Consider the following 144,179-nt stretch of genomic DNA (forward strand, 5'->3'; position numbering starts at 1 on the left):
CAGCGATATTTACATTAATTGCCTCGAAAGCACAACAATAAGGTGACGTTGATTATGAACTTTTAAATCATTTATGTGTAGTGGTGGGGAAAAAAATAAAAAAGGATAATTTAAATAAATAAAAAATAATACATTCAAGCGCAAACATAGCTACCGCTGGAACAAATTTTTACAAAAAGCGTAGAAAGTTGGCAGCCCTGCAAATGCTACATGAAACTGAACATAACAAATCACGAAGAATCTTGAAAAATGATTTGTCAGAGAGTTGAAATGAAAACAAAATGGCGAGTGAAAACAAGGCAGTGATATGGTTTTCCAACACAATTCTTTTTTACATGTCAGCCGTTGCGAAAAATGAATACCTTTATATTTTCGAGTATCTATATCTGAATATAACACCGAACGAAAAATGATGTTTTGAAATGCTTACATCTTTGTTGAAAACTAAACAAAGAAAAATGTATTCATGCGTGTTACGATTCTCCTCAGCTCCTCCCCATTTAATTTTTGCCACTTTTGACAGCATCGGTTCAAATCAAGGCGACACGCAATACCACGTATGATGAGCGATTGGTTGCGATTTTGATAAAGAAATTCAAAATATCAATCATTTGAGCGTAAGTAAGAGATATCAGATTTGGATTTAAAAAAAATAATAAAGTAAGACCTTGTTTATTTGTCGTAGCAAGACAATCGATATATCAGTGATAATACGTGTTCCTAAAAATGTGGTACACGCATCATCGATAACGTGATAAAGAATAAAAATTAACCATATATTAAAAGAAATTAAAATAGGCAACATTTTCCATTAATTTTATTTCAGTTTATTATTAAAGATAAATATGAGGAATATTTTCGTTGATTAGTTCATTGATAGTTTAATACATGAGGGCAGTTATGAAATACTAGTTCACTTAAGAATTCATGTAATGAGTTTAGAATAGTTGCGAACTATTTATACTATACAGGGTGTTTATAAAGTCCCGGATCCATTTTGATGTTTAATAACTCATAAAATAATAAAGATAAATTAAAATTAATAGCGTAAATGGTTAGATAGACTCAAAAAGTTTCATGACCCTTGACCCAGACGTCCCTGCGCAAGTGATTTTGACGTTGAGCGTGTCAGACAGACATTTTTAGACACTCCTAGAAGACCTGTGAGATCAGCAGCAAGAGAATTGAATATGCCAATTTCGACGGTGTACAAAGTTATTAAGAAATAATTAAGACTGCATGCATACGGAGTTCAAATTGCTCAAGGTTTGGAACCGGACAATAAGCCTAGGAGGATGGCGTTTGCAACAGATATGGTAGGAAGGATAGAAGATGCTGCTGATTTTCTGAAGCGCATAATGTTCTCCAACGAAGCATCCTTTCATGTTTCTGGCATTGTTAATCGCCATAATGTGCGCATATAGGGATCTGAAAATCCCCATGATTACCTTGAGACACAAAGGGATTCCCCAAAGGTTAATGTGTGTTGTGGACTAATGCACGACCGAGTCATTGGGCCTTTCTTTTTTACAGAAAAGACGGTCTCATCAGTCGTATACTTAGACATGTTGGAAAACTTCGTATTTCCACAACTAGATGAGCTTCAGCCACATGTCTTTTCGCAACAAGATGGTGCACCACCTCTTTGGGGTATCATCGTTCGTAGTTCTTTGAATGACCATTTTCCAGGAAGATGGATTGGGCGAGGAGGTCCAATTCCTTGGCCACCCAGATCACCTGATAGAACGCCGCTGGAATTTTTCCTTGGGGATTTATAAAGGACAATGTTTACAGGAGGATGGTGTCGAACAGTGATGACCTAAAAGTCAGAATTACAACCACAATAGCCTCTGTGGATTGCGACATGCTTGCCCCTACCTGGCGTGAAATTGACAATCGACTTGATATTCTCCCTGTGAAGAAGCGGGCACACGTGAAAGTTCATTGACAAGGGTCATGAAACTTTTTGAGTCTATCTAACCATTTATGTTATTAATTTTATGTATCTTTATTATTTTATGAGCCATTAAGCATCAAAATGGGTCCGGGTTTTCATAAACACACTCTATTATACTTTTATTTTTAAAGTAGTGCTTTCTATTTATTTGTTGGATTTAAAATTCAGTTTAAAAATTTATTTCAAAATGTTATTTGACCCTCCGCCTCAAATAAATTGATTAAACACGTATATAAGAGTATGATAATCATACGATGGAGCGTTTTAGCAATTGCAGGAAGGCCACAATCGACTAAAAGAAATATTTACTAAGAGAGATCAAAATTAGCAACTTTTTCTAGTGTATGTTTTTTAATTTACTATTGAAAGGGAGTATTATGCTTGCTTTATTTAAGTAAACAGGGCACATGGGCCGCGAAGTGGCCCCTATCCCATTCATCATTAAATTACAAACAGTAATTATAACCCTTCCATTATAATTTTTCCCAGTGGTATTAAAACTTCCATTTTAAGCAAACAAATACATTGCATTTGAAAAAACTTTAGTTGACAACCATGATAGTAACGCATATTAATATATGTGCTTCATTTTTGTAAGAATAGTGGTGATCAAAATCATTTGAAAATTAAGTTTATAAAAGAAAAAATAGTATATATTTACCACCACTTTAAATATGAAAATAAAATCTTGCGGAAAATCCGGAAGAGTTGGCAGGTATGAGTGAGGTACGAGTAATATGAGCCTTTTTGATTTAGATATGAATAATTTACACTGCTTTTCATAGTGGTAGTTACGATTAAATAACTAAATAAAATTAATAAAAGAATTGAGTTTTTTCTACTTCTTACATTTTTAGTCGCCTTTGGCATCTTTGATTTAACAACCTGGTTGTTAAAATTTTATCTCACAGCGATTGCACCGGAGATGGAAGCAAATTCGTATGGATTAATGCCTTCTCAAAAATTTCAAACTGCAATTGAAGTAACTAAGTAAATCCCTCTGCAATAATTTACAATGTATATCATGATGACAGTAACGATTGAATAATTAAATAAATTAAAAATCGAGTTTTTCGCCACTTCTTACATTTTTAGTTAACTGTGGGATCTCTGCATTTTACCGCAATTCAATTTTAAATTTACTAGCACTAGAAAAAAGTTGAAAAGATCATAAATTTATTTATCTTTTTTAGCGCATTTTAATCATTGAATGTCTTTTTTTTTTAAAGAAATTTCACAAATAAACTGTAAAATTCAAGGTTCCTATTTTTTTTTTTTATTTTTAACTTACGCTATCATCAACATTAAATACTCAATTTCAAATTTCTACTGATCATCAATGTAAATATCACAGATTAAGTTTGTATATCATGTTTTCATATCTAATCATGGATATTTTCAATTTTCTTTGCAATTCATGTAAACCTTCGATCTATTTGTACTTTCTAATCATGGCAATATTATTATGTAACCATACTGTCACATAACTCAAAATGTGTGTATACACTGTATTATTTTCATGATGGATGGGTTAGAGGCCACTGTGTGGCCTAGGCACCCAATTTATTATAAATAAAGGAAAAGGTTACTATTTTTTTTTAAATATATGTGCTATTTGCGGGACTGTTAACTTAACTGAAGCCAATGCTGAGATCTAATGGAATTTAATTATTAATAAAGTTTTTTTTGTGGTAGCAAAATTTATATTTTAATGTGCGATTCTTGCTTTCTTAAATTTCATGAGAAGTAGTTTTACAACGCTCTAATAGTATAACTAGGTACGAATAATTTAGAAATTCTTATATAAGAACAATTTATACTAAATACGTCATATTTAAAAGCCGTCGGCCTTAAAAAAAATGCAGCCAAATTCTACCGAAATTAGCTATTAAGCCTAGCTGCCGTTTTTCATACTTTCTGGTAAACAATGATAAAACATTACAATAAATTTACAATTGTGAGAAGGAATCACGTAAGATTTTCAAGGAATATTACGAGGATTTTTACTCTAGGACTTTATATTCTAACTGTTTTGAATTCATTCATGAAATTATCTTTATTTTAAAAGAAAATGTCTGCACCTTTTTTTAAATGGCTTTTAAAGTTACCTAAGTAAGAGATTTTTTCTCAAAATTAGTAAAGTATACTAAAAATAAACAGAAAAATGTTTATAACTTTTCGCAAAAGTAATAAGTAATAATTAAATTTAGAAATTTATCTGTAATTGGACAATTTGGTTGTTAAAATCTCGTTTGAGCATGTGAGAAATCTAATGAAAGAAAGAGAAAAGCAAACGAAGGCTGCATTTTTCCATTCAATTAATCAATTCATTAAATTATATCAATGAATCTTCATTCGATTAAATTTTATTGAGTAAATTTATTTTACTTAAATTTATTAATTTTTTTCTTAAAATAGTAGAAACGCAGAAAGAAATTATTTTTTTAAAAAAAATTATTGTTTATAGTTTCTTGCAAAGTAAATAATAATGATTAAACTGCTACATTTAACTCTGATTGAATAATTTGGTTGTCAAAATTTTGTTTTAACAAATGTAAAATTTGAACTTACTATATTGAACACACTTACTTAAATTTTAATAACTGAATTGCACATAAGAGCTTTTACTTTCCTTTAAAATAGAAACAGAAAAAAATTAAAAAAACATTTATTATATTTGGCTTTTAACAAAGTAAATATTAATGCGGATAAATTTGATGAATTTATTTTGAAAATTTTTGAAAATTTATTGTATTTCTGATTCGATAACCTAGTTTTTAAAATCTCGTTTTAATCACCTGAAAAATCTAAAGAAAGGCAGAGCAAACGCAAGAAAGAGCACAACTGATAATTCCAATAGCATTTTAATTTATAAAATAATTTTACTTAAGTTTACAAAATGTTTCTAAAAGCATATCAAACAAAGAAAATAGTGAGAAAAATATTTTTACTGTGTTTAGTTTTTTCCTAAAAATAAAAAAATAAAGTTTCATTTATTAAATTTATTTTGAAGCGAAATTCATTATACCTGTAATTTAACAACTTACTTGCCTACATCTCGTATTAAGCATATTTGAAAAATCTAAAGAAACAGAGAGTAAACACCAATAAAAGCAACAACTGATATCATTCAATAAATTTTAATTTATAAATTAATTTCTCTTTTGTAATTTTTTTCCCGGAAAGCAACATAGCAAACACAGAAAATGATGGGGAATTTGTTTATACTTTTTTTCCGAAAAATAAATAAAGATTCACTAATTAAATTTATTTTTTAACTAAATTTGTTATATCTTTGATTTAACAACCTGGTTGTTAAAATGTTTTAAACATTTGAAAAATCTAAAGAAATAGAGAGTAAGTGCAAACAAAAGCACCATCAACGATATTATTCAATTATTAATTTTATTCGAATTTATAAAGTTCTCCAAAAAGCAGGATATTGAATATGTAAAATATTGAGAAATCGCTTTTTGCTTATAGTTTTTTTTCAGTAGTAATAAATAAATGAAGACTCATTTATTAAATTTACTTTGAAAATAAATTTGTTATATCTTTGAATTAGCAACCTGGCTGTTAAAATATCGTTTTAAACAATTGAGAAATCCAAAGAAAGAACAAAAGCAACACCATTATTATTCAATTCAATTTTTATTTATAAATTAACTTAATTTCAGTCAACAAATTTCTTAAAGCAGTGTAGCAAAATTAGAAATTTATAATTTTTTTCTCTAAATAAATAAATTATGATTCATTTATTAAGTTTATTTTCTAGCAAAATTTATTGTATCTTTGATTTAACAACCTGGTTGTTAAAATTTTATCTCACAACGATTACGCCGGCGATGGAAACAAATTTATATGGATTAATGCCTTCTCAGACATTTCAAACTGCAATTGAAGTAACTAAGGTAAAGCCCTCTGCAATAATTCTCTTTTCCAACTTCTAAGCCGGAATGGTCCTTTACATATAGTGTGAACTCCCTTCATATATCCTTGGCGCGATAACAATTGCATTTTGGTGGGCATTGTAATGCAATTCATTCAAATCTTTCACGGAATAGGAATTAATGCTTAGACTGTTTGTAAGCCGCTTCTCGCATGCATAATAAATTGCATTTTGAAGTAGATGAAAGTTGGAACCACGCAGATTTAAGGTGTGATTGGTTGGAGGAATTAATGCTTCGCTCGCTTAACAACTTTTCGGCTTCGTGTTTTGAGCTTCATCGCCTTTGCGAACAATCTCTTGAGTTTGACCATTGCATTTAAAAATATGCTCATTATGTTAAATAGAATATCCATTCATTTTTAATCATAATAATCTAAAAATATTTGACCTTGCGTTAATGGTTTTGAATTTAATGAAGTTATTACAATTAAGATATTTTAAAACAAGAAGTAATTAGAGTAAATATGCAGAATCTTATTTTTAATTAGAAAATTGATGTTTAAAATATTACCGCCAATAATTATTATGTGTATTTCTTCAATTAAGATTCAAAATAATCACGATAATTATTCGTGCTCTGAGCTCGCACATCATCTCTTGAGTTTGACCATTGCATTTAAAAATATGCACATTATGTTAAATAGAATATCCATTAATTTTTAATCATAATAATCTAAAAATATTTGACCTTGCGTTAATGGTTTTGAATTTAATGAAGTTATTACAATTAAGATATTTTAAAACAAGAAGTAATTAGAGTAAATATGCAGAATCTTACTTTATGCATCTCTTAACCCTTTTCAAGGCCGTGGTAAGTATACTTACCACCACGTTTTACCACTTTTAATTTAGGTTTCCATTTTTCAATAACTTCAGCTTTCTTGAAGTGAGTTTGAATAAAATTGGTAACCATTTGTCACTTTTAAAAAACGTATAAAAGTTATAAAATACATAATTCCTTTCGAAGTTTGTAGCATTTAAGGTATTTATTTTATAAATAAAGAAAAATAAAAATCAGTGAGTTCCTAATAGGTCATGTTAAGTATAATAGAAATAAAGGGCCCGTTAAAGGGTTAAGTTTGACCATTGCAATTAAAAATATGCACAACATGTTACATTTATTGTTCATTAGTTTTTCATTTCAAACCTAAAATAGTTGACGATGCTTATAGGGTTTTGAATTTAAGGAGGTTATTGACATTTAAATATGATATTTTGAAATAAGAAGTAATTAACTAAACGAATAAATGAGCAAATTTCTGTTTTAAAATAGAAAAATAATATTTAAAATATTATTAGAACTTACCATTAATTGAAATATCAAATTATTTAAGAACTATGCATTAATTTTATATTGAAATGAATATATTTCTTCATTTAGGATTCAGAATATTTAATAATATTATTTATGTTGCGACACCCGGAGGCTGAGCGGTAGCGCTTCGCGCTGTCGTACCACAGGTAGTTTCTGGTTTGATCCCCGGGGAGGGCAAGGTTGACTCAGCCTTTCATCCCTTCAGTGGATCGATAAATGAGTACCAAGCATGCTTGGGAACTAAACACTGGGGGTTCCGCGTTCGGCTTACCACCTGACCGGAACATCTGCTCTCACACCCTAGAGCCCAAGATTAAGAAAACTGAGATGGGCACAGTAGGCCTTGGCCCTCTACGGGCTGTCGTGCCACTGAGTTTAGTTTTTATTTATGTCGCAGCTTTCTCGTCTTTTTGAACAACATCTCTTAAGCTTGACCGTTCTAATTAAAAATATTTACAATTTGCTATATTTAATTTTCCTCTATTAGTTTTTCAGTCTAATCTAAAAATAGTTTACTTTTCTTATACGGTTTTGAATTTAATGACGATATTATTTAATTTAGATATTTTGAATTAAGAAATAATTAGCTGAAGCAATGAAGATATAGAATCTACTTTTAAATAGAGAATTAGTATTTAAAATGTTATTATGATTAATAAATAATTCTAATAATATATTATTTAATAATTACTTCGACAGTGCATTAATTCTTTATAGAAATCGACGTATTTCTTCAATAGAGATTCAGAATACTAACTAATATAATATTTTAGTAAGGGTTAGAGTTTTTAGCTTTCTAGCCTTTACGAAGGGTTTTTGGCTCTCTCTTTAGTCTTCAACTATTTTATTCCATAAAAGAAAATACTCAGCCCGCCGCATACATTATCCGTAAAAAAGATTTATAAGCCTAAATTGAGCACACAAGTATGTAAATCTAATAAACCAATAAATACATCCAGCTCTTTCATGGTGAGACAGTTAAAATGATGGCAAAATTACCGAAAATTCTGTAAGCTTTGGTGTTTAAATGTCTACCACGTTATGAAATATTCTACAAAAAGCGTAGTAGTTGTCAGGCTTGCCTCGAGGGGAGGTTTTGGAGGAGTTGTCTGAATTATCTAAACTTTTGAAAAATTTTCTTTTTTATTCCTTACCACTTGATAATGTCTTTTGAGGAAAACAAAGCAATCCTGTCAGATCCCTTATTGCGAAAATTTGTAGTGCAACTGAATCAGGTATGCCTTTCCGATGAAGGTACTATAAAGTGGTTGAAATTTAACACGTTGAGCACCGCGTCAGCCATTGGTGGCTTACACTGGACTTTCCATTTAGACCGCGTCAACCACCGGTGGCTGACAATGAAATTACATTCAGGCTGCGTCTGCCACCACTTGCTGACACTGACCTTCCACATAGGCTGCGAAAAACAGCTGGCTGACAGCGTATAACATGATATAGAACTATAAAATTTACACTCTTTTATGGAAATGCAGAAAATATATGCAAAATTTACTTAATTTTTGTGATTCTTGGTTTAATAAATTCAATTTATTAGATTTTTATCCACCACTATTTTTAAACAATTCGTAGTCTTATGTCATTCACCACTTTTGTCATATATGCAGAGATGCCAACTTGCTCCGGACAGCAAATATATTTCTTAAGGTGGTAGTTTATCAATTGTGATTCTTGGTTTAATAAATTCAATTTAGTAGATTTTTATCCACCACTATTTCTAAATAATTCGTAGGCTTATATAATTCACCACTTTATTGTACTTACGTCATGCTACGCCTTCTTAAAAGCAAGCAAAAATAGTCAAATATTTTCAAAATTTACTTTGTAGTTATTTACCGTTCTTTTAATTATTTTGGCGTGTCCGGAGCAGTTGGCATCTCTGATATATGTCATGTTAAACCTTTTTCTTTTTTTTGTCACATATATCTTGTCATGCTAAACCTTTTGAAACTCGCAAAGTCTGTCTAATATTGCAGTTTTAGTTTGTAGTTAATTACAGTTTACCTATACGGGCAAGCCATGTAAAATTAGCGCGGCGTTCAACGCGTTAATAATTAAAATTTGCTCAAACTTGGTTAATATCTTAAGAATTTTGAAAGTCTCCTCACGAATTAAAAGGTCCAAAGTGGCTTTGCATATAAGCTTTGAATTATTTATAAAGTGATAGGTGTAATAGTTTTAAATCAAATTTACAGAACTAAAAATCACTCTTTGAAACATAAGTTTTGTTACCACTAGAAGCACTTTGCTCACAAAGCGTAGCGAGTTGACATTCCTGCTAATTATTCCAACTAAATAAAATCAAAAATTAACTTTATGAAAGAAGTGGTTGATTGGTATTGGAAAACTAACTTTCCTGAAGCTGTTATTTTAAAAAACTAAAGTTATTTCAAATAGAATACTATAACTTAAAAATTTATCTATGTGCTTAACTATACTTAAAAATTTATTTTAATTTTGGGTTCATACAATTTAGTAGAATTAGCAATTTTAAACAAAATTAAATCTTTTGTATTCCACTGACACCTATGCAGTGACATCAAAAGTCAAAAACTTTATAAGTAAAGTATCTAAATATTTCGTTGACAGATTATTCTATTATTATCAATTGAAATGTATCAATATTGCATCTAAGTTTAATTTACTGCCCCAAAATGTCACTTAAGAAAAAACTATGCATATAATGAAAAACCAAAAAACTTTATGACTTTCAAAATAAATTACTGAGAAAAATGTGTGGAGTCTCATATTTTATTCGAAAAAAAGATTTACATAGAGATTTTAAATTAAAGAACCTTACTGAAACTTTGATGACACTTAAAACACAACTTTATAAAAAACCACTAAAGTGCTCAACTGTAAACTACTATAATATTTTTAAAACCGAAATGCTAATTGAAGATTCCAAAATCAAACCCCTAACACACTTTTACACAAGCGGCGATGCTATTTTATCAGATAAATTCAATTAATTAGTCTCTATTTTTAATCGTTTATTGATACGTATAATTTAAATTATAACACTTCAAGAGATTGGCGCTGCAGTCTTTTCTCTAACTGTTAATAACTCTGATTTCTTATTTTTGCAGCGATTCAGCCAATGACGTTGCAATTGTAGCAAATAGTGAAAAATTAATTTTACTTCTTTCTGTATCATGATTAGTTTACGCAAAATTACTTCACGTTGTCACAATATCAAGATAAAAAGGTAAACGTCTTGAGCAATAATATGACTATGTCTATGAGCTTAAATCAATCAGCCCTTATTGTAATTTAAATAGTATTTTAGAGTTCTCAAAGTGCAAAATGTAAAGATTTAATTAGTATTATAAAGGCTTTATGTATGTCTTGTACATTGTAATATACTCTATGCATTGAGTACCATGGTAATAGCAAAATCACAATTACGAATACGCTCTAACTACTAAATTTATAACAAAAACGAAACTACTTATATGTATAAATTGAATAAGAGCAAGATCTGAATAATAAGAAATGCATTTCCTTTCAACAAAAATAAGTACCTTGTAAACTTAGATCTTAACCGTTTATCTGTCGAACTCGTGTTTTGCAGTATAGGGTAAAGTGCATTAATTTAAAAAAAAGTGGTTGTATGTTTGCATGTAAATTAAAAACAATGTTAAGTACCATGTAAACCTATATCTTAACCATTTATCTGTCGAACTCATGTTTTGCAGTATTAAGCTTTAATTTAAAAAAGTGGTTGTTGGTTTGCATGTAAATAAAAAACAATGTTAAGTACCCTGTAAACTTAGATCTTCATCATTCATCTACCGAACTCATATTTAGCAGTATTGAGCTTTAATTAAAAAAAAGTTGTTGCAGGTTTGCACGTAAATTTACAACAAAAATATGTGCCCTGTAAACTTAGATCTTAACCATTTATCTGCACAACTAATGTTTTGCAGTATGGGGTTAAATGCTTTAATAAAAAAAGAGACTGCAGGTTTGCATATAAACTAACAGAAAATCTTCAGTCAGCTACCAATTTGCTTATAAGACATAAGGGTTGGACAAAAATATGGAAACACTTCAGAAGTCACGGTGGCTATCTTAGCCTGGGGTTATTGAGGCGCCCACTTCAATATACTTGCCAACTCTTCCGGATTTTCCCAAAGATTTTATTTTCATATTTAAAGTGGTAGCCATATTCAGGTTATTCCAAATAACTTCTTGAATTATAATGATAATTATAAATGAATTTGGCCACCACTACATATAAATAATTATAACAAATATGTAAAAGCATAATAATCTTTGCACAAGCGAATTCCTACGGGATCAAAATATAAATATATTTTCGAGTCAGATTGTTTTTCGTTTATTGTTTTACAACCACTCTGAAAATCCATTCTCAGAAAGAGTAAAAGTTGGCAGGTATGCTTCAAAATCTTCCATTTGCCAGCAAAACTTTGTTTCGGAAAATTTTACATTGCAAAATGTAAAATTTCAGGTTGATTTGACCTAATTCGAATGATCATGCTTGAAGCTCTAAGAATGATTTGTCATTTTTCTTGATCCGTTTCGGAATCTCTCAAAAATGATTTAAAATATTTTTTGATAAGTTTCAGACTACAAAACATGATAATAGAAGCGTAAATAGAGGGATCCTCTTATGGGGCTTTCTCACTGCAGCACTGAAGAGCGTTTGATTCGTTAGTTAAATTGCATTGTCCCGAAAATGAATGTGCGCAATGTATCTACGCTTCTATTTTCGTATTTTGCAATGTGGCAAACGTATTACGAAAATATATTAAATCATTTTTGAAAAATTCCGGAACGTGTAAGTTCATTTGAATTCGCTACTCGCTTACATTTTGTATTTTATTCTGTATTTTTCTTGCATTTTATTATATATTTTTTGCTTAATATATTTTGTTCCGTAGATTTTTCTTAATATGTTCTATTTTCGCTTCAATTTTTTTGGGTGCTCCTCACACTATTGTATTGATATATTTTGCTTTGGCTACATTAATACAATATTAGAAAGCACTCCTTTTGACGAATATAATCGCGTGAGCTGATGACGAGGTTATATCATTTCTTTATTTTGTTTTCAAACTTATTAATAATTTTTCAATTAAATTTTTTAAAAATATTTAATTTTAATAATTTTTTTTTCCTTTTTTATTAATCTTCATTATAATATTTTCTATGTTTTCTCCATATTTTTAACTTATTTTATAAGTTGTATATATTTGAAGCTTATACGCAGTAAATAAAACTTGTTATTTTTCTTAGTTATATATATATGTTAATGATCCTGAAAATTGTTAATGACTTATGTGATATGTTAATAAAATATGCTAATGAGCCAGAAAACTTTCTAATAATATTTTTCATATAAAACAAATATCTCCGCGGATAAAATATCTTTAACTTGTTAGAAAAAAAAAATATTTGTTCATAAAATTAATCCTTATCATCATGAATGATATTTCAATGATATGAATGATATTTCAGTAAGTTATCTCTTTCTGAAACTGAAATATAATTCATTTTAATAAATATTTGGGATATTAATTATGTCTTCATTCCAAGCAAAGAAACGTCAGGAAATAATAGATCACATGACTTGAAAGAAAAAAATCATATGTTATAGTGAAAGTAAGGCTCTTGTTTTTTTGAAGATAAAAACGTAGAAACGTGTTTTTTGAAAATGAAACGTAGTTCTTATGGAGCCTTTGCTCCCCCCCCCCCCCTATATGGATTGTGCATATTTACATTTCTTTACTTCTTTTCTAAATAAAATTAGAATAATAGAATAATAGATGATGTTAATATATATATATATATATATATATATATATATATATATATATATATATATATATATATATATATATATATATATATATATATATATATATATATATATATATATATATATATATATATATATATATATATATATATACTTGTTAAAATCGTCCTCGCAAAAAGTTTGCATGTCTGTTGCATGTACGTTATACGGGGAGACCAATTAAGAGTTAAAAACTACATAAATTTTTTTATATCAGAGTCAAAAAATAATCGAGATATTTTTTGATCCAACCACCTTTGAAAAGGTCAAAGGGTTTAGGAGGTCAAAAGATGAACTTAAATTTGAATTAAATGTAGGAGTATTGATGGAATAAAATAAGAAATAATAATACAAAAGGGAAATAAAAATATTGGGATAACGTTTTAATACCAAAAGGTACATTTGAGAGACGAACCAATTGGTTGCTGACAGTGTATAAATAATAAAATACAATTAACACTGAACACTGTACATTTATTTAAAAATTGACTTTCTTATTCAATACATTTAATTTTCAGAATTCAACAGAAGCTGGCTTAACAGTTCTTAGAGCGTATCAACGCCTGATTGTGATCATCTCCAACTGATGCATCGGAGAAGGTTGAGGATTCACATTTATGCAGAAACTTTTTTTTTGAAAGGAATAATTACAGCATTTGTAAGGAGAAAATCTGAAAAATAAAATGAAACTACATCAGATGCAGTATTTTAAATGTTTATATTGCAACTAAACTAAAGGAATTATTAATCAAAACAAATAACATCAATTGGTCGCATCAATCTATATTCCATTGCAAGTTAAGGAAAGACCATTGCTGCATATGATTTAAGTAATCATCCGTGACTGTATATAGTTCAGTTTTATTTCATAATCAAATTATAAAAAATATGCTTTTAAAACAATATAAAAGCTTTTCAAAGTTAAACACGTTAGTCATAAATTTAATTCGTGATGCCTTTTACGATATATATCATGGAATTATTAAAAAAAAAAAAAGGTTATAGTTTCGTAGTCTTATTGGAATTCTAGACGTGACGACAAATTTCGATAACAAAGAAGAAAATTCGTTCTTGAAAAGGAAACATTTATATGACGTTGAAAGAGCATTGTATTTGATTGGACCATTAAAAATAGCGCGTCTAATGCTGACATGCTCTTTACAAATCAAATGCGAGATTAGGAATTTTCACTTTTTTTTTTTGCTATAGAAGAAAATCGCAGGATAGAAACAATATTTATTATTCTTTCATCAGTTTCCTTAAATGTGAACAAAAAACGCATATTTGTTACAATTTGATATCATCTTTATTAATTCTTATTACTTGTTGATTGATTACTGTTGTTAACCGGTTAACGCCCAGTGTCATATATTTAGGACAGTTCCTTTTTTCAAAGACATTCATTGTGGTGGGAAACTTTTTTCAGGATTTTCATTTATCTGTGTGAATTAAAAGATTCACAGACACCACAATGATTTAGTTATTTCTTATTAGATCTAGAATTATAAGGAGCAAGTCTAGAATTAAATGCGAACAAAAAACGCATATTTGTTACAATTTGATATCATCTTTATTAATTCTTATTACTTGTTGATTGATTACTGTTGTTAACCGGTTAACGCCCAGTGTCATATATTTAGGACTGTTCCTTTTTTCAAAGACATTCATTGTGGTGGGAAACTTTTTTCAGGATTTTCATTTATCTGGGTGAATTAAAATATTCACAGATACCACAATGATTTAGTTATTTCTTATTAGATCTAGAATTATAAGGAGCAAGTCTAGAATTAAATGCGAACAAAAAACGCATATTTGTTACAATTTGATATCATCTTTATTAATTCTTATTACTTGTTGATTGATTACTGTTGTTAACCGGTTAACGCCCAGTGTCATATATTTAGGACTGTTCCTTTTTTCAAAGACATTCATTGTGGTGGGAAACTTTTTTCAGGATTTTCATTTATCTGGGTGAATTAAAAGATTCACAGATACCACAATGATTTAGTTATTTCTTATTAGATCTAGAATTATAAGGAGCAAGTCTAGAATTAAATGCGAACAAAAAACGCATATTTGTTACAATTTGATATCATCTTTATTAATTCTTATTACTTGTTGATTGATTACTGTTGTTAACCGGTTAACCCCCAGCGTCATATATTTAAGACAATTCATTTTTTCAAAGACATTCATTGTGGTGGGAAACTTTTTTCAGCATTTTCATTTATCTGTGTGAATTAAAAGATTCACAGATACCACAATGATTTAGTTATTTCTTATTAGATCTAGAATTATAAGGAGCAAGTCTAGAATTAATAAAAGCAACTCCATTGCCTGCTCACCTCATTGCTCAACCAAAACTGTTATAAAATTCCAGATGAATGGGATAGGGGCCGCTTCGCGGCCCAGGTGCCCAATAAAATCAGAACACTAGGACTAGAAGTCTAGAATTAAATGCGAACAAAAAACGCATATTTGTTACAATTTGATATCATCTTTATTAATTCTTATTACTTGTTGATTGATTACTGTTGTTAACCGGTTAACCCCCAGCGTCATATATTTAAGACAATTCATTTTTTCAAAGACATTCATTGTGGTGGGAAACTTTTTTCAGCATTTTCATTTATCTGTGTGAATTAAAAGATTCACAGATACCACAATGATTTAGTTACTTCTTAGATCTAGAATTCTAAGAAGCAAGTACTTTTATATCTATCATAGACTTTTTAAATGCCCTAAAAGTAGAAAAAACGATTAATTTCGATAATATATTATACCACTTTTTCCATAAAACCACTTTTTATATCATTTCAATATATTAATTCGGGACAAAACGGGTTAATAAGAAAGCAATTAAAAAGAAGACTGTGCAACAACGTTTAAAGACTTACAATGTTGAAATACTTCCGGGCTGGGAGCTTAGCATCCATTTGGCGAGCACTGAGATGCCAACAAATGGGGTTTTTTTTAACTTGCGACAGAGTATAGGTATATTTAATGTAACCACGTAAACTATGCGTTTTTTAGGTATTGTTTTCGGTGTATTTTTTGTGGCTGAGTTGAAAAAGACCAATTTCGGGATAATCAAACTGTTATCTAGTGTAGAAGTTATAATCGTTTAATGTACAATTTTGTTCTTGTACCTATTTAATTATCTGAAATTTCTATATGAATTAAATAATATTAGTTCCCTATATAGTTTTTTTCCTTTTTTTACGTTGAATCAAATGTGACTATAAAACGAATAGTTTATATGTTGAAAGCGATTTTATCTATAAAAAGTGCTACTTTTGACCTGTACAGTGAAGAAAAAACGGACTTCACTGAATAACTTTTGATCTAATGAACGGATTTTCACTTTCTAGGACTCATTATCAATGGTTCGAGTAGGTGATCTCAAATATGCTAATTAATTAGTGCAGATGATATTTTAAGTTACGAAATCAGACACAAAAACATACTTTATCTAAATGAGCATACTTTTTTTCAACAAATTCAGATTTCTGACTCCCAAAATGTAAGGGATAGCTGCAAACTGGGAAATATAGTCCCCGTAGTCTGATCAGGAGAACTATCCCATAATTTGGACTCCTTAATTTAATTTTACCTCTTGCGTAGTTTGTCATATGTCTAGATCTTTTTAAGCGAATTTATAAATTTTTGCACCACAATTATGAAAATTCATTTAGTTAAGATAATTCAACGCAAAAAATAAGTTTTAGTAAATATTTATTATTTTTTATTATTTTCTTTAATAATAGTGAATAAAATTTTGAAGTCAGGTACACAATTTTTTACATCACTTAAAGTACGTAATTTTGCGAAAAATATAACAATAATACGATAAAAATATAATAAAAATATGATAATAATAATGTAAAATTGGAGCGAAAAATCGATTGAATAATTTCTGAAAATCGAATTTTAAACATATTCTTTTAAAAAGTTGATTTCTTAGGAAATACTTTACCGATTTCGCTTAAATTTTGTACTCTACAATGTAAAATTACATACTTTAAAATAATGTTAAAAATTGTATACCCAAAAATTCAAATTTTTTTCAACTATTGTTAAATAAAATAAACAAAATAAATAAATATATACTAAAATTTATTTATTTATTTCATGGAATTATCGTTGAATAAACGAATTTTTAATTGTCTGCAAAGAATTTTCAATTCGCTTTAAAAGTTCTCGAGATAGGGAAAAATATGTTAAAAGTAAAATTAACATTAAGGAGTCCAAACTATGGATCGCTTTCCTGTCCAAACTACGGGGACCATATTTCCCAGATCGCGACTACCCCAATAGTTTGGGGGTCGAATTCGAATCCATCTGGAAAAAAAGGTATGTTAATCCAGAAAAAATATGTTTTTGTATCTGATTTTGTAACTTAAAATATTGTCTGCACTAATTAATTAGCATATTTGTGGTCGCCCTCTTGAACCATTAAGAATGAGCGCGATCATTAGATCAAAATTGTACATTCATACGCATCAAAAGTACTTTTTAATACACAAAACCTCCTCATAACTTTAAAACTATTGGTTAAATTAACTCCTGTATAGTTTTATTCGATTAAGCCCTCAAAAAATGATAATTAAGAATACCTCACTTCTTTAAATCACAATGCCAGCTTCAAAACTGTATTTTTATTTATTTATTATTATTTTTTGGTACAGAAAACCCTCATGACTTATAAACTATTAGCTGTATGGTTTATAGGGATTGGCCGTATTCAATTCAGCATGAAAATATACTTTAGGAACACAACCTCAAGTACCTAAGAGAAATTTTATTCTGTCTCTTAAAATGGTAGCGTTCAGAAGAGACTTCCGAGTCATTATTTATAAGTACGTAACAAAACTGTCGATGAATAATAATCTTGGATATTAATTTTTTAAAAAAAGACGTATTTACTGGACTAGAAATATTGAAGGCCGAAGATATTGGGGGGTTTATGTCTTGATAATTGGACCGTGAAAATTGATGTTACTAAAACGGATAGACTTTTCGCTTTCATATCTTTTTCTTTAAAGCCAATTTGATTGATGATAGATTAGATGAAAGACAAAAGTTACATTAAACAAGGTGACATGATATATATCTTCCTGGGAGGACAAAAGACTCGGATGTTGTCAGAAACTGCAGATCATGTTTAGAATCATGTTTAAGTGCCAAAAATAAACAATGGGAGAGAGGAAAAATCAAAATATTAATTACAAAATCTTCCATTTTTTTTAAGAAATCAATCAAAACTCTTATCTTATTCTATGAAATACTATGTATGTTGTCATGAAATCGAGGACATTTTTTTTTCCCACACTGACGACAGCAAGATGAAATAAACTGAGCTATAAGCTGGGAAGGAACGAGTGAGCAAAGTGTTAACCTTTTCGGGACAGGCGAGTCAAATGTATCCGTACGGAATCAGAATCAGGATGGAAAAAAATAAATTGGTTGTTTAAATTTGGTCATGGTTTCTTTTTTATAATTTGACCATCTTATTTTTGCTTTCACTTTAATTGAACATATCTAATGAATGATAATTCAAAGTGTAACTATATAATTTTTATTTTTAATTAAGTAGGGGTTTAAAGTAAATCAAACTATTATTACCTCCCCCCCCCCCAAATTAACTGCTATAGAAATATTTTGCCTACCAGTTTTTTTTTTCCAACTAGATTATCGCCACCCTGAGAATTCATGTATAACTCACCAGTCTCGAATAGGTTAAAAGCAGGACTGCCAACTTCCTACCGTTTTTGTAAAAATTTATTCCAAGTTTATGTTTTTAATGCATTTTTTATTCATGTTGAACTTATTTTCGGCACCAGTATATATTAGTGATTTAAAAGCTCAGTTGCAACGCTACCGCTTTCATGGTGATGCTTTTAAAATGTTGTTGACAAAAATACTGAAAATTCTGAGAGTTTTTTATTTTTTTATTTTCTACCACTGTATAAAATATTTTGCTGACGTAAAATAACCTCAGTGAACTGATCATGGTTAGAGTCCCCTTGCCGTCAGGCTAACCTTGGGAGGTTTTCTTGGTTTTTCTCTCTATGGAGCGCTAGTGCAGGTTAGTTCCTTCAAAAAGTCTTTAACGAAGGTAAATTTTTCCCAATGTTTGATCTAGGAATTCCTTGACTTCTGGATTGGGTTCAAAATTTCAATTCAATGGGAATATCCGGAGCTGAACATGACTAGTCATAAAACCAGTTGTTCAACGACGGTTATAAAATAGTAGAAAGAACTTGGAACCATATAAAGACAATAAGACGCATTAAAAATTTATAAAATAAATCATGAATCAATAAATAGGTGTTAAAAACTTTGGAACAATATGTAGCAAATAGCTTTAGACTACAATTTCGTTCTTACTTTACTTTGACAGACACTAATTACAAACTAAGAAATTTTATGACGTAGCCAAAACTTTTTATTATATAGTACATAAAATAATAGAAAAAAGCGCCTTATCGTCATTATCATTGTAAAGGCGTCCATCATAAACTTTATCAATTGGCCCATACCTTTTTAGTCTAATCTTTCCATATGATACATATCTCCAATGAGTCTTTCAATGGGAATATCGCCGATGGTATCCTTGAAGAACAGTTTCTCGACTGCTTGAGAACTCACAGCCCTCAGGCATGGAATCAACAGGAGAAGTCTCCCGAAACGAGTTGGCTGTCGAGGATATTTGTGACGTACATAATCTCCCAGAATGCACTGAGCCTGGTCCTGGAGCATTTCCACAGGATGCACATCACACAAGCCGACAGTTTCTAAAACAAAAAATCTCCAATCAAGAAAATTTAAAAAATTTTAGGAACATTAATTTTTAAACCATACATGGCATTTTTATTAATGTTCTACGTATTGGTTTAATGTCAACTTTTATTCTCATCAAAGAAGTTTTTTAAAGGCTGTTTTTTGAGGGCTCCGCCGTAATATGAAAGGATGCTTTTTTTGCACAGTGCATTCAATTCGGCACTATCGTGTTTTAAATCAAGTGCTTAGAAATGTAGACAAAATTAATAAAAATGCTGAAAGCTTTAGCTTTTAATTGGGTACCCCTCTATTAAACATTTTGCAAAAAAGCGAGTACTTGGCAGCACTGCAGTTGCTTCCACTTTCTAAGTCTCTTAAGAACCATATGAACTCTGCCGGGGAGACATCGAACAGTTAAAACAGTAAAAATCTATTAATGGGGATTAAAAAAAATTAGCTACTTTTCCAAGTATATCTCTTTTAGTTTAGTATTGAAAGTGATAGCAAGTAATATTATCGTTAAGTCTATCGAAAAATTCTGTTTGCAAAAAAGACACGCCCAATTATGCAAGTATACAAGAAAAAAAGGTTCCTTTATCTAAAAATAAATGGGGCAAGGCATTTATTCTTAAATGTATATTTAAGATGTACTGCTTGGTTCTGTCGGATACGTACGTTTCAAGTTTGAATATCTATGCACATGCTCTTTCACGCTATAGATACTGTATCTCTTTACGATAGTACATTGCCATTGAGTCAAAGGATAAGTACCCAACCACTTTATTTTATAAAAGATCCTTTTGCATAATTATAAAAGAAATGTACATTCGCGGACTGGACCTTAAGATATATTGAATATAACTTTCAATGAATTAAGCTAAAACCACTATTTAATCGTAGTTTAATAATTTGTAGACCAACTTGGGAATCTGGTAAAATGTGTGACTAAATTACCATAAAACAGCTATTTGTGAGCCCATTTTGATGCAATTTTGGACAATATTAAAAATGTGAAATAACATTAAAACAAAGTAAGTTAGAAAAAATAATAGTACTAGCTCAAAGGAGCACGAACAGCAAGTTTAGAATTGGGAGGTCACGGGATATGATGACGTTTCCGTTATGGATGATTCTGCAATCTTTATGGTGTGCCCTATCGTCCACTTCAAGTTAGAATGTACTATATTTTGTACTGACCACTTACCAGGTCTGAAGAGGACTATAGCCTTCAAGCAGCTGCACTCTGTTGCATCTGGAGAGAGCTGGCGAAACCTCCGCATGACCTCCTGAACGTAGTGCATGTCCACCATATGCGCAGTCTCCTCACTCTTCTGTTCCGCTGAAGCCCTGGTCAGTGCCAGAGGAGGTCTGGGCAGTGTTCCCAACAAGTCTAGAGTGACTGACCATTGGGCCATATTTAGAAGATACAGGTCCTTCCAGGACTCTTCTAAGAGAATGACCTGAAAAATGACACAAGAAGACAATGTTGAAAAGCATACAACAGAAGTCGTAGCTCTCCTGTTAAATCAAAACACTGATTTAATAAGAATTATAATTAATGAAAAAATATTATATTTTTATTAATTATAATTTTTTTTAAAGGATTGGTACATTTGTGACCATTACAAGCAATTCGATATTTCTGTATACAAGAAAGTTGAACTAAATTAAATTAGTAGCGAAAATTAGAAAATCAGAATAATAAATCTTCTTAAAATACTTCTCAAAACATGCTTTATAAAAGCTCCATGATTTTTAAGGACTGATTTTCTTACAAAGATTCTACTAAGTTATTCTTTCTTTTTCTCTTCTTCCTGTCTTTTTTTTTAAAGAAAATATGTAAGCATGATTATGTTTACAAGTGAGCTCCAAGTACAAATGCATGCCACTGGAGACTTTGGAACCATTCTTCAAAAACGAAATCCAATGGCGCACGAGTACAAGTGCATAATAGCGGCGACTTTTCGATCACTCTTCGGAAACTTAAATAAAGGACGCTCAAGTACAACTTAAGGTCCACTCTTCAAGACTTTGAGTTCATTAATGGAAAAGTGATTCCAACAATATACGAGAACAGGTGCATAGAAACAGCGACTTAGATATCACTTTACAAAAACTGAATACAACACAAATGCATAAGCAACAATTTTAAGCTTACTCTTCAAAACGGAATCCAATGACGCACGAGTGCATGATACCGGCCACTTTCAGATTACTCTTCGGAGACAGAAATCAATGACGCGCAATTAAAACTTTAAGACCACTCTTCAAAACGGAATCAAATGACACACAAGTGCAAGTGCATGATAGCGGCCACTTTCAGATTACTCTTCGGAGACAGAAATCAATGACGCGCAATTAAAACTTTAAGACCACTCTTCAAAACGGAATCAAATGACACACAAGTGCAAGTGCATGATAGCGGCCACTTTCAGATTACTCTTCGGCGACAGAAATCAATGACGCGCAATTAAAACTTTAAGACCACTCTTCAAAACGGAATCAAATGACACACAAGTGCAAGTGCATGATAGCGGCCACTTTCAGATTACTCTTCGGAGACAGAAATCAATGACGCGCAATTAAAACTTTAAGACCACTCTTCAAAACGGAATCAAATGACACACAAGTGCAAGTGCATGATAGCAGCCACTTTCAGATTACTCTTCGGCGACAGAAATCAATGACGCGCAATTAAAACTTTAAGATCACTCTTCAAAACGGAATCTAATGACACACAAGTGCAAGTGCATGAAAGCGGCGACTTTTCGATCGCTTTTCGGGAACTGAAATCAAAGACGCATAAGTACAAGTGCCTGCTAACAGCGACTTCAAGGTCACACTTCGAAACCTGAATCCTATGACGCACAAGTACATAAAAACAGCTACTTTGTACTAAATTATCAGAAACTGAATCCACTGATGCACAAGTGTATGAAGGCAGCGAGTTTAAGCTTACTCTTCAAAAACTGAATTTAATCACTTGCATGTGACTTCGGGATTACTCTTCGAAGTCTGAACCCAGGGTAACGAAGTCTGAACCCAGGGTAACGAAATCTGAAACCAGGGAACTAATACGCTTAAAATCAAATTCCAAAGAAGTAATTTGTAATTTTTATTCGTATGTTTTTTTTTTCTTTTTCTAAATCAAATGCAGATGGGGAAACATCTGTGTTAGTTACTTCGCTCGTTTTTCCTTACTGGCTGACATTTATAGATAAAAAATACGAAATAGCTTTGATATATATAAAAGAAATGCTGAAAAAAAAGCAAATTCAAACAAGGCTAAATCTAGTATGCGACATTAAAAATTGTATGATAATACTGTTAATTAATAAACGAAATTTGTTTAACAATTAGGATTTAAAAGATGGGGTCTTAACAGACAAGCAGAAATTGCCTTTTTTTTTTTTAAAGATACTTTTATGTTATAATAAGTGCCCAAATGGCAAACTTAAAACAAATGTTTTTAATTTCCAAATCGTCCCTTAACAATTGAAAAATTTTAATTAAACCTTAGTGTTTGATAATATAAATATTCGGAGAGAAAGAAAACGTTGAGCTCGCTGTCGAATGTATTTTGCATCACTTACTCGTCGAGATTGTCTAAGAAAAACATTTTGTCGCATAAATAACATAAAAAAAGGGGGGAGGGTTTTAATTTTAAAACCATCAAATATGATAGACAAAAGGCTACGCTAAAAATAAAAACACCTGCATAGGCAAATATGATTAAACAAAGTTTGCATCGTTTCGAAATCCCCCACTCAACAAACGCCGAGACGGCGAATTTAGACGCTAATCTTTCACAAATGTTGTACAATTAACTGAAAGGAGCAAACTTACACGCTGAAGGCGATGAATTTAAATTGAATTGATAGCCGAACCGTGGGAGACGATAAAAAACGTTCTAAGAAATTCTAAGAAGGATTGTAAAAGTAGCTGGAGAAAAAAATAAAAAAAGAGGTATAAAAAACACTAATCCTGACAAAACAGAGTCGGTACGGTTGCAGTGAAAATTCTTTAATCCATCGTATGTTTTTCGACACAGAAGCAAAAAGTGTTTTTTTTTTCCTTCTTTTAAATGTATCAGTGAGGGACAAGGGAATTTTTTTTTTACTTAAATTTTTTACAGCCCGGCTTTCAACATGTCGTTTTTTTTTTTCCGATTGAACAATTTCTACAAGAATTTTCGTTAGGTGTTGTAACAAAAAAAAAACTCACTTTAAGATTAGTGTTTTTTAAAGAGAGTTAATTAATTTCTTTGTAACGTTGGGTCAAAAAAAGTTACTTCCCTTTTTTTAAAAAAATTTTATTTTTCTTCCCTAGTTGTTCGAATGGAATTTAAAGAATGTTAAGTCTGGGGAAAATTTATTATTGCAAATTTAATTGATAACGATTTTAAAATATATTTAAAAGAAATTCTAAAGCCCTTTCACTGAAACTATTGCATTCTTTATAAAGGGATTCACATATACATATGGGTATGCAACGCTACTTTGTCAAAAGAATTAGTTTTATAAACATTATGTAAATAAATGAAATGGGTTTTATTCAATGTCAATACATTGTATGATTTAAAAATATAGATTTGAATCAAATTATGCCAAATTATTTTAAATTCAAATTATATTATTAAATGTAACATCCTTTTATAATTTATTTTCGTCAAAAAAAATTTTAAAATTGATTTTTTTTTCAAAAAGCATAGTAAAATATAGCATTTAAATTTTACTGAGTTTTAATCTATTTTATATATTATATTGGTTGAAGTATTAAGATATTGTATTTTAATATTCACTTACGAAGATGTCTTAAATATCGCTATATCTTTGTTTATTTTTTGAATAAACCATTTGCATACCTGCCAACTTTTACGCATTTGGCGTAAAATTTCATTTCTATATTTAAAGTGGTTGTAAAATGTATGCTTTCTCTATATTCCTTGCATTTATAAACTTAATTGAAAATCTTTTTGACCACCACTATTTTTATAAAAATGAAGCATATATATTAATATGCAATATTGCTGTAGTACTCCGCTAAATACAACTATGTTTCAGCACAGAATTGTAATTTGAATTCTATTTTACTATCACTGGGGAAAATCTTCTTAGAAAGGATTCAAAGTTGGCAGGTATGCATTTGTACTTGTACAATATTACATGCTTCCGTTTAGCAGGAATAGGAATCATGGTAGTCTAACTCAGCTATACTAAGCACAATAATATAACCGATGGAAAAAAAGAGAAAACTTTAGCTTTCAGATTTATTTAGCAAAGCATTTTTCCCCCTCTGCCAACCTGTGTAAACCTTTCGTCAATTCAGGCATTTACAAGGCAGATTTGTTGGCCACTCTTTCAGAAGCACCCTATTAGGGGAGCCAACGATGCTCCCAGTGAAAGGAGAGATAGTACGGAGAATGAAACAACATCCATGTCATGCCCGGGATTCGAACCCTGAACCTTCCTGATGCAATGCCAGCTCCCTGACCCTTACACAGTCCGATCGACCCTTTAGCAAAACAAAATCATGCAGCTTTCTCCAGCAATAATGCTTTCATTTGTTATTCAGCATATTATTGAATTTGTGAAAATAAATAAATAAGAAAAATATGGAATGTAAAAGGAATTTTGTACTAGACTTCATTTTACAGATGTATTCCGTTAAAAAAAATTTCATAACTGTCATAAGAGTTGAGGAAGCGAAACATTCACCAAGGGTTCAAAACTAGAAATGATCTTCTTAAAAATAAAATTTAAAAAAAAAAAAAAAAAAAAAAAAAAAAAACAGAATTATTTTTTTTTTTTTTAGTTGCAATTTATTTTTAAAAGAAAATTTATATCAGTATTAAAACTTGCAAACTCTGTGTAATATTTTAATTTACATATGGCAATACACAATACAATAAACGAAATTTGTGTGTCATTTGATTTAACACGTTGAATGCCATGGGGGCCACTTGTTACCGGCACTGAGTTTGTTCGTAGCACCACGGTGATCACCGGTGACCGATGAAGCCAAGATTATTAGAAACACATAATTCGAGTAAATTTTTATTTTTTTATATTAATACCCTTACTAAAATTGTTTGAAGAAATTATGCAATATAAAACACACAAAAATAGTTTTATTTATATACACAGAGGTGCCAACTTACTCCCGACAGCGAATAAATATTTTCAAGTGGTAGTTTATTAATTGTGTTTCTTGGTTTATTAAATTCAATTGAGTAGATTTTTATCCACCACTATTTCTAAACAATTCATGTGCAAAATCTGCCTAATATTTGCAAATTTAGATAGTAGTTATTTGCAGTTTGGCCAGACGGGCAAGCCATGTAAAATTAGGTGGCATTCAACGTGTTAAACATAATTTGCTCACCATTCAGGGTTGAAAGTCCATATACATTAAGACGGAAAAGAGTAAAAACTGGCAACAAATAAATTTTATTTTTAGCTTCTTTTCGGGAATATCCATTACTACGATGAACATTTAGATGAACATTACTACGATGAAAAATTAGAAAAAAATTCTGAAAACATAAATTTTTGATTACAAGCCGATTAAAAAAAAATCTTAATAGAAAACGATGCAGCTCCGCTTGGGGCATCTCAAAAATAAAAACGTTAACTCAAACAAGATGCATTAAATTTTTTGCCATATCACCTTATCATAATATATTTTTCAACAGAAGAATTATCTCATGATATTTCATAACTGTCACCTTTTTCCATTCGGAACCCATTAGCGATTCCCCTCGCCATGCGGAGAGAAGTTATTCTTTCCACCGCCAAAACATAATATATTCAGTGCTTTCGTTTCATATTCAATTACGTCTTGGCTACGGAATATTTTCCACACTTAAGGAAAATGCTTATAACAATCGTCCACTTCGTTTTAAGTAATAAAAAGAAACAACATTCCATTTGCATTTTCAAAGCGAGAAAATGGTAAAAATGTATGACTGAATGCATAAAAAATAAGCGCCAAGTACTTAACGCCAAGCACGATATTTGACTACGGGGTGAAATGGCATCGAAAGCTGATTCGTGCATTTTTAAAAATACAAAAAGCGCATGCATTTGAATGAACAAGGCTTAGCACGGCACTTCATTCATATTTTGAAAAATTAAATAACACTCTCTGATAATCAGGGCTAATATATGGATGTTAATTGCATTATTTTATATTTTTAGCATTCTAGTAGCCTTTGTTTTCTTTTATAAGGAAATTTTTTTTTTCGTAATTTTTTGGTCAGTTTTTAAAATTTTCGGTCATTTTTATAATTTCTTGGTCCTTTTTCACATTTGTTTTGGCTATTTCCTATTCTATTTATTTATATATCTTTTCCCTATTAAGTCATTTTTTGACAGTTGAAAGGATTTCGAGTGCAAAGGGTTAATCTAATATTTTGAATTAAATATTAGCCATCGGCAGTTAGAAGTAAATTGGGTTGGTTATCAAACAGTATCATGCTGACTCCGGCTAAATACGACATTCGTTCACACACGTCATCATTTAAATTACGGCTCAATACAGAGCTCGTACACACTGGTCATCATATAAATACCGGCTCAATGCAGCTCTCGTACACACTGGTCATTATGTAAACGAGAGGGTTAAGTATTTTTTCTCTATTTTACGTCAGATTTCTGTTTTAGTTTTTAATTGTCTATGAAATATTTTACAAAAAGCGTAGTAGTAGGCAGTGTACGGTTTAAGGTGTACTCACTGGGTGTTCACGTATGTGATTTTAAGTATTAATGTGGAATGTTTTATCATAAACTTCTTAAAAAAACAAAATATATTTCTTGATACATCACTTAAATTATTTCATCTATCCATTGTGAGCATTGTAGTTATGTTGTTGTCTTAAAGAAAATAATTGTTAAAAGTGAAACTGTTATCTAACTAGTTGGCAACTCTTCCGGATTTTCCCGAAGACTTCATTTTTACATTTAAAGTGGTGAAAATATTTTAGCTAAAAGGTTAAAATCTTATTTTTCTCAGCTTCTAATTTAATAAAAAAGATACAAAAATCGATTTTGTTACTAGATAAGTATACTTCGTAAAAGTAGTGCTGAACCTGAATTAATAAAAATAAATTTTATTTTCTAACTTTTTCTATCACTTTAAAAAAATTTTGAGCACGCTACGAGCCCTGCATTAGTGGGGCTGTAAACTTTCCACGTTTTGGGGTTAAAATTTCCTCTAGTGGTAACTAAGTTTATGTTTCAGTGTATTATTCTTTGTTTTTGAAATTTGTATTTAAATTATTTTCCACACCATCACGAGCAAATTTTTCGAAAGCTTTCGTAATCTAGGCAAAAAAAAACAGCATAAATTCTGATATTTTTAATCGTTTATTACTCTATGAAATATTTACCATCTAACTGGTAAAAATATATATAATTCGTAAGGTCCTATAAAAATAAATAGTGGTGTAATATTTTTCGCCTATTTTTGAATGCTACGAATTAATGTGACTACGACGCCATATTTAGAAGTTAAATAATTATATTAAGTTATAAAAACTGAGGACGCTGTTTTTTTTTAATTATAGGACATCTCAAATCAAATATTTTGTTAGTTTCAGAAGAAATCGAATATTTATTTGTTAGTTTAAAGCAAAGTAGCTACCACAATTCACTTTTTTATAGGGTGCTGCGAAAATTGGCTTGCTGAAAATCAGAACTTAATTTATAGATATGAAGTTTTGCGAATTCGATACTTTAAAGAAAATTATAGTTGAACTGTAGAAAATATCAAATAAGTTATGTACATTTAACTTCTCACGAAAACAAACTAGAAATGAAATGATTTTACCATCAGAGTTACAGCCCTCTATTCAAATAAAACATGAAATTTAAACAAAATGTAAGAATAATTAAGGATAAGTGTTATTAAGGATAAGAGTTATTAAGTCACGTGGTGTACCTTGATGGCGGTGCCTTGGCGAAATTGATATTCAAATAAGGTAGGAACAAACATAGGATTATTTTTCTACGTTTTAAAATTGATGCTGGTAGCATGAGCGTGCTATGAATTCAAAATCAAATTGTTCTAAAATTAGGAAGCCCGGAAACTAGAATGAAATGTGGGTTTAACTTTAATTACAGTAACTTGTTGTTGCCAAAGAACAAAGCGTTCCCTGGTTAATAGGGTGTTGAAATTTCTCGGTAAGTTAGGTGTCTGCTTTCGAGGCTTTATAAGAGATTTCTGCCAAGACACGCCTATTTTTGGGAGAGTTGGCGAAACTTGGAAATATTTAGGTAGTACACTATTAATTCTGAGTCTTGACTGTAGTAACTGTAATTAGAAACAACTTGCTTGAATTATTGCTTCAGAGAAGGCTTTTCAGGTTATTGTCTAAAGTCTTTTTTTATGAGCGACAAGAAAGATGCTTTAATGCTTGAATTTTAACGTCAGAAAAAAAAATTTGGGTTGCTGACAAAAATCTTTCTTATGAGCGACAAAAGATAGAGGTTCGAATGTTCAAACATTAACGTCAGAAAAGGATTTTGTGGTTTCTGACAAAAAAAAATTTTATGAGCGACAAAAAGAATGACTCTTGAATGCTTGAACATTAACGTCGGAAAAGAAATTTTGGATTACACAAAAATCATTTTTATGAGCGACACAAAGAAAGAGGCTTGAATGTTTGAATTTTAACGCCTAAAAGGGATTTTGGGGTTACTGACAAAAATCATTTTTATGAGTCAATAAATGATTTTTGTGTTGTTGAATAAAATATTTTTTATGAGTGACAAAAAGAAAGAGACTTGAATGCTTGAATCGTTACGTTAAAAAATAATTTTTGGGTTACTCGAGAAAGTTTTTTTTTATGAGTGACAAAAAGAAAATCGGTAAAATTGTTAATGTCAGAAAAAAATTTCGGTTACTATTTGAAGTCTTTTTTTTTATGAGTGCTCAAAGGAAAGAAGCATGTATGTTGAATCTTTAAGACAGAAAAAGATTTTTGGATCATTGGATAAAGTTTTTTCTTATGAGCAATGATGACCATTTGAGTAAAATTCAATGGTGCGTAAATAGTGAAACTTTATGCTCCAAAAATAACAAAGCGTTGACAATATTCATAACAATATAGAAACCAAACTATATATTGGAAATCCCAACTAACTGGTTTTTAGTGTTTAGAAAAAAGTGCTATTTTTTTGTAAAAACAAAATAAAGTATTAACAAGCAAGAGAAACTGCATATAAATTTAAACTTTAATTTACTAATTTGGTCATCTGTAGTTTAAAATTGTTGTGAACATTTACACAGTAATGAACTACTAACTTAACCCCTTGGGGACGGGTGATTCAGAAAAGCATTCGTACAAAATCAGAATCAAGTTGCAATTAAATAAAAAACGGTAACTTAAATGTAGTCGTTACTAATTTGACAGACTTACTTTGCTTTTATTTTAATTATTGTTTGTTTAATCATACATATAATCAATGTTAATTCAAAGTATAACTAAATAGTTTTATTTTTAACAAAGTAATGGTGAATTAAATAAATCAAACAATTATAACTCCGCCTACAAATAAACTGCTAAAGAAATACTTTGATTACCAGTTTTATCTTCTTACCCTGATTGATACGGTTTTTTGCTGTCACGTATTTGTGACAGTCGGCGCGAAAGGGTTAAAGTTAAAAAATTCCAGCATAGCTTAGCTTAACCAGAGATGCAAACTTATGTGCTCGTTTTGGAAGAATTTTTTCTAGTGGTGCTAAGTCTATGTTTTAATGCATCATTCTTTGTCTTATAAGTTTGAGTTAAAGTTGTTCTTCACACCACTCACAACTACTTGTAAATGATTTAAAAGTTCATCTGAATCGTCTCTTTATTCAAGCTCTGTAGTGTGACGATTCTTGACAGGGGTGAAAGCGAGACGGAAAAGAGGAAAGGCTGGTAGTAAAACCATTTCAGTTATAGTTAGTTTTGGGGAGGAGTTTACTTATTCTTTTTTTACATTTTTCAAGAATATCTACTTTATCTTTGAAAAGAAGCAGTTTTATATATATGCCAGAATTATAAAAGAAATCTTGATAGTTACAGATATTTCATTTTTTTTTCGAAAAAAATGCTGGAATGAAATGTTTTACGTACCAGGTTTTTCTCTTTTCCGTCTTGCTATATAAGGGCTTTCACCCATGGTTCTTGAAATGTTGACAAAATTATTGAGAATTCTGGAAGCTTTGCCTTTAAACTGTTTACCACTGTGTAAAATATTTCGTAAAAAGCATAATAAATTAAAGCCTTGGCGAGAGGCCTCCTATAACTGAAAGCTTCCACGCGGTTTCTTTTAGAATTTTAGATAGTCCAGTTTAGGAAAGAAGTATTCAATAGAAAATCTATGTATAAAAATTTGTTTAATTTATGAATAAGATTGGTTTGCTTTATTCACTTGTCAGCCACCACACATTCATTTCTCAAATACCTATGAAAAATTCTCTAAATTATTTGTAAAATAGAATTGGGATAAATGCACACAACTGGTTCACTTTTTAAATAGTCTGCGCAGAATACTTATAAAAAACTGTGTGGATGCTTTCTAATATAGGAGGAGATGGGTAATTACTATAATTTTCACATCTCAATGTTTAATAACCACTTTATTTAGTGGTCATTTTATGAAAAGTGTGCAAGTAGGAAAATTTGTCAAACTAACTTATAGTATTGTGTCTATCATTTTTAACTCTTAAAAGCCCCTCAAGTGCAGAGGGTAAAATTCTGCTAATATTTAAATTGTGTTGAATGTTAATAGATAAAGTATTAATTCCTTAAATTTTCTCAAATAACAAGAATGATTTTTAGTATTTTAAAAAGCAGCTAATGGCTATCAAAATATATTTTGATGTTTTTTATAAAAAAATTATTTTTTTGAAATCGTTTAATATTTTTTTTTTAAGTTCTTTTAAAATATTTATTAAAAAAAAAGGATTTCTTACCTGGTCAGTTTTTGTCAAAGTTTGAAATGTAGGCAAGCATTTGACCCATTTGATGACCATAAATAGTAGTCTAGCCGTAATCTCTTGAACAGATTCCCTATTAGAGGACAATTGTCCCCCTCCAAATCCCAAAAGTCCCCCACTACTCCTCCCACCATTTCCTCCTGACGATTCTGAAGAGGGTGGTGGAGACATCAGTTGGGGACACAGAGGATGGGGAGGCGGCGGTGGAGGGAATCCAGCGAAATGTGATGTTCTGGCAATTTGGAGAGGACCCCTCCTCCAAGGGCGCTGAGCTTCACGCTGTTCCATATCAGTTCTTGAGACTTTTCGGCGTTGAGTAGCATCTGGAGGAGCCCTGCGGAGGACGCCCCAAGGAAGGCGGCCGCAGCAGACGAGGCAGCATCCTTGGGTGGGGGCGGCGAACCGAATAACCCGGAACCGCCTCCGTCAGCCCCGGCTGCTGCAGCTGCAACAGCGGCTGCGGCCAGCGAAGAAGGCAGCTTCGACATGTCGAATGCCAGTTTGGCTGTGTAGGTCTGGTGGTGGTGGTGATGTGCCGGGGCGCTGAGTCGGTGGTGATGAGTGAGCGGGTGCCCTAGTTGTATCGGGTGGTGGTGATGGTGATTCGGTTTGATAGGTCCGTCTGAATTGTCTTTAAATTTAGGTTTTCGTGGTCCTCTTTCGTGCTGGACCGCTGTAAAGAAATGATTCAAATTATTATTTTATTTTAAAATAATCGTTTTTAAAAATTAAATTATTTCACTGATTTTGGAGAACAATACCAAATGAACTAAATTTGTGGCAAATTCAACAGGATGCTAAGAAGAGTTGGCGTAATTTAAATCACTTGATTTAAATCATGCCATGTCTACTGATAATGTCAGATATGCTACGAGCGACAAAAAATGTAAGAAGTGGAAGAGACCAATTCAGTTTTATTTATTTAATCCATTTAATTATCCAATCGTAACTACCACTGTGACTTACATTGCAAATTATTAATATTTAAACTAAAAACACTTTCCTCAATCCTCCGTTGAACGCTGTGCAAAGCATGGAGGTAGCTGGTTCAAATCCAGCTGTTATCTATATTGGGCTATCTATCTTTCGATTTGACAATGAGTTTTAAGCTTGAAAATGTATGTAATTCTAATAAACCGATACAAACACCTTCAACAGTCAACTGATGGAAATATGTTTGAAATTTTAATCGCTCTTACTAGAGTTTTGCTGTTCATTAATCACCACTTTTTATATGTTTAGTTCTGTGCTATCCCTGTAGTTATACCTACTTCATTTCATTTTTATAGCTTTTTTAACATTTAATACATGTTATTGCTTAAAATGACAAGTTCACTACAATCACAGTTAATCTGCTATGGCTATTTGTCGTTATAGCAGACTTCTGTAAGTTATAAGATCTGGTAGTCACGAACTATTAACTCTTTCTGAACTAACTTTCAAAAATTTTAATAGTTTTTATCTTTTAAACTTTTTATCAACCACGTTTTATTTTTTTAAAAATAATTCAAATTGGCTCGGTGCTGACATTCATTCGATGACTACAATTCTCAAGATGTTCCTTCCTTAAAATTTTCGATTCGAATTATAAAGTGGTAGCGAACAACAGTTCAAATAAGTTAATTTGGCCATCAAGTGAAAAATTCCCTGCATAATTCTTAGGTCTTACTAATTTGCTTAACCCCATACCTGCCATCTCTTCCGGATTTTCCGCAAGATTTTATTTTTATATTTAAAGTGGTAGTAAATATACACTATTTTTTCTTTTATAAACTTAATTTTTAAATGATTTTGATCACCACTATTCTTACAAAAATGAAGCACATATATTAATATGCGTTACTATCATGGTTGTAAACTTAAGTTTTCCCAAATACAACGTATTTGTTTGCTTAAAATTGAAGTTTTAATTCCATTTTACTACCACTGGGAAAAATGATAATGGAAAGGATTAAAAGTTGGCAGGTATGTAACCCGTTTTGTCCCGACTTTATATATTAAAATGATACAAGAAGTGGTTTTATGGAAAAGGTGGTATAATATATTATCGAAATTAATTGGTTTTTCTACTGTTAGGGCATTCAAAAAGTCTTTGATAGATCAAAAAGTACTTGCTCCTTTTAATTCTAGATCTAGTCAGAAATAACTAAATCATTGTGGTATCTGAGAATCTTTTAATTCACCCAGATCAATGAAAATTCTGAAAAAAGTTTCCGATCACAATGAATGTCTTTGAAAAAAGGAACTGTCCTAAATATATGATGCTGTGCGTTAACCGGTTAAGTTGAATACGTATAGTTGTCAAAAGTGTGTGCTTATTGTCTTTCTTCTATCTGAAAGGGGAGGAATCCACTAATTTTGTTAGCAACTATAAACGCATTGGAGTTTAATACTCTGGTGGTAGCTTCACACTAAAAAATTAAAACTTGTAGTCAACTAATCTTTAAAACTATCAAAATTTTTATTAATTTCACTTTATTTTAAAAATAGCACTGCAGTGAATCATGGAATTCTGAACTATATTTTAAATGATTAACATATCTTTAGTAATCAAAATTTCTTCTTTTACAAATTGGTGAAAATTATCATAGTTTTCTTTAATTATTTATAGGACGCTGTAACCACTACATTAAGCTCTGATGTTACAATTTCCATAACCTGCATCTGTGGTTTGTACGAAATATTTTTCCAGTAGTAGTAAACAAAAGGAGATATTTTTAAACAAAATTTTAACTCTTTTGTTAAAAGCACCGAATTTAACCAGTATCCACGCGACACCTTGTGTACACTAGCATCGTATTTAGCCAACACCCATGAGAAGTAATGTGTCACAAGCGTCGTATTTGGCCAACATCCATGCGATACTCTGCGTGGCTTGCGTCATTTTTAGCCGGCATCCATGAGATATTTTGTTTGTCTTGCGTCGTTTTGTGTGTCTTGTGTGTTTAGTGTCGTTTGTATTGTAAATCTTACCACATGCAGACCTAACAATAACGATTTGTTTTCAGTACTTTCTCGGAATGCCAACTGCTTCAGATTCAACAAAATATTACCAAAAAACAAAAAGAAAAAAAATATTCAGATTTTCGTTTAATTTTGCCCACATTTCACAAGGCTCAATACGGCTTAACTGTTACAAAGTAGCATATCACTTAAACCTTTGAATTACTTAAGAGTAGTGATGAGTAAAAAACCGCATAAATCGAATTTACTAAAAACTTGAAAAAGACATTAAAAGACTGCCACTCGAAAATATTTGTCCACTATTCGGAGCAAGTTGGCAAGTATACTACACAAATATTATTACCAAAAAAATTAATATTAATATCTGAATAACGGTATATTGTTATTAAAATATTTCAAATGTAATAGTCAGTGATTTGTGACTCATTAAAAATTAAATGTGAAGAGTGGTAAGATTTCGGAAGTCTCCCATGTAAAGTCATTTTCCTGTGCATGTTATTTTTAAGCATATACTGAAGATTAAATTAATTCCTTTTTTAACACTTATTTTGTAAGTAATAGAACACTAACTTCAATTTTGAATCTTGATAACAATGATAGCCCGCTCAAAAAAATTATTTATACATGAATATATGACTATCATTATGACTCACAAATCAAGAATATTTCAAAAAATTTTAAAGATCTTAATTTAAAATCATTGACACTTTTCATTGATAACAGTGATAGTCAGCTCAAAAAAAAATCTAAATAATAGCTGATATCTAAATAAATGATAATAATCATATATTCAAATATAGTTAATTTTATGACTCACAAATTAAATCAAAAATGATTCGATTATGACTCACAAATCAAAAATATTTCAAAAAATTTTAAAGTTCTTAATTTAAAATGATTAACACTTTTCATTGATAACAGTGATAGTCAGCTCCAAAAAAATCTAAATAATAGCTAAATAATAGCTGATATCTAAATAAATTATAATAATCATATATTTAAATATAGTTAATTATATGACTCACAAATCAAATCCAAAATGATTCGATTATGACTCACAAATCAAAAATATTTCTAAAATTTTTTTTTTAAGTTCTTAATTTAAAATTAAAAAAAAAATCTTGACTAGAAATATTGCTTAGTTTAGTTAGAAAAGTACAGAAAGCTCTTGTTAAAGTATTTCACATATATACTTATATATTTTTAATATCAAAATTCGAATAGCATTAATTTAAATTTTCTGTCAAACGTGATTAAATTAATTAGAATTCACTAATTAATTAAGATTAAATATTTATAAATGGTGCATACGCTATTAAGAGAATATTTAAATATTCCACAAATCATTTATGTAAATTAAAGAAGAATATTATCTTAATTTTTTTTTTCTATATTTACTAAAGATTTTACAAATACAATGTCTTTACTTCCATTTGAAACTTAAGAAACTAAGCTTAATGAAGATTAATTTATTCAATTTTCTTTAATAAATTCTGTTCTTTCATTACGTTGAGTGAGTTTCTTTTTTTAATTCATCAACGTCTTCATTGCTTCAATATTAAATATAAAAATTGCTAGAGATGCATTTAAAACTCCCATTTAGTAGTTCTTAGTGTGTTTATTAAAATTATTGATAATTTCTGGAATTCGTCAAAAAATAATAACTAAAACAACAAGGTTTTTTTTTTCTTTTGAAAATGTGCTTAAAATTTTTAAAAAATATTTACTTATTTTATTTTATTTTAGCACAAAGAAATGGAATTGTTCTGTAACCTATCAGTTTTCCGGTCACGTATAATTTGTACAATTTTAATTCTAACTGTTTTGATTTTTAATTATTCATTTGTATTTATTTCTATACAAGGTTACCGAGAGCCTTAAAATAAAATAAAAAATTGTGATGAAATTAAGACAAACATCGATACTTTGTAATATAACTAATTCAAATATTTCGTATGCGCCGTTCAAATACTGCAGAATAATCTCTTTGCCAATTCTGGACTTTCACAGTAGAGGGGATAGGAAAAAAAATGAATTTTGGAAATTCAAATGGCTCGCTAAAGCGATCTGAATTTCCAAATTTCATTTTGATATATGGCAATTGGCAACTTTCCAAAAATTCATTTGGAAAAATTGCGAATTGTAATGAAAATAAAAATTTAATAAAATATTTTTATAATCGATAAATATTTTCCGTTTGCTTAAAATTGCGGAAAATTTGAGGAAATCGCGCCTTTTTAAAATTTCTTCAGGTTGGCTATATCCTCTGAAGCAAAGATGGTTCAGTTTTTAATGCGTCGTTGAGGGTTTGAATAACCTAAATAAATTAAATTCTGATAAATAATTTATTTTTTACGTTCGCCCAACGCTTTAGAAAAACACCCAAGTTTTCGAATTTTTCGTAATTTTTATTTTTGTTCATTATGAGATCAGGAAAAACCTAGAACGGGAAGATGGTTGCAAATCGAATTTCACCTGCACTCGACCCAACCAACCACCCAGATTTATAGGTAGTTTTTACATTATATTTACAACTATATACAGTGCGAAAAATAAGAAACAGACCACTCTGAAAAGCTTTTGATCTAATAATCTGATCTTTACATTCTAGGAATCAATTTTAAAGGTTTGAAGGTATTACCTGAAATATGCTAATTAATTAGTATAGACGACATTTTAAATCATGAAATCAGACACAAAAACGTTCTTTCATTAAATAAACATGCTTTTTTTTTTTAACTTGACGAATTTGGATTCTTGATCCCCAAAATAAAACGAGTAGCCGCAATCTGCAGGATATGATCCCCATAGTTTGGTCAAGAGAGCAGTCCAAAGTTCGGAGCCCTTAATTTTAATTTAATTTTTTGCGTATTTAGCCACATCTGTAGAACTTTTAAAGCGAATTTAAAAATGTTGACACATTTATAAAAATTGTTTATCCAAAGATTTATCATTTCAATGCAAAATAACACATTTAGTTAATGCTTATTTACTATATTTTATTCTTATGTATAAAAATAGTCGAATTTAAAGGCACACAAGTTTTACGTCATTTTAAAGAATGTACTTTTACACAGAAAATTCTAAATATGAGCGAAATCGGTCGAATAGTTCCTGAGAAATCAAATTTTAAAAATGCTGCTTCTTTATTTCTCAGGAACTATTTGACCAATTTCGCTAATTTTTTTTTGTTTTGCCATGTAAAATTACATTCTTCAAAATGACATAAAAAGTTGCAAATTTTACAATTCAAAATGTTTTTGACTATTATTAAATAAAATAATAAAAAATAATTACAAATATTAAATAAGTATTAAAAGCTTTTTTTTCATGAAATTATTCCTGAATAAACAAATTTCAAATTCAGGTGCAAAAATTTTCATTCGCATGAAAAGTTCTCGAAATATGGCGAAATACGCAAAAAATAAAATTAGCATTAAGGCTCCAAATTTTGGATCGCTCCCCTGACCCAAACTATGGGGGATTATACTTTCCATATTGCGGCTACCCCCATATTTTTGGAGTCAGACATCCAAATTCGTCGTAAGAAAAATTTGAATTTCTGCAAATTGAACTTATCAAAACAATTATATATATAAACACTATCACTCGAAAATATTTAACAAATAAATTTTATTTTATTTTATAACCGTCGTTGAACAGCCGACCCAATTTCATGGGTTTACGACTACTTACTTGTCCGGAACAAATTGACCTTGCTGCTGAAGTAGTGGTCACCTCTATGTACTATTTATAAGATGAAATATATCAATATCAGCAACTGCACTAATCATAATTAAGGCCAATCAAATTTTTTTACAATACTTAAGTACTTAAAGACGACTTTTATTCACATCTTTAAATTATATTTGCTTGTCGTTTGGGGTTATAATTTGAGAATTTTACTACATGAATTTTACTACAACTTTAAATACTTAGGGAAAAATCCCCGAACAAAAACATGGGAAATCAGTTGTTCTTTAGCTGGAACGTTGCGTCGTAACAATATTGATTTTAATGCTCCATGATTTTAACTTCAAATAAAGATATCAGTTTAATTGTGTTTCAAAACAAATTATGCCTTATAATCAGAGAATTTTAGCTGCTCCTCTCGATATACAGGATTTAGACTAGGGAATAAAATTTGTATTTATTCAGGTCTGAACTTTCATTTAAAAAAGTCGGAGAAAAAATTGTTGTAGTCGCTTGTTGGCCCAAAGGGGTCGATTAATGATTGTTGCTGACTTATTACAACAAGCTGACTTATTACAACACTTATTACAACAAGTGGGGTGAAAAACAAATTCATTCTGAGTTTTCATAAATTATATCGTGAAAAGTTGTTTCAGAAGCTAACAGAACCAGTGTCAGCCTCGACGTACTGGTCTGTCACGGAAAAAAATAATCTAATTTATTTAAAGCTCGACTTTTACAAAACGTCTAATGAAAAGTTGTTTCACTTGCAAAAAAAGAACGACCTAATGGCAATTTTCAGCTTCGACAAACTGATTTTGTCTTTGTTTCGAAAATATAATTCATTCCAAACTGAGCTTTAATTACATGTCTCACAAAAATATTGCTGCGCTGCCTGTAGGGTACTTAACTTTTTTTTATCACTGCCTTGCCACGAATGATATTTAAAACACCTCAGAAATTTTTTTTTTTAAAGTTTATTAACATTTTCAGTAAGAAACACTTTAAATCATACTCCTTATTTGTTAAAAATTAGTATTGATTAATGCAATCATAAATAAACCTTTGGTTAAAAGTAACAGACAGAATAAAAATATCAAAGTTATACTTTTGTAAAAAGGTAATTTAAAATTTTAAAATAGCCTTAAAGAAAGTGATTTTATTTAGGAATGTTAAAATCATAAGAAAAAAAAGCACAATCTGCCTTTGCGTAAAAGTTCAAAACGTTATATTTTATAAGCTAACTATTGAAAATCAGAAGCATATTAAAGAAAACGAGCTAGACAAGATTGCCTCAAGCTGATGTCAAAATAAAATTCGGAGTTCACTATTTCTCAAAATAATAATAATAATAATAATAATAGGAATTAAAGAAACATGTGTTTTATTAATATTCATAAGAGTATATCATTTATTGTTGTGAAATTAAGACCGAAGTTAATAATAATAATAATAATAATAAAAACGAATAGGTGCAGTTTTATTCATACTAGAATATCACTACAGAAATTTTTTACAGAATTTCAAGACAAAGATTTCAAAGTAGGTTTCTTTTTGCTCTACCAAGATTTTTAATGTTTGACTGTTGAAATAAAATAGCTTGTATCGTAAAAAGCAAAAGAAAAATAGCTCAGACTTCCTACAAATATATATATCTATATACATACTTCAACTAATCTTATGTTATTTCTTTATTTAAATCTTCTTAATTTATTATTCAGAACTAAACGCTTTTTCAGACTTTATTATTCACATCTTGCCTTTTAATTTATATTTTTGGTTTCAAGTTAAGCATTTTACAGTTTTTAAATTTTACAGTTTTTCGTTTACTAACTGTGAGAGACACATTATTCCCTCGATTTATTTAATAGCCCAATTGTAATTACTCAGATTTCAATTTTTCCATAAGATGTAACATATCATGCAGATTATTTTGCAAGAATTTCTCTCATTTTTATTCAGATGCACTTTGACTTGGTGTCACTTGGATGATCGTTATTTGATGATAATGGTAAAATAAACATTGATGCCCTATTATCCTACCCTTTTTTCTACCTTTTAAGACCCCACCTTCTTAAGACCTTTTTTTTATCCTACCTTTCGGCAATGGTTTCCTACATATATAACAAATTAAACGCGCTTCAGTATTGCAGTAAAAACGTGCCATACGAGATCACTTCTTTATTTACGTTTCTGTTTTCATATTTTGTAATCTGGCAATCTTATTATGAAAATATTTTAAACCATTCATGAAAGATTCCGGTACGCGTAAGTTCATTTGAATTCGTTCCTCGCTCCATAGATTTTATTTCCTGTTTTGTTCTGTATTTTTTAATTTTTTTTTACATTTATTTATTGTTTTTTGCTTGACATGTTTTGTTTCGTATATATTTCTGAGTTAATGAGTTCTTTTTTCGTTTCAATTTCTTTTTTGAGTGCTCCTCACACAATTGTATTGATATTTTGCTTTGACTATCTATATACAATAATAGAAAGCACTCCTTTTTGAGGATATAATAGTGTGAGCTGATGAGGAGATCATATATTTTCTTTATTTCGACTTCCTAATTTTTAATAAGATTTTTTTTTAGATAAATAAAAAAATATTTCAAATTTTATTATATATACATATATATGTATATATATCTAAATGCGACTTCGATATAAGAACAGAAAATATACTGAAAACATTAAATTTAGCATTGACTCGATTCTAACGATAGAATGTCATTGTCGACTTTTACAGCCTACCCTTTCAATAATCGAAATAAATTTATTTCATAAAGTGCGACTCTATCTGATGCGTCGAAAACGAAACCTAAAACCGGAGTGAAGTTGAGAGGTCACGGAGCTGACGCTGTGTCAAAACCGTGCCGACAAGCAGACGATCCTGGATAAAGACAAGGTAAACACGTCCTAACGCGAAACGGGATTACGTCTGCTCTTTTCCCCTTCTCAGCCAATAGGAAAATACCCCGGCTTATGACGTAGGAGTTACGGACTTCAGGGCCTTTTATCAGAGCAAACATGGACAAAGCGAACGAGTACTTAACACTGCAACTGCAACTGTTGTAAGTGGGAGGGTGGAACATGATACGTCCGATTGAAGAGGATGCAGGGCAGACTATCGGAAATCTTTTATCTAGGGGTAGGGGTGAAAATCGTGATAGAGTCTTATTTTTGTTCGTTTTCCGTTAATGTTCCTCATTCTAAAGAAAACTGAGGGTCTTGTTTACATCACTTCTGAGCTTGGGAGTGCAGCACTTCTTGTAAGACAAGAAAGAAAATACGCTTTCTGAGCTTTTGAGCACCATGAGAGATGAAAAAATAGAAGAAGGAGTTTTGTGAGGGAAGCAAAAATCAATTCGATATTAAATCTTTTGCTAAAGCCAGGAATTTTTGTCTTGTTTTGGGGGGTAAGTCTGGATTGCAGCTGCTGTCTTTTTGAGATTTCCAATAGATTTCATTGCGAAAAGAAAATGCTGGGGAATATGAAAAGTTAACTTTTCTTAAATTATCTACATAATGTTGAAATGTTTGGAGTTATAAATTTAAAAAAAAAATTCCGAATCAGTTTGTCCTTTATATTTTTGTCGAAATCGTCAACAGAAGAGCTGGTATGCAACAGCTTTTTCATAAAAAAAAAAAAAAAAAAAGATAAATAAATAAAAACTGTGCAAAAATAGGAAGTGATAAACTTGGAAAATAATAAAGATTAATGAAAAGAGAAGAAGGAAAAAAAATATTAAAATGAAATATTTTTGTTACAAAAATGTGATTAAAAATATATTTTATATTCTGTTTTTGCGTGATTTACTTTTTACTTAATGTGTTTTATTTTGTTTCAATTCCTTTTTTGGTGCTCCTCGCACTATTGTATTGATATATTTTGCTTTAACTATATTGATACAATATTGGAAAGCACTCCTTTTAAGCGAATATAATCGTGTAAGCTGATGAATAAATTATATTTTTTCATTCTTTTTTGTTTTAAGGCTTTTTTTCTTTTTCTCTTTTCATTAATCTTCATTATGTTCCACGCATTCTCTATATTTTTACCTTATTTTATGAGTTATATATACTTGCCGCTTACGCGCAATAAATAAAACTTAATAATTTTCTTCATTTTTCTATTTTTTTCTTTTCTTCCTTTTGATATAATTGTGCCATATATATATATATATGTCTGTATATATATACAGGTGAATTAGCCAAATGTCAAAAGTATTCGCCAATTTTCGAAACTCTTCTCCAAATGCAGATCTTAATTTGTTATCATTTATTTTCTTCCCATAAAAAACTATTTTACGGTAGTTTGTTTCAGGTTCATGTAATTTGAGCCCAATTCTAATTTTTTATGTAGCGCATCCATAGAAAATTATTGTAATCAAATCAAAAATACTGATTTGTTTAGAAAAATTCATTTTGACATAATTTTGAGGATCGAGTTAAGTATATATTTTTCTTTTCATTGAAAAATTTTGCCAAAATGCAATTTTATTCTTCAAATTTACGATTTTATCGCATTTGGCGATGTGGAGAATGCTTAGTGCCGACCCTGATATAGATATATATAAATATATGCACCTCACTGATACGCCTAAATTGCTGCCGTAAATTCAAAAGCTTCCAAATATCTAGAGTAATGTTAGGTTACATAAATTGCATCGAACATTCGAAGATAAAAAAGCTTTTAAGAAAGAAAGGAAGAAACCCTTTATTGCTATTATCAGATTACTTAAAAAGTATTTTAAATTTCGTCGCAAAACTACATCAACGTGTTTATTTCGAATGCATCATGCAATAGTGAATATGAAAACGATTTGCTTACTGGTCGACCAAAATCCTATTTCCATTTAAAACATCAATTTCGAAATGACTGCCTTTCTCAGATTTTTTAATTTGAGAGTGAGAAAGAGTTAAATGTTTAGAAGTTCAATTTTGAGAAGTGCAAAATTCGTAAAATTCTATTAAAATAATAAATGTTCGAAATCTCCATTTCACTCTGAAAGGAAGAATAGTTCTTACACAAACGATTTCGACTGAAAGAATAGCTTTAAATTAAAAGGGGAAACTTAATTTAAAGTTTTACTTTTAAATTTTAAAATGGGTTTTGAATGCTTTTTAATGTTTTTCAATCAAAATAATAAGGAAATAACCGTTAAAGTGTTTTATCCGACAAAAATAATCAATTTATTTTAAGACGCTAAACGCCTAGCAGAAAAATGAAAACATTTGCAAGCGATAATATTTTCTTTTAGCTTTCAAGAAATGATCTATACGAAGTGCAAAGAAGACAGTAAAAAAATCGTCTGATCTCATTAAACAGGCAAAAAGCATACTCGCTATGCAGATGTATAATGGAAAAACTAAAGCAAATTTAAATAACTCTTTCACCCAACACAAATTGCATTGAAAAGAGTTTTCGAAATTGGCAACATAGAACAAAAACCAATTATTCCGAATACAAAAACGTATCGCTAGAGTAGTACGAATTGCTTTGACACTTTCCTTCTCAAGCGTTAAACTTTTTTTTTTCGCTCTCAGTTAAGATAAAACGACCTTTTATTGCAGAAAAGTAATAAAAAAATTAGGTAATTTTCCTTGCGGGTTTGTTTTCTTAACTCTTCTGACGACTTTCAATGAGAAGGGTTGAAACAAAATGTCATCGTTTGCTTAAGGGGAGGGAGAGAGGGGTGAGAAAAGAATGATAAGAAGGGAAGCTTTTTTTTTCTTAGGTTCTTTAGTCGTTTTCGTTTGGCTATCTGTTTTCCTTTGCTGAAGTAATGGTTTCTAGATTTATTTTTGTGGTTAGCAGACTTCAGATAAAATGACAATTTTCTATCGAATTTTTCCGTCAAAAGGTTATAACAATATTAATATTCTTGGATCACCGATTTATTCTTTTATTTTAATTAAGAAAAATTAAAAATGAGCCAATTCCATCATCATAAGCTTGAAAAATTAATTAAAAATACAGTGTCTTTCAAATATTTTTATAGGTAACGCATTTACTAATTTAATTTATAAAATCCTGCACTTTCTTTTATTACGCATTTATCTATCATAATAAAAAATAAACTGTTCAAAATAGAGAAAAAAAAATAACTCAAATTTAATAGAAGATCTGGATTTTAATAAAAATAATTCCTTTAGTGTCTTAGAGCTATTTTTCACTCTTCTTAAACACATCTAATTATGAAAACTATTTTCAAAGTACTTAGAAAAATTAGTTTTCGAGCTTATATTTGAAATGTGTGTATAAAAAGTCAACAAATGCATCCGAAATTTCAAAATTGCACTTCAGGAAATATTTTATGCATAAAGTTTTAAATATCCATTAATATTTAACTTAACTTCTTGTTTCTATAAATTATAGATGCACTGAGCTAATAAAAAATACATCATAAATGCAGCATATTAAGTTTTTCAAAAAAGAATTTCGTTTTTTTATTCAATGAAAATAAAAGGTTTTTTTAAAGTAAACAAACAGTTTAATGAATTATACTTTATACAATGCACCAATAAAAAAAAATAAAAGAAAACAGAATAACTTTTGATCTAATGATCACGTTCTCGGACTCAATCTTAATGGCTGGAAGAGGTGAACTCAAATATGCAAATTAATGAGTGCAGACGATATTTTAAATTGCGAAATCAGATTCAAAAACGTACTTTCTCTGAATAAACGAACCTTCTTTTCGGCGTATTCGAATTTCGGACCCTCAAAATACAGGTGGTAGCCCCTTTCTGGAAAATATAGTTAATTTTTGCGTATTTCGCTATATTTCGAGAACTTTTTAAGCTAGTTGAAAAATTTTTGCACACAAATATAGAATTCGCTTATCCTAAGATAATGTCATACAAGAAAACATTTTTTAGTAAATATATATTATTTTTTATTATTTATTTAATAATGGACGAAAAAATGGTGAATTGTAAGGTATACAATTTATTGAATCATTTTAAAGAATATAATTTTACATGGCAAAATACAAAATTTGAGCAAAATTGGTCGAATAGAGAAGTTGAATTTCAAAAAAGAGAAACTCTCAGAAATTAAATTTAAATTTCGATTTCTAAAGAGCTATTCGACTGATTTTGCTCATCTTTCGTATTTCGCCATGAAAAATTTGATTCTTTAAAATGATGCAAAAATTGGTATTATATAACTTACAACTCAGAATCTTTTCTATCATTATTACATAAAATAATAGAAAATAATAAGTATTTGCTTAAAACTATTTTTTTACATAGAATTATCTTTGGTTAAACAAATTTTGTAATTGGGTGCAAAAAATTTTCAATTCGCTAACAAATATTCCAGAGGTACAGCGAAACACACTATAAGTAAAATTTACATTAAGGGGTTTACATTAAGACCCCTCCCCTGACCAAACTACCTGACCATATTTCCCAGATTGCGGTTACCCCTATACTTTAGGGCTCAGAAATCCGAATCCGTGAAGAAAAAGATATGTTTATTCAGAGAAAGTACGTTTTTTAGTCTGATTTCGTAACTTTGAATATCGTCTGCACAAATTAATTAGTATATTTGAAGTCAAATACGAGAGCCATTAAGATTGGGTCCTAGAACGTAAAGATCCGATCATTAGATCAAAAGTTATTCAGGGTGGTCCTTTTTTTGGCACACTGCGCATTTATACCCAATACCTTTTGCATCCTTTCTGGTTGTCGCATAATTTAACTCTTAAACTTTTGTTCTTATTGGCAAAAAGCTAACCCAGATTACTTTTGGCCTGTTTATTTGAAGTAAATGCTCTATTACCTAAAATTTTTTTGTAGCGACCCATTATTGTCGACAACCTATTTTTGATCCTCAGTGATGATGCGCCTTAAAAACAGATAATATTCTTGAGAAGCGAATCACAGACGTCAACGTGACGTCACAAATTTCTTTCCGTAAGAATTTCAGCGTTTTTTACTTCAAAATTAAACATTGGGCTTTTCAAATGATCCTAAGTAGTTGAACTTGATAAATATAAAATTTAATGTCTTACTGATCTCACTAGTTGTTATTCCCCGGTTTGGATCAATTAATATCTTTATTTTATTTTATTTTATTTTATTTTATTTTATTTTATTTTATTTTATTTTATTTTATTTTATTTTATTTTATTTTATTTTATTTTATAACCATCGTTGAAAAGCCGACCCAATATTTGGGTTCACTACTCCTAATATTCAACTCCATAGCCTTTTGAACAAAATTCAGAAGTCAAAGGATCAAGTATTGGAAGAAATTTGCCTTCGTGGAGGACTTTTCGATGGAACTAATCGCCTGTTGCGTTACAGGAGAGGAAAATCACGAAAACCTCCCACGGTTACCTCGATGGCAAAAGGACTCTAAAGAACTCTCCGCTTACCACTGAGAATATTTTACATCAGCACTGTGGTCGGTGCAAGCCGGATGAGGAATTCGTATCGATCAGCCATCGCTGGGATTCGAACCCGGTTCACCTCATTGGAAGGTGAACGCTCTATCCCTGGAGCCATCACGGCTCAAGTGCGATACATTATTTATAATGTATAAAAATATTTAAAAGGAAATAAATTTACCGTCTTTGTTCATACAAGCTTCAAAACACTTCCTAAGTCTGCAGGCCCTGCACTGGTTTCTATGTGTTTTATCTATGGGGCACTTTCCTTTTAAATCGCCTTGAGCTTTACAAGTATAGACACGATTTCTATGAATACTTCGTTTGAAAAACCCAGAACAGCCTGTAATAGAAATGAAAAAGGAGAAAAAAATATTAGGCATCAATTGTTTTAAAAATCATTAAGATGTTACAGAAATTTACTTATACACATACGAAGAGTGCAAAAAAAAATTCAGTAAATGAGTAAATAAATCAAAAGCAAGCTATGTACCATTATTTGTACTTCATTATTAATTTTTATTTATTTATATTTATTTTTTTTTAAAATTAAATTAATAAAAACAAAATAAGTAAATTTAATTTATAAAAAATAAGTAAATAAAAATTAATAAAAGGAGTACAAACAATGTTATATAACTAGACATGTAAACGTTTCGGCTCTATAACAAAGCATGTTCTTAATAGTGCCAAAGTCCTGTTGATGTAACTTGTTTGTAATTTCATATGCACCTTTCCGTTTTTCTCTTTCGTTCTGTGTTTAAACTATGAAAAAGAAATTTTACTATAGTGCCAAAATGATCGTATGTCTGTCTATGTGGCAATATTAGTTCTGTTTTCACCTTGTTTCAGGTTCAAGTTGCAGCAATAAGTTAACTCATACCATTGTTTCTCCCGATAATATGGTATGAGTATGCACTTCCCCAGCATTTACCTGATTTATCGCTTTTAAATTTGTTTTCATTTATCTTATCTAAAGAGTATAAGTTTTGTTGATGTTCCATATTTTGAAATATTACTTGACATCTATGCCTCGATCGATGCAGGAAAAGATTTCTACATAACTATATCTCTTGTAAGTATATACAACTATTTTTTTAAAATGACGTTTCAATCTGTGCTCGTGATTTTTTCTTCCACTTTAATAAATTTTCTGCTGCATGAGATTTTTGAACGGATCTTAGGTATTTTAACGCCGTTGATTTCAAATTTGCTAGTGGTTTCTCTCTACAAGCTACAGCTTTTATGCAATCTAATAACATCTTCTAACCAGGATTTTTTTTTAAATTCACGCAAGTGAATACAGCATCGTGAGTTCGCATCCCAACGGCCGAAGAATATCCGTGTATTAAATGGTGACTGGTGCACGTTAAATCTGTCGGGGTCACAAAATCCCATAACAAATCAATACCTTGAGGGGTATTGAATTGGAGATGGATTGTTTTCTGGTTCAGGTCGAAATTATAATCGGCGAATGAATGAATGGAGTATGCTTGGTTCAACCATATAAAACGGGCTGTGACTTGTGTGTGGCTTAAGTCGGATTCTTGGCCATCGATATCGCCACTGAAAAACCAAGAAAAGCACCCTTTGTCTTAAAAATTCGCTTGTCTTCAAGCAGGTTTGCTGGTATTGGCAGGTTGCATAATTAACGATAACAACAACGTAAGGCATGGTAGGATATAGGGATAATACATTTCAGTTGATAGTACAACACGTTATGATCATATGTGCTTTGCCTTATATGTTATTTTCAAATAAGAAGACAAATGTATAAATATGTAAATATGATCTTATACTTTCCTTACAAACTTGTACATACAGGCAAAGAATAAACTGAACTAAAAATACTATTTTGAAAAATATGTGTAGAACAAAACTAAATTTAGGTTTGAAAACCGCACACCCGAATCAGTTAAGATCAAGTACATGTTTAAATGCAGCAAAATATTCGTTCCAAAGTTTGTTAACAAAAATTCAATTATGTAAAAAAAAAGTCCAATACCAATATATACTAATCTGAATAAACTATACATTTAAAAAAGCATCATCCAATTAATATGATGAAAAAGCACAATATTCTAAAATGGTTTCCTTCTCTTGCTCATCAAGAGAGTAAACTCATCTGCCTTGAAATTTAATAAATAAATTTTGAAATCAAAACAATTTGGAAAGAAAAATTTAAAACTCTAGTACAATTTGACTGTTTTAGAATTCTGATTAAGCTTTAAGTAAAGCATGAAATCTAATTTAATGTCTTAAATTAGATGTAATTTTTTAATTTAACAATTTTTGTTGCAATTAAATTTAAACATTATATTTAACTAAGGAAAAAAATAATTTTTAAATAAATTTTTCTATTTGATTTAACAACTTTATAGTTAACAAGCAATAAATAAATATTAAATATCATTAACAATCATTAAATAAACACTAAATATAGTTAATTAACAATTAATGTACATTAAATATAGTTACAAGCATTTGATATACATTAATTATAGTTAACACACATTAAATATGCCTTAAATATGTTAAACAAACATCAAATACACACGAAGTATAGTTAACAAACATTAACTATGCGTTAAGTATAGTAATCAACATTTAATATAATTATCAAGTAATGGCACTAAATATTATGTGTTTTCATTAAAATATAATTGAATTCATTTTTTTGCATGTGATATGTATGTTACCAAGAAAGATCGAAATCTGAAGAACGTCAACTTTCACCGGTGAATGTCAACAATGGCATAGTTTTTTTTTTTCAACGTCTGAAATATATGCTCTATCTGTTTTGATATTAATTTATTGATGAATATTTACAATAAATATTTATTCGATATTTTAATATCCGATCAGGATATGTTTGAGAAAGCCTAGGTTTTTGGAATACCTGGCAGGTGTGAGGATAATGGCCAATATTCTCTATTTCACCCTTATATATATTTTTTAAAGATTAATAATCTTTGCCCGATATACATATACCCAGAAATCGCTTCACTGATGCTCTTTTTCTTCTTTTTTTGTTCCATTGTGTGATATACACTTGTCCGGTATTTCCTACTGTGATTTTTTTTAAAATTAAGTGCTACTGCCAGGTGTACATTGGCCCTGCTTTCTCAACACTAATTTTTTTCCTAATCTGTACTAATTGTATTTTAAAATATCGAATAAATTTTAAAATATCAATAAGTAATTTAATATCAAACATAACAAATAATTCAGATACTTACCAAAGCGACTATGCAATTATTGACATTCACCGGTGAAAGTTGACATTCTCCAAATTTCGCTCCTTTATGACAGTGTTTCCCAAACTTATGACTTTTGTGTACCCTTTTTAAATTTTTTGTAGCGCTGTGTACCATCATAAAAAAATGAATGTATTTTTTACTATAAAAAAATTGCCCAAAAATTAAAAATCACAACTGGCTGTTGACACCACTCATTATTAACTGTTAAGTAAAAAAATAGCCAATAGAAAAATACGCAATCTTAAATATTTACGGCTAGAATTGTTTTTAAATAAAAAAATTTGAAAATTTCGTTCGCATAAGAACGAGTACCCTCGCTAAACTGTTCCCGTACCCCTGGGGGTACGCGTATCACACTTTGGGAAACACCGCTTTTCGGTAACATGTACATAGGCATAAGCATTCAACGTACAGAGTTAAAACAGAATAATCGAATGACAATATTAATGAAATCCATATATTTAACTATTCTTTGAAATATAAGAGTTTCTCGGTTTGTTATATCAAATTATTTATTTTTTCATCGAAAGTAATTTTAAAAATAATATTCGGTGCATAATCGGCAATTCTTGAAAAACCTTACGAACATAACAAATCTTTGACAAAAATGCTCATTACTAAATTAATAACCCGAACAGTTACTTTAGTTGCGTTAAATTTTTTTTTCTTCATATAATCGAGGGAATGTTTTGTTATACATATGAAACAAAATTCTAAATGAAAAAAAAGTAAATGTTATGTATTTTTTAACCTTTAATATACGCCACACATCGCCCCAAAAACGACTGCAAACCATTAGGTTTTTAATCTCGGTCTCACTGTAGAAGCGTATAAATAAATTAATGCAAGGCCATAAAATTATGTCTTTTTTTTTTTTAAATATTTCTGCTACCGTCGTGGGATCGTTCGAAAAAAGTGACTGAAAAAACTAGGTAAACTTTTTGCATTCATCTGAAAAAGAATGTTCAATTATATGCACACAAAAAAAATTATAATTTCACATTTGGCATCTGTTTTGGCGAATTTCTTTCTCAGCGTATGCGCCTTGCAGTCATCAAGTATCGGGACTCTCTGTTCAGAAATGATAGAAAATTTTAATTGGTTCCCGACATGCAGAAAAGAATTAAGAGAAAAGAAAAAGGAAAAAAAAATGTAGATGTATGGTTCCATTTTATCGTTCGAAAATGTTTGAAGCAAGAAAGCTAATGATCCTTATGGAATGGGTTTGTTGAGTATTATTTTCCACCAATAATTAACAAAACTAACTGACTATGTCTTTTGCGTTTTATTACTTTTCAATTTTCATTTTGCGCATATTTTAAACGCATGTGTATTAGATCACCTATTTACTGTATATTTTTCTATCATACTTGATTTTTTTCACATTGAAAAATTGCATAAATATGAAAAAGCTGTCAACTTTTACGGTATTAACCTTTACGAGACTGGTGAGTCATAAATGGAATCGAATGGAATGAGAATCAGGATAGAAAAAAATAAAAAGTGGTAGCTTAAGTTTGGGCATGGCCAATTTAACAGACTTATTTTCGCTTTAACCGAAGATCTAACACAGGGGTTTCCAACTTACATGAGGTCGGGGGCCGCAATTAAAAACACCAGTCAAATGGCGGGCCACAACTTTATCAAAATTTTATACAGAACTCTTTTATGTTTGAAGGAACATTAATCATTGCTGTCAGATTTTTATAAAAGTTTTTTTAATATTTAAAAAAAGACAAAATAACAAGCATTACAAATAATGCTTGATTAAAATTTTTTTCGACTTATTAGGAATTATAGCAACAACTAAAAAATTCTCGAGCATCTGAAAATAATTTTTTTTTTCCGCTCATGCGATATTCAAATCAAGGAATTTAGATAAAACATGATATTCATTCCCTCTTTTATGCACTTTAAAATTTACAAATGTAAATAATTTCGTCCAAAATGAGTGGCTTCAAAAATCTAAATTGGAGGATCTCTGATACGCACATGCTAAATTATATTCACAAAATAAAAAAATATTAAAGGAAAGAAATTAAAAAAGAGAGCACTATTATTTTTGTATTTGAATAAATATTTTCCTGGATGCAAAACCTGAGAAAAAAAAATTTTTGCACCGTTGTTATGTTAAGTTTCACGGATAACAAAAAAATTAGTTTTTATTTTTATTAACGAGAAAAGTATTTTAAGCCCTTAGATTTTTTACGAGAATTCTCCGCTATGAAAACTAATAAATTTTAGTTCGCGGACCACAAAAAAAGGCTCCGAGGCCCGGATGCGGCCCGCGGGCTGCCAGTTGGAAACCCCTGATCTAACACATCCATTCCCTGCTTGTTAAAAGTGTAAGTATATAATTTTAAATTTGAACTAAGTAGTGGTGAATTAAATAAAGCAAACTATTATTACCCCACCCACAAATAAACTGCTATAAAAATAGTTACCAGTTTTATCTTTTTTACCCCGATTGTCCCCAAGATGAGAATGCATATACATACTTGTTAATTTTTCCGGTTTTCCCGTAAGATTTTATTTCTACATTTAACCCCTTGGGGACGGGTGATTCAGAAAAGCATTCGTACAAAATCAGAATCAAGTTGCAATTAAATAAAAAACGGTAAATTAAATGTAGTCGTTACTAATTTGACAGACTTACTTTGCTTTTATTTTAATTATTGTTAGTTTAATCATATATATAATCAATGTTAATTCAAAGTATAACTAAATAGTTTTATTTTGAACAAAGTAATGGTGAATTAAATAAATCAAAAAATTATAACTCCGCCCACAAATAAACTGCTAAAGAAATACTTTGATTACCAGTTTTATCTTCTTAACCTGATTGATACGGTATTTTGCTGTCACGTATTTGTGACAGTCGGCGCGAAAGGGTTAATGTGGGGTCAAAATTTATAGAATCAGATTTTGTTTTTCATTAATTAAACACGGTTTAAAATGATTTCGAATACCATTAGATTTGAATAATTTAAACATATATATGATAGGCTTGCTCACTGTCTCATACTTTTTTTTAATTGTTATCTTAATTTTTAAGAAACACCAACATAAATTCTTAATTTCATTGGCATTACCCTACCACTAGGAAAACATATTTTCGAAAAGCGTAAAAGTTGGCAGGTATGCATATATGACTCGCCCGTCTCTATGAGATTAGCTAATGATATTAGGCTGGAATAGCCTGGTAGATAGGGCACTGGGCCAACGCCTCCTATAACTGAAAGCCTCCACACGGTTTTTTTATAGGTAGTCCGATCAGACCACTGTTAAAGATATCCACTTTCCGAACGAGTCATTTAATATAAAATCTAGTTAAAATAAGAAAGTGGTAGCAAATATATGACTAAAAATTTGTTTTATATATGAATATTAATGGTTTGCCTTATTCACTTGTTAACCACTACAGATTCAATTCTCAAATATATATGACATACCTGCCAACTTTTAATACCTTCCATTATCATTTTTCCCAGTGGTATTAAAATGGATTTAAAACTTCAATTTTAAGCAAACAAATACGTTGCATTTGAAAAAAACTTAAGTTGACAACCATGATAGTAACGCATATTAATATATGTGCTAAATTTTTGGAAGAATAGTGGTGATCAAAATCATTTAAAAATTAAGTTTATAAAAGAAAAAATAGTATATATTTACTACCACTTTAAATATGAAAATAAAATCTTCCGGAAAATCCGGAAGAGTTGGCAGGTATGACATGATAAATTCCTCTCAATTACTTTCATAGAAGGTTTTGGGTTCATGCGTACAACTGGTTATAAAAGACCGTGTGGAGGCTTTTTGATGTAGGAGGTGATGACTGGGCCCATGACCAAGATTTCGTGGGTTCGATCCTAGTCAGCCGAAGACTCCCTTTGTCGTAAACGGTGACTGATGCAGGTTAAATCTATCGAGTCCCAATGTCCTCCATGTTCCCATCACAAATCAATAACTCTGAGGGTATTGATCCAGGAGTTTCCTTGTGTGCTGGATTGGTTCAAAATTGCAAGGCTACGGAGTTGAGCATTGGTAGTCGTAAACCCAAAATTCGGTCGGCTGTTCAACGACTGGTATAAAAAAATAAACTAAATAAACTAATGGTATTAATTTATTTAACCTATTCCTTAATACAGACGCGGATATTGACCTCTTTGTATAGATGTAAAAAGTACCTTTTTGAAAAAGTGATAAGATACTTGCGCTTTAATTAAGCGGATACTTTGTAGCGTTAGTTACCATTTTATTTATTTATTTATTTTTTCAAATTTTCGGTCAAATATTTTTAGATTGCAATCAGAATTTATCTTAATATCGTAACATTAGTTAATCCGACGGAAATTTTAAGAAATTAAACATTCAGTTTACAAATCTTCCGCTTAATGAGTGAATTGGGTATCAAAATGATGTATTCTTTGGTGCTTTATTTGGTGGGTCTTAAAACATTTTATTAGATATTGTCATACTTACCAACTTCCCGGTTTTTAGTTTAAGATTTTTACTCAGATATTAAAGGTGGTATGAAAACTTGTGGCTCACCTTTCGATTTCAATTATTTTGTCAACCACAACTTTAAAAAAAAAAATTAAAGACGCACATAAAAATGGGGCGACCAACTGTCTACGTTTTGTGAGTAAATTTCTTTTATTGATAGCATACTTTATTTTTAAATATCTGATTCTTCGTTTGATAAATTTGATTTTTAGAGTTATTTTTCACACCACAACATTCAAGATTTGATGATTCACACCACATGATTCAAGAGTTCATATAAAATCCGGTTTATTCCAGTTATTTCTAGGTGAGGGTATTAAAATGGTGACAAACTTTACCAAAATTCTAAAAACTTCAGTTTGATGAGGTGAGTTGCCCTTTCACCCTTGCGGTGCTCTCTTGTCAAACGAAAGACACTCATTTCTGGCTTGATTTGCATGACTTATGACTGGCGAGCTCGGCATGGTCATGCGTCATCAATAATCAGAAACAACAACAATCGGAATAATTTTGAGGGTTAGGTGTCCAATATTTTTTTTAATGCCTTAACTTTTATGTAATGGTTGAATATCTCTAGTGTATAATAAATATATATGTTAAGTATCAAGTTAAAACTTCTATTTTTGTCTCATAAAAAATTTTGTGATGAGAGTACAAAGTTTATATGATAGTGCCTGGTGCTTTATAAATTTAAATATCTTATCCTTTATCCAACGGTTAAATATCATTAATGTATAATAAATATTAAAGTGAAGTATCATACGAAAACTGCTGCTCTGAAAGGTTTTGTGTTCTTCCATCTAATAAACACTCTAAAAAACAATATGATTTTATGCAATGTTTAGATGTAATCAAGATCAATCCTGATTAAAGTATCACGAAATAAAAAAAATCTACTTTAAATGTACTTTTCGAAAGCTTTAACTCCAAACTGTGCATTTCATTCTTTCAATATCAGTGAAGAGATTCTAACAACTATTCTAGTGAGAAATACGTGGAATTAAAAATAATTTCTTGTTATTTATTTTATTCTCTCAATATCAGTAACGAGATTCTAACAACTATTCTAGTGAGAAATATGTGAAACTAAAATTAATTTCTTGTTATTCATTTTATTCTCTCAAAATCAGTAAAGTGACTTTAACAATTATTCTAGTGAGAAATACGTGGGATTAAAAATAATTTCGTGTTATTTATTTCATTCTCTCAATATCAGTAAAGATATTCTAACAATTATTCTAGTGAGAAATAAGTGGAACTAAAATTAATTTCTTGTTATTCATTTTATTCTCTCAATATCAGTAAAGATATTCTAACAATTATTCTAGTGAGAAATACGTGGAACTTAAATTAATTTCTTGTTATTCATTTCATTCTCTCAATATCAGTAAAGAGATTCTAACAACTATTCTAGTGAGAAATACGTGGAACTAAAATTAATTTTTTGTTATTCATTTCAGTCTCTCAATATCAGTAAAGAGATTATTATACAATTATTCTAGTGAGAAATACGTGGTGTGGAATTAAAAATAATTTTGTGTTATTTATTTTATTTTCTCAATATCAGTAAAGAGATTCTAACAACTATTCTAGTGAGAAATACGTGGAATTAAAAATAATTTCTTGTTATTTATTTTATTCTCTCAATATCAGTAACGAGATTCTAACAACTATTCTAGTGAGAAATATGTGAAACTAAAATTAATTTCTTGTTATTCATTTTATTCTCTCAAAATCAGTAAAGTGACTTTAACAATTATTCTAGTGAGAAATACGTGGGATTAAAAATAATTTCGTGTTATTTATTTCATTCTCTCAATATCAGTAAAGATATTCTAACAATTATTCTAGTGAGAAATAAGTGGAACTAAAATTAATTTCTTGTTATTCATTTTATTCTCTCAATATCAGTAAAGATATTCTAACAATTATTCTAGTGAGAAATACGTGGAACTTAAATTAATTTCTTGTTATTCATTTCATTCTCTCAATATCAGTAAAGAGATTCTAACAACTATTCTAGTGAGAAATACGTGGAACTAAAATTAATTTTTTGTTATTCATTTCAGTCTCTCAATATCAGTAAAGAGATTATTATACAATTATTCTAGTGAGAAATACGTGGTGTGGAATTAAAAATAATTTTGTGTTATTTATTTTATTTTCTCAATATCAGTAAAGAGATTCTAACAACTATTCTAGTGAGAAATACGTGGAATTAAAAATAATTTCTTGTTATTTATTTTATTCTCTCAATATCAGTAACGAGATTCTAACAACTATTCTAGTGAGAAATATGTGAAACTAAAATTAATTTCTTGTTATTCATTTTATTCTCTCAAAATCAGTAAAGTGACTTTAACAATTATTCTAGTGAGAAATACGTGGGATTAAAAATAATTTCGTGTTATTTATTTCATTCTCTCAATATCAGTAAAGATATTCTAACAATTATTCTAGTGAGAAATAAGTGGAACTAAAATTAATTTCTTGTTATTCATTTTATTCTCTCAATATCAGTAAAGATATTCTAACAATTATTCTAGTGAGAAATACGTGGAACTTAAATTAATTTCTTGTTATTCATTTCATTCTCTCAATATCAGTAAAGAGATTCTAACAACTATTCTAGTGAGAAATACGTGGAACTAAAATTAATTTTTTGTTATTCATTTCAGTCTCTCAATATCAGTAAAGAGATTATTATACAATTATTCTAGTGAGAAATACGTGGTGTGGAATTAAAAATAATTTTGTGTTATTTATTTTATTTTCTCAATATCAGTAAAGAGATTCTAACAACTATTCTAGTGAGAAATTCGTGGAATTAAAAATAATTTCTTGTTATTTATTTTATTCTCTCAATATCAGTAACGAGATTCTAACAACTATTCTAGTGAGAAATATGTGAAACTAAAATTAATTTCTTGTTATTCATTTTATTCTCTCAAAATCAGTAAAGTGACTTTAACAATTATTCTAGTGAGAAATACGTGGGATTAAAAATAATTTCGTGTTATTTATTTCATTTTCTCAATATCAGTAAAGATATTCTAACAATTATTCTAGTGAGAAATAAGTGGAACTAAAATTAATTTCTTGTTATTCATTTTATTCTTTCAATATCAGTAAAGATATTCTAACAATTATTCTAGTGAGAAATACGTGGAACTTAAATTAATTTCTTGTTATTCATTTCATTCTCTCAATATCAGTAAAGAGATTCTAACAACTATTCTAGTGAGAAATTCGTGGAACTAAAATTAATTTTTTGTTATTCATTTCAGTCTCTCAATATCAGTAAAGAGATTATTATACAATTATTCTAGTGAGAAATACGTGGTGTGGAATTAAAAATAATTTTGTGTTATTTATTTTACTTTCTCAATATCAGTAAAGAGATTCTAACAACTATTCTAGTGAAAAATACGTAGAATTAAAAATAATTTCTTGTTACTCATTTTATTCTCTCATTATCAGTGAAGAGATTCTAACAACCATTTAAGTAAGAAATACGTAGAATTAAAAATAATTTCTTATTATTCATTTTATTCTTTCAATATCAGTAAAGTGACTTTTACAACTATATTCTAGTGAGAAATACGTGAAATTAAAAATTATTTCTTGCTAATCATTTTATTTTTCTCAATATCAGTAAAAGGGTTCTAACAACTATTTCAGCAAGAGGTGCGTGAAATTAAAAATAATTTCTTGCTGCTATAACGAGTAATTATTTTTCTGTTCAACAAAAAGCTAACAAGTTTTTAGCGCGTGATTCCATTTTCCGTAACCGATTCCAATTCATTTTAGAATTGCGAGATTCGAAAGCGAACAAATTTTTCTCTAACATTTCCCATTTCGAAAAGTAAATTAGGCACGTAAATTAAGGATCAAACTCATACACGCGGAGAAATGGAACAAGTTGCAACAAATCTTCCTTCACTCTTTTAGTCATATGCACAGGGTAAAGTGAAGTTTGTAAGAAGGAATAAAGTATTTAAATACCCGGGCACGTGCCGTAGGGGGTGAGTATCATAAACCAGGCATTCATGCCCCGGAATCATTCCCCCTTTCGGATGCAATTAAAGTAAATTTCCACTAACAATCGTCTGCTTTTCCACAATGTGGCACGCTATTCGTACTTCTCCCCCTCCCCTAACTAAATGAGACGGGGTCTTTCAAAAGATTTTGCCGTGTGTGTGCTTTGCAAATAAGTGCCCAGGCATCATAACGCGTGATCCTTAATTGAGTCAAATTTTAAATAAAATTATTAAGCGGTATTCCCTTCCCTTCTTCCTGAAGGAAAGAGAACAGCGTGAGTTTAATTCGTTAAAAATCTCTCTTCTGAAACAAGTAGTTTAACTGCTTTTCAAAACTTAGTGCTATAAAAGGCCGTCCGTAAAGCGAAAGAGTAATAATTTTATTGAAGTATATTTCAGGATATAAAACAGAGGATACTTTAAGACCTCTTGTTTCTGGTTTTGCACTGAAACCTCTAATCTTTACCAATAATGTAACATTCTAAATATGAAATAGGTTTTTATCTTTTTAATTTTGTGATTTTTAACCTAATTCTTAAAATCAGAAGGATAAAGCTCACCATTTGAATTTCAGTGTTTTTAGGAAAGTTTTCAGTGTTCTAAGGCTTACTTTTGGTTCAAATCATTTTGCCAGGCAGCAAATTAACAACAGTCGCAGTGTTCTTACAAAAATTCGAAAGAGGTAGGCAATTTATTTTAAACTAACAAACAAAAGTTTTTAATTTGATTTAAAGCTCGCAAAATCTTTAGCTTTCAGAATTCATTAAAAAAAATATCGTGATTTTGTTTATTTATTGTTACAACGTACATTTGTATGCTTGTCTGCTCAATTAGGGCTTATAAGCCATTGCACATAGAAGGACCGACAGCACAATATAGAGAAGGACATCACGAACATACAACTTGGGTAGAACTGGATTCGAACCCACTACTTCCAATCTTTTGCACGGCGTTTGGCCGGTGATACCGCTCGGACAAGATGACCCCAATAACACAGTGATAAGTCTTGTAACTGAATATTGCTACTTAAATTGTTATTATGCCGTTCTAGTTAAAACATCTCGTTTTGTTTCATCAAAAATAGTTTTTGTTGCTGTAGTTCATTTGGGCCGCACTAGAGCTGCACAATGGGCTATTGGCGACGGTCTGAAAAGCAACCCTGAGGATGATCCGAAGAAATGCCATCACAATTTGATCCTCTGCGGAGGGGAGGTCACCCCCGCTTCACTAGCCCGACGACCTGCACGCGAAGTCGTGCACTTTACGGTAGAACAGTTTAACAAGGACCAATACAGCACACTCTCGGTCCTCAAGCAGACGGATGCAAGTGGTCTCCTACCCGCACACTGATCGCAGCCAGTGATACGTGATCTGCTGGGAACCGTGTCTTAACGATCAGTCCACTGCGGGACTCAAAAAATAGGCAAAAATGTCTTATCCGTCAACCATTATTTTATTTTTAATAAGAAACTGCGACACCTGGATTTAAATGTTATGTATGGATTAGCAGCCTGAACAATGTATGAAAAATCATGCAAAATCTCTCAATAACTTCAATATTTAATATTTTGGCCGGGATAGCCTGGCCGGTAGGGCGCTAGGCCCATAGTCAAGAGGTCGTGGGTTCGATCCTCGCCGGCCGAAGACTCCCCGTAATGCACGTTAAATCTGTCGAGTCTCAAAGTCCTCTATGTTCCCACAACAAATCAATACCTCTGGGGGTACTGATCCAGGAGTTTCCTTGTCTTCTGGATTGGTTCAAAATTACAAGGCTACGGAGTTGAACGTAAGTAGTCGTAAACCCATGAAATTGGGTTGGCTGTTCAACGACGGTTATAAAATAAAATATTTAATATTTAGTTTTACTAAAACATTTATTCATTCGATGCACAGCTGCTTACAATTTGAAAATGTTTAATTTTATCTAAAATCGTTTTTTTTTTCTGTCGAATTTTATCGGAAATATAATGAAAATTGGAATTTCAGAAATATTTTAAATCAGTGAAAGAAAACCTAAAATCAACTATAAATTTTTATCAACTCTATTGGTAGAATAATGGTCACTTCATTGGGGGGGGGGTCTAGCGCTTTATCCTCAGATTCACCACGCCTCATATTAGTACTATTTGAGATGATTTTTGCTTTTAAATTTTCGATATGTTTTTTCACTGTTAATGAATGATAGTGTGCCATAGGTTCGCCATACCTGACCTATAATATATAAAAAATGCTAAAAATAAACTGTATCTTTATTTTTGTAATAATTAAAAGAAGTTAATTAAGTTTAATTAAATGAATTTAAATAAATATTTAATCACATTAAATAGTTCATTTTATTCTAAGCTGCACATTTCTTGGCAGAAATTGCATTGTATGCCATTATTTAAAGTTCGCGGGTTTCAGGAGGACGTTGCTCAAAGTATTTAAGTTCTGACGATTTTAGTTTATATTTCCCCCAACTAGCAGTAAATATGGAAGTTATGTAAGGATAATAAATATAAATAATTAAAAAAAAACATTTTTGACAAAAACAAAAATAACATTTTTTAAATGTATATTTGTTATAATATAGAACATTTCTTAAATTAACACGCTCAATTAATATTCTTAAAGTCACAATTATTTAACATTTAAATGTTCTATATGACACTTTCGGTTTTTAAACGAAATAATGAGAAATACCATTTGCAAAAATATCCCTAATCGATATCAGGAAATAACATATTTCATTTCTTCAAAAATCCCTATTTGTCCCTCTTCGGTCTTTGAAAGGAAACAACTTCCCAGCATCTGAATTTCTAATTACCATCACATGAAAAGAGGTACCAGGGAAAAATTAATCTGAATAATTCTTCGCTACCCCTTCTCACCCCTTTAAGTTGTGGGTATTCATACCCTCCCCTCTTCTTTTCAACCTTGCATTATCTCCTTATGATTGGTTGGTTGAAACGTCTAGGCGCCAAAAAGCGTTTTCAGTAATAATACTCGCAAGATAGAAAATTTTCCCTCTCTGCCGGCTGCTCTTAACTTCGATGAAAAATTGCCACCCATTCGCAGTTATTTATCAAAAGAAGACTCATGATTGGATGGAATGCGAAGGTCACGTGAGCTAACGTAGTTTGAATATCATTTTTGATTAGAGGCTCTTTTCTAGCTTACAAAACTGATTTTTTGGCTGAGTAGTAGAAAAATCGTTTGCAAGAAGTTGCCACGTTTAGATAATGGGAAATTGGAATTCTTTTCATCAAAAAAGATAGCCGAAATATTTAAATTTTCTGGCCATAAATTCTCAGATACTGCTGTACAATAATTTTACGCTCGTGGTTGTTCATATTTTCTTCGATTAATGAAGAAAGAAATGAATTTATATGCAATAATATTTTAACCAACAAAAGTAACTAATTATATTGGAAAAACCAAGAGTTTTCGAATCGAACTACAAAGGATTAAATTAAATCCTTTAGTTGTGAGAAAGATAAATATTCTAATATATAAAACGTTTGTGATGGAAATGAAACAATGCATTGTATTTTAAAATATAATCAAACATTTTTTCGCACTTTTTAGTGAAAAGCTAGAATGCGTGTAGAATTTATTATAAGTATAGTAGTGAAACTAGCTTTCCTTATTTAATTAATAAATTAAAAATAATGTTTCGACTTATTTTAAAATTTTCTACTATTTCTGTATTTCTACATTTAAGAGTTTTATTCAATCATAATAGATCTGAGTGAATGGATGTTACGTTAAACCAATAATATAAATATACATAATTATTTTGTAATTTCTTTTCTCTATGCCTTAAAAAAAATCGTGGATTAATCGTAAAAACTTACTACCGCAGCAGGACGTACTCATTTGTTTAGAAAATTGTTGCCATTTTTTCAAGCTTTAAAAGAATGCGTGGACCCCTTTACCCACTCTCAGAAATAAAACTTTCACTTTTGACGGTATAGCAATCCTTGAGCTGCATTTCGGTTAGTTTTGATAAAAATTACGTCAGGAAATCAGGGGATTTGCGAAGATTAACTCGTAAATATATGACAGAGATTTGTTCAAAAGATTACCTTACCGTTGTGTACTGTAAAAGATTGTTAACTAGAAGGAAAACTAGACGATCGAAAATAAAGTAACATGGCATGGTGGTCAAGGAGTCGGCCTCGAATCAGGAAGATCGTGAGATTGAGTGGGTTTAATCTATTCTTCTTCAGGCACTACAAGTTTTTTTTTTTTTTTTTTAAGGTAAGAAATGGAATTGCAAAATATTTCTTTAATTTTCACGAAATTCATTTCCTTGCCGAAGTGGCGATAGCTATTGCGTCAATTTGACGAAAAATTCGCTAGGAGCATGTGCCTGGACACGGTTTTGTCAAAAACGAAGAAATTTTCCTGACATTTGAGCATCGATTTTTTACAGTGCAGGCTTTAACATTGAAATAGAAATTATATGCAACTCTTTAGTTCCATACAAGGTCCGTTGCAAACCCACTTGCGGTTGTTCATTAAAAGAAGATTCATGATTGGATGCAATGCAAAGATCACGTTAGCCAACGTAGTTTAAATGTTATTTTTAAGTTTGCTTAAAATTAGCGATATATTTTCTTCCATTGGACACACCATTTATGTCATAAATTTTTTATATAGATGCATACTTTCAAATCATTTGTAAAATAAAAGAATCCCTTTTTTTGCATGTATATAATAGAAAGCAGGTGAATTAACTAGATGTTTACATACCGTCGCAACTGTAGATTCCGTAATGTTTTCCTGAGCTTCTGTCACCACAAACTCTGCAGGGGATGTCAAGGAGTCGATCCTCTAGTCGAAAACAATTAGAAAGAAAAAGAAGAAAACATCTTAGATAAAAAATTTACCCTCAAATATCATAAATTAGATACAGTGATCGCTGCGTCCCAACAATAAGTGATAAGTAGTAGCCAATTTATGTTAAAATATAGGTTTCAGACTTCACTTTATCTTGAAAAGAATACCATTAACAATTTTAGAACTGCATATGATCACTTAAAATATTACCATATCGTGGTTTAACATATTTTAGTTTAAATAAGTGAAAAAAGTTCATAAAATACATGCATCATAATTTTCCCTACAACTTTTACTTTTTATTTTAACAGGACGCAGCAGTCACTGTAAATGCAAATATATGATCCAACAAACAGGAATACCACAGGAGACTATTTATGTAAAAAGTGGTAGAAACTCAATTCCCTTTTAATTATTTGCTATATCTTTAATTATTCAATCGTATCTACCTCTATGACTTACATTCATATACAATTATTCATATAAAATTTTTTGCATTCTGAATCTGAAAAAAATATGCCATAAGAATTTGCTAATTTTAATTTGTTTTATTAAAATTTCAAATTTTATTAGTCAGTACTTTTTGAATTTTTAGTTGCCCGTGGCAACCCTGATAAAATGCTATTAGTATATAGTTAATAAGATAGATTACGAGAAAGTAAGATAGTAGATAGTAAGATATATTACGAGAAAATGATAAACCTTTCTTTTTTAAATATATAATTCATTTCATTTCCCCAGTTTTCTGTATTATTTAAAAAAAATTTATTTATTTTTTTATAATTTACATTTTTGTAACTCATTCCCATCTCGCAATTAAGCTTTTATTTTTATGTCTGTACTATAATTTTATATTTTTAATAAAATTTTGCACTTTAAAATTCTTTCAAGTTCCAAAGAAGTATTCTATAATTTTGTTTATAACTATAGATAATTTTGCCATTTTTAAATTCTTTAAAAATAATGCATCCAAAATAAATATGGCAATTCAAAAACAAATTTCATTTCTCAATGAGCATTCATTTCAATTTATTTTTCTATGAATACTTTAACTCAATGCATCTAACTTTAAATTCTATATTAACTATAATTAAGTTCTATATTAAAATTGTGAGACATTTAAATTCTTAAAAAATAATTTTTTGTAAAATGAATATAGCAGTTCAGAAATAAAATGCAATTTAATGGACATTTACGAACAATTTCACTCAAATGTACTTAACTTTACATTTTATATTATCTTTCCATAATTTTGCCATTTTAGACAATTACCGACAAACTGCAAAATTTTGTAAATTTTTGAAAAATAACAAACTCTAAAAATAAATATAGCAATAAAAAATAAAATGCATTTTTCAATGGACATATATAACTTTAACTCAAATGTACCAACTTTAAGTTTTACATTAACTGTCTTTAATTTTGTCATTTTTAAATTCTTAAAAAAAATTGAACCCAAAAATAAACCTAGCAATCCAAAAAGAAAATACCTTTTTGAATGGACGTATATGAAAACATTAATTCAAATGTATTGTTACGCTCCATATTAATTATCGATAATATTTTTAACTATCTATAAATTTGCAATTCTTAAAAACTAATTTTATTCGAAAATAAATACACCTATTCAAAAACAAAGTGCATTTTTCAATGAAGAATATGAATACTTTTACTCAAATCCAACCTTTCGTTTTAGATTAAGAAAATGGTGAAAAGTCCAAAAATAACTCCTGTTCCTGCGAAAGATGAAAGAAAAAATAATTCGTTCTTAATTATGCTCCTCATCGTATCTAATTTTCCAGAATGCATCCCAAAAAACAAGAATAAAGATCCTGGTAATATATATACTTCTTAGTCTTAGCTTCGAAGACTTCTTGCGCCAAAGTCATGATGGGATGGTTTAATTTATGGCGCAATTTGGCGCACTGAAATAATCAAATAAAGAACGGCAACTACTTGAACGAGGAGAAAAAAGTCATAAATAATGATAACAACATGCTGAGCTTACATTCATGGAATGATCTAACTGGAGCACATAATTATAAAGTAAACTGTGTTATTAACAATACGAATAATTTTTAATAATATTTCCAGGACGGATAGTTCCTTCCGTTATTTTTAAAACAGTTCATTTATCTTTGGAAGAGAACGTAATTTTCATAACATTGCGGGCATTTCATTATTTTTGATGAAGATTGCGTACAAAAAGTTTATTTGGGAGAAAATCGTTTCGGTTGCCAGAGGAGAACAGCGTTTAGGCTTTTATGCAAATTATTAAACGCTTGAGATTTAATCGCTTAACTTTTTGCTTAAACACCTATTTTGAATATGTTGTTTAGGACGCTAGTAGTTTCATGGTAGATTGCAGGTCATCCAATAAAAAAGTTATGCTTTAATTTTATATTATCAAGAACCTGATTCTGAAGAAGCGTTACTATTTGCATAAATTTCTTGTAACTAGTTAAATTATGAGTATAATGTATTTTATTTATTAAAATAATATACTTTAAACAATATTTCTTAAATACATAAAATAAAAATTGATTGAATTTTAGAATAAAATTATTTTATTTGCTATAAGGAAAATAATGAAAATTAAAATAGTTTTTTTTAATGCATCTATTAAAACGAATGAATCTATACGATAAATTTCCTTCAGCTTTTTTCCATAGTATATTTTTATTATTATTAAACATCTAAATCAAGTAACTGAAAATTTTAGATAATTCAGGTGCCAAGTAAAAAGGCTTTGATTGCCACTTTCGGCTCGCGGACCATAGATTGTGCATTTCTGTTGTAGGTTCAAAAAACAAGCTAATGGGTTAAATTATAAACAAATGACCAAGTCCGATTTGCGATTTTTCAATTAAATTTTTTAATTCAGAATCTTTTTAAAAAATGGAATTTTCTCATAGTTCAGCGGAAACCCTTGTTTTAAATTAAATCAGACAATTCAGCTTTATCAAATATTTTAAATGCCAGTGTTGTTTACTCTAGCTTATAGCTCTATTCAAAAAATTATTTATTGCGCTTTTTGTAATATTTAATTATTTTTTAATAGTTATGCAATATTATCTGAATGATCAACATTATTATAGTAGCAGACTACCAAAATTCATTATTATTCGATATTTTGTTATTATAGTAGTATAATTAGCCTAATCGACAGCAGAGCTAAACAAAACGTTTTGTTCATGTGTTCAAATTTTGTTCACGTTATCGTTATGGGGTAATTATACGAGATAATAATAAGAAGAAAAAGATTCATTCAGTTAATTTGTACCTAATTACCGGTGTGATCAGCGTTATATACAGTAATGCTAACTAACACGTTTTTGCCTAAACCGGCGCAAAGCGGTGATTACATGTAGGTTGACCGGCTAATCACCGTCTTAGGCTAGTTGGTAAAAAAAAGAGGAAACATATCACCAATTCCAATCGAATTTTAAATTTCGAGTTTTGATATTCAAAGGTAATTATTTTATTTTACTCGACAAGTATAAAAATCAAATGCACCCCAATTGAGATTTGATCCGACGTGTCAAGCTCGCATAACTGGTGAATATGAAGATTACGAATGAAATATTTTTATCAAATTATCAATAACATTTTAAAATTAGGTTTCTTGCGTGAAATTTAAAATCGCAGGTCTCTGAAGTGACATCTGAATTTGTTCTTTGTGTATACATAACGTATGCATTCGTTTTTATTCTGTGCACAGCTCGAAATACATATTTAGAAAAATGAACAATGCATTTGATGACATTTTTCACACGTCTCTATAATTCTACTAAATAGAAATAAATGCTTTAGGTGATGTCGTCTTGAGCCACTCATTTTATTTTCACAAATGAGTCGCTTTTGAAAAGGTATTAAAAGACAATAGTTCTTTTTATAAGGTTACCACCGTCCTATAAATTTAAAATAATGATATTAAAAGGTCGTTGTTCAAATTAAGATTTTTTAAAACTACGTAATCACTTGTTGTTCTGAATTTGAGGAGTTGCCTGAAAAGTTACATCTGCAATATACCCAGCCAACAAGACCTCGAAGTCCGGGATTTTGCACGTAATGATTATGCTTAGTGTTTAGAAAAACTGAGTAAATGTAAGTGCGAAATTCCTCTATTAGTTGTTAAATTTAAGTTGAGCATTGAAAATGTATCTATTTTCTTAAATACGCATTGGACACATATTTCGAGCTGTGTTCATTTTTTTAAAAACGCATTTCAAGCTGTGTTCATTTTCTTAAACACGCATTTCGATCTGTAGGGGAGAGTGGGGTCAATTGTAACAGGGTACGATTGTAACAGAGCAAAAATTTCGAGTGTCGGGTTCTAGATTTGGTTCCTAGGTGGTGCACAAGGTGTATTTAACAAATCTACATGTACACCCCTGATGGCAACCATTTTTATGTACTTTTGAAAGAGTTACATCACAAAAGATATTTTCACGTCACGCAAGTATTTTTTTTTTGGTATTAGAATATTTTATTGTATCAAAGTAATTTTGTTTAAACAAATAAAAATTAGTAACTGAATATGTAAGTGGACACCTTAATTAACATTTCAATTAAAAAAACATTAGTTTGGCTAATTAACTAGCATTGTTTTTAACAAATGAAGCTGAAATGGCGTCTTGGGGACAATTGTAACTATAAGTAAAGGGACGATTGTAACAGCTGAAAATAAATAATTTTATGTTTACAAACCATTACTTAACTCTTTAAGAACCACCAATAGTTTCCTATAGCATTTATATTACGTTGCATGTGCATTATTTTATTTGTCACCTTTCACAGCATAAATTAAAATTTTTAACCCCTTAAAGTTAAAAGTTTAACCCTTTAGGTCTCTGCTCATTATTATTTTTACTCCTAAAATATCACTACTATTTTGATCAATAAAAAAATATATCACAACTATGATAATATGTATAATTAACTACGTTTTAGTTGAATTTATGAACTGTTACAATTGACCCCGTAAGTGGGGACAATTGTAACAAGTGCACGACTGTCAAAAATTGTTGATAACTAATATAATAATATTTAAAATCAGGTATTTAATTTTTTTCTAGTAGAGGATAGTCTACTTTACTCGTCTGTCAATTAATACTAATAATATATTGGATTTTTTGTTAGTTAAAAATGGTTAAGTAAAAAATGTTACAATTGACACCATTCTCCCCTATCTATTTTCTTAAACACGCATTGGACACACATTTCGAGCAGTGTTCATTTTCTTAAAAACACATTTCAGGCTGTGTCCATTTTCTTAAACACGCATTTCGAACTGCGTCCAGAATAAAAATCTTGAAAATGATAAGCAAAATAATAATAATAATAATAACAATGAGAATGTTAATTAGAGAAATATAGTTCTTGTTTCCTGAATTTGGTTAATGTATTTAGATTTGGGAATTCAGATTTGAGAATTTAGTTTAGAAATATTTGCTTTTCTTATATTAAAAATTACTTTTTTTTTAATAAGTATGTTATTATTTCATAATTTATTCAATATATTGTTAATGAAAAAAATAATTTTTTAACTTCTGCTATTTCTTTTAGAATCAGTTTTTTGCTTACATCTAAATGACAGAAATATTAAGCAAATTCTCACTTAGTATTTGGATATAAACATCATAATAGGTATCAAAAATCTTTACTGGTTAAAAAAAACTGTCCTAACTCAAGTAACTAATAATCGAGTACTCTGTTACAGTGTAACACTCATTTAATGAGCATGTAACACTCATTAATGATTAATGTAAAGCACGTCTTTAATGATTAATGTAACACTCATTTAAAACTTAATTTTTTAGAGTTAAGTTTTAATTTATTTTTGAAAATTTATAAGGAATTTAAAAAGAAATTATGGAAAAATTAAAACAAATTAGTTGATAGTTGCAAATTTATTTTATTTTGTATCATAAAAAATCAAGACTAAACATTTTACAAACACTACGCCAATAGTTATATATTTTCGACAATAATTAATTGACACCCCTCTTGTAACTTTAGAAATAAATGTCGCTACCCTAATACATGAAGTTGAGTTGTTAACTGTTACCGCCATGGTTTTAACATTTTTAAATGTTTCAAACTTAAATTTACAACTTTTCAATATTTTATTAAAAATATGAGAGCATTTCTAACTTTGTTATTGCCTTAAGAAATATGTTTAAAAATAATATATTATTTTCTTTTGAGTCGAATTGATAAGTTATAGAAAAGCACTGATCATAATATTAGTGTTTATTTTTTTGATTAATTAACGTAATATGTTGCATTAATTACTCGCTAATTAAAAAATATGATCATAAATTAATTTTATTTTGCATCTATAAAAGTGATGACTAATAACTTCGAAAAAATATCCGAGTTGCAATTAAATGTCGCTGCCAATACAATTTTTTTTTTCTTTTAGAACTTTTTGAACAATTGTCGTAACCACGGTATAAAAAAGAAATAAAAAACTCTTATTCCAAATGTTATTTCTACTAGAAATAAGAACACTTTTAAAAGACGAACAAATCATTACTAATGTGTAAAAATTCTCGCGTTTACATCCCCCCCCCCCTGCAAACATCACTAAAACTTTTTTTTTCTCCTCGCCCAAACAATAACCTCGAAATTAGTGGGTTTTTTTTTTGTTTTTTTCCCCTCATTCTTTATGTTCTAAAGCTAAAGCAAGTGGTTTTTAAGTTCTGACTCGACGTTCTTTTAAGAGTCAAAATAACAGCAATTTAAAAACGCCATGGAAGAAAAAAATAAGTTTTTGCGGCGTCCATGTTAATTATGGAAAAGCGTGCTTTATTTTTTTAATGAAAACTTCTTCCCCCTCCGATGCATATTAGCATGTTTTTTTTTACGCAAAAATTTCCTCTGAAAAAAAAAATGCTTAATGTTGTTGCCCAGTTTACAATTCTAAGAGTAAAGAATGAAAGTTAATATTGTAAAAAACAAATATCAATAGTACTCCCTCGCTAATTTATATGTTTTGAAACATAGTTGGCAATTTTTTCAGATTTCTCGAAAGATTTTACATTTACTTTCAAAATGTGAGTAAGTTTTTGCTTTAATTTTTAATTTTTGTATTCTTAAAGGACAAAAAAAAATGTCAAAGTGTCAGTTTTTGCAAATTTGCAACAAAAAAATAAATAAATAAATAAACTATTAATTATTATTTTTGAACACATATTTTTTTTGTTAAATTTAAATGTTTATCATCATTTTAAATGATTATTAAACTAATTTGGATGTATAGTTTATCATAACTTTGAATGATAATTAAATTATAACTAATTTGGATGTATAGTCAATCATCATTTTGAATGAGAATCAAACTAATTTGGATGTATAGTTTCATATAATCTTATTTTAAAGTTGTTTTTGTCTACACAAACTCCATGACATGGGCCTAATCAGGATACGATTTAAATCTTATTATTTAATCTGTTGTTGCTTATTAAAAAAAAGCAAGTAAAATGAAAATGTGATTAATTTTAATCTAAAAATACAGTTTTGAATAAGTAATCTTAAAAATTTTAATAACAGTTAATGTCAAAGCCTGATAAATATATAAATTGAAACGTCTCTCATTTCGGCAAAAAAAAAATTTCTAGAATATTTAAAGTGGTAGCAAGCGCTATTTTTAGTTATTTCAATTAAGATAAATTTGATTTACAGCGATTTGACCACCACGATGTATAAAAAATTAAAACAAATTTATAAGACCTATTAAAAAGAGTTAATAAATATTAGTTAAATAAAATAGATGGCAAATACAAAACTTTTATTTATTTATTTACTTATCTGGTGTTGTGTTGTTGTTGTTTCGAATGCCAGTAACCTTGCTTGGTTTAACAATCGATTTTAAGGCAGAGGGCGCATTTCTTTCTTTTCAGTGCCGCCATCTATGGCCAAGAATATGACTTCAGCCCCACACACGTCAAAATCCATTTATAGGGATCCATTCAAACATCCATTCATTCTTCTACAGATCGTAATTTTGACTTGAACCAGAAAACGATCAATCTCCATTTCAGTTGCCCCCCAGAGGTATGACTTGTTATGAAAACATGGAGGAGTTTATGACTCTACAGATTTAACATGCACTAGTCCTCATTTACTACACTCTGAGTCGTCAGTCGGCGGGGATCGAACTCACGACCTTTTGAATATGGGCCCTTACTAATTGTAATTGTTATAGCACTAGCATTCAAAATATCATTGGAAATTACGACTTCCGCTTAGGTCAATATGCAAATAAATATTTTAAGGTTAGCGGGGAATTTTCGAGTGAATCCATATATTAAGTGATTTCATAAATTAATTTTGACCCCATGACCACTCAATCCTCATCACCCGCGGCTTTCAGTCCTTTTTTTTTCTCTATAGTAATTCGTCAAAGATCAAGATTGTTTTCGAGTTTTTCTTTCTCAAATATCAATTTGCGTCTCCTAATTTGCGGGCTTTTTCTTTCTTTACTTTAATTGATAAGGATTCTAAAATATATCTATATAATTTTCCTTAGAGATTTTTTTATAATGAAGAGAGTGAGACATGGTCGTTCAGGTGATATAGCAATCTCCTCCCAATAAGCTGAATATAGAAAATAGAATAAGAAAATATTAATATTTTTGCACATGATCCATTATTTATTGTTTTATTTACAAAAAGGAAGGAAAAGAAGAAAAAAAAAGAGATGAATGCTAAAGACTTAATTAGAATAATTCTAAATGCTGCGAGCACAAACAATTTGTGTACTTACAAATTGAATATATACTTTTTATCAAAATGTAAAAAGAAGTATATTATTCTCGAATGTTCCTATTTAATTTTTTTTTTAAATCACAAATATCCTGATTTATTACATTTCTTTATTTGTAAAAATTAATACAATTAGAAAAGTAAACAGAAAGCTTTAAATCCTAACCCTAACATAGTCGTAATTAGTTCATTTTGCACAAATTTAAATTTAATTACATTTCTGATGAATATAGTTTAAGATACAAACAAATTAAAAACAAAGTTTAAATAATTGTCATCAAACAGATTTATCCCTTATCACTCAAAACGCATAAGTTTACCCACGTTAAATTGAATTAAGTAGGGCTTTAACTATTTAACAAGCTTCTTTAGTTTATATTATACTTGCAACAAAACAATTTATAAGTAATTTCTTTAACGCAAATTCGTATAATTTACGTCGCAGTATTCGAAAAGCAGTAAGTAAATAACAATTAATCCCGATTAACAATTGGAAACAACCCAACCTTTAATCTCTTCCCCTCACGTTCGCTAGTTTCTAGTATTTGTTTAAAACATCTGGCAACAACTGAAACGAAAGAATTCTATTCAACATACGGGCAGACGATAACATTTGTCGTTTAAGAAACGGTTCACGTAATAGCTTTGGCGTGGAAAGATCAATTAAGAAACGGCTGCAGACGATCTGTAAAAATATATTATTCGAAGTTTTCCCCTCCCAAAATAATACTCATTCCTTTTTCGAAAAGAATTTGTGTCGATGTGGAAAAGCTATTACATCAAGAATTAGGTTATTTAAATGAAAATCTTTTCAGACGATTCTTAGTTTGGCGACGAAATGATTTTTAAAGTTACTCTCAAACTGCTGTGACGTTTTCCATTCGAACAAACAGACAAATTGGGAACGAAAAGAATTATTGGATGTTTCTGCAAATGACGAATTTTAAGCGAGAGTTATTTGTTTTGTACCTTTGTCCTTTTTCATTTCCCACCTTCCCCCCTCTTTTCATGAGACGATTTTCAAAATATCTTTTCGAATGTTAAGAGGGTAGGTTCGCAAATTGCTTGCTCACTAGGGTAGAAAGTTTTAAATAATACATACTTGGTGCCAAATCAAAAGCCTTGTAATTCATTAGTGTTTGCAAAAGATATTTAATAGGGAAAGAGTTGATGCGGGTTACACATTATTTCGAAAGAATGTATATCTTTCGTTCGTAAAATTAGTACAGAGTAAATATTAACATGGTGGATGCATTTTTTAACCTATACATTGCAAGTTTATTTAATAATAAGTTGCTGTTGCGTTTAGCGCAAACGTTTCTTACTGGTTTCTCTCCCTTCTATTTTATTGAGTAAAATATGGCTGGAATATTTACGATGCCTACATTTCCTTATGATTAATAAAAACACGATTTTTATGTTTTATGTTATCTATAATTAATAAAAACAAGATTTTTTTTTAAAAAATTGTTTTCGAAAATAACATTTTGCTTTACGTCTTGAAAAAGACAATAAACATGATTATTCCCATTATAAGATGATGCTCTTTTTATTTTTAATTAACAAGTTGAATGTTTTATTTGATTTTTTTTCATATTTTCTTATTTGTGCATGTGAATGTATAAGAGCTTTCTCATACATTCCAACTTGTTCCGAATTATCAGAACATTTCTATTTGAACATTTAAAGTGGAAGCAAATTTTGTGATTTCGCAAGTATTTATTTAATAAGTTAAATTTTGAACGATTTTTTCCTACCAATACATACAAGCAACATAAAACCTATTGAGTGTGCAGAGATGCTTTTAAGTACGGTAAAAATAATAAAAATTAAGTTTAACTTTAATTGTTATGCGGCAAGTATTTAAAATATTTTAGGGAGCTAGGACTTCCGAGTTGCAGCTATGTATTCATTAACTTCGAGAAAGAGAAAGATTACAAATTCTTTCGAACACTTAGATATGTTTAACTATAACCTGATTAATAATTTCTCTTTGTAATGACATACTGGTGTAAGTAGTTATAACGACTCTCTTTATACTATATATATATATATATATATATATATATATATATATATATATATATATATATATATATATATATATATATATATATATATATATATATATATATATATATATATATATATATATATATATATATATATATATATATATATATATATATATATATATATATTCGTTCATTCTTCTGATCACTGACGCTCCTTAATCTGCGAAAATCGCTATGCAATCTTATATGGTTTGCTTTGCAAACCATGCTCCCTTCCTTGCCCTATGTGAAATCTGTTCCAGAGAAAAATCTTAACTTTAACCAGAACCAGCTATTAAAATTTATTGAATCAATTCCTATTTAAAAAATAAAATTTTTTAGACAATAATAAGCCATTGAAAGAATAATAATTCAAGAAAAAATTTTAAATTGAAATAAATGACATGCAATAGAAAAACTTGAGGAATCAAAATAACATTTGTGCTTGTGAAGGAAGGCACGTCTCCTACGCATTCTTTTAATTTTGCGTTTTTCATAACTGTCATCAACACTTTCTCCTGCTCCTCGAACACGTTTAATGTTTTTTCTTTTTATTTCATTTTATTTTCTGCTTTTACATATTATTTTTACTTATTTTTACTTTTTGTGAACTATTTTATTTATTGTTATTTTTATTAAAAAAATTTTTGAGTGCTCCTCACACTATTGTATTAATATATTTTGCTTTGGCTTTATTGATACAATATCAGAAAGCACTCTGTTTTGCGGATATAATCGTGAGGGCTGAAGAAAAGATTATATCTTTTTTTCCGGCTTTTTTAAATAAAATTTCATTTATTTATATATATATATATATATATATATATATATATATATATATATATATATATATATATATATATATATATATATATATATATATATATATATATATATATATATATATATATATATATATATATATATATATATATATATATATATATATATATATATATATATATATATATATATATATATATATATATATATATATATATATATATATATATATATATATATATATATATATATATGTATATATATATATATATATATATATATATATATATATATATATATATATATATATATATATATATATATATAATGATGACGCTGAATTAGATTAGATAAGTATTAGTATAAATGCTATAAAAATGAATCCCTCTAAAAAAAGAATTCATCAAAATAGTACTAAATTTACACACGCCGAAAACCAATTTGAAACGTTTCCTTTCTTTCTCCCTTGGAAATAAATTGCCTCCAAGAAAAGAAACAAATAAGCGTATGCAAATGACAATATTAAGCATTCTGAAATCAGCCCTAAAAGAAATTTAAATCAATATTTGCGCAGCCCCTTTTACTTCTAAGACCCAATAAAAGAAATCAAGTACTTTTCCCTACGTCCCTACGCGATCTTTCGCTAATATGCCATAACATCAAATGGGAACAATTTGCATTCCATACATTTATTCTTTTGCTCCAGATTTATCAGAATTTTTTTCTATTCATCTTTTCATCCTTCCTCTTTAGAACTTGCAGAATGAGCAAATATAAATGGGACGAAAATTTTATTTCGATTTTCGAACGAATAATTTAATCTTTTGATGACATTTCCTCACTGAGTACCTGCTGTGTACATTCTCACCAGTTCGAAGTTTTCTTCGTTTTCTAAATCAAAGACCCCCTTTTGTTCTGTTGCCACCCCTTCCTGTCATATTGTGTGTCTTTTCACTTTTTTTTTTCATTCCTTTTACCCTTTGTCTTTTAATGAACTTTGACGTAATTTTTTGATTTCATAGTCGTTTGACTTGAGATGATGATTTTCTAAGATAAATAAAGCTTTCTGAGTAATTAATGGGGATAATGAAATATCGTTTGCGGTTTTGTCACGGATTGAGGTTTAATACGCATTTGGAATACTCTAAGGTTTTAGATAGTCTGATAACATTCTGATTTGCAGGCTTAAGATCTCTTTAACTTATTTTCTGTGTGTGCTAGAAAAATTCTTTTTAACGTACTTCCTAATAGTGTTCAAGGAGCTCTTTTTAATTTGATTTCTGGGTACGCTAAAATAGCCTTTCTTAATACAATTTCTGCTAGTTCCAAAACAGATTTGATTTAGCTTCTGTTGAAAATTTTAAAAAAAGAAGCTATTATTTAATTAAATTTATTCTTGTTCTAAAAGAGTTATTTTTTATTTATGAGCTAAAATATTATTTTAAAATTATTTCCCACTTGTGTTGAAAGAGCTCTAATTTAATTTAATTTATAAATGTGCTGGAAGAGCTTTCTTAACTTAATTTCTGCTGCTGTTAAAAACTGCTACACGTAGTTTAATCTATGCTTACAATTTACAATTACTCTTTGATTTAGAATTACAATAAAATTGTTTGTGTGTATTTTTTGGCGAAACTAAGTAAATGCTAACTAAAATTTATTTAAATTTTAATTCATTGCCTTTTCTACCTCTTCAAATTTTTTTTTCTAAAACTACAGAAATTTAGCTGTAGTTGGAGTGTAGACGAATATTTCTGCAATATTCTAAAATGTAAAATATTGATCAATTTTATTTTAAAAAAAAAAGTATATACTTTCAACACTTACGCTGTTGTCATTAATTTATTTAAAAAAATATATATAAGAAGTGTATAAATAACTAACAAGCTCCCAAGACATGTATCAAAAGCAGAGTTCAGTACGGTACTTAAAAAACTAAAAATTACTGTTATTATTGTAATTTTCTTTTCATTAATTAAAATTTATTTTTATTAATTTTCACTTTAAGATTAAAAGATCTTTTCATCAGAATTCACTGATACTTTTACTTCACATTATTAGGCTTAGGGGTGATAGCAAATTTATTAAAATACATTTCAGTTTCTAAATTTTCCAACCTTTTTTTATACATTTTTAAGGATAGTACAAACATTGCGAAAGTTTGTATTTTGTAGATAATTTGTGTAATTTAAATCACACGAATTAAAGGAGTAAAAAAAAACACAAAAAAGGAAAACAAAAAAAAAAATCTTCGAAAAAGTAAATATTTCAATCTAAAATATATAAAGAACTTTTTATCCCAAAGAATGGGACAATAGCGTGAATAGGTTTAGGAGGCTGAGTTTCATCAGCCACGAAAGGAACTACATGATGTTTCAAAAGTAAATAAGTTTGACGGAAAGTGAAAAAGACAGCTTAAAGAGATAGAATATATTCTTTTTAAGGGAAAGGGTGCATTGGGGGGTGGAGGTGGAACAAAAATAAATAAAAACTTGCACGTCTAAGAAATTGTTTGATGAAATGTGGGGAAGGAATCCCTTTTCTTCGAGGGGGGGGGAAGTATTTTATTCAATAACATTTTTTCTCAAGTCATTCTCCAAAATTTGTTCTTTGACTTCCGGGAGTTTGTGAAGAAAAATAAAACTTCTAAGGGAGCTGATACTCATAAAAAAAAATTCTAAAAAATAAGTTTTTTTTTTTACTGCTGTGATGTAAACTAAAGATAGGCGAATTTTCTTCTATAACTGCCCTAATAATATTTAAAAATTTATGCACGATGCATCGTAAACTGACATTAGAACTTTTAATGAGCCAAAGCATTTTGTATACGCTTTAAACATTTTCTTTCTGAGAAGATCTCTGATTGATTATTTGTGTATTGAAATAAATGTAATTTTCGTTTGCGAATTTTTAAGCCTAAATACGAATTGAAGCTTGATTAATTCACGCTGAACATAGCTTTTTGTAATGCTGATTTTTTTTTTTTTTTTTTATAATTATATTCAAGAAAATAAATTTCGTCGTTTTTTCAGCACTTCATGTTTCAAAAATTACGAACTTGTATTTTTTTTCTTAGCTTGCTTTTCTGTTTTAGTAGTTCTGTTTTAACTATAGCGAATCATTTTAAAGAAGCTTTACTAATGGACTTCATTCCTTAATTATCACCTTTTTCTTGTACGGTAAGACAGAAACTAGAAATAGAAAATTGTGATACTCGATGTTAAAGTTATATTTTAACTATGTTAAAGTTATATTTTTAACTATGAACAATTTTTTTTTTCTGTTTCTCTTTTGTTTTTTTATTAATTTTTTTTAAAAGCTTTTTTCTCATGACAGCATTTTTTAAAGAGCATTTTTAATGGACGTTTTTTTTATAGTCACTTTTTTTTCTATAAATTCGGCAATGTAAAAAAGTAAAATAGAGATTTTTAGGGTTAAAAATTAAGAACGATTTTAATTTCTTTTTATCTAGCTTTTCTTTTTAAAAAAACTTTTTATTGACGCTTTTATTATAAGGATTTCTATTAGAGAATTTCTAAAGGATTTTAATCTTCACTTTAATCTCACTTTTTTCAAGTAATGTGCATAAATACTGACATTTACGCTTTAGCTGCATCATAATATATTTAGCCAAGATTTCGTCATAGTTAAACTGCAGATTAGCTGGGTAATGAGCATCTATACTGGTTTTCACCATTTAGCTGTATCATATACATTTAGCCAATATTTCATGATAGTTAATCTGCATATTTGCTAGGTAATGTGAATATATACTCGCTTTCACACTTCAGCTGTATCATATACATTTAGCCAATATTTCATCATAGTCAATCTGCATATTAGCTAGATAATGCTCATATATACCGGTTTTCACTCTTTAGCTGTATCATATATATTTAGCCAATATTTCATGATAGTTAATCTGCATATTTGCTAGGTAATGTGAATATATACTTGCTTTCACGTTTTAGCTATATCATACGTATCTAGTCAAGCATTTCGTTTTCGGTATTTCAAACATAAAATTTACAAATAAAGTCAATTATGATACATTGTGAGTTTCAAATAGGCAGTTCTATTCACAGAATCTTGGCAGAGATTCAAAAATGATCATCTATTTTTGGAGTCCCAACGAACATTTGTAAGAAGTCCCTTTCTTTAGGAATCCAAAATCATATTCTGTGGGAAAATTTCAGTCCTGGGGCTGCAAATTTCCAGTTGGCGACCTGAATTTGAGGAGTGGGCGAAAGTAAAAAGTCGACTGATTTCTTTCCTATTTACAACGCCTTTTCCAACCAAAATCTCATGTTTTGGTAATCCGTGAATAAGTCACGGAATCCATTTCTTCCCTTTTATGTTCAACTTCTCCTTTCAAAACATGGCCAACTGTTCTTCTTTTGAAAGCTCTTTTCAAAGCTGATTTCTTTGGGACGTACGTGCAAAAGCTGTTTTCTGAAAGGAATATAAATGGAACATGATTTCTGCCAATGGGTGTTGTATGTTGAGCGAAGAGAACAAAATGAATTCTAAAATTATTGGTTTCATTCTGCGAAATATGTTGCTGATTTGACCGATTCTAAACCTTATACTTTACAACGAATTAGAAAGCATTTAATTTATGAGAAAACATTATAGAGAATTAAATGAATTAAAGATTATTTTGTTTGTACGCGGCCTATCTATAATACTAGGAAAAATTGAATTATATTAATAAAATAAATTTCAAATACCTTATTGATATGAAATGTCTTATTTTTAAACGTTCACATGCTCCTATTTTGCCGTACTGGGAAAAATGCCTTCATGAAATATGTGGTAGAAGGCTTGCATGTAAATAATATGAATATTTTATCAATGAAAAACCAATTTGGTTTTAAAACATAGCAATTGCTTGATATTTTAGAGCATATAATCTATCGCAATATGTCATTTTATATTATTATTATATTTTGGATGACACGAATATTCAGCTTCTCCAATTATAAGAATTTAGAATGAAAGATTTGAGTTACCAGTCTTTAACATATTGAAAGATACACTGTTCCAAAAATGGAACGTTAGTTCTTAAGCGTTTAAATAAGTATATATTTTTTTTTTATGTAGAAGGCGAACAAAGTTTGAATGACGAATATTTTGTAGGAGATATATATAGAATACAGACTGTTTGTAAGCACTCTTTAATGACCATCTTTGAATAGCTGACTCAATTTCGGATTTACGAATACTAATACTCAACTCTGTAGCCTTATAATTTTGAATCAAATCTAGAAGACAAAGGAACTCCTGGATCAAGTATTGGGAGGAATTTGTTTTCGTGGAGTACTTTTCGATGGAACTAACCCGCATTAGCATTACACGGAAAAGAAAACCGCGAAAACCTTCTATGGTTAGCTTGGTGGTAATGGTGCTAACTCTGACCCATGAACCGCCTACCACTGAGGATATTTAACATCAGCACTCTAGTCGATGCATGTGGGTGCGGAATTCGTATCGACCAGCCATCACTGGGATTCGAACTCGGTTCACCTCAATGGAAGGCGAACGCTCTATTCCCTGAACCCCACTGCACTGTACGCATTCCTTGTACGAACCTGTTGGGTTTAAAATTACAAGGCTGTTGAACATTGATAGTCGCTAACTGAAAATTTTGTCGACTGTTCAACAACGGTTATAAAATAAAATATAATCTTTCAAAAACATTTGCTGCTAGAGTTAGAAGTGTTTTCACACATTTGTCCAATCCCTGTATCTAGTTTCATTTCTTCAAAAATTCAAAATCATACTAATTTTAATAATATATAGAATTTTTTACGGTTCCTATTAATACATGCACATCAGCCAACCATAGCCAAGCATTCAACCCAGTTTTTCAGGGCTCCACCCTATGAAAGAAATATTAAGAATGCCGTATAATTTCGACAACGTGATCAATGCCGCAGTTCGTAATTCTCTTTCGAAACTCTCACACCACAACCATCGAGAAGACTTTCAGAAACGACAGATTTAACGTGCATCTAGCTGCACATCAAAACCGATTATTTAGTCGGCAGCCAGGATCAAACTCACGAATCCAAGTTCTCCAAGTAAAGCCTTTACCAACTGTACCACAAAATTTGCAAAGAAAAAATTACTAACAAAAAGTAAAAAACGCAAATTCCTGAAACTGCCAAAGTATGTGAAATAAAAGATGAAAAAAAAAAGCTTCGAAAAGATGTGGGAAATAAAAGCTAAACTACTGTTTCTCATGATCTATGGAATTTGAAATTCGAAAACCATTTATGTTATGCATTCATACGTCGTTCCTCATACCCCCATTCCCCCGATTTCTTAAATGCGCATAAATCAGTAATCTTATGGCGCATTCATCAGTTTAGAGGCATTTTTCCAGATGCGAGGAAATCTAAACAAAAGTGGTATAAGTCAACATTGAAAGAAACTGAGCATAAAATGGAAATTAAAGACTACATTATACTGTTTAATTTTGCAAAAATTGCAAATAAACCATGTGGATTATTTTTAATAACCACCTCTTAAGGGATATTAGTTCCTAAAAATTCATTTTTCTGATTATGAGAAATGTTGTTTTTAAAGAATCAGACTAAAACAAAAAATTGTGTGAAAATAACTTTATATAGTGGAATGAAATCCATATAACTGTATTCGAATACTTTAATAGCAAAATTTAAGAAGAACTATAAATTTCATTTTAATTATTCCAGAATTTTATTTTTCCATTCTTTTCAAGTTTATAATGCTTTTTAATGAGCTATTTTTTTCATGTATTGGAATTTAACAAGGATTTTTGCATCAAATATTATATTAATAGATTTTTTATATAAAAAAATTTCATATTCGAAAGTAAGTTCATGATCCAAAAGCTGAGGTTACCTGGTCTTTTTTTATTAAAGTAAGAGTAACTCTGATAAAAATAGCTATCAGAAATTTTATTATATTTTTGCAATTTTTTGTTCTGAACAATGCTTCTGAATTTTATTTTTTGATTTATATATTCCAAGAATTTGATTTTTCGATTCTTTTCAAGTTTAAAATGATTTTCAGTGAGTGATTTTTAACCGATTTTCATCCATCGGGGTTAGTAAAACAAAAATTATATTGATAGATTTTTGTATATAAAAAAATATTACCCATTCGATAGTAAATATAAATGTTTCGAAAGCTGAGGCTTAGCAGGTATTTTTTTTAAATTAAAATAACAGTAATTCTGATAAAGAAAATAGTTATCAAATACTTTATTTATATTTTTGAAACTAAATTCTCTGCTCTGGACAATATTCCAGATTTTTATTTTTCGATTCTTTTCTGGTTTAAAATGCCTTTTGGTGAGAATGATTTTTAACCAATTTCATCAATTGGGATTTGACCAAAAATTTTATATCAAACATTATATTGATAGTTTTTTGTATATAAAAAAAATTCGCATTTGAAAGTAAATTCGTGTTGCCAAATCTAATGCTTTGCAAGTCTTTTTATAGTTGTCAAAAATTTTATTCATATTTTTGTAATTAAAGTTCTCTGTTTCGCACAATATCAGAAATTTGATATCATAAAATAACGCAAGGAAATCGTGTTCTTTGCCCCATTGAATTGAGATATTTTTTAAATTTAACTGTCAATATTTTCAAACAAAAATAAAGTATTATTTGATAATTATCTCAATCGATAATAATTGTGATATTAGTTGCCGTTGCCACCATATCGATAATACTTACATTATCATGTTCATATGATATCTTATAACTGAACTGTGATTATAAGAATTTTACAAAAATTCAATTTCATTTATTTTGCATTTGGGTCTAAAATGATTTATTTTGCTTGATAAGCGATATCAGAATTGGTTATCACAATATGTTGTCAACAATGCAAATATTTAAACGTTGACATTATTATTTTTTCAAATTAACTAATTTAAATTATTTTTGCATTGATCAATGTTTCCATTACCTAAATGAAATTGCTATAAGAAATATTATTCGATAGTTATCCCCATCGATCATATTTTTGTCCTCAAAAAGTTTGATAATTATTGTTGTTCCGTATTATCGCAATATTGGCGTGTTCGATAAGGCTTGCGTCATTGTCGTACTTAATATTAATCGTTGAGATAATAATCACGAAATAATGGTTGCCCATATTTATTATCACACACGGTATTTTCGATATATTGTGAAAATACACTTTAAAATACGTTATCGCGATACTTAAAACTTATCCATATCTTGATATATCAAAGTCAAAAGTATAAAACATAAAAAATAAACTCATTTCATAAGCTTTTACGCGCTTATTTAATTTTATTAAGTTTAAAAAAAATTTAAAAATTAACACAAATTAAATTTAATTTATTTTATGGTAAAATTACCATACTATATGGTAATGACATTTCTCGTAAAAAAAAAACCTAACTCTGGTTAATAAAAAAAATTAAGTAATTTGCTCCGTCAAATATTATGCAGAAATGCGAAGTTGCTAACGCTATATTATAGTTAGTTTCAGTTTGAAAAAAAAAACAATTTATGCTATCATTAGAAATATAATACAGATGCAAACGTAGACGTTAAGTCATAGTTAGCTTTAATGTGAAATAAACAATGCATGCTCCCATTAAAATATAACACAAGTGGGAACGTAGACGTTATGTCATTGTTAGCTTTAATGTGAAATAAACAATGTATGCTCCCTATAAAATATAATACAAATGCAAACGTAGACGTTATGTCATTGTTAGCTTTAATGTGGAATTAACAATTTAAATACCTGTTAAACGTATAACACGCAAATAAATGTGTTGGCGCTATATCATCGTTAGCTGTAATGTGAAATAAACTATTTATGCCCACATTAAAAATGTAACATAATTACCAACGTAGAAGTTTTGTCATTGTTAGTTTTAATAAAAAATAAAATAATTATACATGCATTAAAATCAAACATATTGGAATGCAATTTCATATTTAATGTTAACATGAAATAAATTTTCTGCCTTTAAACGATAAACACAAATAAAATAATGTTTTCCAAAAGTCTCTACATTGAGGAAAGCATTGTTTTTTGGTATCATGTACAATACACCACTCTTCTCCGAAACGTGCAAACGACTTTAGCAAAATAGTTCATGTCTATGCTAAATCGACGAATTTTAGCTTTAAGGCCCATCATTTGAAACCACATTTCAGACGTAAATATATGCGCTGCATACCGAGTCAAACGCTTTAACATCCGGAAAATTGACCGAATTTTCCCGGAATATTTTGAAGTTGACTGAAAAAAAGAGGGGGGGGGGAAGTAAAAAGAAAACAGAACATATCTTCTGTTAGACAAGGCATAGCTTTTCAACTTCTAAGGCAGAATGAAAAGAAGCATAAAGAAAGCGATTTTCCGGCTGAAGGGGGGCTTATTTTGTTCCATCGAAATTCTTTGGAGAGTGGTGAAGAACTTTTGGGTGAAATTCTTACTTTATTTTTTTTAAAGGAAAAATATTGGGCATTTGAATGCAGAACTTTTGCAATCAGTTTTGGTTTATGGCTTACGTTTTTAAATGCAGGAAGAAAAAAAAAACAGTCGTCGTTGGAATTGTTCATTTTATTTTGTTTACGGGGTTCCGTAATAACTTATCTCAGTGCATATTTTTAGAATTTTTGTAAAAATGAAATGTAAGAAGTGTAAACGTTAGAGGTCACAAACTACCACGAAAAGTGTAAACGTTAGCGGTACCACGACAACCTCTCACAGTTAGCCTGGCAGCAAGGGTACTCTAACCAATGACTCTAACCAATTGAAGATATTGTACGTCAGCACCGTGGTCGAAATCTAAGTTAAGTAAGAGACATAGACGAGAAAGAATAATATTTTAATAGAATCGATGCATGATAAGGCGTTTTATTTAATTAACTTTACGTTAATTAACAATCTAAAATGGAGTATTTTAATTCGACTTTAAGACGCCATCTTGTTTATTAACGATCAGCTGGGGATGAGGTCAAGTATCAGCGATCGCCTTCTTCCCAAGCTACAAGTACCTTAGTTACAATAATTCGGAAATACTTAATTAAATCTTTGTAATAATTACTTAGCTTATAAATGTAATGTTAGAAACTAAAGAATTAGTGTCATCATCATCATAATTTTATCTTTATCTCAAGCATTTATCTGAATCAGGGATTTCCGAACTCCTCTATATCTGATTAAAAAAATTTAATTAAATAAATGCAAAATTTTTTAATAATTTTAATTACTTTTTACCCAAAAACTTTTTACTTAAAAATTTACTTGATTTTATTTACTCGAAATAAGACATAATGCTGAATACTTCAACTAAACAAAACTCATTACGAATTTGCAATTCTAACATTTTTACAAATAACTTTACCTTCCTGACAAAAGATAATTCTTTTTCGAATTCACCTTAATCGGTTTACCGTTAAGTTTGCAAACTGCAAAGTAATCAATATTAAACTCTGCACGAGCAACGTTTACAAAAACTTTTTTTTCGAATGATAAAAAAAAAGATATTTTTTCCCTTTTTATCGATAAGGTTAAATTCTTTTTTTCTTCCTTGATTTCACTTCTAAGTTTTTTTAACTGCATTTCTTTAACTGCTTCGTAATTTTTCTTAACATTTTTTTATTCCGTACAAAACTTAGACTCCTAATTTCAGTTTCTTATGGAAGGAAAAAAAATCGTTTGATTAGAGGAGCTTAAAACTACACTCTGTGAAAAATTAAGATGATTATCAAGAAAAAAATGGCAACACTCAGGAGCTTGAAATGAGAACGATTAACAAGAAATATTTAAAAGTTCTACAAGAGTATCAAATGCAGTTTTTTTATTCGATTTGTGGAGAAAAAAATTAGAAGCTCTCATTATTGACTAAATATTATCGGATTAACAATTATGGAAGATGGTTTTTGGGTTACATAATTCTTATCCACGTAAGTGCCATTTTTTTCTCTATCGTGTTTGATTATCGTCTGCTATCGATTTTTGCTAGTTATATCGATATTTTTTTAAATCTAATTTATTTTAAAAAAACTTTTTAAATTATATAAGAAAAAAAATACTTTCTGGATTTCTTGAATAAAAATTATGTATTCTATGCTGCAAAGTTTTTGGGAAGAAAGAAGAAAAAAATACATACCTTATTTTCTAAGAACAAGAAGAAACGAAAAATATATTTAATGCTATTGACCCATACAAATTTAGAGTTGAATAAGTAACAAAATGTTTTTAATAACTGAAGCTTAATAAATAATAGTTTATAAATAAGAAATAGTAAATAAGAAACATGAAAAAAGCATTGACAACAAGGAATCATATATAATAGCAAATCATTAATAACGAGTTTCAAATATGATAATGCAAATTTTAATAAAGAAGATCCCTTTTTCTATATATTACTGAAATAATTATCCTATCTATATACGAAAGGAAGAATTTTTTAGCGATTCATCACAAAAAAAAGTGAATTGATGATTTAAACATTTGTTTGATTAGTTTGAATAAATTATTTGATTACTTTCAATAATAACAATTATTGATAGAATTTGTTTTTTTAATTACAAATGCTGATTTTGGCACAAATGACACAAATGATGATAACACAATTAATGATTTGATTTGTTTTTTAAAGCACGGTTAATGATTGGATTAGTTTATTTCAAACGCAATTAGTGTTAGGATTAATTTTTGACATAATTAAATACGCGAATGAATTCATTTTTTTAATACCCAATAAATTATTAGATTAGTTTTTAACGACAATTAATTATTTTTATTGATTTTTAAACACAACTAATTATTTGATTATCTTTTGGAGCTAAATTACCTATTGTATCGAAATTTTAAACACAATTACAAGTAGTATTGGTTTTCTTTAAGCACAATTAATGATTTTATTAATTTTTTTGACTCAATAAATGATTTAATTAGTTTTTTGATCACAACACAATAAATGATTAGATTAGTTTTTTCAATCCAATAAAAGATTGGATCAGTTTCTTTTAACACAATCGATGACGTTATTAGTCTTTTTTAGACACAATTAATGATTCTTTTAATTTTTTAACACAATGATTGGATTAGCTTTTAAAACACAATAATTGATTAGATTAGTTTTTCTTTTATTCTTGGATTTTTTTAATTTTTTAACACAATGATTCGATTAGCTCTTTAAACACAATAATTGATTAGATTAGTTTTTCTTTTTAAATTCAATTAATGATTGGATTAGTTTTTTTTCACCCCAATCAATGATTTCCTCAACTTTTTTTAAACACAATTAATCATTTAATTAATTTTTTTAACACAAATAATGGTTTGATTAATTTGGTTAATCACCATAATTGATTTATCCTAAATAAATGTCACATTTGATAATTTATTAAATAATTATTATTAACGAGTTTTCAATATGATAACTCTTTAATTTTTTTTTAATCTGCATTTTTATTACCACTGGAAAATATCTTAAGGAAAAAGCCGAAAAGTTTGCAGTTATGTTAAAATGGCGTTGCGGAAAACTGTATAATAAAATGACGCATGTTAAAAAGGCTAAACTCAATGCTGCCATTTCTTCGGGTTTCCAGAAAGGTCTTTTGAAACATTAGAAGTAATAACAAGATTTATGTTTTCCTATTTCTTTTTTGATTTATAAATTCGATTTAAAATGATTTTTCTCATCCGATTTAAAATATTCAGGTCTTATAACTTAATCTATAAGGCTTAACATGACGTTGATGTATTTGTCGGATGTTAAAATAAATTTAACAGAACTTCAATTCCCCATTGTAATAATAACGCTATAGAAAATTATTCTATAAGAAATGCTACTTGTAGCAACGCAAAACATACACTTAATTTAGAATATTTTCACAGTTTAACAGAATATATTTCCGAATAATAGCCGAGATTCTGCATTTATTTCTAAGAGTTAGAATTAAAGAGTTTTGACCAATATTACACTTAAATAATTTTAAAAAATATGTTGAAAGTCTTGTAAACAGATGTTTGTGTGTTTATATCTATTGGAAACTATATAAAATTTATATTTATTTTCAAAACTTCCACTTTAGTTCATACCCACTTGAAAAGATTTTTCCCAAAAGTTACGCACTTTGAATGTTATCTTCCAAACATTATGCGCAGAAAAAGTTGCAAATATTATCGATGTTACAGAACCGTTTATTATGCAGAACATTTTAACACGGTTTTGCTAACTGAAAATGAGGTTTTTGAAATAGAATATTGAAATTTCAAATTTTTTAATTATTTTAAATATTGAAATATTTTAAATATTGGTTAACGAATGTAATAAGATAAATTGGAAACTGATTCAAAAGTATTTCTGAAGAAATATACACCAAATTAAGCCATTTTTAAAATGATAAAACATCTGGGTACCACGCAAATTTCCTTTTTTAACACAAAAAAAATTTTAAAGCATTTTTTATGTTGAATATAAATTCTAAACACGTAATCTTTAAATTTGATGCTTCATTTTTAAACTACTAAAAATATCAATAAGTTTCGCAGAATAAATTACTCTCATAAAAAATTAAATTTTATCCACTGAAGCTTTTTTAACTTCTATTAAAATTTTAAATAATTTATATTATGTATTGTAAAGATTAATATACCTTAAGAAAAATATGGTTAGTGGATAGTTTTTGATTTTTAAACGTTTATGTTACTTTCTATTGCTACTGCTACAATGTATTGAAGATGTAATTTTTTTTATCACTTTATAAAAATAATGTATAAAACGGTTTTGAATAGAAAATCTATTGCAGAGTAAAAAAAAAAAAAAGATGTTTAAAAATAATCTTCACACAATTCAAATCGGTGTATTTCTCACTAATCATATTTTAAAAATATTTTACGATAGATAAGAAAAAATATAAAACCTAGCATCGCTAAAGGCTTTTGCGGATTACCAGCTAATTCAGACACTTAAAAACTTACATTGCTTTAAATCCTTGCAAGATCATCATAAATGTTAGGAGAATAAAGTAATTTTATTAAATTGACGTTCGTAAAAAAACCAACGTTTACTTTCAAAATGTATAAAAATGTAATCCTACACTTAACAATTTCAGTTCTTTGAGTTTTTAAACACAACTACTTTCAAAATTTATATACACATTAGTAAAAAAGGGACTTAAAAATCTTTCTTGAAAATCCTCTTCAAGAAATGTTTTCTTGCAGCGTAAACAAGCTCTTTTAATCTCAGTAATAAAATTATTTCTTTAAATGGGAACTTTAACGAGCCTTTCTTCTTCCTTTTAAGCTAGGAAACCCAACTTTAAAAAGAAGTCATGTTTGCTTAACTTTGTCCAAAGAAGCCTTTTTATCAAAACACCGCTTTTTTTAGAAAGATTTTCTGTAAAAGCGGTGGTTGTCAAATTATACTTAAGTTCTAAGAAGGGGAAAAAAATCGCCAAAAAGGGAAAAGTTTCTCATTAAATTTGCTTAAGGCTTAAAAACCTCGCTCGCGTTTCTTAAAGTTTTGCTTCTTTAAAAAGGATATATTAATGCAATTTATCTATTTTTTGCTTGTTTTAATTTCTCTTTAATGAAATGGGGAAAATGCAAGGAAAAAAAATTGACATTTTCCGTCGCTAAGCTAAACTATCGCGTGCAAGAACGGCACAATTTTTATTAAAATTTCTCCAACAGGTTTAGCCAAACCAATTTTTTTTCTTATAGTTTTGTTGGCAAAAATGATTTTTTTTTCTAGCTTGGCGCATCTCAAAGTCGTTAAGGTTTTTGAATATTCCACATTAATGATTCATTTAATCAAAATATAAAACATTTTAATTACTTTGGCTTGTGCTTCAAAAATAAAGTTGAGTTGCAGTCCCTCTGCTGTTGTTTTTCTGAAGAGTCCATGAATATGAATTGTCTAATTAAGAAAGTTGGGGGAAAAACTGCTTTGCAATTCATGCGATGGGAGTTTTTCCCCTAACTCTTGAACATTCTAGGGATTTTATCAGTTATGAATTAATTTCGATTTTTTGATGGTAAAGTAAGACTTTACTTTCGTATAAAAACTGTTTTGCAAAATGAAGTCATTTTTTTTTCTTCGCTGAAAGTTTAAAGTATTCAGCAGTTTTCTATTAGAAATAAAATAAGTATGAATTTTTAGTTAGTTTTGCATTTTCAGTATAAAACGTAATAGTTGAAAAAAATGAGATTTTTTTTTTAAAAATGTAATTATCAATTCTATCTTTGATTTGAACAGTTTCATGGCACGCAAAATTTTTGAGCAATTTGTTTAAAATATTGATGCATGTTGAAGATGCTAAAATTTAATAGTGACAGTACTATTAAAAAATTTGTAGCCTGTCGAATAGTTCAAATTTGGTATAACTTTATGACGTTAAGTTGAACTGCACAATCTTGAACTTGATTACACGGTAATCTGTTTCAACATAAACGACTACTTAGTACAACTTCATTAAAGTTACAGAAAATTTGCAATGTTTTCTGGGTCAAGAAATTGATACATATTATGTATAATATAATTGATATTATATTATACAAGGTTGTAACAATTTTTCTATGATCGTAGATCCAGACAATACATAGGTGCCAACTACAGCAAGTTTTGGAAAAGATTTTTTGTAGTGATAGTTGAAAAACAGAGTAAAAACGTTTAAGTTATGAGCAATTTTTTTGGATTATATCAGGTTCTTACAGATGTATGAATTAATTTTAGGCTACTTATGTATGCTTTTTTTAAATTTCATTATATTTTTGTTGCTGTCTTATGCCATTTGTCAATACTGACTAACCTATTTTAAGGCAATAGCGGAGATCTTCTTCTTGTTTTCCAGTGGCGTCATCTATGGCAAAATATTCGATGGCGACTTCTGCCAGACACATACGTTACAGCCCGTTATGCAGGAAGGGCACATTCACACACTATTTATCCATCCACAGATCGTAATTTTGTTTGGTAATTTTTTTGGGATCGTAATCTCCGATCCTGCACCATCAGGGGTATTGATTTTTTATGGGAACTTGGAAAACTTTGTGACCCCGTCAGATTTAGGTTGCACCAGTCGCCATTTTGTACACTGGGAATCTTCGGGCAGAGGGAATCGAACCCACAACCTCTTAGATATGGGCCCAATTCCCTTTTTACCAGGCTATCCCGGCCTATATTATTATTCTGTGGTGGTTAATATAATTTCAACAAAGAAAAACTTTCAAACCCGTAGTATTAAAGTATGAAATGGGCTACCACTAGAAAATATCTTTCATAAAAATCGTAAGATTTAACAGATATATTGTAGGACGTTAGGATGGTTAATACTCGCGGTCAATGCGAGTTCGTTATTCCTTGACAAAAACAAAATAGATTTTCATTTTTCTTTGTCTGAATAATCTATTCTCCTAAAATACTTTTTTTTTTTCAAATTTGAAATTTAAAGCTGTGAAGTTTGAGATTATAAGTTACATTTCAGATAAAGGATATATTTTAAAATTTAGATGTTCCTTGATAATGTTTCCATATAAGTATCTGATGAGTTTCTGGAATTTCTAATTGATAACTGCCCAATAATCAGATAAATTTTATTGCTGACTTTGAAATTGTGTCTCCTCTTACCTTTAATGATCGTCTTAGTAATGTGAAAATGTGACTTATCATTTTACCTGAAATTTTAGAAATGTATAGCTCTTTGAAATAAAGAAAATTTCAATGGTTAAAATTTTTTTTAAAATTCTTCATTTAATTGTGCAGGTAACAAGTCACTAATTATAACATACAAAATTACATTGTTGTAACACACATTAACTTAACAATTTTAAGTGTTAAAAGAACACTACAAAATCAACATTTAAAAATTGTTGAGCTAGATTCGAACGAAAAAAAAACAGATTCACGACACACGTCTTAATTTTTTAAAGAGTTTTTTCAGAGATAGCACACAAAAAAACGAGCGCTAACAGTTATTAAGTGAAACTGGTCTTAAATTATACAGAACTAGGTGATATGAAAATAATACAAACTTTGTTTTTATTGTACAAAATGTTGCTTTTTATAACCTTGTGTAAGTTGAAGTTTTTGAAACCATTATCTGGATAAGTGGTGACTATTATCTTACGAGGCTGCTGTAAATTTCATAACATTTAACTTAAAATTTTTGGAATTCAGTTAGCTAAGTAACATCTGAACAACTGGATTTTTTTTTGTGTTATGTTTAAACATTTTTCGCAGAGTGGGAACTAAATAAAATGTTTCTTCCTTCCAACTTTTTCTACCACTTCTTAAAATTTTTTCAGACATATAAAAACTCAGCTAAACTAATTGCATGTAACTTCAACGTTTTTTTTTTCTTCTTTTTTTTTCTTTTTTTTTTAAACTAAAAAATCCTAATTCTAAATTAAAGGGAAAAACACTTCGAATAAAGCACACAAAAAAGTGCAGAATGGGCATACTACAGTTTAAGTTCTCTTAACAAGAACCTTCTTCAGTGTCTAAACACCAAGTGTCTATTGGAGAAGTAAAGAGATAAACACGCACAAATTGGTTAAATCAATCAGAACAGATGTACGAGTTTGAACAAGACGATGAAAAGTTGGGTTATAAAAAACAGGTATGAGGGTATTCAGCGAGAAACCTAGGGAACAATAGACTTCAATACATTGGAATAGGGTGAGAAGCTTGAAAGATCATTAACTAAATTATTCCAATTTTTCAAAATATGGAGGGATTTCCAGAAATCAAGTTCAGTTGATGAAGAGAAGTGTTGAATGATTATAACAAATGAAAACTCAAAGCTATGATTAGAATTCTAATTATGCAAGAAGATGAAAGATCATTTAATATCCTGATTTTCGAAGTATCTTTCATGTTCTTTAAGGGCACATTTAATTTGTCCAATATACGATAGATCACACTGATATGAAATTTGATAAATGCCCCAGCTAGTAATATCAGCAATTGGATCTTTGAGGTCGGTGAAATTTAGTTTGTTCACAGTGTAGATTGGTTAAACTGCTTTGCACGTGTTCATCTCTTTTTCTGATCGATTATACAATTTTGCATGTTTTTATCTCTTTATGTCACTTGGTGTTTAAACATTGAAGAAGGGTTTCTTTTAGAGAACTAATAACACTATCCGTTTCTGTACTTGATTTGTGCTTTATTCAGGCTTTTTTTTCACTTTAGGTATGCGTAGCACACAGCATACTCAATCTTTTTGGACCTAAGATTAGGGTTTAGTAACGACATAAGCAAAATATTATCTTAATTACGATTTTGATCTCAATAGAAAAATATAAATAAAAATTATATTAGTTTTGTATTTGAATTTTCATTCAGATGAAACGAATATTTTGAGTGTACAGCGAAGGAAAGCGCTGACCACCCTGAATAACTTTTGATCTAATGATCTGATATTCACCCTCTAGAGCTCGCACTTAATGGTTTGAAGGGGTGAGCTCAAGCATGCTAATCAATTAGTGCAGACAATATTTTAGGTTGCGAAGTCAGACACAGAAACGTACTTCTTCAGTGCAACCATTAAATATACGACTTTTGTAAAATTTGATTTATCGGGAATTATTCAACCGATTTTGCTCAAATTTTGTATTTTGCACTGTAAAATACATAATTTAAAATTATATAAAAAATTTTATACCTTACAACTGAAAATTGTTTTGACTATTATTAAATAAAATAATAAAAAATAATAAATGTTAACTAAAATTTATTTTTGTATGAAATTATCCTTGAATAAATGATATTTAAAACTGTATGCAATTTTTTTTTTAATTCGCTTACGAAGTTCCTGAGAAGTGGTGAAATACGCAAAAAATGTAATTAGCATCATGGAGTTCAAACTTTGAATCCCTCTCCTAACCAAGCTGTAGGACCGTATTTCCCAGATTGCTGCTACCCCCTATATTTTGGAGTCAAAAATCCAAATTCGTCGGAAAATAGGTATCTTTATTCAGAGAAAGTACATTTTTATATCTGTTTTTTGTAACTTAATATTTTGGCTGCCCAATTTAATTAGCATATTTGAGGTGAACCACCTCGAATCATTAACTTTGAGTCCTGGAGAGTGAAGATCCGGTCATTAGATCGAAAATTATTCAAAAAGTTCTTTATTTATTTATTTTTTTTGTGCTCTACACTGTAATTGTAGATGTTTTGGACAAAAGGTAGGAACGACGAAAAGTTAAAGTTACGGAAAACTAATAGATATCTAATCCAAACTATATATACAGGAAACTAATTTTAAAGATAAAAAATTATTTCTTATATATAATTGAAGGACAGCATTTGATTTACAATTAATTAAACGACATTACCTTAATATCTGAGTATCGTCATTTTCCTCAAAATAGTTTTGAGCATAACTGTTCCGTTATAATAATTTAACGAGAATATTCAAAAAAACTGCGTCAGTTTAAAATAATTACTTTGTGGCATTTCATTATGAATAATAAATGACTGAGATTAATATTTTTATTTTAAATGAAATTCTAACAGAAGTCGATAAATAAATAAATAATTTATAGAAAAACTCACTTTTTTCCATCCTCTGGGAAGATCCCCACCTTCCGGAGCATCGAATCACATCGGGACTCCTAAAATTAAATAAATGATTTTGAAAAAAAATAAAATATAAGAAATAATTTTTATATAGAGTAAGAAATTCTTAATTATAATAGAAAAAAACTGAAAGTGATATTTATTTATGAAATGACATGCATTAAATAGACTTTATAGGGTTTAGACGCGAGTTAAAATGCTTTTCCATTAATATATAAATAAAAAAATTACAATTAGTTATAAACTATTAAATGTTTTGTACTTATTTATTAAAAAATGTTCAAAACTATATCTGGAGAATTAGTATGGGAAATTGCTCAAAAATAGGAGGTATTATGCGAAATAGTAAGTGGTTTTCAAAGAAAGTATAAGAATTGGTAGCTGTTAAAAATAAAATAATGATGCTGCAAAAAAGTATCTTTTAATTTTGAGTTAAAAAATGTTTACCCTTGTTCGGAGAGTATTCAATTGTATTTTTTTGCCGTATCACATTTCTTAAATACACTTTTTTACTGTGCTTGAGCAAGCATTTTGCGTTGTATTCTTTTTTTAAAAAATGTATTTTGAGCATGCCCGGAAATAAATCTCACCAATGAATCGTTCAATCATTTATTAATTGAAAGATTAATTAATAATTGAACGATTAATTGAAATTATTAATTGAAAGATTAATTCAATTAAAAATTAATTAAATTACTAATCACAAAGTAATTTAAGAAGATGTGGTTTTAAGAATAAATTTTTTTACGTTCAAGTTGAAATAATGTTTTTTTCTTTTCTTTTTTTAATGCTTTTTTTGTCATTTCAACAGTGTTAAATATTTCAAGCAAATCCTTTAGGCAAAAGTTAAAGGTCTTTGATGAATAATTGTTGAAGGATGTTGAACATCTAAAATCCATTAATATATACAGAGCATTCGATCGGAAAATTAACCGCCGCCAATTGGACTTTAAACAGACCGCTAGTCTATACAAAAACAAATTTGGTGAAAACATTATTGATAAACAGGGCATTTTAAAACGATGGCATGAACATTTTCATTAACTTTTTAATGAAAATTAGGAGGATGTCGAAATAATTGCGCCTGAATCCAGCAATAACATAGAAGTTGAGACTCCAATTATTTAGTAGATTAGAGCTGCAATTAAAAACTTAAAGATTAAGAAGGCTTCGGGACATGATCTTATTTCAGAAGAACATATTATTAAATGCATAAAAATAAATAGATTAAACTGGATGGCTCACGTGATTCAAATGAGTGATGACAATACAGTATATGTATAGTACAGCATATATATTATAAAGCAATATACAAGATATTGCTTTTTAGACACACTGGAATAGGAAGGCGGGGAAGGCCATAGTTGATTCGGCGGAGTCTGATTTTCCTGCACTTAATGAAAGAATTGGAGATCAAAGACAAATCAGAAGTCATATTTGAGAAATCTTCAGAGGAATTGACCCACATTGGGCTGTCTGGTTAACTATGATGAGGATGAAACATTTCAAACATTTTTTCAGAGGATCCTTTTCGGGACACATTTTTCAATTTTGTTTTAATTATTCATTTTTTTGTGTTGATGTAATCTATACATAATAATAAAAGCGGCTGTGTGTGTGTGTGTGTGTCTGTAATCACAATATATCGCCCCAGAAGCCTCGCCCAGGCTCGAAACTCGACACATAATTGTGTTTTGACATAATGAAGAAGTATTTTTTTTCTTTTTCAAAAATTTGGATTAGTTTTTTAGTTATCAGTCATTTTGTAAGAAAATCTATGCTTTTTCGTCTTCAAAGAGCCATATTCAAAAAACTATTAAAAAATGCATATCTCTTATAAATGTATGCTAATGCGAACCTTACAAATGAAACATTAATTTTCGACAACTTAAACCAATAATATACGAAGGAATTAATAATTTAATTGTAAGGTTCGCATTAGTTTACATTTATCAAAGTGGATAAAACTTTAACTTTTGTACTAAAAATGTGGCAACATATTAGATACGTAAATAGAACGCTACTCTTTGATATATTTATCGCTGTTCATAATTGTTATAATAAGTTTTTCTTCTTCTTTCCACTCTCTTTTTTTTTCTTAAGCGAAGACTATAAGGGAAAATTATACTTGAGGATGCCCCTTGGCGAAATTGGTGACTTATGTTTGGCGCTATTCCTGTTTGCGCGGAACACCGTGGTAACAGAAATAACGGCCGAAACATAATGATATTTCAAAAAACATTAGAAAATTTCAACAAAACATCGGATAAAGCTTGCAATGAACCCAATATAAGCAAAATTAATAAATCCAATAAAAAGGATTTTGAATCGAAGCAAAAATTAATGGAGTAGGTGCAGAAAGAAAAGGAAAAAAACAACAACTCACTTCTTCATTAAGCTTGAATATTCTCAGATTTAGGTGCACAGAATTATCTAATAACAGTTAGATACTGTCTAAATTTATCGTGAATAGAATCTGTGTACCTCCATCGTCACATAAATTCGGCGAAATATGAATCGAAAATGGCGTTTGTGGTACCGAACTGGTGATGACATTTTTTTATAAAGTCCCTTTTTATGACTGCCCACATACCTTCGATCTTATTGACCAGAAGTAAAAGTAACCTTACCAGCCGGTATCTAACGAAGAACTAATGGACCTCTGAAATTACGTATACCGTTGAACATTATAACGCTAAAATCTAAACCGTTGAGAATCACGATTGGGTTTCAACATCGCCCAGCTTGGCGATCACAACTTGGCGAGAATCAAGGGGCACCCTCAAATATAGTCTACCTGACGTTAATTTTTGTAGCGATATAGAAATAGAAATTGATACCATAAAAAAATTATAGAGAAATAGATACCATAAAAAATTAATTCGTTTTCGTGTTCTTTTCATGTATTTAAAGCAACTTTTGTATGCTTTTACAATTTCTGAGGCCTTTTTTTAAGAAAAAAAAACAAGTCTCCACCTGATAGTTATATTATAGGTTAGGTTACCATAGCAAAGTTACATCTTCAAACATCCTCAAGAGCTATAACACATCTGCAGCAGAACTGGACATGAAGACAAAATTGCAGGACAGAAACACTTTAATTGTCCACTAATCTTCAGATTTCCTGCTATGTTTTAAAAAACTTTATTTGTGGAAACCTTTAGCGTGGCGGACAGCTGGCCGCCTTTGCGGCTAGTATTTAATAAATATAGAATTATTATTCATAAATATTTTAGGATACATTTTAAAGGAATTTTAAGAGAATATAAAACATTAAAAATAGTTTTTTTTAACTTTCTGATAGGATGGGGGCGTTTAAATATTATGTATTTGAAAATTTTGAACTTCCCCCTGCCAGCTAATATGAGTAAATTACAAAACCTCCTCCCTAGCATTCGTATGCATTCCCTTGCATCCGTATCACTCATCCCTTGATTTTGGTTTTTATTGTAGCAATCTAATTTTAAAAATGTTTAGATTTTTGGATGGATTTTAAATAAAAGATGCTTGCACAAAACAAAATTTCCATTTTAATTTAGTTTTAAATTTTTTTTACTCCTTGAAGAAGTTTTTTTCAAATTTTAAATTTTACCAAAGATAACTTTAATTTCAAAAGTAAAAATATTTTCATTGCAATTTTTTTCTTCAAATTTTTGATTAAATTTTTTGCACCGAAAAAATTTTGCTAAAAATTGGGTTACATTATCATTGCTTATTCCCTTCCTTTGTCCTTGTCAACAAAAATAAACAGTTTAACAGTTTCAAATCTTTTAGATTTTCAATGTCTAAGTAAAATTTGAAGGAACTCTTAAAACTATAATCTTATGACTTAATATTAGTAATTTAAATTTATATTTACTAAAATTATCCATAATTTAATTTGCTACAGGATTTATTTGTTTTACAAGTATTAAAAAATAAAAGTAAAAATTCTAATTTTAAAATTTCATATTTCTTCATTTCCTTTTTTAAAAATTTAAATACATATGAATAACAATAATTTTGTATTTCTATGGAGAAACTTTTTTAAACTAAAATAAAATATTTACACTATTTACATTTAAAATGTCACAAAATTATGAATTTTAGTTTTTCAGGTTCTAATGAAAAATATATAACATTTGCCATTGAAATAAAAAGCATTTAACTTCTTTTAAAGCTGAAAAGAATGTAAAAAGCATTTTTTAAAATAATATAACAGCCCCTAAATTTTCCAAATTTTATTGATCCACACCACCTCAAAATGGTTTATTAGTGTTCTTATCATTTAAAGTATACGACTAATTTCGACTATTTTTTTAAATATCAATATAAAATTTTAAAAAACTAGTTTATAATCTTTATTATGTTTAAAAACTTGTAAAACTAGCAAAAAATTATTATTAGTTTATTTTTTTTTTAAATTCTATTTTCAGGTGAAAAAATATATATATAAAAAAAATAAGGCGTTTTTTGCATTTAAGCTAAGCACTGTAAAGAAAACTTTCAAAAGTTCCTTGAGAATTTTATTTAGAAGTCTATCAACTTTGTTTTGAGCTATTATTTTAAATACAAGAGCATAAACTACTGAGTTAGGTATCAATGTTATTAAAAAAGCAAATTTTTTAAAAAGCATAGTTTTATGCATAAAAAATGAAATACTACTTTTTTCCCTTAATCTGTAGTTCAAAACATGCGTACTATAATGATGAACACTCATGAAAAATTTTACACAATTATTCTAAAAGAAATATGATATATCGTATTTCAGGTGGTGTGAAATGTTGAAAAACTTGATGTTGAGATTAACGCATTTAAAGACTTAAAATCACTAGTCTATCCACTGTTATCACCTTGTACGAAAACTATCTTTGAGAATAATTTTAAGACAAACAAAAGTAAAGAATTTTTAGAAAGCTACAGGGATTCTAAATTTATATTAAACTCAATTTCAAAAATTTTGTCCAAAATCATATTTCTGCACTAATTAGATACCTTCGTATAAATAAACAGGATATTACGGGGAAAATTCCAGGCGGGAATTAATGGATTCAAGAACTGATCCTTTAATAGCTTTTCCGTTTGCATGATGTATAGACAGTGAAACACTTTTACAGGAAAGAATCATATAAATTTTCTGTTACAAGCTTTATCTCTGTTAACTAAATCATGACAATGTTCAGCACTAACTAATTTCAGCAGTCATGAACTAAGCTCATGAATTTCAGTTCTAAATAATTATGTACAGGAAATGGTGTTAGTAAAGAAAAAAAAAGACAGATTTTATATGATGAAGAGCTATTGCATTTTCAGTCTAGAATTTCATAAAATTTAAACGAAGAATTTAAGGTATTTGAATAAGTTTCGTGAATCTTTCACTTATTTTACTTAAAGTAATTTATCACTTTTTTTTCAATTATTTACTATTTGTAAACAAGATATTGCATAAAAAAGTCTTGTTAGAAATGAATGGATTAGAAATCTTATCTTGTAATAGCTTTCCCGCTGGCACGAGCTATAGGCAGTGAAACACTTTCACAGGAATGAATCGCGTTGATTGTCTGATACAAGTTTTAGCTGTGTAAGAAATACTCTCGTAGAATTCTGTTAGAAACATTTATGTTAAATTAGTTGTTTTGTAAAAGAAAAAAAGTATGAAATAGCAGATTTTATATGCTGAAAAGCTATTGCATCTTCAATCTAGAATTTCAGATAATTTAAGCGAGCAATTAAAGGTATTTGAATAAGTTTTGTAAATATTTCGCTTTTCATACTTAGAGTAATTTTCAGTTATTTTTAAACTTAAAGTAATTTACCACTTATTTTCAGTTATTTACAATTTGTAAATAAGATATTACAAGAAAAAGTCTAGTTAGAATTGAATGGATAGAAAATCTTATCTTGTTATAGTTTCATCTCTTGCTCGAGCTATAGGCAGTGAAACACTTTTACGGGAAAGAATCACGTTGATTGTCTGATACAAGTTTTAGCTGTGTACGTTCGTGAAAAAAGTTCGTAGATTTCCGTTCGAAACATTTATGTAAATGCGGTTGTTTAATAAAAGGAAGAAAAATGGAATGAAATACAACATTTTATTCACTGAAAAGCTATCGCATTTTTAGTCCAGAAATTCATAAAATTAAAACTAAGATAAACGGAGATATTTGGACAAGCTTTAAATTTTTTTCACTTTTTTTTAAGTTTTATTTGTTAATTCACGTATTCGATATATAGGGATGGATAGGCTAGTTCTTAGAGAAGAAGAACCATATGAAGAAATGCGCCACTGAAATTTTTTTCTTCGAAAATCAATTTAATTCAAGAGTCTGTTCAAATTGCTGAAGTTTTAAAATTGAATAATAATATAACTAAATCAATATCATTTAATTATGGAAGAAAAAGTAATAAAGTTTGATTAGTAAAGATTTCAATGATAAATACCTATATGTTTGTAATAAATTACATTTGTAGCTGTAATTTTGTTTATAGTAACTCTTTCTCTTTCTAAATTTCAGCATGATTTATCTAAAAGGGGATTTGAAAAGTAGCTATTAAACCTGATTTGATGTTTATTACGTCCACATTCCTGTGATGCTATTTGTCAGATTTTGATAGCCTTTTTGTTTTAACCTCTCTTTACGAATCCTAGTGCATACATTTTTTTTGTTTTTATTTTTGATAAGAAGTCTAAAAATAAATATTAAGGGTTATATTTGCGGAACACATTGTATACAAATAATGCATGAATAAATAATAATGAAAGCAATAAAATGCAAGAACACCGTAGATTACTGTTCTTGAACCATTTCAGGAATCCAGCATTGAAATTGGCATTTATTAAGCCTTGATTTCATGCAAGGAGTACTATTTTTCCCTCCTACTTTGAAATGGGAAAAAGACTAAGCATAAAGTCACAATCAAATTAAAGTTATGAAAAGTTGTATTTTGAATGCTTCTTTTTAATCTGAATTAAATTTTTACTGGATTAATAAATTCTAACAATATCTGATTTGTTATGACTGAAAAATGTAAGAATACTTAATTTAAGAACTAATTATTAATATTTTATTCACTAAAATGTAAGCAGTTGGTTTTCTCTTAATGAAGAAATTTTTATCTTCCTTCTGATCTTTCTCAGCTGATATGACAGTGGATAACTTGAATGAAATTTTTTTTTTACTGAATTTCGTTTCAAAAATATTAAATCTTTTTTGTAATTTATTAGCACTTTTTAAATTATTTCTAAAATCAATTTTTAGAAATAAAATTTTTAAATTCCAAAAATCAAGTATGTACACCTTGTCATAGTATTCTAGAAATGTAGAATTTTCCAACTAAAAAAGAATATTTTTGAAATTCTATTCAGTATTTTCCCCGAAAAATGTAAATCAAAATTTGCCATTTTATTAGGCTTAAAAATAGAAGAACCGGAGGTGTTAATTAAAAAATAATTTTTAATTAATTTAATCAAATATCCAATATTTTATAAGAAATTATAAAAAGTCAAATACCCAAATCAGGATAGAGTATAGTTTTTGCTACATATAAATAAAACAGAACGTGAATCAAGCACAAATAAAAGTGTACAGAACATAGTACTATACCCGGACATAGTACTATAGTTTCAGTTCTGTAAGCAAAAATCTTCCTCAGTTTCGAAACACAAAATGACAGAACATAATAACGAGACAAACGCGTTGTAAAAAAGTAGTTTAACCAGTAAAGATAGAAGAACAAGCTTGAACGAGATAATAAAGAGTGGAGCTAAGAAATATGTGTGAGGAGGTTTGATGGTAATCTCACAGTGTAAGATTTGAAAAAATATTACAAAAAGTTTTCATACTTTGGAGGAAAATGGGGTACTAGAAAGATCATTAGATAAATAATTAAATCTTTTAATAATATGAATTATTCCCAAAAATCAAAGTCGATAGATGAGGAGCATTATTGGATGATATTATCAGAAAAAAACTCAAACCTATGATTATAATTCCAGCAATGTGGGGTAATGGAAGATGGTTTAATATCCAGATTTTTGACACATCTTACATGTTAAATCGAAGTTTATAAGTGCGTTATTTTCAGTGAACATAAGACCACACTGACAAAAGTTTTGATAAATACGCTATTTATTTATCAATATCAGCAATTGGGTCTTTATGGATGGTAAAACTTAGTTTGTTTTCTGGGAACAAAACGACTTTAATATCAAATTTATTTAAAAACCTAGCAACTTAAGAACTGATTTTCAGATAATATGGTAAAACCATAAAATTTTTGAAGTTCAAATTAGAGAGTTTGTTGGGTTTCGTGACTAATTTTGCTCTGGATGAAATTAGAAAGAATTCCACGGTCAAAAGCGATAGCTGAAGTTATAGGAATTCTTCATTGAAAAATTTCTCCAAATTTTGTATTATATTATACTGATAATTTTAGCTGTTATTTTGAAATTATCAATAACTTAAAGTTTTTTCTGACAACACGCATGAAAATTAAATAATTGCTCATTAATTACTATAGTTAAATATTTGTACATTATGTAATAAAATTCTATTGGTTCTACTTTTTAATTGTTAACATTATGTTTTATACTACATTATCTGATAAAATTACTAATTTGTAACATAAATTTATTATTTAAAAAAAAGAAAGAAAAAAGATATTTCATAAGAAAGAATAGAATATATTTCAGGCTATTATTCATAAAATTATTTTTTTCCCCAAATTATTTATATTGCATTAATTTTATTTAAACAAGTATAATCAAAGGAGTATAAGCTTTTTAAAAATGACTCGAACATCTTATATACAACGAACTGAATTTAGAATGATAAAATGTTATGCTTACCTTACTAGCAAACAAGTCGTTTCACCGGTCGAGAACAGCTTGGAGCTTTTGAAATTCACAGTAAACAAAAGTGATTGCTTTGAAGTTAGAAATGTTTTCAATTCAGTTCATATGTCATATCAATGTTTAATTATCGTCTGATAAACTATCTTTCTAAAAATATAAACTTTGCAAAGATATACAACAGTTTTAGCTCTTTATAATATCGTTTTATCTTTCACAAATCGTTTGAAATTTCAAATCGTTTGAAATTCATTTTTCAAATGTTCATTAGACAAGTTTTTTTTACACCTAGAATTAAAACAAAGTTTATTCTTCCTGATTTTATTCTGTAAAATATTTTTCAATAGCTAAGAAAATTATTCCAGATTTTCTAAGAATACTTGTTTGTGGATTATGAAATATGTAATTAAGGGCTACAAATATTTGGCCTATATTAATTACAGATTCGAATTATTAACAGACTGGCAATGAATAATTGGTTTTTACTGCAATATATAACTCTGTTCTTTAATAATTTATCAAAATAACAAAAACTTCAACTGATATCATTGCAAAAATGTAACAATTTGAGAACAAACGAAGTATTTTATATGTCCCATTCTACAAGTTCTTCATTTTTATATTTCCCTCGTGTGAAAAACAGCTCTGGCCGAGTGGCTAATACACTTTAAAATGATGCAACACATTGAGATGTTATTTTATGTACAACCGCCACAATGCCATGCCGCGAATTAAAAGAGTTCGTGAACATGGGACCCATAGGTGAAAACTTTCCAATGCTCTGCGCATATTTCCCGCCTTCTTGGCAAATGAGGAGGAAGTTTATTGGTTGATGAATCAACCTAAGGCGGAGTCAATTTGGACCACGTGTAAAAGATCTTTTGTTAGGATTCGCTCTGTGAATGGCTCTTGAGTTCTCACATGATGCCTGCTTTTATGATGTAGTTAAATGTTTTAGTAGAGATAAATGAAATATTAATAACTTGATGTGAAGTTATATTATTAATATTTAGTTATTGCGTGACTCAATTTTATTATTTATAAATTTTGTTTAGTGCTTCAGATGAAATTAATATAAATGTTTTTTTTTTAAATGATTGTCCTTTATTTAAAATTTTCTTGTGATGTTCATTAGTAAATCAAACTTATTCATAACTTCAATCTCAGGCATAAAAAATTAATAAAATGAAATTTAAAATCTTTAAAAAAATTATTGATTTAAATTTTAATACAGCCCACTTAAATGTTAAGTAAATAATTAATTAATTTTGTCGATTTTTAACCTCTCCTCTTGTAAGCAAATAACTACGCACATATACTTATGCAAAATTTTGTGTTTAAATAATACTTACAAAATTTTATGATATTCTTATGATTGAACATAGTACTAAAAAAAAATTTGAAATAAAATTCACTTTTCAAATTACTTCTAGTCTACCTGATTTTTTTTAATTTCTATCCTATTTAACTGTTCTATTTTATATTTTTTATTAATTCCATTTTTTTTCTAAAGTTCACATAAGGTAAATAATATGCGTGAAGTATACTTTTCATTATTATTTTTTTTAAATTTAATTTTCTTAGAACATCATTTCTTTTTAAAATGCAGCTTATTAAAAGTTTTTGATAATAACGGGAATTCAGCATTTTACACAAACATGAATTAGATTCTTTCTGACCAAGTCTGCAAAATAAGAAATCCCTCTTCACCTCTTAAGCTGTTTTCGCATTAATCGTATGCCTCATATAATAATAAATATTGTGTTTTAATGTTAAGAAAGTACTACTTAATTTTTTTTAGAGAGAAAAAAAGAAAAAACTTTGATTTTAACTTTTTTGCTGTAAGACAGTGTTTTTTTTTATTTAAAAAATAAATAAATAAATAAAATTTAAAAAAAAAAAACTTTCTTATTGTGAAAAACAAATTTAAAAAAATAAAAAGTCATAGTTTATACACTTACTCCTGATGCAAAAATATAATTTTAAACTATGTATCGATACCATCTTGCCTAAAAAAATTATCTGACCTTTAAAGCAGACAAACAGCTTAAATATGTTAAAAGTTATTAAACTTTTTTCAAAAATTGCCAATTTGGCGAGAATTTTCCATCTAGACAAAAATTACTAAAATTAATAAATAATTTTAAATTTTTGAGAATGATAGGAGCGATAAGCAGCGTTCGAGTAGCTTTTTAAATATTAAAAAAATAGCGAACAAACTTTTTCTGACCGCAAAATTGTGACTATTCTTTTCCCGTTTTGGGGCATTTTCAGAATTAACAGAATACAGAGCGCTGACTAAAGATACGCTTAACTTGACCGAACAGTCACGCTTAACTGTTGCAAACTCACAACAGTTATGAAAATAGCATATTATTCGTAAAAAAAAAAAAAAAGAGAGAGAAATTTCATGTGACAGATCCGGGGCGTGATTCTATTTTTCAAAATCAGTAACAAATTTTGCTGGTTCTGAAAATTACTACTTGTAAAATGGATTAATTTTTAAGGCGGTAAAGCAATACATTTTGTAATGCAGAAAATTCGGCGTTATCATTGTCTTGTAACATATTGTAAAAAAAAAAAAAAAAAAAAAAAAAAAAAAAAAAAAAAAAGACATCTGAAAGGTAAATATTATGAAAGTTGTAAGTTTAAATACCCAAATACTCGATTCCGAATACTTCAGTAGTAATAATATGAATATCGTATTTAAAATTTCGAGAATTCAAAAACGTTGCTAGGCCGGAAGTAATACTGCCATCTGTAATAACTGCCGAGAAAATGATTTGAAAATGGCGTTGATTTACGACATAGTCGCGTATTGAGCAAGTCAAAAAGTGCTCTGTCAAATTTCAAATTCTCATGTCGTAATAACATCATATTAAGAATATCCCTATTTGAAAAACTATGAGAAGAAGACTATAGAAACGAAAGGTAATTGCCGAAAAAATTAACGGTCGAATAGTCGCGCACAAATCACGTCAAGAAGTGAGAACTCTAATTTGAAATTCACGCTGTATTAACATTGTATTACAAATTTTAGATATTGAAAAATGTCGTGAAGCAAGCAAAATTTAAAATTTACAAAAATAAAAAATCGAAAATTCAGACTATCAGAAATTACAAGCAATTTTTTCTACTGCAATTTGAACTTTCTGCACAAAGTATTTTTAATCTATAGTGTAATTCAATGGATTTCAGATAATAATATCATGGATTCAGATAATTCTATATAGACTCAGAAAATCTGTAGATAATTTTATAGATAAAAAATTTTTATTCTGTAAATTGTTTATTCCATTAATTAATTTTATTCAATGAAATATATTAAAATAATAATAATTTTATTCTATAAATTTCTTATTTCATTGAATAATTTCATGCAATAAAATAATTTAAAATGATGATAATTTAATTCTGTGATTTTTTCTGCAGAATAATATTTTTATTCTCTAGAATAAACAAAACTTATTGTTGAAAATCGTACTGTTGTGATAATCGGTAATATTACTCTCGTAATAATATGTGTGTTGTATATTCTGCAAACTCTATCGTACAATTTGTAATATAACTGTTATCATTCTGTATATTCTGTAATATTAGTGTTGTAGTATTCTGTAAGTTGTCTTGCTACTGTTTATCACGCTTGCTTTCAACAATGCAGTTAATTCTGTTTATGGCTATTACTTTGCGTTGTGTTCAAGATAAGCATATAATTACAGTCACCACTCATTTTCGAAACAGTTTTTACATTAATAATTTTTCCAGAAGAGTGAATTTTAATGACATGAAAAGGGATAAAAAATCCTTTTTGACAGAGTAAAATTCATCCCGCAACGTTGCAGAAACGACATAATCCCTCATCTACGAATCGTCATCTTTCCTTTTTTCCCCTTTTTTTCCCCTTTCTTTTTCAACGTTTGCATTCCAACTAAGAGATGTGTCACTTAAAAGTGTCAAAGCGAAAATCCACCGCCGTTGAAAATTTTCAAAATTAATTTTCTCACTCAAGATAAATATCTTTTCGTCAAAAAGGGGGTAAGAAACTTCACTTATTTCCCTTTTTTTTTTCTCTTCCTAAAAGGAAATGAAATGTTCTTCCGAATCACTGAATATGTAATAAATGATGGGAAATAAAATTGAATTTGAAAAAGTATCCATTTACTTTTAGTTTTGTTTAATGTTTCATTTTCTCAATGCTTTCCAGAACTTCGAGGTGAACATTTCTGAAGAGGGACCACAAATATAGAAATGAATAAAGTAGTGAAGCAATAAAAAAAAGAAGCTGAAAGTATGATAAACAATTACTTATTACATATTTATTTATTGTTTATTGCAATCGTATTTTTGGGGAGCAACATTTTCGTTGCATATATGCAAGTACTTGATCTTATCTATTTCAGTTGCGGACGGAGACTTCAAGCCCGAAGATTAGCTTTGTTTCGAAAGCTACAGATTATTTTCCCCAAAATGGCTTTTTTAATTTAATTTGTACTTTTTTTGTTTGAATGTACAAGTTTATAAAGAACTCATAGGATTGCAACAGTGGTGTACGCAGGGAAGTACAAAGGGGGATAAGTTGGAATAATTTTCCTTGAGAGTGGGGGGGGGGGGGAAGACTCTTTTTGGAAAATTTTATTCAAATTGTAATAAGGATTTCTCACAGTTAAACGGAAAACAGCTCCAGAAAATCAGACCGGAAGAAAAAAAAAGAGGAACGGAAATTAAGGCATCAGAAAAATCACAGGAAAAAAACGTTACGACACAAAATTCAGCCTAAATTAATGAAATATTATGAATTAATAAAATAATATTAATGATCTAATTAAATCTTTTTAATAGAATAAATATAATTAATTAGTTAAATATTTTTAAGCAATTTAATACTTTAAAATTAATACGCAAGGGTTAGTTTGAAGCTTGCTGAAAGAAATATATCACATTTCATGCTTTTTAATATTTTTATATGAGCTTTAGGAAATTTCTAATATCAATAATTATTCTTATCGAATTGTGATATGATAATCAGATAAAAATAAGATTTCTACAACAAGTGAATTTTTTGAAGAAAAAAAAACTGTGTATTATAATGAAATGTTCTTCAATTTTGTAAAGATAGTTACATGCAGGTTATTAACTTGGTTTAAAAATTATAATAATAATAATAATAAGTTCTTCGCCGGATATTAAATAAAATATAAAATTGCAAGTATGATGCAATTTACATCATTACTACTACTAGATTACTACTACATTTTAAAATATGAAGTTTTTCTCTAATAAGAAATATTTGAAATCTTATCTTTAGATTAGTGAAAAAATTTTTGTAACTGTGATAATTATATCCCAAGCAGCAGTCATTATATTTATACATAAAAAATAAAACATAAAAAAACGTTATTTACACAAAAGAGGTGCAAGTTTTTACTTTATTTCATCGTCAGCAATCTCAAGCAAAATGCAATTTACGTCATTACTATTACATCGCAAATTTTTAATATACTCTTGAAATGACCTTTTTATGACATTCTTTTAAAGATAGGCTAAAATCTTTTTCATAGGTAAGTAACTTTTTTTTAGCAGTTTTTCGTTTATTATGAAGTGCAATATTTTCAAAATATTAATGTAATGCTAATAAAACTGCCATAATTTATTGTCATTTTAATTTAATGCTTTATGTTTTAAGTCTTTTTTTATGACATACTAATTACAAGTATAATTTTGAAAAAAATTCTTAATACATTTTTTTTCTAAGCTTTTATAGCGTTTATAATGTCAATATTATTTTTTAATCATGTCTCTGCTAAATAAAAATAAGATAAAAACAAATCGTACTTGACCCAAATTTTCTCCGTTAATAATTAATTCCAATGTATACGATATCGAGAAAACTCGAGATATAATCAAGGAAACGACGAAACGTAAGAGTGAAAAAAACAAATTTTTCATTTTTGAAATTTGATCTGTACGTTCTCTACACCTGACAGTACGCTCTCTACACCGTACATGCAGTACTCAGTATACATCGCCTAGAACAAAAATGGTCAAAACTGCCAGATAAGAGTAAAATATATCCTGTTTCTGGCTCTATGGGAACCCCAAAACGATTGGGTAATTGTTACTAAAATTACAATGAAATAAGATTTTAAAAAATTTGATTAATGTGGCAAAATTTGGAAATTTTATTATGATACTTTAGAATATATCACAAAAATTATTTAACCGATAAAATTTACTTTTCAGTTTTGTAGAAATGTGTGGTAAAAAAGAACTATAATTTTGAAACTCAAAATATACGGTAAACCGCTATCATATGAGAGGAAAAATTACCAATGAATGGCTTAAATACCGTGTATTTTTTATTTATTTAATTTATTTAGCATTTCAACCTACCTGGGTAGGAAGCGTGTGAAAAAACATTACATGTCTTAGAATAAAAAAATATGTATCAAAAATGTATATCACGTGGTACTTGGTGATGACTTCTACCTTAGAAGAATAATTTATTCAAAATTAATACCTAATTTTCGCCTGAAAGGTCTTAAGCCTCATAACAATTTTTAGTATCAATAAATATTAATTATAAATTAATACCTAAGTTTCTCCTCAAAGGTTTTAAGCCGCATAACAATTTTTAAGATCAATAAATATTAATTATAAATTAATACCTAATTTTCTCCTCAAAGATTTTAAGCCGCATAACAATTTTTAGGATCAATAAGTATTCATTTTAAATTAATACTTCATTTTCTCCTCAAAGGTCTTAAGCCTCATAACAATTTTTAGGATCAATAAATATCAATTTTAAATTAATACTTAATTTTCTCCTCAAAGGTTTTAAGCCTCATAACAATTTTTAGGATCAATAAATATTACACATTTCCGTACATCACGGTAAGGGAGCTTTGTGCGTAGGTCGTAATGATTCTACCACCATTGCATATTTTAGGATTAAAAAAAGGCTCTTATTGCATTTTCAGGGTAAAAATATACGGCAGATTCCCAAACCGCATGGTTAGGGAGCGTGGTGAGGAGATTGGGTGATTATTACCAAAAAAGCATTTTTTCGGATTAAAATTACTCTTATGTTTTTTTAGAATAAACAAATATTGCAAATTTTTGTCAGCAGGGTGATTCTACCATTTGCCTTCCGATATAAATTATCGTAGTGCAGTGGGCGCATGCGTCGCCATTAGCTCATTAGAGTAGAGCTGCGTTTTATAAAATTTTAAAGTACGGCAATGCCAATTGTACCTGAACTTATTTATTTTAATTTTTTACCTTTTCCCTTTACCTATCCACATCAAAACGTCGTTTGAATTCGATTATAGTTTGGCATTAAGCAATAAATATTTAAGCAAACAAAACTCCCCATCCCCTTCTATTCAAAAAGCTTAAAGACTAAAAACAAAGAATAAATGACAGCGTTTCTTCATAGAGGAGCTTACACTTTTCAATAATCATCATATCCGCTTTTTATGTAAATTGTCACCCCAAAAACTTCGTTTAGTTTTTAAGTTTCCCTGTTGTTAAAGATGAAAAAAATTAGGAAAGGTACAGAGAACTTTTTTTTTTCATTGTAATTTTATTTTGTTATCATTATGATTTCTTTCCACCTCATCCCCTCAGACCATTTTTTTTTCTCCTTCATCATTTTAAATTCATTTTTATACCGCGCTTCACCGCGTTTTTGCACTTATTTCGATAATGAAGAAATGAAGGACATAAATTGAAGGCGCCAGTTCCCGCGGAGTTATTTTTCAATTATGCCAGATCTCAAAAACCCATCGGGGATTATGAATTTATGATTTTTTTTCCCCGTTGGTTTTTGTCGTCTTTTTCGGTGATATTTTGATTTATTCATTTAAGTAGAAAGAATTTAAACATTCAGGTGTAGAGAGCGTAATTTTCTACCAGAGAAAAGGTAGGTACAAAAAGATAAAATGTAATCACAATTTTTCAAGATAGTTTAAATATTATTTTCGATTTTGTACGAAAAGACATTTATGATGTCTACGCTGATTAAATTTTCCATTACTTCGTTTAATTTAAATGTAGTTTAATAATGTAGCTTATTTTTTAGTGGCACTATACTTAAAAACACGGTTTTAATTTTTTATAAGGAATATTATTCAGTTTTGCGCTTAAAAATTTTATAAATTTCATCGTTTATAACGGATGCAAAGTTTAATAAAAAGTGCTTGTGGAAATAGTCTGATTAGCGTTACTTTTTCTAATATTAAAATTTTTGCCTCATGCCGTTCCTTAGTATTGTTTCCAAACAGATATTTTACGAGTTTCGTAGTGTTTTTCTTCACTAAAAACGATCCTAGAAACACTTTTCTTAAGTTCCTCTCCCGACCGAACTCAATTGTAGAAGGGGTGGGGATGGGGAAGAAAAATTCTAAATATGCTTTTAATCGTTGTCATTTAATTTTCGCTAACGACCTGATGATGGATATTTATTCTATTGGATCGTATCTTACGATGGATAAGAAATTTAAAGTCCTTTACTCAATCAAAATTTGATCTAAAAAATTGCGCACGATATTAGATAGTCTGTAAATTTTTTTCTCACAAAATCATGCCAATCAGCAATTATTGAGAGATAATCAGCAGTTATCGAGAGATATTCAAATTATAAACAGTTGTTAGTTTTTAGATTTTTGCTAAATGCCTTTACTTTCATGCAATTAATGTTAAAAGAAATTGTTAGTGTCAACCAAATCGCTTTTCATCAGTTAAAACTGCATACCTGCCAACTTGTATGGTCGTTGAAAGATTTTACAAAGTGCTAGTAAAACAACAATTACGTCTGGAAGAATTTTCTAAAAATAAAACTATTATAACATCTATATCCATAATTTCCCTGCAAATAGATCTTATCAGCATTTTTTTTTAAAATTATTAATGCTGGTAGTTTATTATATAATATAATATTGTTGGTAGTTTATAATTGTCGGTGGTAGTTAAATTATTGACAGTTTTTAAAAAAAAAATTGAAACCGTAAACTTCAAGATTTAATACGCCAAAACGCTAATGTTACTACCGCTCAGAAAATTATTTCCCAACAACTGTACAAGTTGACAGCTGCAGAACTGCAATGAAATTAGATTTTAAAAAATCTAAAAACTGAGAAAAGTGTAGTTTAAATAACTTACTCAAAACCACAAAACGCATCGTTTGGGTCAGGATAGCTTGGTTGGTAGAGTGTTAAACTCGTGTTCGAGAGTTCCAAGTTTCTGTGACAAGGTCCCATCCAAGGTCTCCGGTTCAAATCCAGGTGCACCCTGACCTTTGAATTTTGGTAGTTCAGGGGAAAGAGCACTCGCCTTCCAGTGATGTAAATCGGGTTCGAATTCAGCATCCGACTCGATATCTGGTTGATGCGAATTCCGCATACGGCTTGCACCGACCTCAGTGCTGACGTAAAATATCCTCGTGATAGACGGATCATGGGCTAGAGTCCCCTTGTCGTCACGCTAACCTTGGGAGGTTTTCGTGCTTTTCCTCTCCATGTAACGCTAATGCGGTTAAGTTCCATTAAAAAGTCCTCCACGAAGGCAAATTTCTCCCAATATTTGATCCAGGAGTTCCCTTGGCTTCTGTATTAAGTTCAAAATTACAAGGCTACGGAGTTGGACATCGGTAGTCATAAATCCAAAATCGGTCCGCATTTGCGTTACATGGAGAGGAAAACAACGAAAAGCTTCCATGGTTATCCTCACAGCAAGAGGACTCTAATTCATGATCGATCTTCCACTGTAGATATTTTTACGTCAGCACTGTTGTCAGTGGGAGCAGGATGAGGAGTTCATATCGACCAGTTATCACTAGTAATCGAACCCGGAATTACATTCTAGGCGGATGCTCTATCCTCTGAGTCACGATATATCCTGAAAATATATAGCTATGTTAAAAATCCCATATATCGCTCAGAAATAATAATATTCAACGCCCTGAAACAAACTTGGTAACGAAATTTTTTCGAAACGTTTAATTAATTCAAGACAAGGGATATCTCGCCATCTAGTGCTGATCCACCGCCATCATCAAGTATCACGTTCGCTCTTTTGGCGAGGATTTCCGCCATCAAATTAATTTTGTAAGTACTGATTTCCATTAGCAGTTGATCCAAGCTAATAACATTCCCAAACATCAATACCTACTCGTGAAAGCGAAATGATTTCTTTCTTGCGAAACATTGTGTCTTTATGTTAAGTTCCGTCTCAAGTGATTTCTGAGTTTTAATACTGTAATGCGTAGCTTATAGCTTGCAATGTCTCAAGAGTAGCAATTAGAAAAAATTGTAACAGACAGTCGCGCATTATTTAAAGGCAACTGTTGTATTTTTATGCATAAGAATGTAGTAATTTTTAATCGTTATCTTGTCTGAATTTTAAATTTGGAAAGAAAAATTTTTTTTATGAAATTATCGGCACTAATTTTTATTCAATTGGGTACTTGCATATGAAGAAGAAGAAAATCACGGATATCCATACATGTGACCTATGACGTCAGCGCCTGCTGACCGTTTATAAGCAAAATGACGTGTTGAAGTTGAGCTAAAGTTAGAATGTTAATTAAAGTGAAATTAATTAAATACAGTGTCATATTGTGCATCGAATTTGTTGAAATATAATTTTTTCTCTTCTACGCTTTTACTTAACTTAGATTTGCTAATTGTTTATGTATTTCATTGTAACCGCGATATATTTTTGTTTCGTGTACCTGACAACTTTGATGCATACTAAGTTTATTTATGTTCTGCATGGCATCTTTGCATACAGATCAACAAGTACAACTTACACAAGTTTCACTGATAAAGATTTTGACTTAAAAGCAGCATCAATTAACCACAGTAGAAAACAATGCATCGAAAGTGGTCAACTTACACGGGTTTCACTTTCATAGAAGCTGCACCAATTGACCGCAACGGAAAACAATGCACCTCATACAATTAACTTACACAGGTTTCCCTGATAGAGAATTAGGCTTAGCTATGCTTTGCTGCAGTTAATAATAATAATAATTTGAAATTAATTTATCTTGTTCTTTGGCCTAAGAAAATCAAACATGATTTTTGTGTTTGAAAATCATAATTGTCTCTTTTTTTAGAAAAATCGATTTGTGATTAGGTTTTCTTAAGCAATCCAAATCCGAAAAGTTGTAACAAAAAGTAATACTTCAACTTAATTGGAAACAAATTTTTGCAAAGTTATAAAAGCAAATTTTGTTTCATTTCAAAAGCTTTTAGCGTTCGATATCTTTCAGCATTTAGTACTCTCTCTCTCTCTTTCGAGCTTCCTTCAAACGAAATAAAAAAAAATTTAAGCCATCGCTAAACTTCATTGACTCAGCATCCCAATTACTACTCAACTCAACTCACCCTCCTTTCATTGAGGAGGGGTGAGGAAGGCGGTAAAAGAGAAAAGGGAAATGACAGGGAAATTGGAACTCCTGGGAAAGTTCAAGGTGTGCTTTTCGAAATCTACAAAGGCGAAGTCCAGACTTCAAACACATGAGGGGAAAAACGAACGGCCCGAGCCGGTCATTACGGTCAAGACCCAGACGTAACCGCAACCGTTACGTGAAGCTTTACTCTCTGCCCTCCACCCTTATTACGCCCACAGTACCTTTTGGTCGATCGCTTTCGAGGGAACTATCATTTTCGACTTGTCGCCCCCTTTATGCTTACGTCTGCTTTTTGCTCATTTTATCCATCTCCACTCTCTGTTTATTCTCAGTTTGAGAAGGAAAAGGGTACTCTTCGCTTTTCTGTGGTTACCTCACTCGCCTTTCGCCAATAACGTCTCCCCACTCTTTTAGCCTCTTTGTTTTGCTAAGCAGAAAAGAACCGAGCATGATTTTTATTCTTTTCAAGTCAAACACATATATTGTAGCAATGTTAAATTTATTCAGGTCACAATCAACTAAAATACTTTCTAATAAGCTGTAGTTACGAAAAAAGTACTTTTAAAAGAATTAAAAAAGAAAACAGAATTAAGCAAATCTGGGTCACTGAATAATTCGTACACCAAAATCGTCAACATATGTGCATTAACTCTAAAAGGTCACATGCCACTGCGTGATCTCTCGCAAGGAAGTTTTCTCTGAATAAATTAGGGGAGGATTAGTTTTGGTTTATAAGTATGAATCGGTTGTGATTGCCATACTTTTTCAAGGTTGTGATTGCCTTACTTTTTGAAGCTAAGAGACTGGGGGCCAAAATGGTGACGTGACCACCCGTTGGGTCAACGTGGAAGAAGATAAAAATTGACCGATTTAAGCCGAATTAGAATGTAGGAAGCCTAATCTTGCAGCTTATTTTCGTGGTAATACTACATTATATGTCTCGTATCAATAGGACAGAAATGTGCCTTGCCTTTGAAAGACGCATGGCAGTCAAAGTTGAAATATTTTCTCATCACTTATTTGCTCAATCGTCTAGACCAGTGGTGCGCAAACTTTTTTCGACCGCGACCCCTTTTGTAGAGAGAAAATTTTTGGCGACCCCTAGAGATAAATGTTCACAAATACGATGTATATTTCGAGCATTTCCTTCGTTTCATCGTATAAAAACATCATCATATTTGACTCATATTAATTTTATTTATAATTTTAAGAAGATACTTTTTGTATAACACAAAAATCAGTAAATTGCCCTTTAATGAGATGTATGTGACTGCAAGTTTCTAATTATCTCATCGATGTTTGGATGTATGTTGCTAATTGCAATTCGCATATCATCTTCAGGTTTTAAACGCGAGTGGTATTTAGTTTTTATTGAAACTAGTTTGCTAAATCCAGTTTCACATAAATACGTTGATGCAAATTGTATTAACACTCTGATGGCATTCTTGCATAAAACGGGATATTGTTTTTCCACGGATAGCCAAAATGTTTAGCAAGGCTGAGTCTTAAATTGATTTCGAAGAGTATAATCACTAATCAGATCTATCAATTGCTCTTTCTCACTAATTTGAAGCGTTGAACTGCATATGTCAAAGAAAAATGGATCACGAATCCAACCAAGATCGTTTTCAGGAAAATCCTCGAATCTTCTCGGAAAATTTTTCTTTAACTTTTCAATGTGATTGGAAATGATGTTTTTAAATGTAAATATATCTATATTATTTTCCTTGATAAAATCGTTAAAGCAAGGGAACATGTTGGTGTTGTTTTTATTCAATTCAGTTTGCCAGAGACTAAACTTATTCTTAAAAGCTTGAATTTTACTGGCTGTAGTTATGATAGTTGAATTCTCACTCTGCAAGCTCAAATTTAAGTCGTTAAGTTTTTCGAAAATATCAACTAAATAGCTCAGCTTCCCTAGCCAAACTTCATTGATATAATAACTTGCCAATCTATGTTTCGATTTAGAACATGTACACTTCATTTCTCAAATCAAATATCCGTCGTAGTATTTTCCCACGTGAAAGCCATCTGACTACGATGTGTAACAGTAATTTCTCATACGTTGAGCCCATCTCATTGCAAAGTATTAAAAAGAGACGGCTGTTGTGGCTGTTGCATTTAATGTAGTTAATTGAACTAACAGCGTCTTGTAATACGTTGTGCAACTCTTCATCCATATCTTTTGCAACAAGAGCTTGCCGATGAATCATACAGTGATTAAATACCATATGAGGTGCCACCTTCTGAATTAAGCCTCTGAGCCCTTTATTCGAACCTGTTAATGCTGCAGCACCATCAGTACAAACCGCAACACAGTTTGCCCAGGTAAGGGACTTTGTTTCAAAATATTCATTTATTACTTCGAATATTTTTTCTCCAGTTGTTTTTCCTTCCAAATTTTTGCAACATAAAAACGTTTCTGTTATATCTTCATTAAAAATAAACCTAACGTAAGTAATTAGTTGTGACATTTTAGTAATATTGCCCTGTTACGGTTGGGTATAAAAAATGAAAAAGTAGCATATATAAAAATAACAACTTAGAAGAAAATATGGCCGAATTATAAAAAGACAATTAATACAATTACGCATAGTGTCCGAATAACCCATATCTAAAAGAGAAAACAGGAAAAAAAACAAGTATTTACCTGGAGTTATCTTCTAGAAAATCTATATGAATAAATCACTCAAAGAAAGATAGTCACTTTATAAAAAAACCAATAGTTCTTTTTATTAGGTGGATCCATGTTGAGAGACAGGAAAATAGTGTCCAATGGTGGAGTAGTGGGTGAAGGGCAGGAGATTCAGTGCAAAGGAAATTTTTAGATGAGATTTAGACGACTGTTGGTTGGTGATGGATCATTTTAGTAGTTTACTGGAAACACCGGTCTTTCCGCACAAAAAATCGGTTGGAGCATTTCCCAGAATTTCGGATTCTTCTCGGCTTTGATTTTTTTTGAAAAAGTTAAAAGCAGCATTACGACAAGCTAGAAATGACGGTGAAGAAGTCCATCAATGGTGGTGTCTGGGTAGCGAAGGCGTCCCATCAATATCATATTAAAGGCAGGAGATATCCCAAGCACAAAGCTATAAATGACTGTGAAGAAGTCCGTCAATGGCGGTGTCTGGATAGCGAAGGCGTCCCATCAATATCATATTAAAAGCAGGAGATTCATCAGGAAATTTACTTAGTAGACATTAATCCGAGAAAAAAGAAAAGGACAGCAGATTGACTTGCCAACATGGCGGTAGACGTGACGCCATCCCAAAAAAGATGTTCTCTTCCTCTATAAAAAAGAGGAAGGGGGGAAAAAACGTACTGCCAGGGAGCAGCGTGACGTTGGGGTGATGAAGAATTTCGAATGCACCGGTCATTTTTCGCGCGCTCTTTTTATAAGAGACAAAAACTTAAAAGTTGAAGTTGTAGTACATGTTGTGCAAGTTAAAGTTAAATTCTTTATTTTTAGAAAGTTGAGATGTACTGACAATTAATCTTCGAACGTTACGGTTAAGAAACACAACATACACGCGGAGATGAAAGATGCCGACAACCAGTGCGAATTCTCAGAAACGAAAAGGGTGGAATGTTCTAGAAAAAAGGGGTTCTGCAAGGAGCTGGTGAGGAATTTTAGGGGGAGAATGTCCAAATTGCGCTAACGCGTTAAGGGGTGAGAAGAAAAAAGATGAAATAAAAAAAATGTATTATAAAATTATAAATTAAGTCACAAGAATTAGTATTTTGATTAAAAAAAAGGATATTTAGAAAATTAGGCTGTGACCTAATGTCACATTATATATTATAATTATAATGTCACACTGCATTACAACATTATAATGTCACACTGCAGAAAAAAATTTTGAAGAAATTTTTTTTTTTTTTTTTTTTTTTGCCAAAAAAGAGATATTAATCCAAAAACATTTTTATAAATGAAATTAAGTTCTAACAGCCTGCAACTCCAGTTCACCACTACTCAACTTACAAATAGTCAGATGTTTACATAACAATCTATATATCAAAACTTTTGATAGTAAGAGTCTGAAAAGAGAAAAGCTGTGCCTCAAACATAAGACATACAAAAAACTAGTAACACATAACGACACATACATATAAGCAGCTTTACATGGCTGCATCTTGATTAGTGAAATGGCAAAACAATGTTAATTGTTTGATAAATGGACGAAAAACACAAAACAATCTTAATTGTTTGCTACATGAAAACAAACATTTTGACAATGAATCGTCAACACATGTAATATAAATTAAACAACATATGCCTTGATGCATGTGAATGCCTATAAGTGCAATAACACCCGTATAAAAAAATTCAGGCTACATGAAGTAGACTGAGAAAATCTTCTCCAAAGAAAATAACATTAAGGAGGTAAAATGGATAATTGATTATTCAAAAAAAATCTCACTTAGTAATAGTGGAAAAACAATTTTTGAGGTAAAGGACATTAACTCAAATTATTCCTTGTAAGAAGGAATTGAAAAAAAATTGATTTGTTTGCTGGAATTTATTATGAAAAAAAAATTGAAAAATTGCAAACAAACGAAAAAAAATCAGGCTACCATTGTAGACTGACAATACTCCGAGCTTAAACGAAAAAAACTTTGTACAACATTTTGTACATCAATCCATTAAGTGAATTTTGAGAAAAAAATTGAAACCAATCGAACAAGATTGATAAGTAGTAATCCGAGTTAAAACGACAAAAAAATTTAGTACACATCAAAATGTATACCTGAAACAAATCAAAGTCATTAGTGAGAGCAATAAGTGCACAAAAATTATTAATTTAAGACTTGAAGGAAGTTAAAAAAAATTGCAATTAAACTTACTAGTTGTAACAGGAAAAGCCTAGGCAAAACATTAAACTTACAAAAACTGCAAGGAATTTTAACACTTAAAAAAACAACAAATTGACTCACAGAACTTTGACCAAAAAAAACTGCAAAAACAAAACAAAAACAAGGCCTTGACACATTGCTTACAAACAGCATTACCTAAAAAAAATTGCTGAACAATATACAATTAACAAACTCAGCATCAACAATTTGTATAAAACAACATAACACAAAACAATAAAAAATCATAACAAACGTTGTGACACCTTGAGATGTACAATGAGGTGTACTTTTATACCTTACAAGTGCAAAGAGAATTCACACTCTGCAAAAATCCAAAAAAAATTTGTATGTAATAAGAGTGACTTATGACATACTAGAAAAGGAAAAAAAATTATACTGTACAGAACTACAGGGTCGAAAAACAAAAAAAATTGGCATTCGAAATCAGGCATCATTAATTAATTACAATTATGTGTTTAAGTAATTTAAAAATACAAATATTAGCATGCAATATTTGTTAAAAAAATTGCAAACAGTTAGACATGAACAACGTATTTTGTTCGTTTATAAAATTAGTGATTACTTAATCAATGTATTATTGATTATGAAAGATTTTGATGATTATTTCATATTATTACAACACAAATGAAAGAATGTTCTCAAACAAAGCAAAAAAATGTTTAACCTCAAAAGACATTTAATTATTAGTTTAACATTAACAGTGAAGGTAACATTGTGAAAGTTATGTACTTTAGTAATTATTAACATATGGATATTCAAAGGTTACGCAAAAGATTTTTCTCAAAGAGCATCAAAACAATTCAATTATTTAATAATTGACCCGAATTATTTTTTGTATTTATTTTAAATTATTATTATATATATATATGTCATATATATCATCTGGTTCTTTGACCAGGGTATCATAATTGATCTTCTGGTTTCTTTGACCAGGAATACCTTCTGATTCATTTTTGATCAGGAAACTAAAATTAATAATTAACGTCTGGCTCTATTATGGCCAGGGAAAAGTAAAAGAACAAAAATTCTGGTTTAATTTACCAGCAAAAATTTTTGAGCTCAGGTATTACCCAGAGCAATCAGGACATATTTTATCCCAATTAGTTTAATAAATTAATCCCAAAAAATTTGATGCATCTGTATTACCAGACACGATTCAGGAAAATAGATTTATCCCAAATATTCTTATTTTTTTTGTGTAATAATTCAAGTAAATATTGAATTATCAAATACTCCAGTAAGAAAATCGAACACATTCAAACATATAAGCCTGGCAAATCTTACATCAAAACATTGATTCACTAAAATTGAGAACATGACATAATAAAAAAATTGGGAGAGAGCCAAATTGGAGAACATTAGATAATAAAAAATTTGGAAAGAGAATTTTTTTTTGAAAAAAATGATAAAAATTGACCAAAAGAAAATCCAAAAGGAAACTGCTCATCCTCAACATTAGAAAAACCCTTCATTTTTTGAATACATCATTCAATTAAAAGCAAATTAGTAAAAATTAGAAACATTAAAAGGTTACACGAAATAAATTTATAAAATGTAAAAGTCATTGATATTGTATAACAACTGCCACAAGACCCCGCTGTTCCACGGATATGTAATGACCAGCATCACACACAACGATGCCCAAATAACACTCGTCACACATATATCAATAAGTTAATAACAAAAATTATTGTCAAAAAAATTATTTGTTAAACTATAAGGATAAACCTTAGGGATAGTAATATTGTTAAAATTATCAGGCATAATTGCCAAATTAAAATTTGTCCTACTGTGGCTTTGAATTGGGGTCATCTAATGAAAATATTAAGTAATGATAGTATCAATTACACAAGTATTATTACTAATCGTAACCTTTTGATAACCTCATGAAAATAATGTAAACATTGAAACATAATAAACGTAAGTATCAAGAAAAACACAATTAAAAATTATTATTTTACCCTACAAATTACTGTGAATCATATAACGATATACTTGCATAAAACAAGAAATATCAACCATTAGAAAAAACAATATTGCTATTAATTATTTCAAAGTGCAAATAAACACCCAAAAAATTTTAAAAACAAACCAATCATAGATATGTAATTGTAGTATAATAGATTAGAACACTAATAATTTATCAATATAGGAGAGTAAGACATTGGCAATTCATATTAAAAATCAATTCAATAACCTTTCAACAAAATTCATCAATTAAATTATCAAACATGACCTGATTCAAAAGCATAAGAAGCAAAATTTTAGTTCACATAAAATTTACCAAATATTAAATAATAATTATTATTTTAACCAATTGCTGTGAAAATTTGTAACTAAACTATTTATGTAAACATCAATTTTATAAAATAAAAGGAATCTTATTTTTTAAATTGTTATATGAAAAATTATTTACCAAATCTTATCCAATTACTACTTATTATTTAATCAAAAATATTTATATTAATCATCCTAATCAAAATCGTTATTTTTAATCACTATTATAAGACAACTGTAATATTCAATTACAGAAATTATGACACATAATTATTATTTACTCAACTTAAAAAATTATCTATTTGGTTATTGTATGAAACAAATTAGTAAATAACCAAAACAAGATATTAATTAACTAATCAAAACATAAAGTCTATTAAAAAATTTGATTACATTGCATAATTTATTATTGTTTACTTGGCTATTATATCAACAACTATTGAAATAAACAGTTCATTTCCTACTCCAAACTTAAAGAAATTTTTAAATTAATTGTATTAAACATTGAATAATAATATCTTACTTTACTCATAGTAAAAATTTAATTTGAAATATTACTCGTTCACTGGTCAAAATAAATATAGTTAAAAACTATATACACCAACCGAAAGCGGAACGGCACCACATGCCCTGTTACGGTTGGGTATAAAAAATGAAAAAGTAGCATATATAAAAATAACAACTGATCTTAGAAGAAAATATGGCCGAATTATAAAAAGACAATTAATACAATTACGCATAGTGTCCGAATAGCCCATATCTAAAAGAGAAAACAGGAAAAAAAACAAGTATTTACCTGGAGTTATCTTCTAGAAAATCTATATGAATAAATCACTCAAAGAAAGATAGTCACTTTATAAAAAAACCAATAGTTCTTTTTATTAGGTGGATCCATGTTGAGAGACAGGAAAATAGTGTCCAATGGTGGAGTAGTGGGTGAAGGGCAGGAGATTCAGTGCAAAGGAAATTTTTAGATGAGATTTAGACGACTGTTGGTTGGTGATGGATCATTTTAGTAGTTTACTGGAAACACCGGTCTTTCCGCACAAAAAATCGGTTGGAGCATTTCCCAGAATTTCGGATTCTTCTCGGCTTTGATTTTTTTGAAAAAGTTAAAAGCAGCATTACGACAAGCTAGAAATGACGGTGAAGAAGTCCATCAATGGTGGTGTCTGGGTAGCGAAGGCGTCCCATCAATATCATATTAAAGGCAGGAGATATCCCAAGCACAAAGCTATAAATGACTGTGAAGAAGTCCGTCAATGGCGGTGTCTGGATAGCGAAGGCGTCCCATCAATATCATATTAAAAGCAGGAGATTCATCAGGAAATTTACTTAGTAGACATTAATCCGAGAAAAAAGAAAAGGACAGCAGATTGACTTGCCAACATGGCGGTAGACGTGACGCCATCCCAAAAAAGATGTTCTCTTCCTCTATAAAAAAGAGGAAGGGGGGAAAAGTTGAAGTTGTAGTACATGTTGTGCAAGTTAAAGTTAAATTCTTTATTTTTAGAAAGTTGAGATGTACTGACAATTAATCTTCGAACGTTACGGTTAAGAAACACAACATACACGCGGAGATGAAAGATGCCGACAACCAGTGCGAATTCTCAGAAACGAAAAGGGTGGAATGTTCTAGAAAAAAGGGGTTCTGCAAGGAGCTGGTGAGGAATTTTAGGGGGAGAATGTCCAAATTGCGCTAACGCGTTAAGGGGTGAGAAGAAAAAAGATGAAATAAAAAAAATGTATTATAAAATTATAAATTAAGTCACAAGAATTAGTATTTTGATTAAAAAAAAGGATATTTAGAAAATTAGGCTGTGACCTAATGTCACAAATATCGGTAGTCTCGTCCAGTTGTAAAGCAAATACAGATGAATTTTGTATGTGTTTTATGACTTCTGACTCGATATTTCGTGACATTTCGGAAATCCAATTGCAATTAAACAGTGAGTGTTGGCGCTTCACTCTTTATATGTACACTGTATGGTATGCAGCATGCAGGGATAATGCATTTCATAAAAATTTGGCGACCCCCAAAAGACTTCTGGCGACCCCCACAGGGGTCGCGACCCCTAGTTTGCGCACCACTGGTCTAGACGATAGGTCTCACCGTTCACCTAATGCTCCGTAGTAAGGCTGTGTAGCGGTTAGAATATCGCCGTAACTGTGACTTATTTTTGGATTATTCTTCTCTAAATTGTGCTATCTATTCTTTCAAGCGATCATAAGGCGTCTTTGTAAGGAGCATACAAGACTCTACATGTATAAGAAACTAAAAATCTCTTTACTGCGCAAACCTTCGATAATGGAGGACAAGTGATTGGAGGAGCCTCTTAACTGTTTCGTTTTGTCTGTAAATATTTGCCTCAATTTTTGTTGACATTCGGAGTTAGGAAAGAGGTGCAACTGGTATTGTTGCGTTAACGATCCCTGATTGTTTGTTTGTGCGAGAAGTACAAGCGTTCTTCATAATCAGTATTTGCTTTGATTTGGAACAAAGTTTTGGCAAATAATTACGTTTTGAGTCTGAACTCGGTTAAAAGTTAACTTCGCTACGCCACAAAAGGAAAAGATGAAAGTATACAAAAATAAGGGCCCATCCTGGCCTCGCTCAGGGCTAAAGAGAATACAAGGGCTAGTTCACTCCGCTCTTAGAACTGAAGCTACGATTTCCCTCCTCATGACGTCACTGTGTCTACAGATCTCGGAGATCGCAAGCAAAGATATGATAACTTTGCATCTTTCTCTTGTAAAAATAAGTTAGACTTTTTCTGGTTATTAGCCTTCAAACTTTACGTAATTAACACATTATTTCCGTTCATAAACATAGTTAAAAAAAAACTTTCTTGGTTATTATATTAAAAAAATACCATTTTAAACTTATAAAAATGTTTTGCTAGTTGGTGAAAATGACACGATAAATACTTTATTTTAAAAAGTTCAGTTTTAACTTTAACTATTAAGAAAAATGAAGGCATATATCGACACTTTTTTTATCTACATATTCTTTTATAAGGATAAGTTAAGTTAAATTTAGAATCCCTGATTTTAAAATATGTCGTTAATAGCAATTTGTTCATACTTAATCATTAGAAAACATCAACCTTAAACGCTAATTACTGAAACAAAATAATAATTTAGGTTCATAATGACATCAGAAATTTTACAATTGTTTATAGACATTTAAATTTACGATGATATAATATATAGATATTTAAATTGAAGAGAATATAATTTTTAAAAAAAATCATAAATATTTAGAATAACTACATTGAAAAATATGTTATGAAATTAGGAGAATTTCAACTATATATGTACTATATATTTTATTTATACTTTTTACTTACATTTTAATTTTCTTTGACTTTATCTATTTTTTTATTTTTTTCACCTGCCTTTCTTTATGAAATAGCGAGGCGGTTTCTATTAAGATAATGAATTTTTGCAAAAGTTCTTTACGACAGAATAAACGTATTGCGGTTTTATATTAACTGTGTCATTTCGGAATCCATTCTTTACATAGTTGTTCATTTACTTTAGGGAACACGCGAAAAATTATACTTTTTCCTTTTGTTTTTATATCAGAATTTTTGCAAGTTGCAATCGCGCAAACTGACATTTCGATAATAGTTTTAAATTCTTGTAAATTCACTGTAAAAACTGAGGAAAGTCATTATAGAAAATAACAAATGTCTTAGAATATCTCGCAAAAAGAAATGATCCAATATTAGTTAGAGCTAGTAAGGCCAAACGCTCCGTTCTTGAAGTAAAAGTGCGAGCTTTGCGCCAAAGTGACGTCACTAGAGTGACGTCGGAGGATCGGCGCGGCAAGAGATACTTCAAAGGAGCTTCTTCTTCTTTAGCCCTGGGCCTCGCTGTCCCACCTTTCCATCAAATTCTCAGTTGTGAGTTCAAATCTCGTTGTGACCTTCGGTTGTGAAGCCCTTCTTTAAATTGTGTATCTGTTCTTCAACTTGACAAAGGCTTCAGATCAATGTCTTATTTGTAATTATCACACATGCCTGTATATGTATAAGCAACAATAAAAAAATAAAATAAGGCTTTAATTGTCAGGAGTATTTAGATCACGAAGGATTATAACATTAAAAATTCTAACATATGTAAACATAATATATATATATATATATATATATATATATATATATATATATATATATATATATATATATATATATATATATATATATATATATATATATATATATATATATATATATATATATATATATATATATATATATATATATATATTATTTATATATATACACGGTTTATAGTGAACTCCCGGATATAGTGAACGAAATGCTCGGTCCCGTGCCATGCTATACACGTATAATGTTATTTTTAGTGGATATAGTGAACCAAAAAAGTGAGGAAGTTTGATATAATGAACTTTTTTTCTGTCTTCGACTGATTCCCCCCCCCATTTTCTTTGTAATAATTTTGAAATTTCTACTTTAAAATAAATACATATACCGATTTTTAAAACCATCTGTAGAAACTACTTTTATGTGCTCGAATAGCATGTTAGACAGGTTTAAAAAGCGAATAACAGAAATTCAGGAAAAATTATCTGAGAGTCAGGAAGTGTTTCCATATCTGATGTTGAGGATTGCTCATCAGCTAAAGATTACTAATTTTTATTTGTACGTAAGACGAAGAGTGATGAAAAATAACACATTTTTTGCTACTACATAATATTTTTCCGTCATTTATTTGAATATAATGTAATAAAAGGGAGGAGTTTGGGAACCATTAGTGAAATTGCCTGCGTAACGGATATAGTGAACTCCCGGTTATAGTGAACCGAAATTTCGGTCCCTTGAAGGTTCACTATAGCGGGGTTTGACTGTATATATATATATATATATATATATATATATATATATATATATATATATATATATATATATATATATATATATATATATATATATATATATATATATCAGAGTTGGCCGTTGATTACAGTAATCGATTACAACTGTAATTGATTACAGATAATTACAGCTATGTAATCAATTACTTGTAATCACGATTACAAGTAATCAATTACTTGTAATCATGATTACAACTTTCAAAAAATTTTGATTACAGCTGTAATCATGATTACAATTTTGATTACAGTAATCAATTACTTGTAATCACGATTACAAGTAATCAATTACTTGTAATCGTGATTACAACTTTCAAAAAATTTTGATTACAGCTGTAATCATGATTACAATTTTGATTACAGTAATCAATTACTTGTAATCATGATTACAAGTAATTGCGATTACAAGTAATCACAACAAAAACGATTACAAGTAATTATGATTACAAGTAATCAAAATATATGATTACATGTAATCATGATTACATGTAATTTGATTACATGTAATTGTGATTACTTGTAATCAAACTATACGATTACAAGTTATTACGATTGTATACTATAGTCAAATTTTTTATGTAAGTATTCATGTGTTTACATATTTTTATGTACATAGAATGTACGCACGCATGAACGTACAATTTGCGATTCCTATACATACAATGTATCACAAACGTTGTTTGTACGTACAATATTCATAATTATATTGTAATATACTTAATGCAATGCGCATATGCTTAGTACATATAATTATTCATTTATGATACATGTACGCATGTATGTTAGTTTGTACAAAAAGGCAATGTTTTGTATCTTTGTATACATAGACAATGTATGTATGAACGTATATGAAAATAATGTTTATGCGTTTGCATGCTTTTATGCACTTAAGTGCATATATTGTATAAATTTACGATAATAGCACGTATATACAATGTACTTTTGTATATAAAATTGTACGTATTTGTGTACAATATGTAAAAATGTTATTTAAAGGTACAATATATGCACATAGTTGCGTAAATAAAATGCGTACATGTATACATGCATATTTATATGTACATCAATATATGCGCACGCAAAGTATGTACTTATGTACAACTTACGTATGTACTTGTTTAACTACATACTTTGTTAATACTTATGCGCATGTAATGCATGGATGTACAAAAAAATAGTTATATGCACAATGTATGCATGTGCATACAACGTATACATGTACATAATTACAAGTAATGTACAAATACGTGCGTACATTTAAATATATGTAATTACAATATACACATACATTGTGCATACATTAAAAAAATTTATATGAGTAAAGTTATTAAAATTTGTTTTAAAATTATTCTAAGGTATATGAAACTCGACCTCATATTTTTTAGAAAGCAAACGATAATTTTATTTGGAATTTCTAAATATTAATTCCACACATAAAATTTACCGTTTTTCTTACCATTTAAAAAATTTCTATGAATCATGCATTATGTTATAAAAAAAAATAAATCTGTATTGTCAAACATTTCATGAAAATAACTGAAAAAAAATTTTTATTCAGAGAATTTCAAAATGATATAGAACAATTAAAGCTGAAAACTAAATTTAAATATCGTTTGATTTTGTCATTTAACTTGCTTGAGTCATTAAAAGTTAACTTAAATGCATTTTATTTATTGCATTGTACACATATTTAGACATAAATGTAATGTACATATGTATACGTGTAATGTATGTACGCATGTACAATGTATGTACATACATTCATGTATTGTACGTGCATATATAGTACATATGGATATGCATACATGGAACATACGTGTATTGTACATGTGTGGATACATTCATTGTACATATATACATTGCACCATATGCATAGATAGGGATAGCATGTATGTACACATGTATAATTTGTACGAAAGAATTATGCCCAATATATTTATGCACATACGTACTGTATATGTACACACATATGTACATTATATGAACATTATATGTTCATTTCATCATATGTACATTATATGAATATACATCTGTACTCTATATGTATATACATCTGTACAATATATGCATCTCAAATGTGTGTACGTACGTTATGCATGTCGAATGTATGTATGAATATATGTGAAATATAAATACGCCCAATGTACGTACAATAGTTCACAAATGTATTATGCATATTTTGATACTTACATTGAGCATGAACATATTATGTACATGTACATAAATACACTGGACATGCATATCATGTACATGTATACATACATATATTGTACATCCTACAGATATACCTATATTGTACATGCATACATATATTGTACTGTTCATAAATAAATTGCACATACATGCATGGGACATGCATTGTACAGACAATGTATGTATGTTCGTACAAACACAAGTACTTGTATATACATGCGTACATGAACATAGATATACATTTTACATACACAAATGTTTGCATAAAATGCATATATTCATTGTGTATAAATGTACATGTATACATGTACAGTGTATGTACATGTGTGTGATACTAAAATGTCTGAACATATGCACTAGATAAAATCATATGTACATACATTTCAGTTACATTCATTTGTACGTATACAAATACGTACAAAATGCAGTACATGTTAATACGTGCAAAATGTATCATTATAAAATACATTCTACTATCTACTGCAAAATATAATCATTTATAAGAATACAATAGTCTTGTAATCGTGTAATTAGATTACATGTAATCATGATTACATGTAATCAAATTACATGTAATCAAATTACATGTAATCAAATTACATGTAATCAAATTACATGTAATCAAATTACATGTAATCATATATTTTGATTACTTGTAATCATAATTACTTGTAATCATAATTACTTGTAATCATTTTTGCTGTGATTACTTGTAATCATGATTACAAGTAATTGATTACTGTAATCAAAATTGTAATCATGATTACAGCTGTAATCAAAATTTTTTGAAAATTGTAATCATGATGACAAGTAATTGATTACTGTAATCGACTATGTAATCATGATTACAGCTGTAATCAAACTTTGTAATCACGATTACAAGTAATTGATTACTGTAATCAATATTGTAATCATGATTACAGCTGTAATCAAAATTTTTGAAAATTGTAATCATGATTACAAGTAATTGATTACTGTAATCAAAAAATGTAATCGATTACATTTTTGGCCAACTCTGATATATATATATATATATACACAATATTATAAACGTCATAGCACTCACATTTAAGTAGCACAGAATGTTTTGATCAGGCTGCGAAGGATGATTGTATCTTTTATGTTCCTGTCAGGACGTAAAAGACAACTACACCTGCTTCCAAATGTTTTTAGCAGGCCGTAAAGAGCACCAACTATACTTACATCCATGGTTCAATTTAGAACCATGTTAAAGCTGCAGATAATTTACGCCAAATGGTGGTTAAACCGATAACAACGGGTCAACGTTTTGCTCAATTTTCGATGTGTTTGCTTAACCACCTGTTTATCAATTAATCAATATAGTACAACAAATAGATTATATCCGTTCATCTAAACCAGTGCAAAACGCCTCGACCGGAAATTTCCCTACCCTTAAGCTGAACCAAAAGTGTTATAAGCGACCGTGGTCCAGTCAGAGAATGTAATCCATGCAAGAAAGGAAATAAAGAAGAATAGGAGGTGCAAGAAGGAAAATGAGGAATAATAGGCAGTGCAAGAAAGAGGTTAAAAGAGAATAGGCGACATAAGAAAGCAGATGAAGAAGAATATGCGGTACAAGAAAGAAGGAAAGATAAAGGAGAATTGATGGTTCGTGAAGATAAAGAAGAATAGATGGGTCAAGAAGATAAAGAAGAATAGGGGGTGCAAGAAAGAAGATAAAGAAGAATAGATAGTTCAAGACGATTGTTAAGAATAGGCGGTGCAAGAAAGAAGATGAAGAAAAATAGGAGGTGCAAGAAAGAAGATAAAGAAGAATAGACTTCTTTGGAAGCTATTTCAGTTCACTTTCTGAAAGAGGATGCCACTCAAACACATTTAAAAAATTTCATTCCGAAAACTGAAACTCGTATTGTATTTCACGCAATGATGAATATTTAAAAAACATTGCTAATGAAAATAATGGTTTTTTCGAGACTTTTCTGACCGTTAATTAAATGTTATAAATTATATAGCAGTCTTTATTTTAATTGAATTTAATTCTGATGCTTTTATTTTTATTTTAATTTAATTAAGCCCTTCATAAGTCCCTTTTTTCCGGTAATGTTATGCTGAAATAACTTAAGGATAGATATTGATTTATAAAAAATATTTAAAAAAATATATATATACCCTTTTTTGAGTGGGAATTGTGGGTGAGACTTCAAAATTTTACCTACTGTAAGGAAATGACCATAGATAACCCCACACTAACCCTTATTTTTGCATCTGTTACCACTAAAGTATATTATTCAGTTATTTCATAGAATAACTAAGTATTTCATGAAAACACTACGCGTCACTCAAAGTATATAAAAGATGAAAAATTCCATACTCCAACGGCAACATATCCACATTCATGTAAACAAAGGCCTTCATTGTTTAAAATTGTTTTGTTCATTTTGTATTTTCAGTTAATGGCCGTACAAATCGTAGGTGAGAAAATAGCTTCCCGTTGACATTTAAAAATCAATGAAGTTCATGATAAGCATTCTTCCCACCTTCTTATAATGGGAAGGGTTACTAGGCAAAATTTGAAAACCATTGTAAAACAAATAAGCTTGATTAGTTTTTTTCCCCCATGCTATTGGTGAAATATACAAAATATTCAAATAATTTAATAAATCTCTTCGTAATTAATTTGTGGAATATTGAGAGATGCTTAGTTAAAGATATTTAATTAATGTGCGATCAAATTTTATTAAACATTTATTCAATAATCCATCAGCAAGAAAATATTTAAATAAAAAAAACAATTATGTATAATATAACGGAGTTAATTTCAATTTAAATTCATTCCAAACAAATAACTCTCTGGTTCGTTTCTACAAATCTATTGATGGTAAATAAAAAAAATAGGAAACGCTGAAAACGATGTAGTAGCCGAACAGCTTCAACCTCATCGTTTGTTTGATGACATGTTAAAATAGAGAACAGAGTGTTCTCTCCCATGCCACCCCTCTTCTTCGGACAGAATTAATGGACACCCTCCCCCACTTCACTTTACTTCGCTCGATCGCATTCACCGTATCAGGTCGTAACCCTTGATTATCGTAAACATCCGGGGACTTCGTTTCATTCCACGCTTCTAGCTCGACCTCAGTTTTTTGCTTCTCTTTTTTGGCAGACGATAAAATAAAAGTTTCCTTGAGGAAAAGGGATAAAAAGAGCTGAGAGCTAGAAAGTGGTTTGCCTGACAACAGCGATGTCACGCAAAACAAAACAGTGTATTGGAGGTAGGGCGGGCTGTGGAACTTAGCAAATAATCTGTTGGAGATTATGTTATGACTAAGAGAGAATAGTAGATTTTTTTTTCGTTAACTTTTCTTTTTAAATTCGGTGGTGATTAATCTGTGGGAAGAACAAGCTGAGGTGACAGTTTAGCCGCTTACCTCTTGCGGTTACTTTAGGCTTATTCTTGTCAACTTGGTTAGTTTTGGAAATCCTTTAGCTACCTGGAAAGGATAACATTTTGGCTCTTTTTGGATGAGGTATAAAAAATACAACGAAGCCATTTTTATTAATAGGGCGTATTAGTTAACGTATTTAATAACAAAATTTTATTTCTAATTTGTTTAAAAATTACCTTTCATTGTAAATCTTAAGATGAAATTCCACTTTAAGCAGATATTGTCTTAGTCAAAATATTTATTTGTTATTTATTTTAATCATTTATTTTATTTTATTTATTTATTTACATATTTATTTATTTTATTTTGTTTTATTTATTTATTTACATATTTATTTATTTTATTTTATTTATTTATTTACATATTTATATATTTTATTTTGTTTTATTTGTTTACTTACATATTTATTTATTTTATTTTATTTTATTTATTTATTTACATATTTATTTTATTTGTTTCATTTTATTTTTAGTAACCCCCCATCTCCCATTCCCCATGCTGTGTTACGCTTGTTACACCTTGAGCTCGTTACATGGTGAATTGCTATTGAGCTTATGATTCAAAATCATTTTCAACTCTCCCATTTGAAGTTACTGTTACACGATCTGGAGATCATCACATGGAGATTCACTATTGAGCTCATTTAAAAATATTGACAACTCTTCCCATGGAGGTTACATGATCTGGAGATCATCACAAAGAGGTTCGCTATTGAGCTTATTTGAAAACATTTACAACTCTTCCCATGGAGGTTACTGTTACTTGATCTGGACATTATCACATGGAGGTTCTCTATTAAGCTTATTTAAAGACATTTATAGCTCTTCTCATAGAGATACCATGAGATGATCTGGAGATCATCACAAAAAGGTTCGCTATTGAAATTATTTAAAAACATTGACAGCTCTTCTCATGGAGATTACTATGATATGATCTGGAGATTATAAAATGGGGATTCTCCATTCAGCTAATAATTTAAAAAATTTTACTTCCAAAAATGAACTATGCTTCCCATTGAAAATAAAAGCTAGATTAATTGCTCTCTTTAAATTTGATGTTAATGTCTTATAAGATAATAAACGATGCCACCGTATCTTCAAAATTATAGGAGATACAGAGCAATTCAGTTCTAAATTAAAATCGCGTAACAATAACGCTTAATGTATCAACGAACTACAAAACTGACATCTTCCCATGGAGGTGCATCACATTTCTCACAAAGACCTTCCCACGCTGTTTATACTTGGAAAGGCGATTGTGGCAACAGAATAAGCTGAATCATGTTTCATGGCCTCTTTTATCAAAGTGTGGAGAAACTTCCCTACCCAGTCACAATAGCAACTAGTTCCATCATTAATTTGTGAGATGATGATATTTATTATGAATTGAACTCGCTGATTCGAAGGCGTTCGCTATTCAGCTTATAATTTATTTGTCAACGAGGGAGCATCTTTAGAAATTTTAGAGTTGCATTTGTAGAGCTTTAGTTATGAGGTACTGTTTACGAACCAAAATACCGAATCTTGTTTTTAATGTCTTGCACTTAACCCTCTGACTGAGAATTTTTATTTAACGTATTTTTCCTACTTTTTTCATTATTTTGTATTAATTTCGGTCAAAATAAGTGAAAAATATTATAGTTAACATTTTAACAATTTATGGTTATGAAATACAGCATGAAACACCGGTGTCTTTTTCTGCGGTAAAGGTAAAATCTTCCAATCACGTCTCACTTCCAGACAATAATACTACAAATTTGCTCTTATTTACCGGTATTTAGATCTAAGAGAAAGAGTTATTCATCATTGAAATTTATTTTATTTACAAAATTAATCATCAATGAATTTTTGATCGTGAGTGAAAAAAATTTAAAAATACATAATTCTGATTTTATATTATAGTACAAATATGATTCCGATAATCTAAGAGATTTTTTTTATTCACTATTTATATACCGGTACCCCATCTGCATTAAAAGTTTAACAAAAAACATATTTTTATATTTAAAAAAATAAGATATATTAAAATTATTGCTTATAATCTCATAAAAATTAAAAAAGAAATCTAAGAAAAGATCCTACATTTTATCAACGCGAAAAACCAAAGTATAGCCTTAAAAAAAAGAAGAAAAAAAAGGGAAAAAAAATCTTCCTTTGTCAAAGAAAATGGCATTGATACCAAAATGCTAGTTTCAAAATGTAACTCGTTATCGTCCTTCAACTAAAAGTATTCGATCTATAAAAAACATCTTCATGAAGAAAAAAAATTGTATTTCATTTCTTTTTGATACCTACTTTTTTTGCTTTAAAAGAGCACCGAGCTTAGATTTTAAAACTAAATACTGTAAATATTTATACTATTAATGTATTATGGTAGAAAAACTATCTCGTTTTTAGAAAAAAATCCTAGTTATGAAAAATGTGTGCTACCACTTTTACCTCTTTGAAAAAATTAACCGTGTGTTAGCAATAGTAGCATATACTTATTTTTGAGAGAAGTGTGTTCTCAATTTTGAACACTCATACATTTTCAATTACGGTAACATTTATACTAACTATTAAGATAAAAATACCCATTATTGAGTGCATAAGAATTTTCGATTATGTGAACAGTTCAACTTATTTTCAGTTTAATTACTCCCTTTTGAGCATATTAAAGATCAATTTTGCGAACTATTAATTAATTTCTGATTTAGGTAAGCACTTTTGAGTACACAAAAACTTTAATTATGTGAATAGTACCCTTTTTTCTGATTTAAGAACTTTTTCTTGAGTATGCATAAGTATTCAACTCAGAGCATATATTCTCTTTACCTACTCATACTTGAGCACGTATAAATATTTAATTCTAAATTCATATTTCATTAGAAAAAAGTACTCAAGTACTTTTAAAAAAAAGTTTAAATAACCTATAAATACATGCTACTAAATACATAACCTATTCATTTTTCCTTTATTAATTATTTTATTATTAGTTATAATTATTTAATTATTATTATTAAATAATAATTATTATTAAATTATTATTATTAAATAACTATTATTAATTATAATTAATTATTATCAATTATTAATTAATTTTTTTTAATTAGAGTATCACTTTTTTGAAAATACCTTTATAATTTTCAAAATGTTATAATATTCTAAAAATAATTAATAATTGCAGAAGTTAGTAGTTATTTTTAGATTACATATAACTGTGAAAATAAAAAAAAATCATTAATGGTTTAAAACAGTCATTTACATGCATTTTTTGTCAAATATCTTAAAAATTACAATACCTTTTTACACTATGCCTTTGATAAATTACCTATGCATGCATGTTAATGTTTAAAAAAAAGTGTAATATACTAATTATAAATATTTATTTTTCATTGAAAATTTATTCAATATTAATAAGATTGAAAATAGAAATTATTTTCTGCATTAGCAAATAAAGCATTTAAATAACAAAATAATTATAAATGAAGCAGCGACATGGTTTCTTACTTAACGCAAGAAACCTGGTCTCTCGTAATGTAGATACTGTCACTGGACGTCCGTACTGCAAGAGCACGTGATCCCAGAGAATCGGCGGGCCTTCCACGTTTATTTCGTTGGCTTTCACTCCAACATAACAAGAGTAGCCAGCTTTTCTAGTTCTTCTCGACTTACCTAATTTCTAAATTTTTCCGTACTAAGACTCAATTTTAATGATTCGATGCCTAACCTTAAATACCATAATTTTACTATAGCACACAATATATTTTTACTTTCGAAGTCAGTCACAAAAATCTACTTTATTTTTTTGTTGAATGAATTTGCCTTTTTTCGAAGGATTTTCTTTTACTGACAATATGGTCCCAATAGTATGGTAAAAGTTATGACCCCCTAAATATTAGTTTTCATTTTTTGAGTATTTCGCTACATGAAGAACGGAATGGATAAATCAGGTATGTGACATTTTCAGTGTGGTTATAACCACGATGCGACAAGAAAAATATCCGTACCTGAACTATTTTATTCTGCATTAATTAGAAGGTTAATAATTATATGCCTTATTTTAATTGCCATTATTACTTTACCAATTATTACTTATTTTGAAATAGAAACCATGCAACCATACTCAAAACTGTGGGGAATACGAAAACAAAGACAAATGCCCATATTAATGCTACCACTTTATGTTATTTTCTCTGATTATATACCTGAAAAAATCGTTTACCATACCTGGCAACTTTTACATTTTTTAAACACTTTTTTTAAAAATAAATTTTATTGTGGTCAGAAAATGCCTTTTCTACCAGTATTGAAATCTGGAGCTTCTCTCAAATTCAAATAACATTTAAATTCACTTAAAAAGATCTGGTAATGCCAATTATATATGTATTTAAATTATTTAAATGTAGTTTTAATAAAAATCAATTTAAACCGTATTTATTTAAAGATATTAAATAATTATTTAAAGATATATAAATTGTATCGCCACATTAAATGTAAAAATAAAACCTTCCGGAAAATAGCGATAAATGCAAAGAATGAAACTAAATTTAAGTTATCCAAACTTACCGCTGTCCTGCCGAAACTATTTAGAACCATATTTTTCCAGATCCTTCCCCCCCCCCTCACTTACTTTGCGAACCAGGAATTAAAATATGTCAAAAAATGTAAGTTTATCAATAGAAATTCCTTTTTTTGTGCTTGATTTTGTAACTTAAAATTAACATTTGCACTAATTAATTAGCAAATTTAAGGTTATGCCCTCAAACTATAGTGGTTATTTTGTAGCTGCTGGAAATCTGATCATTGGATCAAAAGTTAGTTAGGTTTTCTCTCTCCTTCTTTTTTATACGCCGCAGTATAATTAGTTTTAAATGAGACTCATTAAATAATTTTATTATTAGGTAATAATTAAATTTGAACATTTCGTTAGATTAAAAGATATTTCATATTTTATATCCGTCGTTGAACAGCCGACCTAAAAAATTTTTGCTAACGACTACTAATGTTCCCCGCAGCCTTGTAATTTTGAACCCAATCCAGAAGACAAGGGAACTCCTGGATCAAGTATTGGGAGAAATTTGCCTTTGTGGAGGACTTTTTTTCATGGAACTAGCCCGCATTTTCGTTACATGGTGAGGAAGACCACAAGAACCTCCAATGGTTAGCCTGACGGTAAGGGGACTCTAACCCATGATCCGTCTTCCACTGAGGATAATTTCACGTCAGCACTGTGGTCGATACAAGCTGAATGTAGAATTCGTATCGACGAGCCGTTGCTGGGATTTGAACCTGGTTATTGGTAACAAGTTTACTTTATCTTTCCTTTTTTTTTTATTTATTTATTTTATCGGGTATCTCCCGCAAAACGGAGTGCGATACCATAACGTTTAGGTGCCTGTTTCGAATCCCGCCTTAACTCTGGACGTATTCTGGTAGTATTGTGATGTCCTTCTGTGTATTGTTCTATCTGTCATTCTACTTCACAAAGGCTTATAAGCATTGAGCATGCAAGCCTTCAAATGCATTTTGTACAGATAAATAAATAAATAAATTTACTTTAGTATTCATGTGCAGATGAAGGTTTGTGTTCTCGCTGCAAAGTACGGCTTATAAGTCCATATCAACTAATAGAGAAGATAACCCAAATTAAAGAAGGACATAACAAACATACATTCAAGGTTAAGACTGGATTCGAACCCGCGACCTTCACACTACAGAACCACCCGCCAGGGAAGTTTTCCATGTCTTAAAAAATGTTTCACAAATTATTCCTTTACAAATATTTCTGATTTAAAAGAATTGAGCTAGATACAAATTTAACTTTTGGCAAGAAACAAACAGAAAATTATAGAATATTAGATCAATTTTATTTTTAAAATATGTCATGTGATATACATTTTAAAACTAGGTAATGAACTAAACTGAGGCATTTTTTACTACCTATTTCCCTTTTTCACCAAAAATACAACTTTTTCAAATTTCAATGTAAAAAAAAATCGATTATTAAAAAAATTCTAAAACCGAATATTAAATTTGCAATATGGATATGCCCCCTCATACCTTTCTGAGCTGAAAACAAGGCAAGTGGCTCACAAAAGGTAGATCCCCATAACTATATATTACAGCGTCCGCTGCGCTGACATCAAAAGCCCAAACGGTTACAGTTAACCCCTACCTCCACCGCTCTCAACAAAACTACACTATGATCCTACAAATTAATGATTCTCTACAACTTTGTAGCCCCTGCATCACTCCTTCCGCCCCTCTCTCCTAGCGCCCCGGCTTTGAAAATGAATGCTGAGAAATATGCTTTATCCTGGAGAGAATGTCCCGTGTCGCAGGGACAGATGTGGGGGGATCTGAATAGGGATAGATCTAAATTTAGGGGCGCAAACTAAATATGCTAATATGTTATCACTTAGTTACTGATTAAGCTTTCAAGTAAAGCCCTTTAGTCCGTGAATACGTTTTAGAAACAGCGCTTAAGCCACTAAACAAGCACAAGAATAAGACAAGTGATACGTAATTTATGAGTACCTTACTTTCTCATTCTCTGTATGGTTTATGTACTAATTATTTAAGAGTGTTATAAAATAGCTAGGATATAGCAAAAATCTTATTAAAAGTTTAAGCGACTCTTCAGAAATGTGACATTACTTTGATGTGTAAGTTCTGAACTAGGCATTGGCCTTTCGGTACCTGCTTATCCAACTAAAATTGGTTGCCATGTCACTAAAAATTCAAACAGTGGTGGCTAATAAAATTCAAAATTTTATTAAAAGAGATAAAACTATATTACTCTCAGGCAAGTTAAGAAAAAACCATTATCCTTTTGGAGACAGCCTGTTCGCATTGAAGTGCTCGCCAAATGGAGGTCGAGTGGCGCCAACTCTTGAAACGACGTTGCACAGCCTTTTTTCTTTCCTTTTTCGCTTGCTTTCTTAAATCGTGTGAAATGAAGAAATTGGATAATTAATTAACAAATAATTAAAATTAGTAAAAATGATATCTAAATGATTTCGTAACAGATATAAGCATATATCTTCGCATTTAAAGAAACTGATGATAGAATAATAAATATTGTTTCTTGTAAGCGATTTTCTTCTACAGCGAAACTAAAGTAAAAAATTCTTTATCTCGCATTTGGTTTGTTAGGGTATGTCAGCATAAGACGTGCCATTTTTAGTGACCCAATCATATCCAATGTTCTAGCAACGTTATATAGTTTTTTCTTTTTCAAGTACGAATGTTCTCTTTATTTATCGAAATATGTCGCCAAGTCTAGCGAAACTAAACTTTTTTTTTTTAATAATTCTATGATATACACTGTAAAAGATAGCACAAATTAAATTTCTGTCTGACGCGTTTAACTTTTAATAGATTTTATATTGTTTTGAAAGCATAATTGTATAATTTAATAACGAAATAAAACGGAACTATATGCACGGATGATTGCTTAAATCATATACAGCAATGGTGCTATCTTATCATCTTGTAAATTCATGAAATTCATGGAATTAAATTCAAAGAAAATTCATGGAATTGTTTGTGATGTTTTTTTTAGATATGAATCATTTGAATTGGGAATCATACTGATAGTTACGATTGATTAATTAAAGAGATTTTAAATAAATAAAAATGAATTGTGTTTTAAAAAATGAATTAAACTACTTTATGAAAGTAAAATAATAAATAGCATTCAAACCATTTATTCTGACCCTTCATTACTATTTCATTCAAAAAGTGACTTACCACGGACAAATTTAATACTATTTATATATTAAGGGATAATAGTGCGAAGTAATCAAAGGGAAATTTTTCTCTGATGAATGGTGAAAATATACATAGTTCAAGTAACAAAGGGACAAAAATGAAATACATTGAAATTGTACATTTAAATGAATATTCAATATAAATTATCATTGTTCAATATAAATGATCATTGTACATTGTACATGTTATCATAAAGAATTTAACTGTTCGTTAAAATCTTTATGATAAAATTAATTGCTTTTTAAAAGTGTAATTGATAGTCTTTAACACGTTGAATGCCACGCTAATTTTACATGGCTTGCCCGTCTGACCACAATGGTAAATTACTACAAACTAATTTTGCAAATATAAAATGAGATAAAATCTACAGATTTTCTAGTTTTTAAAAGGTTTAGCAAGACAGTCCTGATGAAAGGGGTGAATTTTATTAGCCTACGAATTGCTTAGAAATAGTGGTGGATAAAAATCTACTAAATTGAATTTATTAAACCAGAAATCACAATTAATAAACTACCACTTGAAAATATTTATTCGCTGTGCGGAGCAAGTTGACATCTCTGTGTATATAAATAAAACTATTTTTGTGTGTTCTATATTGCATTAATTTCTACAAGCCATTTTAGTAACGATAATAATATAAAAAAATTAAAAATTTACTCGGATTGTGTGTTACTAATAATCTTGGCTTCGCCGGTCACCGGTGACGCATTCAACGTGTTCAAGTTTTTTTTGTTTTTTTTTTAAAGAGAAAAATAAACTTTGTAAGAAAAACAAATTGAATAAAAGCAAAGGATACAAATGTAACACTTACTCGATAATAGCTCTTAAAAAAACTAAGATAATCATAAATGTTTTAACGAAGTATATCTATCTGTTGGGGATATCCGGGCAAAACTAGATCCTTATGGTTTCTTTTTTTTCTCCTCCAAAGCTCAGTGAATAAAATTTCATAAATTTTTATACGAATTATAAAATAGCTCTTTAGTTTCAGAAATAAAAATGAACCTTTATCCGTCCTGGTTTTTTAAAATCAAGTACAAGAAATAAAAATAAAAAAATAATCTACTTCTTCCAACTGATAAATTTATTTATAGCTACAAAGTAATATTTTAACTTTGCATACAGTGGTTGAAAAATCAAAAAACACTCCGAGGTATAATCAATCCAAACAAAAATCACCGAGGTTCGTAAACCGTTTTAAGAAGGGGAACTCGGACTACTTACAAGATCTACGCAAATTAGTTTTCAGCATTTAAGGTCAGGGCTGAAAAATTATAGATATTAAGACAGAAACGAGCAAAAACGAATATCAAAGATCATTTCTATACAGCTTTATTTTTGAGAAGATTGATTAGATTAATCCTTATAACAGCCATGTCTGCCTATGCTCTACGCTCTTGGGGAAAAATTTTCTAGTTGTAACTAGATTTATGTTTTAATGTATGATTCTTTGCTTTGAAGATTCGGTCTGATATTTTTTGCCACGTCACTGCAGGATTCGAAAGTTTTTACGAAATGCTCCAGCTCTCTCGTGGTAAGGCATTTAAAATGTTAACAAAGTTATCAAAAATTTTAAAAGATTTACTTTTTTAATTATCTACCACTCTATAAAAAATTAGCAAAGAACGCAATAGTTGGCAGCTCTGTAACATCATATGAGATTGTATTTTTATATGGTAGAACATGCACACCTCATCGGCAAGAGACACAGTTTTAAATCTTGTAAGACTGCTGTAACTTAGAAAAGTTTTGGAACCCTTGAGCTAGTTCATAACAACCGGACTTATTTCTGTTAACCAAGCCGTGGTAGCTCATCTTCCAATGAGGTGAACCGGGTTCGAATCCCGGTGAAGGCTAGCCGATGCCAATTTGTATCCGGCTTATACCGACCACATTGCTGACGTAAAATATCCTCAGTGGTAGACGGATCATGGGTTAGAGTACCTTTGCCGCCAGGCTAACCATGGGAGGTTCTCGTTTTCTTTTTCTCCGTGTAACGCAAATGTGGGTTAGTTCGATCAGAAAAGTCCTCCAAGATGGCAAATTTCTCCCAATACTTGATCCAGGAGTTTTCTTGCCTTTTGGAAGGGGTTCAAAATTACAAGACAACGAAGTTGAACACTAGAAGTCGTAAACCTAAAAATTGGGTCTACTGTTCAACGAAGGTTATAAAATAAGACTAATAGTAACCGACCTACCCCCGAAGGAGTTTTCGGGTAAGGGTTTCCCCCGTTGTCACGTGAACTAAACACTACAAAATTACAGTAAAGTAAAATCAAAACTAAAAAGATTGATACGCATAAGAAAAAATCACAATATCGAAAAGATCAAGCAGATAAAATAAAGCAGAATTCTCAAAAAAGTTAAAAGCGCTTATAACACTTAAATGAGTCAAATTAACCAAAAATAAAAGTGTCAAAAATACAGGTAAAAACACATAAAAAGTAAGGTTTAACATCAAATGGTTAAAATACGAAAAATCACATTAAAAATATATAAGACTGAAATAAAATTAATAGAATAATTAAAATAGTCGACTAAAAGTTCAAGTGTCCCCCTTTCAAGGCTAAGTGCCTCTAGGATTAAAAATGTTCTAAGGTAAACCTAAGTTTCTCTAAAAAGGATAAATATTCAAAGATGACACCAGGTAAGACTGAGGATGCTGAAGTTCACTAACAGGGGAAACTAGGGAAGTGTGACTCGCCAATTTTGAAATAAACTAGTGGGATGTATGCCTTATGAGGAATAATTTTAGGGGGAAACATTCGTTTCGGCCCATAGAAGGTCCTGTAAGAGATAAAAAAATAGTTCAATATATAGAAAAATCGGTATTTTATTACTTCAATACAGACTATTAGTTATTGTAATTGTCTCATACTCTAATTAATTTTGTGGTACTTTCATGTACTATATAATGCATATTGATTGTCGAAATTGATTTTGAAAATTTTATATATCTGTAGTTTTTCAGAAAAACCTGTTAGGTTAATTTAAAAAAAAAATTTACATCGAATTTTTTAAATTTTTTTTTCAAAAAACTTTCCAAATTAGTTGGAGTATGTAATTGCAAATCAATTAATAATTAATTACCAATTAAATAATAATTAATTAACGATTAATTAATAATTAATTTTCTGATTGATTTATTAATTAGCAAATTAATTAATTATCCAATTAATTACAAATTAATTGGAGTATGAGACAATTACAATAACTAATAGTCTGCATTGAAGTAATAAAATACCGATTTTTCTATATATTGATTTATTTTTTATCTCTCACAGGACCTTCTATGGGCCGAAACGAATGTTGCCCCCTAAAATTATTCCTCATAAGGCATACATCCCACTAGTTTATTTCAAAATTGGCGAGTCACACTTCCTTAGTTTCCCTTGTAAGATCCAAAAATTCATTTCGAATGTCCTATATATTATGAGGATGTTAGTCCAAGAGGAGGACAAAGTCACCAGAACGCGATAAGTGCCGAGGCAAAATACTAAAAGCAAATATTAAAACCAGGAAATCTAAAAGCCGAACGTTAAAAAAAAGCAGATAAAATTTGTCAGGTGTACTCTCAGGGGCAAGCAGATCTTCTAAGGTATAGTTAAGAATTTCTATGATTTTTCCCCTGCTGTCAATATCAGCATAAAGTTGATGTTGAGTATATTGGTCCAAGGAGCGTCCGGAATTCGGGACAAAATTTAATAAGATGGTCAATGTCTTGTACTTTCCCACAAAATTTACAAGTTGCTCGCTTATTGAAGAATTTCTGTTGATGTATTCCGAAAA

The 144,179-nt window shown here is 29.5% G+C and overlaps 1 protein-coding gene across 1 annotated transcript; it reads right to left on the reverse strand.

Annotated features, from left to right (window-relative positions):
* Positions 1 to 13,516: 13,516 nt before the first annotated feature.
* On the reverse strand, positions 13,517 to 104,224 carry LOC107439966 (nuclear receptor dissatisfaction). Its single transcript, XM_016052725.4, is given in 9 exon segments — positions 13,517 to 13,734; positions 19,606 to 19,860; positions 21,051 to 21,306; positions 31,811 to 32,053; positions 32,056 to 32,507; positions 47,072 to 47,233; positions 63,437 to 63,517; positions 94,697 to 94,755; positions 103,548 to 104,224. Coding segments are annotated over 7 exon segments (1,455 nt in total). The 5' UTR covers positions 94,707 to 94,755; positions 103,548 to 104,224; the 3' UTR covers positions 13,517 to 13,734; positions 19,606 to 19,609.
* Between the last annotated feature and the right edge of the window lie 39,955 nt (positions 104,225 to 144,179).

Source organism: Parasteatoda tepidariorum, chromosome 5 (genome assembly GCF_982258835.1).
Source record: "Parasteatoda tepidariorum strain Cologne lab strain chromosome 5, Ptep-v5.0, whole genome shotgun sequence".
Taxonomy (NCBI): Eukaryota; Metazoa; Arthropoda; class Arachnida; order Araneae; family Theridiidae; genus Parasteatoda; species Parasteatoda tepidariorum.